Source organism: Pseudochaenichthys georgianus, chromosome 18, assembly GCF_902827115.2.
Source record: "Pseudochaenichthys georgianus chromosome 18, fPseGeo1.2, whole genome shotgun sequence".
Classification (NCBI taxonomy): Eukaryota; Metazoa; Chordata; class Actinopteri; order Perciformes; family Channichthyidae; genus Pseudochaenichthys; species Pseudochaenichthys georgianus.
In genome coordinates this window covers 16,129,326-16,273,504 of record NC_047520.1, presented here as the reverse complement: position 1 = coordinate 16,273,504, position 144,179 = coordinate 16,129,326, and the positions used below count along the sequence as shown (strand labels likewise).

Genomic DNA, 144,179 nt, shown 5'->3' with positions numbered 1-144,179 from the left:
GGCATATGCGTGTGTGTGAAATTAGGAACAGTTGATTCAACTTTTCTAACTCCAGCATAGAGGAAATAATTTAACCAAATCCAGAAATAAATGTAAAATGAACTATTGGTTGCCAATTGACCAGATAGGCCTTCATGCTCAAACCAGGTAATCGTCTTGAGCATTTAATGACCAATGTAAATCATTCATTACAGCGACCTATACATCCCATATGTTTCCTGCGCCTCTTTCTCATGTATAATGGTGCTCCATCCTCGTGGCTGACGTGGGTCAGATCTTCAGGCAGGTGGTGGGAAACTCAGGCAGATGGGCCGAGCACGCCACCACTGAATCTGTGAAGTTCTCTCTTCAGTTTAAAGCTGCACCGATGGGCCCTTGAATTATTACCGGGCCCCCCATTCATAATTAGCCCAGGCCTGGTGGGGACCAAAGCCCCTCTAATGATGCCTTTGTTGACGCTGATCCACGCTGCACAATCAACAAGAGGGGACGTATGACTGGAGAAGCAGTCCCACATTGAGTGATAACGTGCCTTTAGGGCAGCCTCTCTAAAACAATCACGCACGGTTAGAGCTCTCCCCTCGTTAAAGATGAGTGTTCACATGGGGCGTGAGACTGAGTGTGAGTGTGTGTGTGTGTGTGTGTGTGTGTGTGTGTGTGTGTGTGTGTGTGTGTGTGTGTGTGTGTGTGTGTGTGTGTGTGTGTGTGTGTGTGTGTGTGTGTGTGTGTGTGTGTGTGTGTGTGTGTGTGTGTGTGTGTGTGTGTGTGTGTGTGTGTGTGTGTGTGTGTGTGTGTGTGTGTGTGTGTGTGTGTGTGAGAAAGGGAAGCTCGTAGGTCTTCAGATATGCCGGTTCCCACAGGCTATATCAAGCTATTTGATTTCATAAGCACTACAACAGCAGTGTCTGTTAAAGATGTCTCCATCCTCCAACAACATCCAATATATTTTGACATTTTCTTTTAATTTACTTTATTTCCAACATTTCCTTTTTTTTCAATATAAATCAAAAGCTGACAATGTGAAACTATCCTGCACTACAGTACAGTCGACCAATATGCAGAAGAATATAGATATTCCTAATTAAGTCGACCAATATGCAGAAGAATATAGATATTCCTAATTAAGGATACACTTTACAAGCAAACAAATATAATACTTTAGGATAAAACTGAATTTTTCAGAGAATGTGGAAGAAGTATGGTGCTCTTTAAAACACTCCATAACAACTAAAAAAGCCTGACATTAAAAGAAGAGTGAAATATATAAAGAACTTAATAGTATCAGACAAGTACCACATTAAATACTACATTATTAGTACTGACCAATCAACATGAACGCATGTACATTTGAAGTATTCTATATATTGTTTGAATTAAAAAAACACTACCAATTGTATAAGATGTTCATGAAATGTATGTAGATTTCATGTGGGATGAAAGTCAGAATTTACTTAAAATGGAAATGCATAGTCGTAAGGTTATTCAACTCCCACAGTGTTTGCATTAATGTATGAGAGGAATAAGTGATTAATTTGACTGTGGTTGAATGAGCTTATACCAAACTGTTTAAACTTTCAGATCATGCTAAGTTCCTGATTTCATAATGCCAAAAGAAAATCACATTTTTACTTCTCACTAGAACAAAATCATCCCACTGCCTTCCTCTGCCAGCTCCTCTTCAGCTGCCCATCTCACCTATCCTGTTTCAAATGCCGAACAAATAAACTCCTACATACAAGAGCAGATGAGAGGAAAGGTCGCATGTAGGTCTGAATTCTTATTTCTCCTTTGGGTTAGGACAGCTCATCTTCTACCTGGAAGAAAATAATGTGTAATATTTTACGTCCATATTAATATCCAGGTTTTTTTTTTACAAAGGAGACATTTCAACATTTCTTGAGAGGGTGCTTTTGAAAATCACTTCCTCCACTGAAGGATACTTTTTTTTTTGGCAGCTCCTATCATCTTCTCTGGCATTAGGAGAGCTGGCAACATGGTGGCACCGGCATCTGTCAGGAGGTGGAGCAGGGAAGGATGTATTTCTGCACTTTTGGGATAAACCGACAAAATACTTGTCAACTTCTAACTGATCCTAATGTACTTTAGAGATTATGGGAAAGGTAATTGTTTAGTACCACGTCAAGTTTTTTGATTGTTAGAGAGTGTGGGTGAGGAGGCGTACGTCTATCCAAGAGGGAGGAAGAGGACTTGGCCCTTTTTCAAATGAAAGTGTATTTGTGCATTTATCAGTGTGCATTGACAGCCTGTTACACGATTGCTCTCCACCCACTGGTTAAGTCCAGCTTTGAAGTTACACGTGGGAGGATTACCAATCATGCCCATATATGCCAAGGCAGAGTGAAATCAAACATTAGAATACACTTTCAGCGACTGTGTTCACTTTCGTTCCCTCTTCGAATCAAACTTGAGGGACTGTTGGCTTTTTCAAGAAATTCTAAAGAAATTCAATTCCTTAATTTTGATGATGTTAAAAGGCTTTTTTTCACAAGACACATCATTTTGTTAGAGAAACACTTTGATATGTATGAAAAGTTGGATATAGACTTTCATGTCTGTAAACTAAGTATCACAACCTGGTTCGTGGCCAAGCGATCCTTTGGTGAATTGGTGTTTAACATAAACTTAAAGAAATCAACAGTCTAAAATATCGAACTGAAGATATGTAAGAAGTTTTACCTTGATTTTCTCTCAACTAAAGCTTTCCCTTTTTTTTAGTGAATGCTTTTTAAAACTGGCATGTTTTCTAAGACCTAATAGCACTTCCTTTCTCACACATCTGAAACATGATTTTTAAGATGTTGCATTTGTGTAACCCCTATGAATTAACAATATCTGAGCAGCGCGACTCACTGATTTCATTGAAACTAAGAAGCGAGCTGTGCAGAAGCCCTATATGGCGTTTGGCATGTTGGAGAGGTTGTTTGCAGCCAATTGTTAACAGAAAACTCTGTTGTTTCACACATCTGAGCAAAGAGCATTCACTGATGAAAAATAACTAATGAAAAGACTCAAGAGGATGAGAGCATAACTTAGCTGTAAAGAACAATAAGTACCAGCATTATGACTCCGTAGAGAAAAGTGGACTGTTTTCGATTTGTGTTATCACAAGACTCAGTTGGAGGACTCCAACTTTTTCTAAGCCACATATGTTTCTGTTTATCACACGTCTCAGTGAAACACCTCGTGGCACCATTTTAGAAAGTGCCTGCAATCAGACCAGAAGCTAGCTAACAGTTTCCAGATAAAATCCCACTTTTCCCCAACCCAATACTCTGACCTTCCTGTCAGTAAAACACACATATTCCTGGTCAACAGTGCAAGGCTTGTAAATCAGAAAATTCTTAATGTGAAATGTGATTTCCTCTTGTTTCCGGACATACTTTCGGGGCAAACTTGGTGCACAACTGTACCTAGTAGATTAGACTTCTCTACGTCTTCCTGTTCCATTCCATCCAGGTGCATACTGGGAACGCTGCCATGTATATCCCTCGGTGCACAACAGTACCGCGCAGCTGTGGAAGCCACCTAAATTTGATTCCTCTCGCTGTAGCCTAGCAACGGTGGGTATTAGCGCACACAAGCTGGATGGGTGCAGGTCTGGTGCCAGAGGCAGGATGGGCGCCTGGTTGCAGCTCATTGGCAGATGACATTGAGTGAAAGCTGGCATTCTGAGATTAGGGGATCAGATGCTCACAGGGCTCTTTGCAGGAAGTAGTATGAAATGTAAAATCAATGCCAGTGGGCTCCTTTACTACAGATGTACACAGATACACCATACATAATGTTGTTATACACCCGGTAAACCCACATTACATCTGCTCTCCTTTAATTTGTTAGCATACTGTAATTGGCTTTTTGTAACTTTCCAGTACCTCGTATGGAAATGCAATATTTGCTGATGTAAAACAAACCTTTTTAAAATGCTGTTATCTGATCTTGGCTCCCGCTGCAGATAAGAAAAGAGGCCTGGGCTTTGAGCAGATGGACTGGCGTCATTCCAGCAAGCACACATTCCTAATGTCACCTTTGCTATTTACTTACTTTGAATAAATAAGTTACTGTTCATACTTGTTGTGTGAGGAACTTAGCATAGGGCAGCTTGGTGCGCTAACATGTGTGTACCATGTAAACCTGAGTTCCAGGAGGAAACCAGCCTAGGACCTTTGACATATGAAAGCATGTGCAATATTAGAATTTCAGGTCATGATCATCCTGGCTAAAATAAATGCATTCCTCTATTATCCAAGTAATCATCAAAATATGCAATAAAATGGCACTGAAAGATACTGGAATCACTTTAACTTTTTTGTACTAAATTCTGTTCAGAACAATTCTGTTTCTGTTCTAGAAATGAACCATGAGAAACTAATTGCGGATGTTTTATATCCACGTATATTCTAAAATCCGTAATCGTTCAATTTCTGCTTACTTCACCTGCAACCCACACCCTCCCAAAAAAATAACCCTGGGACACGGCAGCAAAACATATTACATCTTGTGGATTTAAAAGTCGAGCCAGTAGCATTTCCACTGGCTTGAGGCCGCAGAGCGGGGGGAGGCAGCTCTCCCCCGAAAGCGTTGGCAGCTACGCTAGCTTCTGTTTGCTTGAATACCAGATGCCTCACGCCACATGCTTCAACCACTTTGATTTCATCTCCTTGCAGTTGTTGATCAGATCTGTCTCCGTTTGACGCAACCTGCCTCCCGTCTCCCTCCTAACTTTCATCTTTTCCAAGCTGGGCAGGCAGGCGGCCACGGCTGTCTTGAGATGTCACCCGGTGACGTGCAGTGTCCATCTGGTATACGTCATTGTAATGGGCCTGGATGAATGAATGGCCAGCCACTCCACTGCCTCCTTTATGGCTCTCAGCAGTGGTGCTGTCCAACTTTGATTCCCCAGTTATTAGGGAAACGAATTCCCCACTGAGGAGACGCCCAGAGGAGAGGAAGTGAAAGAGACACACAAAAAGAGTGTGAAATCTGTGGCAGTGCTACAGAACATACTGTACAGCCCACCACTGCTCTCTTCCTGGAGCCTCTTCTTTCATTGTGTTGTAAACACGCCACCATCAGCACCATGTAGCAGCAAGCCAATGTGTAGCATAGTATTATTAATGTGAGGGGCTGAATTGTGTGCATCTTGGCTTTATGGCTGTGGGCTTTAGAGCAGCTGGTTAAAAAACAAGAAGTCTAAAGGTCATGTAATGAACCGAGCACCCTACGTCAGAGACACTGGGTGGAGAACCCTCTGGAGATTTTCCTACATCCTAAAAACTATCGACTGTTTCCCTCTGAATTTAAAGGGTTCATACTGGATCCCATCACAAGGGGATTAAAGAGGAAAAGGGCAACTGGGATCACTTGGAGAGCAGACCCCTTCCACTTGAGCCAGCACTCAAGCAGGGATGAAGTGGAGGCGCAGAGACTACCCAGAGGGAGAGAGCAGAGGGAAGGGAGAGACAGGGAGGTGGCATAGTTTGGATTCCCAATATGTGTCCGGGGAATCCGAAGTGAGGCCAGATGGCACAGGCCTGCCGGTCTTTGGGAATCACAGCATACGGCGGCGGGACGCATGGCAGAAGGTAGCGGGAAACAGTGCCGGGGTCAGCTCTTGATGTTGGACGCTCCCCGGAGCGGTTCCTTCCATCCCTTTGAACAAGAGAGCATCTCCACACTACTGTGCCGCTTCTCTGCCTAATGCGGCAGTTGACTTCAAACGCTGTGCTATTCCCTCCTGCCCAAAGCCTCCTGAGTTCTAAACATATGTTATCAGACCTGATGAAAACACTGTGCCAATAACATGCCACTGAGCGCCACACATGGACATATGTGTTCTGTTTTCGCGGCAACTTTCATCTCGTACAATTTCATTTGACTCATTTGTGAAACTGACATGTGGGAGCTACGTCACGAAGCTTCCCAATGCCTGTCAGGCCTGTGTGCTTTGCTATATACTGTAGTGAAGCATGGTATGATGGCAGCCAATTATATCAGTCAGATTTCTGAGACAGATGTCCAATATAACCTGGTTAGCGCTAATAGGCAGACTTTTAAACAAGAGTAATTATGCATCGCTCACAGAGCAGTAAAAGAGACGGATGCTAATATCTGATGGTGAATGTGTGTGACAGGTGTTACCACCAATTTCTCTCAGTCTCCTGTGGCAGCGCCCACTATGAAAACATCTCCAAAACACGCCTGCATCCGCATTGTAGTGATCTCACACATTTTTAACACATACTCTTTGACTTTGGGAAAGGAGCTACTCTGCGTGTGCACGCTGATTATCTCCCTCTATTTCTGTCTGAATAACAGTTTTTTGGAAGCCAAGAGTGGTGTTATGATTGTTGTTGCATCTCCATATCCGTGTATAGACTAAGATCCCCTCGTTATTCTCATTAATGGTCCATCTGTCATCTTGGCAGAAGCCCACTGGTATGGAGTTAGCTATGATTAACATTTAATCTATATGATTTTATAATGAAAGCGGGGTGCCGCACTCAGTAATGATTGATTTGTTCGCTTTTTTAATAATGGCTCTGGTTGTTGAGGGAGATGTTTAACTGGGGGTGGATAGTGATGCAATTGTTTTTGATTTTCACACAGTTCTACTTGTTAATATGAATTAGGGTGCAGTTATTATTGTAGTCGTACTGTACACACCGTAGGGAGGATGAAACTCAACTATAAGTGATGCAACTTTTAGTTTGGCTTTTAATATCTTCAATTATCAGCAGGTAGGTTTCATGCTCCAAACAGTCAAAGCGTACTATGTGCACAGAAACAGAAACCATTCATTAAGCATTTCAAATATTTGTAGTTGTTGTCTGTTATTCCGGCATCGTTTTGATTTGCTTAATGCAATTATATCACAGTAGAATCAGTTTACACATTGTTGGTGTATTAATTCAGGCGCATGAATGACACAATACGTAAACACAAATGCTCCCACTGTCAAACTCAACCAAAGTAACACAATTCAAATTTGGTGTGAACACAGGCTAACTTCTTCTCATCTAATCAATACTATAAGAAACAATTAAAATACCTCCACTCCTCCTCACACGTTGCAGGTGCCTTGAGACACTGACTTGCGTTTGCAGTTGTGTGTATGAGAGACATAGATGTGTAACCTTCCATAGGCTCACAGAGACATCTGCCATATATGGCAACTTGAATAGAGCTGTTGGCTTGAGTTCAAACTTTGGAGATCCCTTTTGTCTTGGAACAGCTCATTGTAGAAGGATAGGAGGATGGTGTTTACGGTCGCCGCTACCTCCTTGGCCCCCACAAGGAGGATAATGAGATACAGTTGTTATCAGTGACAGCCGAGGGCCACGAGGTCTCGTATCTCCGCTCTGCTCCTCCCAGCGTGAGAGGGAAGACTGGCATGACACTAATGTAGAAGCAACCGTTTATCATAATCTATTAAACATTTGTATAAATATACACTTGTTTTTGAGCTGGAGGTATAGCTTTTTAGATTGTTGATAATTAGTTGGTCAGGTTTGTCAAGGAAGAGGTGAGAAACCTTTTGGGACTTTGCAAATTAAAGGGTCCTTTAAAAGAACTCTTTTGAAAACTCCAGTCTCTGTTAATGTAAAGAGGGGTTTGAAAAGTACATTTCACACTTTATAGCAAAAGAAAAATATTCCTTTCTTCTCCATGCACATTTACCTTCTTTAACATGTGTTAAAGAGATGTTGTGGTCTATCAAGAAGCCAGCCTAGTGTTAGGAGGCATTCACTGCACATCAACAGCTAATGTTAGCTTAGCCCTGGTGAACAAAACCAGCTGACTGAAGGCTTACTAACAAAATATCTAAAGCTACCAAAGGCTACAGAAAGCTAACAGCTAACTCAAAAGTTATCGACAGCAACTTAAACTTACACAACAATGATTCTTGGAGCACCCAAAAACAACATACAAGTTATTCATTTATCAAATTTGACTTACCTATGCAAACAGTCAGCAGATACGTCCTCTATGGTTTGTCACACATTGAAAATGTCCAACGTTGAGCTCTCAAAACTTTCATTAGTCATATTAAGATCACTCTGACTTTGATCCTGTCAAATAATAATTAACTCTAAAATGAACATTTGGCATCCCTGATTTCTCCTCTCTTAGCCTTCCCTACCTCCAGTCCCTGCGCTAAGCTAACGCAACGAACACATCAACCCTCCTTCAAACTGCTGTAAAGACAACAAACAAGCCAGCCCCCATTATGTTAAAGTGACTGAAGTGAGTAACTGTAATGAAATGTGTGAATATAAATAGGTTTTAACTCTTTGCTGAGAAACAAATTCACAAAGTGTTAATGTGTTACTGCTTTTATAAATATACTTTTGAACTTTGACATTTCGGTTACCCAAACAGCCTCCCCCTCCACACAGATGCCATCCATCCTTATCTCCCTGCTCAGACCAAACATAAAAGCAAATCAGTGGTGGCAGCAATATTCATGCTGGATGTGGCACAACATCTTAATTGATTTGTTCCAAAAACCAGATGAAGTGAGTCACAAAAAATCTGCTCTATATGCCCCTAGATAAGTGCACAGAAACACGATTTATACTTTGAAGAGAATCCAACAATTATGTGTGGCATTTGCGGACAAACGCCATTGTTCATGGAATTTAGGGTCGAAGCTGAGGCCCTCGCAGATGATTTATGTATTCAGCTGGGGATGGGGGTGGATAAAATGGGCACATTTCATCTGGCTGTAGAAAGCTCCAGCCCAGCGGGCCTAAGGAAGGCTTAAACACAAGCAGGACGGGTGCCAGGTCCTCTCCTCGGCCATTGTGCTTTAATTAACCTACATAGGAGCTGACTGCTTAAATGTGCAGTGATAGATAAGGCCCCTCGAATGATTGATTTATTTACTGCACATGCTAGTGATTTCCATAACATTACTACCCCAATTACTAGCTATATGAGGCACAAAAGTCATTAACGGCAATGTACTGTAAGGGCATGAATGTAGGAAAACATCCTAAAACATGACAATGCTTCAAGATATCGGAATCAGGAAGGAACATCTCTCCTCGCCAAGATCAGGCAAGGTCAGTGACGTTCCAGAGAAGGACATCGAGGAATAATTACACTAAACGATTGAGAGACGGTGCATCCACGGCTCTTAGAGACATTGTTTTACAAAAGCACACCGGGTCCTGCTTTGTCAAGTGAAGCCTGGCATGGGCCCAGCAGCAGTCTGAGGCTGTGATTGCAGCACAACGTCTCCATCAGAGAGCACTAGAAGGCAACGGTGGGATTAAAATGGGCACTGCTGGCACATACAGACGGGCAGAGTGTTTTTTTTTAGCTAGGCCATTGTTCCATATGTGCTCCACCTGCGCCTCTCAGAGCCTCGCGCCAAACACACGGCCGGCAGCCTCCACCATCCTTGCTGATTGGAAGTTGCCATGGTGACGCTGGAAGCCGGTGCAGAAAAAAAGGGGGGGGGGGAGTGCTGAAAATCTCAACATGGTATTTTTTTAATTTAGGAAATTGGCAAAAGAAGTGTGGTAAATGAATCGCCGTTAATAATAATTCACATATGGGACAAAACACAATTAGGCTGTTTTTGGCTACAAGCAAAGAGCAGGCAGCTCCCTCTAAAATGTGATCTCATCTCATCAAAGCACTTCAGCTCTCCCAGTAGTCCTGCATTAGGACAGGGTACGTCTCGATCTGATAATGATGTTTATGGAAATGATATCAGTGGAGATTATCATTGGACACAGAGAGCAGAGAAATGGAGACATCAATCATGTAATGACGAACCATAAATTGATTCCTTATCAGCACATGCAAATGGGATGGTAAAAGTAATTCAGGACATTGGCTTATTAGACATTCATATTTATTTGTTTCTCTATGGAAAGCTAACCCAGTACTCAACGCTGTTTTGCTCCATAAGTACATTTTTCATAAAGTGTTTGGAGTGCAGAGGAGAGGCAAGCAGCAAAGCTTACCCGTAGCTTTTAATAACACGATGGCCGGCATCCAGCTTCAGACGAGTGCTGGGATTGGCTGAGCCCTTCACACCCTGGCACCTGGAGCAGCCAGGAGTGTGTGTGTGTGTGTGTGTGTGTGTGTGTGTGTGTGTGTGTGTGTGTGTGTGTGTGTGTGTGTGTGTGTGTGTGTGTGTGTGTGTGTGTGTGTGTGTGTGTGTGTGTGTGTGTGTGTGTGTGTGTGTGTGTGTGTGTGTGTGTGTGTGTGTGTGTGTGTGTGTGTGTGTGTGTGTGTGTGTGTGTGTGTGTGTGTGTGTGTGTGTGTGTTTGTGTGTGTGTACTACTGGAGGCGTGACAAGACGAGAATCAAAGGCCCTCACCTGCAACCGAGTGAGAAGAAAAATCATTAAAATGGTTTCAGGCCAAAAGCCTTTGCATAAAACTTTTTAGTTTAAAAAACATTTTCTCCTGGTGTTAAATTCTAAGTTCAAAGTACAATCAAGAAAACATTGGCTTGGGTTTTCGGTATTTGCAGCAGGTGTGTGAGGAAATATGTGCGGAGGAAAACCATGCGGTTCAAAAATCTGCAGAGAACAGACAAGGCTGCATTGATGCTTTCTCCAGTCGCCATGCTGACCCTCGTATTTGCCTATGATTAGCAGCCCCCGCTGCAAACGGCTGTACAAATATGATATGTATATTTGCATATGTGCTGTCATTCATTTGAACATTAATCCATAATCCAAATGAAACTGGTCAAACAGCATTGTGTGGATGTGTTTGATTGCTCAGCTGTGGTTTGCAGGGTCATGCGGTGCGGTTGATAGGTGCTTTGATGAAGCAGACACCAATAAAGAAGAATTTGGGAAATTCTGCGGTTTCCTGCCACACATTTTAACTATGCTGAAGTCTATTAAAGTCGGTGCTTATCCGGTAGCGGCTGTGACCTTTGTGAGTCATTGGGAAAGCGCAGCAGCAACAGACAAACTGACCTGCAGAGGAATTAGCCGCTGCTCCTTTCGTCTCCTGCTAACCCAACAGCTTGAACACGCCTGGGCGCTGCCTCACAAAGGCGCTCCGCAGAGGAGGCCTATTAATCTTCCCAAAGCCTCAAAAAGCAGAGGAGCCAGCATGGGCCCCTGAGTCTGGTGCCTGGGGCCCGCAGACGGGGGCCCTTGGCAAACTCTGCAGGGTCACTCTTGGCCCCCGATCAAATAGGCGGGGGCGGGCCAAGGGCACAGGACGGTGTACCTGTGCCCTTTAGCAGATGCCAGGCTGGGGCCTGCTCCGGGGAGAGGAGAGAGGATCAGCCCCGGTGCTGCTGGCCTCCACCCTCGTCCATCAGGGTGGAGCCTCCATCAGGAGAGAGGAGAGAGATGGAGGGCTGTCTGAAGCTCTTTCTCTCTGGTGTTGCAGCACTCGAGTGAAAAACCACACCTGTGGCTCCGTTTGCCTTTTCTTTGTGGTTGAAATGATCCCATAAAGACACATTTACACTAGCAGTTTGGTCTCTTTGTACATGTAGCAATATGACCTGACTGCAGTATGCATGCATGGTGGTTTGCTCATGTGAGTAAATTAGAAACACATTGAAGGCTTGTTTAGCAATTTTCATTCTTTTGTAGAATCTCAAGAGGACACAATTATGACTTACAGTATGTCATACTGGAATGAAATCAACAACCGTATTGCCTTAGCAGTTGAATTACAGGGTGTTTATCACAGTGGTAAAGTAAAATAATGGGATAGTCAGAAAGTATGTCAGTATAGGTCTAGAAAGTGCTGCCTGATTGAAGCACTAAAAGTCTGTTTTTCTCTTGTGTGTGGTTGTAGTTGCTCTGGTGTTATTAATATTTTAATCGTGGCTTTTGGTATTGTATACTGTGAAAACTAGGTTTCCTTTACTTTTGATACATTCTCTGATTTAACCACTGTATGCAGGGCCGCCCCTGGCCAACTTGGGGCCCCAAGCGACATTGTGAGATGAGCCCCCCCCCCCCAACCAACAGGAGTGAGAAAAAATGTTTTGGAAACAAAGTAGGCTACTTTGCAAATATAATTCCTGTTTATTATTATTATTATCAACACAGTTACTTTTTTATACACTGAGGTAAATGGTAAATGTGCCTGCATGTCGTTCAGTATGCGTTTACAGTAGTAATTTCGTCAGCTATTTTTTTATTTAGTTTTAGTCTTAGTCCTGTGTTAAATTTCCTTTTTAATTTTAGTCATATTTAGTCACCTTCATCCTGTTTTTATTTAGTCAAGTTTTAGTCGACTAAAAGTCTGAGCATTTTAGTCTTATTTTAGTCGACTAAAACAGTAAACATTTTAGTCAAGATTTAGTCGACTAAAAGTCTGAGCATTTTAGTCTTATTTTTGCTTAAGAAAACTAATTATTTTAGTCTACTTTTTGTCAATGAAAACTGTTGAGTCTTTTTTAGTCATTAGATTATATAGAACATTTCAGTCAAACTAGTCTAGCTAAAACCAATAATTTGTCATTTTAGTATATAAATAAATAGGATTATATCTTGTCCTTATTTGATGAAAAACACAGGTTGAATGATTTAAGAATGCAGCTTTGCAGAGAGTATCTGCTCAGGTGTGTGGTGTTTTTACCAGCTGTGTTATGGCCACATTGCTTCCCTTCTGATGAAACAATGCATTCGCTTCTTTTCTCCGCCTCATTGTAGCGGAAATGGGCCCAAACAACACATTGTTTCTTTCTCCCAAGCAGTGGTGGCTTTAGACTTTTTCATTGTCAGTCATTTTGACGGACAGGATTGTAACATTTCCGTCATAATCCATTATTACCCGTCGAGTGCACAATGTATCACTCACTCGCGCTGACGGGGGGGTATTCGGTTAACGCGACCACTGCTCATAAGCCCTGTTGTTGCCATTTTATTTTCTGTTAAATAAGGTTAGTTAGACCCGAGTCATCCTGACAGTTTATATTGTGCCGCTGCCCGGTGTAAATGTACCGCCGCGCGCAGCACAGAAACAGCTGCTGCTCTGCCGCAGCACCGGAAATGGAACTGCTGGGAGAAAAACTGACTGAGATTTAACGTTATCTTTGATAATATTTCGTCTCCTCATTTTTCGTCAACGAAAGTAAAGAGAGATTTTGTCATAGTTTTTATTTAGTGAACTACATTTTCGTCTCGTCACTTTTCGTCAACGATATTGCATGATGATTTCGTTACAGTTATTGTTTACTGCCGTCGGTGCCGTCTGGTCATCGTCTCGTTTTCGTCATGGAAAAAAAGGTCGTTGACGAACATATTTCGTCATAGTTGTAGTCAACGAAATTAACACTAGTTTACAGGTGAATACGTCTGCATTTCCTGCCAAATACTAGCCTCAAAAAGATTAAAATATAATTAATGCAAATAAACTACTTCTACTACTAATAATAATAATCATAATCAATTAAATAATTTAATACTATATTATTTTTATTATAATATAGTTGTAATATAGTCAAGACAAAACATGCTTATGACATGCTCAAAAACTGATATTTCTTAAATCTGTATTCAAATGTAGTTCCCTCTGTCAGCAATGTATCAACAACTACACACACATTTCCATCAGTATTTCTCTGTGTTGTAGTTGACATGATGATGACTGTTAGGAGTTAAGGGGAGAGGCTGAGCATCACCATGAAATGTGCAAATTGACATACAAATTAATAAAAGGGGGGAAAATGCTCCATGTACATTAGCAGATAAAAGGCATAACATACTTGAATGAATGTTAAATAAAGAATGCTGGAAATAACTGCATCTCCATTAGCCTATATGCTATGCAGAGACTGCCTTCTTCATGTCGTGAATTGCAGCTGATGTTTTAATATGGCAATTGGCAATTTGACTTATACATCCACAAGTTGTACATTTGACTCATACAATAACCCACCTTCGAGTGGTGCTCTAGTTTCTTCATGTTTTCTTTTTTTTCCCTCTTGCTTGCGCCGGACTGAAACTGTCTTTTCACCGACATCTCTTCACCTGCACTAGTGGCCGTATCAAAGCCGTGATTGGTCAGATGATTCATTGCAACGGTGTCGGGTTACAGACGTGCTCCCCTTGTCACCTACTCGCACTCTCGCGTGTCATTGGGGGGTGCGCGGAGAACTGCGCACAGCAGCTGAGGCCCTCTGGGCGGGGCCCCCTGCGCAAGGCGGGGCCCCATGCAGCCTGCATGATTGGCCTGTAGGGAGGGGCGGCCCTGACTGTATGCTATAGCAACATCTAAAGAATGTTGGTAGTCAACGAATCCCACGAAAAGACCAACAGATTGCATGTCATGCCTTTTTATTTAAATGTGTTCAAAATGATAGAATAAGAACATAATTAGTAATATTATCACAAACAGTAGCATGTAAATTAAGACTGCAAATATTAATCTAAAACAATCACAACACAATGTCTTATCGACTAATCTCAAAACATTTGTATGCTCTGGCAAAAGCACAGCAACACCATCTGGACACAGTTCATCGCAATGCACAGAAGTTAAAAATGACTGGAGGAAAGGGTTATTAATAACCAGCATGGTTCAAAAGCTTTATTTAAAAATGTATAATTAATCACATAAACCTACAATTCTCCTAGTTTGATGATCAATAAAATCGTATTGTAGTAGTGTAATCTTTTTATTCATAAAAGCAGTTGCCTACCACCCCCCATGGGTGCAGTTGTGGATCTAACCCTGACCTTTGACCTTTGTGGAGGAGGTTACGGAAAGTCTGAGTTTCAACTCAAATATCAAACATAGAATCACTTTGTTAATATTATCTTCATACATTAAACACTTCAAAGCGATTGAATGAGTGATGTATAGGCAAGATTCTGCCCTTTTTGAGACTATCTGTCGAAGCAGGACCCAAATGCAGATAACTCTGATAAACCTTTATTTCAAGGATAATGAAACTAACATAGACAAAACAGAACACTCACCGGTGAACTCAGTCACCTACAAAAGACGAACCAACACTGAACACAGGAAGAGACAAGACTAAATACAGGGAGGGGTAATTACGAGACGAGAAACAGCCGGGCAGGGGAGGAGAAACACAAGGGCCACAGGTGAACACAATCAGACAACTAGACACACCAGGGAAACTAACGACGGGAGGAAAAACACAGGGAAAAGGACCAGACAATAACCCAGAAGGAAAACATGACAGCAAACACCCAAACATACAAAACGATAGTTACGGCTGTAACTACGGTTCTGTGAGTCCCGGATGAGTGCATATCCAGTGCTTTAGCACTGGATATGTCCATCGCGCGCATGCGCAGCTCGAGTACCAATAACAACAAAGTCACCTGTGACCCACGTGACACCGGCTATATCCGCCGGTATTGTCAGAGGATCTGTTCCCCGAATCTTCTCGCGAGCACACAAGAATTCTGAGTGACAGGGAACTCTGGCGGTCATCCGGGACTCATAGAACCGTAGTTACAGCCGTAACTATCGTTCTATTTCGTCCCTACTGACCTCCAGAGGCGGTGCTTTAGCACTGGATGACCTATACCAACAATGTCATGAAGAATCCAAGCCCTTGCTCACCACTGGAAGCAGCGGAGCTCGGCAAAAGGATCACGCCCAAAGAATGGGGAGTGGCGACATTGACCTGATGACAACTGGAGAATGTGCCAGAAGACGCCCACGACGCCGCGGCGCAGATGGTCTCCAGGGGCACCCCTCTCAGGGCAGCCCAATATGTTGAGATGCTCCTTGTAGAGTGGCATCTCAGCCTGGTGGCAGGGGGCGGCCACTGGCCCCGTAAGCCTGTGAGATGGTATCGACAACCCAGTGGGGAAGCCACTGGTTAGAGGGCCTAACCTCCTTTAGTGCCGCCAGGGCAAACTCAAGAGTTGCTCCTCCTGCCGTATACAGGCAGTAGCCTTGATATACGCCCTTTGGGCACCCCCCGGGCACAGCAACTTCGATGTGCCGTACTCCTGAATGTCAAAGCGTGCCAGCTGGGCAGGCTGATTGAAGTGAGTTTGTGGAAGGACCCCGGGCGGGAATGCCACATTTGCCCAAAGGGCAACGCATGAGAGTCCCACCTCGGGCATGTATTGTTTATGGAGAGGACATGCACCTCCCCGACTCGCTTCCCTGAGGCTATGGCAAGCAGAAATGCTGCCTTTGTGGGCAGCCACCTAAGCCCCACCTGGGCCAGGGGCTCGAAGGGAGGAGGTGATAGGGCATCCGGTAGCAAGGGCAGGTCCCAAGCCGGAGCCCTCGGGGTGCAAGGGGGACGCTGCCGTAAAGCCCCTCTCATAAAGAGGGACACCGACCTGTGGCACCCCGCCGTGGCGCCGTCGACCCGAACATGTTGGGCAGAATCGCAGCCACATAAATTCAGAGTGGAGTGAGAACGTCCACTATCTAGAAGGGACTGTTGTCTAAGCAACAATGTACATGCTGTCCCCAAGGAACACGCACATTCTTGCCCCCCAGTTGGGGTAGAAAGTGCGTGAGTGCAAGCTGCACGGCCCGAAGCTCTAGCACGTTGACCCGGCGCGCACTCTGCTGGGCAGACCACTGACCCTGAACGGTCCTGCCCTGCCGCACTGCACCCCACCCTGAGAGACATGCACCTATGGTGATGGTCTCCTGGCGGGATGGGATGGCGCCCATGGGCACGCCTACCAGAGATAGGCCTTGCCCCTCCAGCGTGACGGAGAGTGGAGCAATGCTGCGACACCCTGACTTCACTGTGCCTGTGCCACTTGAATAGAATGGCAGCACCTTCAGGAATCTGTTGATTCCTCTGAGGTCCAAGATCGGGCGAAATCCGCCGACTTTCTTGCTCACGAGAAAGTATGCCGAGTAGAACCCCCTGGCTAAGCAGAGGGTCTTACTGGGTTGATTGCGTCCTTGGACAAAAGGACGGACAACTCTTGGCCCAGAGGTAGGGCCCCTGCCGGATCGCTGACGACTGTCAATTAGACCCAGCCGAAGGCTAGGGGCCGGAGCTGCGGTCCGTACCCCTGGGTTAAGGTGAAAACCACCCAAGGGACGGAAGTACAGACTGCCCAGAAACTGAGCTGCTGCTGGGAAAGCAGCCGCCGACCACCCCCGGGATTTCAGAGCCCAGCCCCCCGGACCCTGGAGCCTCTTGGGGGGGTTCCGGTAAGGCTCTGGGGCACGAGGCCACCTGGAAGGCGGGTGACATGGGGCACGAAAGTCATTGGGAGGCGGTTGAGTGGGCCGCTAAGACCTCTGCAGACCACCCCTGTAATCCAGCGGCTGAGTGCGGCTGCTAGAGCGGCCCCTGGGCCTGCTGGGAGTGGGCACAGGTCTGCGAGGACCCGAGTGCTGCTGCCTGGTCTGCCTAGCTTGGGCGGCACACTCCAGTGCCTCCAGGGCAGCTGATCTAAACAGCTCCCCTGGCTCGACTGGTACGCGACGGAGGACTCTCCGTCAACCGGAGGAGGTGCGTCAGCCGAAGGAGGGGTGCCAACCGAAGGAGGGGCGCTAGCAGCCCCTACACCGGGCCCAGGCTGAAGGGCCAAGAGGCGACTTCATCATGCCCCTATCGGCAGCTAGCCGATCCACTTTAGAGGACAGCCTATTTCTAGTCCTTCTATTGGGGGGGGAGCACACAAAGCCATCGCTCCCTCAAGTCGCCGGGAACGGCCGAATTGATCTGGAGGAGTACGTGACAAGGAGAGGTGTCTGTTGGCTGCTGCCAGACGTTCCACCTCAGTGATTCGAGCCACTCTGAGCACCCGAGGCATGCAGCTACAGCTCATGCAGGCGTTTACCGTGAGAACCTCCCTCAGATGCTCGAATTTCGTCCCCACTGACCGCCAGAAGCGGCCGAGGCAGGAGGGGCAGCGGTCGTGGCCGTCCTCGGGCTCAAGAGAAACCCTACAGGCGCTACATGAATGAACCATTCTGTAGGTAGCCAGATGCAGCGTAGCCAGGAGCGGGTGCGGGAACACAGCCTTCACCAGCTACCTGCTTAATGGAAAGAGTAGAGCGTTGCTGCTACTCGCCGAACAGAAAGAGGGATGTAATTACACCCACGTTACGGCAGAGGGAGCGGGAGCGAGATCACTGCCTTCACCTAGCTGGATTAGTAAATAAGGCAGTTTACCAAGAGCGGGGGCGAAAACACTGCCTTCACTGGCTGAGCTAGAGGCGAGTGTCAGATGCAGCGTAACCGGGAGCGGGTGCGGGAACACAGCCTTCACCAGCTACCTGCTTAACGGAACCAGGCAGTTTAGCGTCTACCAGGAGCGGGGGCGAGAACACTGCCTTCACTGGTTAAATTAAGACGAATGCCAGATGCAGCGTGACCGGGAGCGGGTGCGGGAACACAGCCTTCCCCAGCTACCTGCTTAACAGAATAAACAAGGCAGTTTAGCGTCTACCAGGAGCGGGGGCGAGAACACTGCCTTCACTGGTTGAGTTAGAGACGAATGCCAGATGCAGCGTAACCGGGAGCGGGTGCGGGAACACAGCCTTCACCAGCTACCTGCTTAACAGAAAAAACAAGGCAGTTTGGCGTCTACCAGGAGCGGTGGCAAGAACTGCCTTCACTGGTTGAGTTAGAGACGAATGCCAGATGCAGTGTAACCGGGAGCGGGTGCGGGAACACAGCCTTCACCGGCTACCTGCTGAACAGAAAAACAAGGCAGTTTGGCGTCTACCAGGAGCGGGGGCGAGAACTGCCTTCACTGGTTGAGTTAGAGACGAATGCCAGATGCAGTGTAACCGGGAGCGGGTGCAGGAACACAGCCTTCACCAGCTACCTGCTTAACAGAAAAACAAGGCAGTTTGGCGTCTACCAGGAGCGGGGGCGAGAACTGCCTTCACTGGTTGAGTTAGAGACGAATGCCAGATGCAGTGTAACCGGGAGCGGGTGCGGGAACACAGCCTTCACCGGCTACCTGCTTAACGGAGAAACAAGGCAGTTCCGCGTCTACCAGGAGCGGGGGCGAGAACACTGCCTTCACTGGTCGAGTTAGAGACGAATGCCAGATGCAGCGTAACCGGGAGCGGGTGCGGGAACACAGCCTTCACCAGCTACCTGCTTAACAGAAAAAACAAGGCGGTTTGGCGTCTACCAGGAGCGGGGGCGAGAACTGCCTTCACTGGTTGAGTTAGAGACGAATGCCAGATGCAGTGTAACCGGGAGCGGGTGCGGGAACACAGCCTTCACCGGCTACCTGCTTAACGGAAAAACGAGGCCGTTTGGCTACCTGCTGAACGGGAAGAGTAGAGCAGTGCTACTACTCGCCGAACAGAAAAAGGGATGTAGCTACATCTGCATTACCGGTAGAGGGAGCGGGAGCGAGAGCACTGCCTTCACCTAGCTGGGTAAAATAAAGAAGCTAACAGTATACGCAAGACGTTAGCCGAGCGGCTGCTGCTAACGATCAAGCGAGATCAAGTCAAATAACACACATGTTTAAGACCAGATAACTAGCTTCTAAAGAATAGAATAGCACAGAGCCGTAGTTACAGCAGTAACCATGGCCAGGGCTCACACGGCATCTGACCGTAGTTACAGTAGCAACTATGGCCAGTACTTACACGGCTTAGAACCGTAGTTACAGTCGTAACTCTGGCCAGTACTTGCACGGCTTGGATACTTACACAGCATAGAGCCGTAGTTACAGTAGTAACTCTGGCCAGTACTTGCATGGTTTAGAACCGTAGTTACAGTAGTAACTATGGCCAGTACTTACACGGCATAGAGCCGTAGTTACGGTATTGCCTATGGCCAGTACGTGCACGGCTTGGAACCGTCGTTACAGTAGTAACTATGGCCAGTACTTACGGCTTAACCCCGTAGTTACAGTATTAACTATGGCCAGTACTTACACAGCTTGGAACCGTAGTTACAGTAGTAACTATGGCCAGTACTTACGGCTTAACGCCGTAGTTACAGTATTAACTATGGCCAGTACTTACACAGCTTGGAACCGTAGTTACAGTAGTAATTATGGCCAGTACTTCCGGCTTAGAACCTTAGTTACAATAGTAACTGTGGCCGGTGCCTAAAAGTGTCAGCCAACGGCTGCCCACTAGACAATATAATATTGGGAGGATGAAATCCTCCTTAATGGCCATACATGCAGAGCACACGGCACACACAGTGAAGATTGTTCTCTGCATATCGTCCTAGTGCTAGGAGTCTAGTACTAGGAGCAGTAAATACCACGATATAGCGCTACTGCAACCACACCATGCGTTTACCGGGAGCAGCAGCGAGAGCACTGCCCTCACCGGCTGAGTTAAATAATGAAGCTTAACCGTACATGCAAGGTGTTAGCCAAGCGGCTGCTGCTAACAATCAAGCAACCAAGTCAGAACACAATGTTAAGACCAGATAATTAGCTTCTAAGTAAGAGAACAGCCCGCATAGAACCGTGTCTGGTTACAGTAGTAACCGCACATGCCGAGCACACAGCACCCGCCGTGAAGATGTTCTCTGCAGATCATCCTAGTGCTAGGAGTCTAGTACTAGGAGCAGTAATACAACGAACTAGCGCTACTGCAATCAAACCCTATGCTACAGGGAGCGGGAGCACTGCCCTGAGTTAATAGTTAAGCTCAACAGCAAGGTGTTAGCCAAGCGGCTGCTGCTAACAACCAAGCGACCAAGTCAGAACACAAATGTTAAGACCAGATAATAGCTTCTAGGAAATAGAAAGTACTTACCTTACTTTCTGCATCTAAACGAAAAACGGGTTTAAAGTATGACACTCTTGGCTTTCCATACTAAATCGAATGAGGGACGCAGCCAAAGCTGGGACTCAAATGCTAATGATAGCTCGGGCACAACGCCACAAGCAGAACTTTCAGAAGAGCATAAGGGCAACTTTATGGGAGAGGAAGCGGGAACACTGTCGTCACCAGAAAGTCTAAGCCACAAACAATAAGACGGTAATCAGGACAACTTGGCTGGGAGCGGGTGTGGAAACACAGCCATCACTAGCAACAAGCTGACACAAACCTGTCTGTCGCGGCTCTGCACAGCCGGCGCAGCTCCTGGAGGACGCGTCTAACGACCCGTAGCCCCGACTGTCAGTCGCGAAGCTTCACGCGGCCAGCTGTTTGCAGAGAAATCCCTCCGATCAAACGCTCAAACCTGAACGCTGTAGGCTACGAAAACGTAGCCACGGTACCCTCGCGCAGCGAGAAGATGAAAAGGAACAGATCCTCTGACAATACCGGCGGATATAGCCGGTGTCACGTGGGTCACAGGTGACTTTGTTGTTATTGGTACTCGAGCTGCGCATGCGCGCGATGGACATATCCAGTGCTAAAGCACCGCCTCTGGCGGTCAGTAGGGACGAAATAGAACTACAAACGTGACATAACATGAGAATCGTGACAGAACCCCCCCCCTCAAGGGACGGATTCCAGACGTCCCTAAAAAAAACCACAAAACTCCAAAACCTCAAGCAGGGTGGGTGGAGGGGGTCCGGAGGAGGGACACAACACTAGGGCCACCAAGGTGGGTGGAGGGGGTCTGGAGGACGGGTTTTGGGCTGACAGCCCAGGAGCACAGCGGAGGGCCCGGAAGGGATCTCGGGCGGACGGCCCGGGGGCAAGACAAAGTCCAAGGTGGGGGTCTCGGGCGGACGGCCCGGGGGCAAGGTAGAGTCCATGGAGGGGCGAAGACCACAGCGGGCAAACTCAGAGGGCCGAGCATGAGGGCGAAGGCAGCGGCAGGAAGAGTCAGGGGGCCGAGCATGAGGGCGAAGACCGTGGCACTCAGGGGGCCGGGCTCGAGGGCGAAGACTGTGGCTCTCAGGGGGCCGGGCTCGAGGGCGAAGACCGTGGCACTCAGGGGGCCGGGCTCGAGGGCGAAGACCGCGGCTCTCAGGGGGACGGGCTCGAGGCTGAAGACCACGGCTCTCAGGGGGCTGGCAGGACCCCCGGCAGAAGAGTAGTCGGCGGGGCCTCCAACGGCACAGGACATAGGGTTGGCAGGACCCCCGGCAGAAGAGTAGTCGGCAGGGCCTCCAACGGGACAGGACACAGGGTTGGCAGGACCCCCGGCAGGAGAGTAGTCGGCGGGGTCTCCAACGGCACAGGACACAAGGTTGGCAGGACCCCCAGCGGAACCTCCAACGGCACAAGACACAAGGTTGGCAGGACCCCCAGCAGAACCTCCCATGGCACACGAGTAGGGACTTGAGTGGAGACTCGAGAGGAAACTTGAGTCGACTTGAGAGATGACTTGAGAGGGATCTTGAGCGGGAACTTGAACGGAGATTTGAGAGGGGACTCGATAGGGAACTCGAGAGGAGACTCGAGAGGGGACTTGAGAGGGAACTCGAGAGGGGACTCGAGAGGTGACTTGAGAGGGAACTCGAGAGGTGACTCGAGAGGTGACTCGAGAGGTGACTTGAGAGGGAACTCGAGAGGTGACTTGAGAAGTGTCTTGAATGGGAACTCGAGAGGTGACTCGAGAGGGGACTTGAGAAGAGACTTGAGAGGGGACTCGAGAGCTGACTGGAGGAGAGACTTGAGAGGTGACTCGAGAAGGAACTCGGGAGGTGACTCGAGTGGGAACTCGGGAGGTGACTTGAGAGGGGACTCGAGAGGAGACTTGAGAGGGAACTCAAGAGGGGACTCGAGAGGGAACTGAAGAGATGACTCGAGAGGAGACTCGAGAGGGAAGTCGAGAGGGAAGTTGAGAGGGGACTTGAGAGGGAACTTGAGAGGGGACTTGTGTCGGTCGGTACGCCGACAGGACACAGGGAGCTGGCGTCGGCTGTAGAGCCAGCAGGAGACGAGGTGCTGGAAAATGTATTGCCTTAGCAGTTGAATTACAGGGTCTTTATCACAGTGGTAAAGGAAAATAATGGGATAGTCAGAAAGTATGTCAGTATAGGTCTAGAAAGTGCTGCCTGATTGAAGCACTAAAAGTCTGTTTTTCTCTTGTGTGTGGTTGTAGTTGCTCTGGTGTTATTAATATTTTAATCGTGGCTTTTGGTATTGTATACTGTGAAAACTAGGTTTCCTTTACTTTTGATACATTCTCTGATTTAACCACTGTATGCTATAGCAAAATCTAAAGAATGTTGGTAGTCAACGAATCCCACGAAAAGACCAACAGATTGCATGTCATGCCTTTTTATTTAAATGTGTTCAAAATGATAGAATAAGAACATAATTAGTAATATTATCACAAACAGTAGCATGTAAATTAAGACTGCAAATATTAATCTAAAACAATCACACAACACAATGTTTTATCGACTAATCTCAAAACATTTGTATGCTCTGGCAAAAGCACAGCAACACCATCTGGACACAGTTCATCGCAATGCACAGAAGTTAAAAATGACTGGAGGAAAGGGTTATTAATAACCAGCATGGTTCAAAAGCTTTATTTAAAAATGTATAATTAATCACATAAACCTACAATTCTCCTAGTTTGATGATCAATTAAATCATATTGTAGTAGTGTAATCTTTTTATTCATAAAAGCAGTTGCCTACCACCCCCCATGGGTGCAGTTGTGGATCTAACCCTGACCTTTGACCTTTGTGGAGGAGGTTACGGAAAGTCTGAGTTTCAACTCAAATATCAAACATAGAATCACTTTGTTAATATTATCTTCATACATTAAACACTTCAAAGCGATTGAATGAGTGATGTATAGGCAAGATTCTGCCCTTTTTGAGACTGTCACGGTTGAGTGAAGGAAGCAGGACCCAAATGCAGATAACTCTGATAAACCTTCAAGGATAATGAAACTAACATAGACAAAACAGAACACTCACCGGTGAACTCAGTCACCTACAAAAGACGAACCAACACTAAACACAGGAAGAGACAAGACTAAATACAGGGAGGGGTAATCACGAGACGAGAAACAGCCGGGCAGGGGAGGAGAAACACAAGGACAACAGGTGAACACAATCAGACAACTAGACACACCAGGGAAACTAACGACGGGAGGAAAAACACAGGGAAAAGGACCAGACAATAACCCAGAAGGAAAACATGACAGCAAACACCCAAACATACAAAACTACAAACGTGACATAACATGAGAATCGTGACACTATCGGCATAAATCGGAGATAGAAGAAGAGAGAGGACAGCAATTCTGTGCTATCAGTCAATTATCACCAGAAACTGTGATTCAAAATGTAAAATATTACCTCCAGGATGTGAACAGAGGTTCGCTCCTATTTTCTGTTCACATCTACTCTATAAAAAATGGTGTCTAATATGTTTTTCAACGCTGAATGGTTTTAAATCAAAAACAAGTTTCCTGAACTGTTAATGCCTCGAACAGAAACAGGAAACATTGTATTCCATTACCTTCACCTCTTCAAGGAGCAAAACCATAAAATTATCCTGTTATCGCGTAAAAGCTTCAGCATCCTTCCGCTGGCTCTCTTGCCTCTAAAACAAACAGAGTGTAAGATTTGTCAGAATAGATGTACCCTGCTGTGGCTGCTGCTCTTTTCACCCCACAGCCTGCGAGCTCCAAACAGAGCTCCACTGTGCCTCAGCGGACATTGAAATTCCCCCGACGTTTGTACAGTGAATTCCATTTCCTTGCCTTTTGATTCATACTTTATTTTTTTCTCCCTCTTCTCTTTTTTTTGCTGTGAAGTACCTTCTTGTCCCCTGTTTGAACTTCGGTGAAGAATTACTCTGTGAATGGAGGTCGGGGTCAGAGCAAAATGGGCAGAGTGAATGACTTGAGAAGGCGGAAAACTATGAAGAGTAATGGGCTGCAATGACTAAGGAAAAGCATTAAGCCTCTGCAAACGATGTCTGCTCCTCTCTGGGCTTCTAGGCTTAATAAGATTGCACACTTCTTGAAGTAGTTTAAACTTTTGGCTGTGCATTAATTGATCAGTCTTTACATTTAAAGTAAAAAAATCTGTTTTTCTTAAGTTTATGTCCCTTAAAATATCTGAGCTTAATTACACTGACTTGTATCAGTCCAGAGTTTCCCATTTCTCTGATAAAGAGGGATATGTGTACACTTTCCTATAAACTGACTCTAAATGCTTCATTTTGATAATGTGCAGTGATGAGTGAGGCAAGACTTTTTAATAAAGGAAAAAAGTAGCTTATTTTTCTTTCTTTTTTTAACCTGTTTGGTTGAACAAACCATGTCAAATGTATCATTTCCATCCAAAAAAGGGACCTAAAGGCAGTCACAGGTCCTTCCTATTTGACTTGGTGCCCATGCAGGCATTAGCTATACTCCTTGTCCGTACACTTCCCTAATATCGGACACCAGAATCCATATTTTGGAAGGCTAGTTCCTGGAGTTCTAAATGAAAGAAGAAGAGTAGATGTGCCTCCAGCCCCTTCCAAATGTGTAAGGAAACCATTAAACAAAGGTTGTTGGTCTAAAACGGGCCTGAAGGCAGAAAGCGGTTTTTTCCTCTTATTTCACTTCTGCATGAGCAGTAATCCTTGCCAGAGTAATGTCTGTTGTTGGACACATACACTGGAAAAACTGAAACGTTGAATTTAAATACATTTATTATGTCAACAAAATTCACAAAACTGTGTTAGGTTAGATGAAAGTATTAAGTTGAAACAAATATCTAATTATATTTAAACTTAAAATAATTGCTTTCAACTAACCTAATGCAATTATGTGTCATGTGTTGACATAAAACATTTAATTAAAGTCAAGACCAGTTTTTCACTGTAATCATCTAATTAGTGGCTTAGACAGGAAGTGAAGGTCAATATGCCGCATTGGACCGCATCTCCTTTCTTGCTCCTGCACCCTACAGTTCGCCGCTCGATGCCTCCACAGCCAATCGAAGGTGTCCACACTGACCGCAGTGGGGGGATGGGGTCAGTTCAGAACAGCTTGTTCTCATCGTAGCGAGGCTCATCTCTACTGTATGCAGGGTGTGGATTAGGGGATGAAAGAATGCCACTGACTGTGAAATTGCCTGATTTTTATCGGGGATGTTGGGGAGCAGCTGTGCACAATCCTCTGCCCTAATCCCGGGGCCGGGAGAGGACCGAGCCCCACGGAAAGTGTGTGTGTGGTGTGTGTGTGTGTGTGTGTGTGTGTGTGTGTGGTGTGTGTGTGTGTGTGTGTGTGTGTGTGTGTGTGTGTGTGTGTGTGTGTGTGTGTGTGTGTGTGTGTGTGTGTGTGTGTGTGTGTGTGTGTGTGTGTGTGTGTGTGTGTGTGTGTGTGTGTCAAGGTGTATAATGGGGAAGTTCTGAATGGTGGTATTTATGCATGTTCCTTCAGTAGAGTTAGCCCTGATATCCCAGTGTTTGTACTCTCGTGAGTGTGTTTGCAGCGGCGTGCATGCAGCAAGAGTTCAGCAGATGAGAGAGGAGACAGCTCGGCTTTTCATGTTTCAATTGGTCGAGGCCATCGATGGTTAAGAACTGTGTCATAACAATATTATTGATGCGTTGACTGTATAATCCTGTTTCTCCACTATCTGACCAAGCTTGCTGATGGGATAGAGAGGAAGAGGAAATCCAACTGGGAGCATTTTTGATGTCACATTTCCATTCACTGCTGAGGGAAACTTAAAGGTGTACCTATCAACGTTTCATATTTATCAAATGTGAAATATAAAAGAGTTTGTTGATAAACCTACAAAAAAAATATTATTACGGTGTGTTTTTAAATCTTTTAGCACATTTTTGGGTTTTAGCAGCCTACAACAAAAAAGCTCTGATATAAATATATGACAGACAGTGGATACTAAAAATATAATCTAAAAAGAAGAGGGAATGTTGTAAATACAGGACTCTATATTCTAATGTTCAGAAAAGATCTTAAAGATCAGGCAAGATATCAATTCCTCAATTCCGAGTCTTGACCCTACAGTATGTTCCCATTGCAAGGACAAATAATTAATGAAGCAAACATGTCGGAGTTTGTTCCAGTCAGCCATAAAACACTTGAAGACGTTATATTCCATCTAAAAACAACTACATGTAGTCTTCGGACAAACTTCTTTAAAAATGTCTATTGCTATATTGCCTCAGATGTACTGCAGATTGTGAACATATCGCTCCATTCAGGTGACTTCCCTAAGGGCTTGAAAACTGCAGTTATTAAGCCACTGCTAAAAAAAAGAACACCCTCGATACACTGACAATCGGTAATTACAGGCCAATTTCAAATGTACCATTTTTAAGCAAAATAATTGAAAAGGTTGTCTACCTTCAACTTAACAGTTTTTTGACCTCCAATAACATTTTAGACACCTTCCAATCTGGTTTTAGGTCTCGTCATAGCACAGAGACGATTCATTGTAATACTGACTGTGGGAAATTCACAGTTTTAGTTCTATTAGACCTCAGTGCGACGTTTGACACCGTAGATCACAACATTTTAATAGAAAGACTAGAGAAATGGGTGAGTCTGTCTGGCACTGTCCTAAAATGGTTTACATCCTATGTTGAAAACCGAGAGTATTTTGTTTCAATTGGTAGCTGTACATCGGACAGAACCAAAATGACTTGTGGAGTTCCCCAGGGGTCGATCCTCGGGCCCCTTCTATTCAATTTGTACATGCTGCCACTTGCTCAAATAATTAGAAATAACAACATTTCTTATCATAATTACGCGGATGACACCCCAATCTACATATCACTTTCCATAGATGAATACGGTCCTACTGATTTATTGATCACATGTCTAAAACAAATACATGACTGGATGTGCCGTAATTTCTTACAGCTCAACACAAAAAAAAACAAAGTAATTGTTTTTGGAACCAAAGAAGAAAGAATTAAAGTCTCTGCACACCTGGAATCACTATTACTCGAACCGAAAAGTCAAGCAAGAAACTTAAGTATAATTTTAGACTCTGACCTCAATTTAACAGCCACATCAGGGCAATCAACAGATCAGCCTACTACCCATCTAAAAAATATCTCGCGTATTAAAGACCTTATGTCCAAGCAAAACCTTGAAAAACTTGTCCATGCATTGTTTTTAGCAAGCTTGACTACTGCAACAGCATCTTGACAGGCCTCACAAAAAATCACTCCGTAAACTCCAACTAATTCAAATGCTGTTGCCAGAGTCTTAACCCGGACAAAGAAAACAGATCACATCACTCCAGTGCTGAGATCGCTGCATTGGCTTCCAGTTAGTGAGAGAATTGACTTTAAGATTGTAATGCACACATATACATGTAAAGCACTAAACGGGCTAGGACCCAAATATATCAAGGACCTCCTTCAGTGGTTTGTTTGTAGCCTTTTTTGTTGCATTTTGTTTCGTCCATTCATAAACTTGAGTTAACCAGGTGAAAGCCCCTTGAGATCAAAATATCTCTTTTTCAAGGGTGCCCTGCAGGACATTAGTTACACATGTAACATAAAAACAACAGAACAACAATAAGGATGACATACAACATAATGTATAGGGTACAGTTTACAAAACTCTAATGGTGGTACGAACCCAGCAGAGCCCTTAGGTCTTCAGGCGCAGGCCAGCTCACTGTTCCATTTGTGAGATCAAAGCGTGGGAAAGCAGCCTTCTGCATCTATGCTCCTAATGCATGGAACAAACTCCCAGAACATCTGAGAATGGCTAGCACTTTAGAAACATTTAAATCAGGTCTAAAAACATTTCTTTTTAATATGGCTTTTCAAATTTAAATGTTCAAATTTTCGAACTGTTAAACATGGTTTTCTTTCTTTTAATTAATTACTTTGTGTGTTTTGTATTTCTTCTCAATGTATTGTGTTTTCTCTGTTTGATCCTGTAAAGCACTTTGAATTGCATTACTGTATGAATTGTGCTATACAAATAAATTGCCTTGCCTTGCCTTACCTAATGTTACATTTATAACATGTTTTTCCATTTTAACATTACTGTATGCTGATAAAGCTGATGTCAATATTAAGTTAACAGCTTTTTCCACGGCGTTCAGATCCCGCTTTAAATCAAATATAATTAAGTTTAAGTTCAAATTTAATTAAAAAATGTAATTATCACTTAACCAAGTAGTCGACACAGATTCATAAACAAATTAAAGTATTACAATCTCGTATTTAGGATATAGAACACCTTTTATGCATATAGCATTAAAAGCATTCAAAGTGAACTGAAGAACAAGTTTTAAACAAGATAACCCGTTCACATTGTCTTTTAACAAAAAACATTTGAAATGTATTACATGTGAAATGCAATGGAAATGTAACTGAAAACAGTCTCACGACATAAAAAAAAAAACAAGAAGCAAAATGCTTAAAACCTTAACATCTTACACATTACTTGAATACATTTTACTTTTCACTACTGAAAACAAGTATTCAATTACATTTCCAGGATAGAAAGAGTCCGTTGGTCCCCCATAATACATCATGACCGGAGTGTGGATATGGATATTCAGTGCAGGGTTTTGAGGAACAGAGGATCTTTGATCCCTGCTCTTTGATGTGGCGCTGCCCACATTCAGAAGCATGTTTGGTGTGGGCGACACATGCCACTGAAGCTCTATCTGTTGTCTCTCTACACCGCTCACATGTTTGCATATAAGATGAATGGAGGCTATCTCGGTGGCCATGCCTGACGCTCAGACTGAATATAGTCAGCAGGTGACAGGCAAACATATGCCTCAAATGCCACGGGGTCCTGAAGCCGGATCATCTCCAAAGGCTAAATGGCAGGTCTAAGTAGGAGCGGCATTAATACATATTATTCACAAAGAGCATGATTGAACAGAAAAATGTGCCCGCCGTGTACCCAGCTGCTTCGTTGGCACACAGCTCAGCCTCTAACTGGGTTTCAAGACTGAGCTTGGATTTGGCCATGCATTCACTGAATTCCCATGCAGCTCTTATTCATTCATTCGGGCTCAGGCCGGCCTGTACCAACACACTGCTATCTGTGTGTGTGTGAGACAGGACTGTGTTGCATTTGTGCCAATTTCTGAATAGTTTTGTAAAATCACAGCAAATTCTGATTTTTGACAAGTATATGCAGGAAATGTTTATAATTCAGAGATTCAATGGATGTGATTTAAAAGGCCTTTTCAAGCTTTATTTATGAATGAGTGTAAAGCTGTTTGTCACACACAGCAGGCCTGCACTGTGGCAGCTGAACACAATGAGTTTCCCAGGAAAATTAAACCGGCTTTGACCTTTCATTTTACACTCACTTGCTGTTACAAACACCCCTCTATTGACAGTGCTCTTTATCCCAGTGTGCTAGTATATACTAGTTTTTATTTAAGAACATAAAAGTATTTTCTGGTTTCAATTTGGCAGGTCTTGGCTGTATGCAAGCAGGATTAAACATGTTTCCTGTTTTGCAGCCCGGCACTAGTGAGAATCACTGCCTCTGATGTTCTCACCTGCTCTGCATGAGTATTGATGTTCCCTTACATTCATATAATGTACCGATACATTTCTTTAGCCAAGCTTGCCTCCCAGCCATCAGGAGGTCAGCAGGTGCTTCTGAGCCAGATGTATTTGGCTTCTCACACAGTGAGTGTGAGGATATTTTGTTTAGAGATACAGCGTCCTCTAGAGGCAAAGCTGTGAAAGAGTTTTGAAAAAAGCTTGCTAGGAAATGGTATCCTTTCCCCGCAACACAGGTCTGAAACAGACACAGGTCTGAAACAGTATTTTCATTTTTTGAATGCAAATTCAAATATATTTTTTGTTGGAAAGATTCATCATCATAAAGTATAACAACTGAGGAAGCTTCATTATTTCCAAGATGACATTTATACATATAATCTTAAATTCAGATTGTGATTCATAGTAGATGTTGACGTAAAGAACTTGAATAACATGCATTTATTTAAAAAAAGCTAACATGACACTAATGCTAAATATTTACTTCATTATCCATTCATCATTTTCTGGGAGTCATAAATGTCCATCCCAGTTTCTAACACAAATTGTATATTTCAGCATATAATAACTTTACTTAAACCACAATTACCTTCCATTGTGTTTTAAAAGAAGCAATAGCGGCCAAACAAGCAGCAGAACAATATATATAAAAAGATAGGAATATAAATCTTTGTTAATTATAATTACAAAATGAGAATTCTGTGTATTCAAATGAATTAAATCTGGTGGAAGAATGGCGTCTTTGTAGAATGTTGGAGCTGTGAATATGGAAAATGTGACAAATTACTGAGCTTGAATGAAAGGAAAATGTCACTTCTTTAGAAATGATTTATAGGAAACATTGTTTTCAGTCTACCTTCATCGAAGGCTGACAAACCTTCATCGTTTGTCAGCTTTGAAAAGAAATTTGACTGCAAAACAATTCAGAGGGAAACTTCCTGTTAGGCATTTATGTTTGTTTACTGAAACTGCATGTCTGTTCCAACTCTAATAATATCCAGTATCATGTCAACTTTATATGAATACAAACTTCTGCCAGGCTTTTACTTTGGCAGGTGACTCACATGCTGTCCTTTAAGTGGCTTGCTGTAAACATTAGACTTCACTTCTTGGCTTCCTCTTCGACTTCACTCTCTGTAACACCTGCAGGGAAATCATCCAACATGTACAGCTGAACAGAGGATTGTGCAGTAAAATAAAATAAAAGAGTCCCGTTTATTGTAAGTGAAGCTCACTCGATCAAAGCGAGGCACTGGGGATTCGATTAAATAACACTTCCCTGAGGATTAATTCCCCACTACTGCGACTGCGACTGGGGCAGGGGAACTACAAGGCATGCAAACACTGGTTTTCTCTGTACACACTCGATAGGATTTGAAAAAACTCACTTGGCGTGTGATGAACGATGTTGATTTTATCTGCGGGGAGAGAAGAGTTTCTCAGCCATTTACAGTATACAGGTTATTACAGTCATTTGTAAGGCTCCAACTTTAAACTGCACCGCATAATATTTATTTTTTTTAAGTTGAAGTTCCAGGAAAGCTTTTCTGTGATGACAGCAAAGTGTAACCCTCATGTGAAGGATGGAGGAATATTTACCGTAGACACTGTCATCAGCCTCTCTACTGCTGACGATACTGGCTCTCGGCTGATTCAACTTCTCCTGCAGGAAACAGAAAACATCCATTTATTTTACCATTTGTTTCCCTTAAAGCATTGTCTTTTTATGCTCTGGTTACAAGTTAGGCTATTTTGGAACTTGGTTTGTGTATTTATGCCTGTATATTTTTACTAAATTCACCCAAAAACTTAGCATTTGCATCATTTACATATTTAAACATAACATTTCTTAAATCTTGTAAAACTAAATATTATTGTCTAATGTAAGTTATCCCCCTTGGAAGGTTTTACAGTGTCTTATATTTGTTAAAAAACACTGAACCACTGTTCACCTGTAGTGCGTATATGGAAGTTACACATACATGCCAAAAAATGATACTTATTATTTAGCAGTTCTTCTGATTTATGTAGTTCCAAACAAAAATCCAACTCCCTTCTGTAAAAACCTTTGATTCTAATATGTCAACAAAATAAAACTAGAATTTTGCACCTGACTTATTCAATGTTCCACATATCCTCTGGAAATGTCTTTGCAAATTATATTTTTATTTTGAGTTTAAAATGTAAACGCAGAGTATTTTTGCCACCTCGTAATTTTTACATGATGTAAAAGAGTATTACTATACTACTATTGACTCTGTATTTTTCCTATACGGTGTTTTTAAGACACATTCACGTACAGTACACAAACGTCTTTTGTGATGGTGATTGCTGTTTCAGTTCTAACTCCTGTCCTTCCCCCTCCCAGCCAGCAGGGGTCCTCAGTTCCCCTAATCACCGCCTGCCTACACACCTGTCCCTCATTAGCATGATTAGCTTCTCGGTGTCCACACTAGCTCGTTTTCATTTAGTTTAGGTTGTTTAAAACAGTGCTAATATAACCTTTTAATCTCAACTTTACTACTTAAAAGTATGTATATCAACTCTAGAATATGACTGTATTTGTATTTGGATATGGATGAAGTGGTAAGTGGTAGATTGTTTTACTCACTGTTTTGAGTATGTTTTGCTATTCAAAATAGTTATCACTACAATAAACAGTTTTATTTTACTGTAGAATATTACATTTTACATTATGTTGTATATATCCCATTCTATTTACATGTATATAGACTCCTGCATTTACTTGGTCACTTACAACATTCTCTGCATTATTTAGCTTTTTTAAATCTATTTATAGAGAGGCGAAGGAGGGACTTCACCTCTCTATATAACTATGTTGGAGGAGCTTAGAACTTTACATTTGTATTGCCATTTCTACACTGTAGCTACTGTGCATATGACAATAAAGCCTTTGCATCTTGAACAATGCTGACCTAAAGTTACCTGAACAACTGTCTATACTGTACCTTGTGTATGAAAATGAAAAAGTAAAAATGTTGTGGTTGCATGAAAACAAGATGCCTATAACTGCTCAAATTAGACCAAATTAACTCGTATCATTTAAACCTGTATTACTTGAGACAATATGACCAGTTCTGCAATGAGATGCCTATTCCCCCTGCCATGTGACACACACAACAACACTGAATGTAATGTATGTTTTAGCAATGTAATGTTTATAGTGTCTGCTAACAGTAGGCTACCATTTCTACCCTTTTTTTAGAGCAGTAAGCATATCAAAGTGTCAGTCTCTGTTTTGTAGGACGGCGTATCATGAGCAACAGATGGTTACAGTTGTATTATTCAGTTTGATTTCTGCATGCTTATTTGTTCCAGTGTGTGTGTGTGTGTGTGTGTGTGTTTGATGGTCCCACCTGCTGCACCTCCTCCCCGCCCTTCTGAACCCGCTGAAAGTCGCTTAAGCGCTCCAGAGCTGCGTCCACGGTGAGTGCCCCCCCCTTCACACTCTGCTGCAGCTCGATGAGGGTCTGCAGACCGCTCATCTGCTTCGGCACAAACGTATCATAGGTGGCAGAGATGCTATCCTCTCGCCCACGTGCTGCAACAAACAACTCAATCAAAACGTCTGGAAAAAACATCCAAATTCTGAGCAAAAGGTGGCGAAAAATCACACTGGATTTGATACATAATGGCATACATTAAACTGTTAATTCCAGTGACCGATATAAGAGGAGACAGAGAATAAAGCCACTCCAGATGGCATTCATACAGGGGATTTGTTGCTAATGTGATTCTGCTCTGCACATCTGTACTGTCAGTGAGTCGTGAAGATGGTTAGTAATGTTCTGTGACTGGGATGATCTTTAGATCTGTCACTCAGTGTCAGCGACAGAGGAGCAGAAAAATACCTTTATATCTCTGTAGACGTTCTTTCACACTTTGGATTTATTGCTCATCTTCTTGGCTTGTTCAAATGTGTTTGGGTTTCTGTGCCCATTACTGCCGCGATGACTTTTTTTTCTTCATGGTTATCACTACAATTTTAACGCACCAGTAATTATCTAGGAAGCATTAAGTTATACCACCCAGCAGGTAATTCCAGCAGGTAATCTAACAGTTACAGACAAGGCAGCAAAAATCACTGGCACAGTAAAAGTCCTGCTGTCATGAGTAAAACATTTACAGTCTCAAAGTCGTAATGCAAATTCTGTCAAGAAAGGGGAAATACACACATTTGCGAGCAGAAAATATGGAAATGGCCTCCTGTAGCTGAGAGTTAATCTTGTGTTGTGATGCTTTTTGTTTGTAGGTTGTACATGCGTCACCTTCTCTTTGATGTGATATCCTCAGATAGATTTTCGAAGGATTCTTTTCAAATTTGGTTAAAATAATGAAGTGAGGATCTTTTGGACACACATAAATGTTGACTGCAACCTGACTGCTTTGTGGAGGCATATGAATGTGCGGCGGTTATTCTCTTATGTAGCTCATCAATCTTTTGGGTCTTTCTGTATAAATGGTAAAGCCAAACCCCCGTACTACCCCTAACCGAGAGGTTATATAAGTTCATAATGTGAATTTTCAAACTGAAGTCTGAAAATAGTAGCTTTTAATTGTTTTAAAGGAAGGTTTATCTTAAGCCCCCCGGTGTTTCGCATGTCTCACAGTAGCCCACTCTATTTCCTGTTTGCTGCTGTAACAGAAATGTGTCCGTGTCTTGATACTGTGTTAATACTGTATGTCAGCTGCTGCTCTGACATTGATAATTCTTCTGTAATCAGTTTTTTTTGTTGTAGTTTTACAACTTATTGGTTGTGTAATACTAAATTCCTAGAGTGACGCTTTAATTGTGACTTTAAATGATGAACCTTATATCATTGAGATCACCTGGTTTAGTGGGAAGTGAGTACAGATCAGTTTCTCCATGTTGCGTCTTCTTCTTCTGGAACACTGTGAATACAAAGCAGACATAACATTATACAATATTTATTTAGGATGCAGTGGTGACAAGTAACATTATTATTATTATTATTAAGTATATTATTTGATGCAAAATACTTTTTGTACTTAAATAGATTTTGAATGACTTGAATTTGTAACAGAGTATTTTTGAACTATGGTATTAACTACTGTTACTCAAGTAAAATATCCAACTCTGTTAGTATGCATATATGTTTCTATTTTATTCTAATTTAGCAGTCAACAACCTCACTGAAAACATTCCAAGCTATACAAATTCCTGCAAAGCTTCTGCATTTCAATAATTATTCCACAAGATGGCGCCATAACCTTTACTTACAAACAACCGACAGATTGCCAAAAAGCCAAGTGTAAATATCCAGGAGGAGAAAAACATCCTACTAGTGTTTGAGATGCAGTATAATTGAATCTAAATATCTGTGAAATGACAGGTTTGGGTTCACAGAGCTTAAATCTGCGTTCCTCTCAGAGAGAGACGTACACACTCCGCTCTGGGTTGAATTTAACGCCCTGAATGATGCTTTGGTTTGGTAGTGAGCACTCGGAATGAAAGGCTACACTGTGTTGCTGTCAGAGCGGTGGAGCTGCGGCTGTGCGACCAACACTGGATTGAAACATCCACACCCTGCTCGATAATCCCACCTCTGAGCATTTCCTCCATGACAGCGTCTCTCTTTTCCATGTTTAAACGCAGCTTGCTCGTAATACCAGCTATGGCTCCATTCAGACCAAAACAGTGAGTGTAGTACAGCTGAGGACACATGACTGAAGCTTTGCCTTGTGTCTACATATGTCCCCATGTAGTTGCATGCCTAGTTATTCCAACATCATTTCAGTCTCATTTAGCTGGACACACTGCTGCGAACAAAAGCAACACTCCTCATTATTTCCACTTGTGCAGCAGCGGTGTCCAATAACTGGCTCCTCGCCTAATCCTCCGCCGAGCCTCATCTCTCCCCTCACATCTCTCACTGCGGCAGTGGGAGTGAGGAGCAGAATGTGATCCTTGTGTGGTTTTGAAGCTCCGCTGTCTCAATAGATGGAAACCTCAGAATCCCTCTCCTTTTTCTCGTGCGCTCTGGGGACAAGGATGATGGAAAACACATGTAATGACTTATTCTGGCTGACTTGGCCTTGGTCTGGCCAAGATTGGTTGCAGATGGCAGCTCGGTAGTTGCCTCTGTTGCTGAGGGTTGGGATGCAGGGTTTTCAGTGGTGCACTCAATTAATTGTTTTGCTTTGTCGGTCCCCATTGGGCAGAGGGATGGCTTACTGGATATAACAGGCTTCATAATGGACATAGGGCGCCTGTTGCATTTCTGTGTGTTGTAAGTGATGGCTAGTGTGGGGAGAGAGCAGCGTTATTATGTGGGGACAATCTGTATTGTGTGCATTTGCAAGAAGAAAACGAGCCCTTTTAATGATTTATAGGCCTTAATAATACCAGTCACTTTTGGATGTTTCATCTTCATGAAATATTCACACAGCTGAAATTGAACGGTTAGGGGCTCTCCACGCAGAGCCTCTCCTCACTTTAGTTTAGTTTTGCAGCGCAGCGAGCGACCATGTTCTTGTGGTTTATGTGGGATAAAAACAAACTTCATCCCAAAAAGCATCTCCACTTTATTCAGCAGCACTCCACTGACGATGGCGATGCACATTCCAGGCACTTCATCCCTCCCACATGATGTCCCAAACTCCCCTTCACTTACTGCCTCGTTTTTACTCGGCTCCATCGTGCCTGAGGGGAAAAACTGGCAAAGGATGTGCAGCACTTTAATATTAACGTATTCATTTCCTGAAAATGTAATGAAACCCAATAATGAAACAACCAATACCGTACTGGCTGCTATTGTATGACCATTTACATCGATAATGTCGTACCTTTCAGATGGGCTCTTTCTTTTTCAAAACCAATGATGTTTTCACTTTGATGGATAATGTAAAACAATAACAAATACAGACGGATACAATCCAGGCTTTATGTAGAATTTTAAATTGATGGCAAATGGCTCGTCGTTATCAGGCAAAGATGCATTCAAATAAAACCAATATTAATCGGAAATGAACCCACCCTAACCGATGCTGATTGGTCGATGTGCAAAGTGGTCCATTAGACCAGAGTGCATCTTGGATCAGATGAGGACAAAAGCTACAGAAGAACACAATCCAGTAGATTAAGGATCCATTAAAGGCTTTATTTTTCCTTTCTTATTTGCCTCGTCTGACCTTATGAAATTGCTGCTTTTGAAAAGGGTTTACTTTACTAAAGTACTTCATTGCAGTCAGGACATTTTATTACACCATTGTGCTTCATTACATGTTAGTCTATCATCACATCATTGGCTGCTACAGAATGCAAGAAAACAGCCATAAGTACCTTTGGTGATGTAAGGAGTGCCGTCCTCCTTCACCTGCGTGCCCTCAGGCCGAGGTGTGGGTGCTGGTGGGCGATTGGCAATAACTACTGCTTTTGTTGAGTTCAGGATGGAGTCATATCCATCCTCCAGTGGTAGGTAGATGTCTTCCTCCTCCCCCTCCTCTGCTGGTGGCTCTGCATGTTTGCTGGAAGTAGTCCCTATAACACACAAAGTGTTCACTCCACTATCCTGTCATGATCAAGTTCTGCATGATGCTTTTGTTGCTCATTTCACAGCGAATGGAAAGCAAACGCTACACGCTGTGCCCATCAGCGAGGGGAACATATTCAGTGGTCGGAAATGAACAGCATAATGATGTGCTGGAAAGAAAATACAATTCCATTACCGGCTTTCCCTTTGTCCTCCTTCCACTTCCCATCAGCCCCTCACTCACCTGCAGCGCACATCATTTCGTACACACTGGCATCACCATTGTCCTCGTCTGAGCTGAACATATTCTGCAACAACAAGAGCATGAAGAGACGGGTTTTATTCTCCATCCAAATCACAAAGGAGAAGCTCAAGAGAGGAGATTTAGAAAGATATGTTAATGTTAAAGCCGGGTGTTTGCCATGTTGGAGTGGATTGGCCTTTTCTCAGTATTCATGCATGTTTGACAAGTCCTGATACATTCAGCACTTGTGTGCTTGGCTTGCACACTTCATCCTTCCTGTCAGCTCATGTTCTCACCTGTGTCCTCCTTCCAAGGCACAATTATGAAACGAAAAAAGCTAAGATGACTATCCACTAAGCTTGTTATGCTCCGTCACAGTCTGGTCTGATTTCTGCCTCCATGCCACACTCTAATATTCAGTGTTTTCATGTCGGATGTGACAAATGTCCAGACTATTAATTTCTCGCTGAATCTGTTAAGACTTCACTTGGGGGGAAAAGCAATTTCAGGACTATCGCAGGAAGAGAGGTGTGCTGTAAGGCTGCTGGATAACGGAGAGCAGCTTTCCCTCTGCTGCACAGTCGGCCTATTTGCTAATGGCACGCTGAGGGACAGACGGGGTATGATCAGGGTTATTATCAAATCAGACATTCTTCCCCTTTCAGTCCAAACATATCATTTAGTGAGCAATCCCAGACCCTTGGCTTGATATTTAGACTGCATCTGTAATTAGATTGAGACACGGATATCAGTATCTTGCCATGTTTCAACTTCTGATCGAGATGTGAGGAACCGAGTCACATCTTTAAACCAAATAAAAAGCTGGATGGATTGTAGATTTAACCTCGAGATGGATTACAAAAGCCTCTATCATAATGCATATGATAACCCCTTAAGATTGCATTTCTATTATCAATTTTAATGTTTGAATTTGAAATAAATCCCAGTTAATAACATTAATATTTGCACAACATATGAAATACAGCTCACTTTGATCTTGACATCCTCCATATATAACCCGCCACGCTCCGTGTTCAGTTTCCAAGCAACACAGCCACTCATGACTCAATTACAATATTGCAATGTTCCTAGTACTGCAAATCACTTATTGGTTGCCATGAATACTTCACCGTGGCGCTTCATAATGGGCCCAACAGGTAGAAAGGACGGGTTAATTACCGTCGCAGCGTGAACATTGACTAATATTAGTTGTGAGCTGTGCTACAGCATAGTGTGGTATTTCTGGAGGTAATGTGGACAGGGGAGGGGGATTTATTGACTTACCACGAATGCTAAATCATTTTACAGATGTCTGAAGCTGCAGGAGCCTCAGGCATTCCAGGTTTCACCGAGCAGCAGTGCAGCAGACGGAGCAGCAGGCAGGTTTTTGTGAGAGGGAGAGCAAACTTCACACAAACCTGGTATAAAGATCAGGAGTTTGAATCTGGTTTCAACAGCTGAAATGGTCAATCCTCAACATGCGCTTTCAGGATAACGGAGTCTAACGCATGGCAGATTGTAGAGGGTAACGCTGAAGCCATCACTTTGATAATGTGCAGGCCAAATGTGCAGACTTATTTATTGGCAGGGAACAATAGAAAGTAATCCGCTCAGCAGGAGAAGAAACGATCCCTTTCTCTGTGAAGGGTTCTAGTTTTCTTTCAACCATAGTACATCACATTTAGACACCGTGGTACTGCAGTATGAGCTAAATGCTAATATGCTCACAATGGGGATGCTACCAATCTGCAGCTGGTATAATGTCACATGTTATGTTAGTTTAGTATGTTAACATGCTAACTAATGAGCATTGACCAGATGAGGTGTTTCACTGCATTTAGCTCAAGTGTAGCTTGTGTTTCCGTATGACAAGTCGGATCACTAAAGTCAGTAGCTTCATCTTCTGGAGAATGCCTTTTGAACTATTGAATGGCAATTGTAAACCCTGTGTCCTGCAAAAAAACAATACTATTCAACCAAACTGCATTCTCAATTATGCTTCAAAGGAATCCCTGAAGGTCGCAGTTTAACATGCTAAAGACTGACTCAAAGAGGAACATTTTTCAGTAGTCCCGCTTCCTTCAACCGGAGGGATGAGAACCAGTTAATTTAGCAGAACGAGGAGTACTGTATCATTCAAATGATACACATCTCTCTGGAGTAAGCTTAATGATTAAGCAGTCTCTGACTAACCAAACATAAAATACAAAAAGGTCTGTGGAGTCAACAAAGTGCAGGGTGTCGCCATATTTGTCCCTCTTGAATTTGGATAGGAGTGTACACGAGCACAACGTGCAGCACATGAAAGGCTCCGAGTAGTCTTCAGAGGACCATACAGTCATTTGTATTTATGTATCGAGGCCTGCTCGGCTCTATCTGAGCACACAGTGGAAGCGCTGAGTCCATCTTAATACCAAGTGACACTCTGTTAAAATATGAAATGAGGACAATGTGTGTCTAATAAAGATTTGTAACGAGGCATTTTGAGGACATGAACATCGTCAATAACAGCGGAGCATTTTCTATATTTATATTCTAGTTATGCTCGCCCTGAATAATGAATCTTTCCCATCTGGAGCCGTTCACAGCTAATTAACAAAGAAGTGGTGCCAGGGCAGAGTAGTGGATCTGACGCAGGCCCGGTGAGTGATTCAGCCCGTCCATGAAGCTAGGGACCCATCCATCTAGGATGTATTGACAAAGTGCTGCCACACTGACTTCCAAATCACTGATGCATCATGGGTTGATTAATTGGGGTGGGGGTAACAGTGAAGATCAGTTAATGAAACTGCTGTGCAAAGAAAACAAAGAAAACAAAACCCCTCTTACACGTCCTCTGTAGCAACACGCATGTCGTTTTATCGGTCAATATGAATTTGAATTACCCTTCAAAGGAAATTGTAAATGTCAATAGCTTGTGCATGTCGATTTTTTTTAAGTTGTCGCATCTATAGGCGCGTGGGGGTCCCTGTGGGGAGGCCTCGGTTTGACATCACTGCTCCCCTGTCAGCTGATCCGACTCGCTGCCGACTCGCCGAGCACCGCAACTCACTAGAGCCATCTGATCAAACCTAGCTCCATCTGCAGTCACTCTCAATTAGCCGCGTTGCTAGGGATACATGTGTTTGGAACAGCTGCCGGAGTGTCGAAATTCCCCTCAAGGGGGAACTCTCTATGGGCTGATCCCAGCCATCAGAGAAAGTTAAAAGTTGTCTGCATTATAAGGGGAGACGGGAGATGAGAGCAGAGTTTCATATGAACGAACGCCGATTATCTCGCTGCCTTACACAGTGACATGAAGGGGGTTGGACAACGCCGCTAACTGGATCGTTTGTGCTCACATGAAAAGGATAGCCGTTTGAACTCAGTCAGTAATGTTCTATATACAAATGTATTGTGTGCATCTATAATGTTAGGTCAAGTAATTGCACGATACACCTAAAGGTCATTCAAAGGCTGTTTTAGTGTATCTGCATTATGATTACATCCTGCTCTACTTTCAAATGGGTTCTTCATTGGCCAATGCTACACCCTTCCGAGAAAATCTAACCAGTAGTTCTTCCGTAATCTTTCCGACAAACAAACGGCAATACAAATATTCCCTCTTTGCTGGACGTAATGTGTTTTCATGCTGCCTTCCTGACTGTACCGTGGCAGCATCATGTCTTTCTTTAACGATAATGTCCTTAGCACTGGAAAAAACATTATCATCCCAGTGTCCTCCAGATTTGTCAAATAAAGGGAAGTGCGTGCGTGCGTGCAAAGGATCTATTAAATTAGGATTGCAGCAAATGTGATGTTGTGTTTAGTGAAGTGGGAGGTTGAGCAGGAAGAGGCTCTTCATATTAACACGGGGAAATGGCAGCCATTACGCCAGAAGAACCCAACATTAGTGGCTGCATTAATTGTCTGAATGTATGCAGACAACCTGCGCTCGGAGCCATTGTGCGTGCGTGCGTGAACAACCTTTCTACTCTCTGTGGGGGTGTTCCATTAGGAACCTCGCAGGCCCAACGCACAGGAAGAGGATCCACTAACTGAGCCATGAGCTGAATGTAAAGCCGCGAGTTAGGGAGCGAGGTCGCCCCTGAAATACAGGTCTCTCTCCCTGCTTTCCTTTCCTCCATTATGTCCATTACTGATAAAGCACCACTCACTCATAGTCCTCTGTACGCTGTATTGGTGTTAGTGAGTGCATTTCTGAGTGCAGCCCCTGGTCCCAGCAGCTGAGGGGCATCGTGGTATTTACCACAGCTGTCTGCAGGTATTATGGAATTCCATTCAGGTGACATTAAATACTGCTGGCTCGATATAAACGATGCCTCTGTGTGGATTGAATTGGCTCATAAAGCACCATGAGAAGCTGTCATCGGATGTTGACATTTTGAGAGATGTCTTCATTGTTCATGAGGTCCATGAAGCTGATGCAACATTAGCAGTAACTACTCGAGCACGGTGAAGGAGGAAATGAGTGAATAGTTACCAGCCTTTCCTTCAAAAGGACGTGAAGCTGGGTATGGCCTTGTGTCTTGGCTATCTCAGTGGGAGTGTGTCCGTGGCGGTTGGCGGTGTGCAGCGCTCTCCCTGCACCGGGACACTGCAGGAGCACGCTGCACACGCTCCTGAAGCCATACTGGGCAGCAAAGTGGAGGAGTGATGGGACATCTGAATGGTGGAGCTCTGATGTGGATATTTTCCAGTTTAAATGAGAAACACTTTTTTTTTTTATTCACAACCCATACATAATATTCCCTTTCCACTTCCTTTACATGTGCTGTCTTGAAGTTGACCTAATGTGAACGCTTTCACACAATCATGAGTGGAAGACAGCTCGGAGGCACTTATTGACCCCTTTGTAGCAGTTGAGGATCCATCTCAGGGGCTGATGAAGCCATCAATCGGCCACATAACGAGCCAATAAATGACTTTCCTTTTAATGGTGGATAATGTGCGTCATGCGAAAGTAAGGCATTTCAACAGTGAGAATTACGGTCATTACACATTGTTGCATACACACATCCCCCTTGGAAAGGAGTGAATTAACATCTGTTGTCTCGAGGCTTTTATATCAATAATGCCAAAGCCATACTTTGAAGTAATCATCACCTGTTACTCACGGGTAGATCTGCAATTAGTGTTTTCATCCCAGTTAGGGACTGTGAGTACATTGTGGGGGATTATACCTTACTGTACATCCATTCATACTGCATTGATGCATGCTTGGCACTTCTCCCAAACGTTTGAGATATATCTTTGCATATGTATGCCAATCATATGTTTTGTTTAATGTCAGTCCACAGTCCTCCAGTTGTATACCTCCCTGGGGTGTGTTCACACTGCAGTCCCTGAAACCCTCCGTTGGGCATGTGCTTTAACAACATGGAGGTTAACTTCTGGTCCAGATTCTGCACAGAAGACTGCTGAAGAGCCTGCAATGAAATACAAGCATATCTCTGACTATACATTGATGAGTAAACAAAAGCAGCACTTTTGATGGTGCCATTATAATTGTATTGTAAAATACAGTCTTCCGGGGAAGCTATAGAAGTTTAACATGCATCGAAGTCCAGTCATGTCAATCCAGGCTTTTGTTTGAAGTGACCAATTCTTATTTTGGCATTGCTCATGTTTGCCTCTTCAGCAAAACGGACCATAATCAAATGAAGTGTTCGTGGCAGAAAGAGGCCTGCCCTTTCATTTCCTGAGAGGAGGCAGTAAGCAGTGGCGTACATAAACATCGGCAGAAATATGTGCATCCAATTAATTTTCTGTTTCTTTCTAATGGCTTGAAGTGGATTGATTAGAAGCAGCGTTTTAGGGCGGCGATTGCCTAATTTCTATAAATGCGTTGCATAACGATGAGTCACGATAACACATTCAGAGTGCCTCAGAAGGGAGAGAATGGAGCAGCATTCAAATGTGTTTCCTGCGTAACAAAACCCATGGTTGATAGACTTATTTGAATATATTTGCAAGTGTTAGAGCTTTAAAACTGAGGTATGCACACTGCTTGTTCAAAAAAATGAAAAATGGTAATATGACTTGTTACAGAGAGTAATATTGCATAAATAAGCTTTAGAAATCTTAATGTACATCTTCATAATTTGAATACCTTCTATAAAAGTGTTCCATTTATACAAACGGGTGTCTTTTCAAAATAACTAAAACTGCTGGTTTAGAAAAAAGTGTTTTGGCTTTTCTTTTTTTTGCAAACTCTATGTATGCAGCATAGTCATTACATCATTTCACTCATGCACATAAGTAAAACATGTACACGTTAACCTTACAAATGGCAGCCTTCTGTCTAAAAGTCCTGTGCTTTTCACCCATCCTTCCACCATACACCTCCCTGTTAACCCGACTTGTCGCTCTTTATGATACGTCATCTGATTCCTCTCTGCCCCAGCCATAGTTACAGCATTTTTTTTTTTAAACCTAGGGCCGCTGACCAGGCTGCTGTATTTGACGCTACGGGACCGAGACCAGGCTGATTGATTTGTTTGCCTCTCCCTGCCTGGTGCTTTTGAAACAGCCTTTTAATGGCTTTACCTGACACATGAAATGTACAGGGTCTGCTGCCCTCGCCAGAAGGCAGGTTATTTCCTCCATGTTGCTGTAGTATTGCAGCTGTGCCTTGCTCAGTGGCACCCCATTGCTATACACAGTCACTCTCACATGTCCTGCTGGAAAATCTGCAACAGAAAACATGAAGAAACTTAACACAGAAAAGCCAGTGTAGATTTCATTGTACACTCATGATGTCATGGCGCGTGTATACCTGGCGCATTGACACAGAGGATCCGTTCATTCCAGCAGACGGGCTTCACTCTCAGCCTCTGATCGTCAGCGGTGAACTCAACCTCGGCGTCGCTGCCAGCCGACTCGTTTTTCAAAAGAATGAACACTTCCGTGGAGCTCTGCCAAAGAGACGGTACAGTGAACTGCAGTGCAGTCAATTTTAGGGATGCTTTATGAAAATGAAATGGCTTGCTAGTGCCTGAAAGCCTCACCCCACAGGGAACTCTGGAGGGAACAACAGCCATGGACCTGACACTGCGGGCTGCAGCCTTTCGCTCTGATAGCCCACGTATCAGGGGTTTGACATTTGCAGCTGAAGCTAATGCACCTACAGAAGATGGGACATTGAACATCACGATTGGTTATGCACTTGTGAATTGTACAACATGGGTTTCAGATACCATAAGCTATCCAGGTCTATTTTGAGGCATGCGAGCAACACGAAGGAGCATAGCAAAGTTAAATTCCTCCTCAGGATGAAGTGCACTAACTAATCCCTTAACTTTGTTATCTAGCACAGTTATCAGGTCAACATTGTAATGGTTTATTTGTACCTGCAAAACAAATGACATTGCTAAAGTCAGATTTAAATAGTTAACATACTTGCTTGCGTGCTAACATTCATATTGCTACTGCATTCTGTGTGTTAGCCTTAGCTCAACACACTTTTGTTTCTCAGTAGCCCTACAGTATTATTATTATTAAATAATAACAAAACCTTGAGAATAATTCAAATCTAAAGCTGATTATTTGATTAAAACGAGAATAAAGCAAAAACAAACCAAGTTTAAAAGTAAAAAAGGTTTATTTGCGTTAAATCCAAAACTCTTTTATAATTAACTTTTGAGTGAGTCAAATACAATGATACCAATAATAGTATTGTTTCTGTTGGTGTAGCGCCTCTTGCAGTGATGAAGTGCACGGATCTCCAGCTGTTTACACTCAAACACCCACATGTCTGCTGTGTGCTAACAAGCAAACGGCATCACCCTGTGTGAATAGGCAGCGTACTTCTGGGTTAAAATATAACCGTCTGTGGGATCCTGGCCTGAAGCACTTTCCCTGTATCAGTGCAATGTGACGCGGAGTGCACTTGAATTTGCATGGCTCACGGAGAGTATACAGTGATGGCCAAAGAGGAAAGGGAGACTATTTGCATCAGATGTTCCTCCTGCCCATGCACCTGTTTAAATAGAAGCTCTCCCTCCCCAGCGTTATGAGTTTATACAAATACTGCAATTAGGAAAAACAGGGAAAAGGCTGGGGATAATTGGCCGGGTGGGTGGGACATGCTGGAGATGCTTAGTCTGTGCGTCTGGTGCTTTAAAAATATGAATGCCAATCTAAACAGTGGTTAAAAAAAGTCAGTAAACAGGTTTCCTCGCTGCTGCTGCTGCTGCTGGGACATTCTCACAAATAATGAGGATTGTTTTCCCATCGTAGCAGGGAATGGTGCGGCTGTGTACAAATATTCCTAAAGGTTTCCTTTTTTCTGGCATTGCACGGATGCAAATTGTGCCTAAATTACAGTTTTACTGCATGCTGTTAGATATGTGGGGAAAAGTTAAGTAACCTTTTGGGTACCGGTTAAGTAAAATGAAAGGGCATTTATCTTTTGCACTTTTACCTTCCTTTTTTGATGTAAGTCCAATACACAATCATGTGCAAGGCAGAATTCCTCTCAAGACAAAATCTTATTATGATGAGACAGGTTTGTATGCATTGGTCATTTTAGCGAGTTAGGGCATGTCTTCAAATCGATCGAAAATATCCAATTACACATTTAGATGCTTATATTATTGTTATCTTAATATAAATAATCAACTGGCGAAGTTTCATGAGCATATCTATTAGTTAAAATGTAAACCTGTAGTATCTCCCCTTACAGCTAGTCAGTCAAAAACTTTTCAGAGCCATTGCCCTACCTTTTTTCACAATATCAGTGACAGCGGACAGGTACCCGTGAGCATGTTGTTCACTGGAGACCTGCAGGCAATCGTCTCCGTTCAGAGGGACCTGCTCCAGCAGGGGGGCCAGGCTCTCCACCCCACACAGGAGCACCACCACAGCAGTCGCAGGACACAACACACGGGCCAGGAAGAAACGGCGCTTCGGACACAGCCCCTCCAGCATGCCCTTGCAGGAGTACTGGGACAGGCGGAGGAAGTCGTCCTGCCGGCTGGACACAGTGGCGATGTCGTAGGAGCAGATGGAAGCCTCTGAGAGGGAACCGGTGAAGACGGAACGCAGATATGTGGCCCATTGCTGTGCCCTCACACTCATAGATGATCAACAGCTGCTCAACTACGAGATAAGTGGATTCAACAGTCAAGATATTTGTCTCTCAGGTTGGTCCAGCACAATCATGAGAAACGCTTTTGCAGGCAGGCTCTACTGAAGTCAAACAATCAATGGAAAATACAACATAACAATATAAGAAGCGTGATGGGAAAATTCTAAAGAGATCACCTTCAAATTGATAGAACACATGCAGTAGATAGATTGAATCATATCACTCAAGTATATTATGAAAAAAAAGTACAGATTCACAGAAAATACTTTTTGCTATCACTTGTGTAGTATATTTAAATGTAGCATACTGTGAGATGTGATCATGTGAGAAACAGTGAAACGGCTTAACCGTCATCACCAATTTTGCTTTGATTTTTCAATGTTTTTAATATTGTTCCAAGATGTATTGTGCCCATCAATATGTTGCTCTGAGCATTGCAGACCATTATAAATCAGCAACGCTCATATTAAAGCAATGGATAATTTTCATTACGGCATGGAATAAATAAATCCTTCAAAGGGACAGCTTACCTGCGTGGCTCATGGCTCGGCGCTGTTTGTCTGCAGGTCTTCCTTCACACTGACCGGGGGAACAGTCTGCTATTGTCAGGAGGAGCACTGATAAGAGGGAGTTTCCTGCTGCACCTTTATACACATAGAAACAAAACCTAACATCGAGCCTGTTCTCTGGTCTGGTACAAGGAAGAAGTTTGGATGTCAGCCTGTTATTCAAACTTTACTACAGCACTAGTTCCATGGCAGCGATCCTAAGTCATTTAATCAGTGGAATTAAATGTACTGCATGTGATGGAAAATCCCCAAAACTGATTCTGCGGTTTGGACATCAAAAGCTTGTCATCCAAGTTTTTGCTTTCAACATGTTGCTGGCACTACCAAGCCTGCTATGCAAAACAATGAGTTATACATGTCTAGTTATTAAAGAATGTTTAAATAATGTTTATTAACTGAAAAGGTTGGCATACATTGTTTTTAAGAAGGCCTCCGTTTGTATAATTATGAAGTTTGGTGGGGATTTATTTCCTCATTATACTGTGTATATTTTTTTGTACAGATTAAAAACGACCAATGCTACAGTGAAATTGAAATGGAAACAGACGACATACCCAAAATAACAAATAAAGACAACCATAGCTTATTATTTTATTCCATGGCATTTCAAATACAGAGTAGGTCTTCATGTGAGCAAAAAACAGCAAATAATAAACACAAAGGTCGCTGGTGACAGGTGATCAGTCGGAGGAAAAACTTGAGTCACAGACTTGCCCGAGTTTAATTAAGTCTGCAGAGCAAAAGAGAGCAGTGCAGGAGGAATGTTAAAACTAATGATCTGGTGTGAATGTCTCAGCACGGGCAGATATAAAGACTGTAGGATGTTCTGACCTATATGCCACGCTCTCCCTCATTGAGAGAAATGTTAAAGTCGGAGCTTCATTAACTGCCTCCACCTGTCGAACAACTGACTCATACCACACCAGTGTGTCGCTAATAGCCGATTGCCACCATTTATTGCCTTTGGGCAGCAGTGGGTTAACTGAATTGCAGCGGGTGTAAGCTGAGGTCTCCTTCAGGCGAATGTACCTGGTGATGACTCACTTCCACTCGCTCACATTTTCTCTTTGCCTAGTCTGATGCAACCCCAAAGACAGGAAGCTAAACCCTCATCTGGACCTGCAGTGAGTGCAACTTGACCTCAGTGAGTGAGATAGTTATCATCATCACTGTAAGCAGGACTGACACTGCACCTCTGGTCCTGAGGGGGGCACTAGAGGAAAAGTATTTGAGAATTCAAATGAGAAAGAACAGCTGGTCACTGAAACTCTCAGGATTCATCCTCTGGGAACTATGAAAATCATTAGCAGATTTCATGGAAAGGTTCCTTTTTAATTAGAGGTGGAAATGGCTCGCTAAGATTAGATATAATATTTATAAAAGTTTGTGGCAGCCTACAGAAGTCGATTTTGACCAGTAAAAGACAAAACGTTTAAAAAGATAGCATTTTATTTACCATGTCATTATTTAGTATTTTTATTCTTAGGATTTTGAGTTGGTATCTCAAAATATCCCAAGTTTTGCCTTTTCATCTCCTCTAATTATCTGAACATATTTAGGTTTTATAGATTGTGGCTGTGTATCTCATAATGTTACTATATATCCAATAAACTTGACATAATTCAGCTTAAAGCTAAATGTTCATTGAGCAAAGAAGGTCTTGCCAAAAAACTGCAGTTGAAAAATCAACCAACTGGCTTACAATGGCACATTTAAATACATGTTCATAAGAGTGTATTGTTATAATATATATGCTTTGAAAGAAAATGGATTGGATGCAGCAATAAACTATGGCTTGATCCTTTCCTTCATTTGAATCTGGCCCGAGACTGTTTGTCACATGTCAGCCGCTTTTTCTCCCCTTTTACCGACATTTTCTGCTGTATTTCTATTCCTAATTATCCTCTGTTGTCACTTTCATAAGTGTTTTTCTGGACAACATAGGCTTCCATATATTTTCCTAGTTCCAAATACATAGACCATGTTGTGCTTAATGTAATATAGTATCTGCTTTTGTGGACATATACAGTAAAAACATTATTTGGTTTAGCATTTGTTGATTCAATATGTATTATGCTTACCCAGCTACAAATATTATACAAGTTAGTAATACAGTTATTCACTCAAGGCCAGACTGACACAGGAACAGCCCTTCGATGAAAGTGAATGTACAGTTGCAGCTCTCCGCCAATATAAATCGTAGCTGTGATTTGGGGCGGGTCCTGCGGGTTAGCATGTTTGACTGCACACTGCGCTCAGACAACTTGATACAGAGTAACAGTAAATCAGACAGAGCAGCTCCTACAGCACCAGCAGTGAAATTGTAACCCTGTTGCAAGTATTTTTGGCCGCTGATAGGACCGAGTGAGATCACTGCGGTCTCTTTTCTCGGATAGACTCGAGAGTTGTTCGGCAGGAGCAACGCAGGGACCGTTTTCTCATTTCTGCTATATCTCAATATTATACTACACTGGAAATGTCCGAAAACAAGCCGAATGATGAACCGAAGTTATCTACGACGGACAGGGTGGTGAAATGTAAGTGTCATTTTTCATGCCACAGCTCTGAGCAGCACTTGAAGAATTCGCGCTCGTAGCAGCAGCAGAAATGTAGACGAAAATTGTTTGCTGGCCATAGAGGAAGAAGGGTGTTAGCCGAGCTATGACAGCAGCAGTAAACTAGGAAGTGAGGCTAACTCCACTTTGGACCAGAGCAATATTTTTTCTAGAAATGTGTCACATTCTGACTGTCCGCTTGTCTGTACATGCACTGTTTTCATTATTGAGCCAGCAGTTTGCCAGATGCATGCTCGTTTGGTTCCTCGCAGCGTTACAGTATGCATGCAGATATGGCACACACAGTGCATTCAAACCTCTGGGCGATTTCCCCTCATGCATCACCAAGCATACTTTTTACCAGGGCTCCTTCTTTTCTTTTTTTTGTTACCATTGTATAATACTGCTGGATGTCGCCTATAACGTAGTATGATGGAGCTATCGTGTGCCTTCAGTGTTCATGCCATATGTGCTGCTTTCTTCCTGCCTGTGCATTTTACAGGTCTGACATTCCACCTTTGCAGTGTACCATAATAATGCAGTAAAGATCATAATCAAGTGGACCTACCCCTCAGCAGGAGCAGTGCAGCCTGCCCAGTTTCATGTCATCTTATGTTGACATAAAAGGCAGCACACTTAAAGTTGCAGTGTTAAAGCCAATGTCTGTTAGAATATGAGCACTTTATGTCCTTCCAATTTCTTATGCTGGAAGGCAAACCCAAAGCCTTCCCTTAGTTAGATTGAACATGACAGGATGTGTTTTTATGCTTGCCGGTTGTCATCCAGCAGCACTAGTTGCAATGCATTATCCTCGCCCGCTCCAGTACACCACAACAGGCATGTGCAGCGTGTGGAGGGAATCGTTGAGTAATTTTATTCAGGCTCAGATGCAAAGGTTCAACCAGTTGAAATGATTGGATCATTGGTGACCATTAAACATCAATATTCTGCTGAGAAAGGCAGCGCTACAGTGTTCAAAAGCCAATGACTGGAATCATTGACTTTATTAAAGACAAGCCTGAGCTCTGCCTCGCGCTGTATCACATAGTTATCATTAGCTAGTGCCATTTGAAACTGAATGAATGTTCAACAAAATGATAAGTCTTCTCTGTAGCAAGTCCACAGCTAACCAGTTGTGTTGTGGCTATTTTGCTCAGGAAAAGGGCTTCAGAGTCACAGCAGGTCTGAGGTCTCTTCTGTGATGAATATTTCAAGAGATCATCCCCCTACAGTCTCCACCAACTTGAAGGCTAATGAAAAATAGATTTGACAAGTATGGGTTTTTAAAAGAGATGTACTGTAACATTATCACTGGGAGACGTGGCCGGTCGTGTTGGATCTGAAGCTACTTTTCCCTTTGGCACGCTGAGGAGATGCCATCGTACTGCACCTCCTGACTCTGCTCTACGCTCGGGGAAGCTCTGCTATTGGCTTAATCAGGTTACAAATAATCGATTTACCATTAGAGACGCTGTCAGGGAATCTTGAGAGCTCAGATTCTAGGGCTCAATCTCAAACCTGATGTTGAGATCAGCAAAGTAACTCATTACAGTTTGGAGCAGTCGGTGTTTTGGTAATGCATCAGTATTATGACAACACAGACGCTGGCTGTGTACAAAGCACCTCTCCAAAATAACTGCAGGCTATAGGTGTGAAGTCATTTGTTTTCAGCTGCCTAGTTTGCCCTGCTACAGGGTGTCAGGCCAACTTATCAGAAGTGCTTTGCATCTACCTGTTTTCAGAAACATTCTCACAATGCCGCTGAAAGCCTCTGCCGCAGAGTAATTACTCATAAGAGTGTAATCAGCTGAGGCAGGAGAAATTGCGTGATTTTCAGAAAGATGGATTGAAGCTGAAATAGGAGCAATTTCGAACATGAAGCCGTTCTGTTTAATGAGCTCCATCAGGTGCATCTTAGCCAGTGGTTTAATGTTGTTTAAAAAGCCTGCTCACACCTCTGTTGACTGTTGCATCTGGCTAAACGGTGTTTAACCTGTTAGGCCCCAGGCATGTTTTTCAGGTTTCAGGCTTGAAAATGACATGCCCAGAACAAATGACCATATCTTCACTTCTAAAAGGGGTAAATTAATCTTTTTTTCTCAAAGCAATGATAAACCTGTGAGTTGGATGTAGAAAAGTCAGAATCAATATAGATGTTTTTATTTTAAAGTAAATTCAGATTGAACATAGTAAAACAACTGTAAATTATAGTTTCCGTCCAAAAAAAACCAAAACATTACTTATAGTGAAAACCACCTTTGAATGAGGGGATAGTAGACTAAAAGCTTTAGGAATCCAAACTAAAACATAATAAGTACCCTGTGTAAATTTGACCTTTTTAGAGAGATTTAGAAAAAACAAAACCCACCTGGGGTCCTTTGGGTATATTTGCCATATCTCTGGAACCTGTTGAGGTCTCCATATTAAGTTGAATAATTAAAACGAAAGTTAATATAATCAAATAATAATCAAATATATTCTTGTATAACCCACAATGAAAATGCATTATATTTCATGTTGTTCTATAATCACAGTATTTACAAACACAAGGGGTTTGGTAAATTGAGTTTAAGGCCTATTATAGTTTAATGTCACAACTGAGGTGGGCCAGTTGAGGTTGGAATTTAAATGTCACAACTGAGGTGGGCCAGTTGAGGTTGGAATTTAAATGTCACAACTGAAGTGGGCCAGTTGAAGTTAGCATTTAAATGTCACAACTGAGGTGGGCCAGTTGAGGTTAGAATTTAAATGTCACAACTGAGGTGGGCCAGTTGAAGTTAGCATTTAAATGTCACAACTGAAGTGGGCCAGTTGAGGTTAGAATTTAAATGTCACAACTGAGGTGGGCCAGTTGAAGTTAGCATTTAAATGTCACAACTGAAGTGGGCCAGTTGAGGTTAGAATTTAAATGTCACAACTGAAGTGGGCCAGTTGAGGTTAGAATTTAAATGTCACAACTGAAGTGGGCCAGTTGAGGTTAGGATTTAATGTAAGAAATGTAAAACTGTGAATTGAGGTTTTATATTAGAGAAGGACCACAGCATGATATATTTCGTATGATTGTAACGACAGAAGGTAAAAACCCTGTAAAAGTGTGGACCATTTTTTTCAAATAAAATCATCCCACCTTTTTGGATTGGGATAACTTAAAAATAAATCTGCGCTCTCCTCTCCTGCTTAAAGGTAAGATTGCACACTGCCAAACTCACACTTAGGCAGGGCCACACCTCATTACTGATACCAGAATCCTTCGGGATCACTTAAACGGATTTCGTGCGCCGTCTGAATTGAAACGGCAGTTAATTGAACCTGGTTCTTCAGGAGTTAGTAGAGGTGAGACCTAGCTGATCCAGGTGGATAGATAGATAGACTCAATAGCTTCCGTTAGGTTGATTAGTAGGTCTGAGTAATTGCTGGAATAAATTAACAGGCCTCTCGACTCCAACAAACCCATTGGTCGATTTTGGTGATTGACACCTCTTTTGAACCGTTGGAGCCAATAGAATCGAGGGGGGGGTTCCTAAATCCATCTAAACAATACCATTGAGGATTGAGAGTGATGCACATGCAGTTTGCCCAAACTGAAAGCTATGTTGCACTCTACCTGCCTGTCAGCCTTCCATCTGTGCACAAACGTATCTCGTGCCCTCATTGGTCATGTGCGCGTTTGTGTGTGTTGGAGGAGGGGCTCTGTGAGGAAGTGGCAGATTTTTTCCGGCTGTATATTTTCAAATTCTAGCGCACTCGAGCCGGTTTCTCCAAAATTATAAACCCCACCTTTTAGCTACCCAAGCGACAATCCTGATATCATGACGTCTTTTGTCTTTTTCTTTAACTTTCATAGATGATTTGATGAATCATTAGTTTTATAAATTGTATTTTAAAATAGTGAAACATTTCCATCCAACTTTCTCCAAAGTGATGTCTATTAGTGTCTTGTTTCACTTAGATATAAATCACCAAGTCTCCATATTGGGGCAACATTTGGAGGATTTTCACATAAAACAATTATTTCAACAATTAATCGATTATTTAATCATTATTCTGTCAATTGCCTAATGGATTAGTTGACTAATTATTTCAGCTTTGTCAATTAATCTTTGGTCCATGAATTGTCAGAATACAGTATAAAATGTAAGAAAATAGTTTCAAACCAAATTTAATAAAATAGTTTTTTTTAATTCACAATCCAAAACCCCCAAAATATTTGAGTTCAATACTAAATCTAATCAGGAAAACCAGATACAAGAACTGTTTCCCTGCACTTTTGCTTGAAAAGCAATCAAAATTGTATTATTGCATTTTTCTATTACTATTACTATTTAACATTTGTATTTGCAGCTACTACCTTAATTAATTTTTTTTTGTACGACTGAATGCGGAAATCTTTCTCTGCATGTTTGTACCAAAGCAACCCTCAGTTACATATAAAATAAATCCACAGTTAGTAATATGGTGCGATCATGACAACCAGCATGCTCCAAAGCGAAACATGCGCAGTAATGGTGTTTTTCCGTCGCTGCGGAAGAAGCCGGGCCCCCGACGATGGGTCCTCCTCTCTGAGTGGGGATGGATGACATCTCTGACATTTGACTTTTGAGGAGAGGCCCCCGCTCAGACATGCGTGGGTCAGAGAGGCGCTGGTGGTGACAGCGGCGCAATGCCAGTCACTGATCCCAGCAGGAGAGCCGGGTCATTTATAGAACAGCACATTAAGTAATGCCACATACTTGATCCCTGCCTCACATATGATCATCTGCATATCATTCTGCTTCACTGTGTGTGTGCGCCATCACCTGAGGTACAAAGACGGTGTAATAACGAGAGGTAACATTACCATTTGTCCGGATTTCCCTCGGGTAGTCATCGCCCTCACTAATATATCCTCATTAGGATCCATAAAACCCGTCATTAGCTTTATTTGCATGGCAATAAGATTAAAGTTAAGCGATTTATAATAACTGCTGCGGCTGTTTGAGATTTCAATCCAGTGCCAGTCGGCTATGTCTGTAGTTTGGGAAGTTACAATTTCAGGGAAAAGTGTCTGTTATATTTTGGTGAAGTCAGAAGGTAATTGGTGTTGCTAATCCTGGGCAAATCAAATTGTCAGTCGCTGCATCCCGAGTCTGTTTTTGCCACATCATTCATTCTTCTGCCAGACCGTCAATTAGAATGAAGATTGAAAAATGGCCATTTTATACTGCTCTGTTAGATGAGGACAAAGCGCATAGATGATCAAACTGTCTGCATGCGATGTGCTTGCTGCCCGGAAATGTAAGCGTTCATCTGAGGGTAGAAAGATTCTGATAACTGCAGAATAGATTGTTTTTGTATCTAATGGAGCAAATTGCTCTTCTCCGTGAGAGTTGCCGTATTTGATTTCGTAATGGTGAATACTCAGCATTTCTAGTCTATCAAATTATTGAATATATTGTTGTATATATTCTGTAGCTCATTCCGTTTAGCTTTTAGAGTATTATATTCTGCAGTTTTTTCTTTTTTTAAACTCCACATTTTTTCCCCCAGCCTCTTATTTTTGCTAATTTGCTGCATGTCTGTGTGGTATATTATTATCACTGTGGGTTGGACAGAAGTAGCAATTTAACTGTCTTTTGGGGCTTCAGGCAATTGTGATTTGCATTTGCTGACATGTTATCGACAGAACTACTCTTTAATCCCTTTTTAAAACAATGAATAATCCCTAGATAAATTCAAAACACTTGAACAGCTAATAACTCTGATTATGCTACCGCAGCTTTCAGATGCATACAGGCAGGTTAAAGTGACGATACTCTTGTTGTGCGAGGATGAAGCAGCGTGGGTAATAGGAGCCTGTGATTGGTTGACCTGTGTGAACAGACGGCGCTTGATCTTCAGCACCAGAGCAGCTGCTTAAATAGCAAGCTGTCAATATCAGATCCAATGAAGTTGAATCATTTGAGGGAGTAAAAGTCATGAACACGATTATTATTAATTGTGCGGCAGAGTTTGCTGATTGGTCCATCCTTCAGCTGCCGGCCTTAATTGATTATCAGGTTTTTCTCTGCAGCCTTCAATCTTGTCTTCAGTAATGGGCCCGCAGGATTCAGATTGAGTGTGTGTTGCTCTCTGTTTTCTGAAAAAGTATGTCTTCAGGGAAGCCTTCTCCCTGCTTGCTGTCATGTCTGCTGGCTGGGGGGGGCCGACACCTCCTCCTCAGCATCTTTTGACAGCGGTCCACTCAAGCATCTCGACCTGGAAATGTCGCCTTCAGCAGAAACTGTGAGTGACCAGAGGATAACCGAACAAGCCCGTCCTGTATCTGCTGTGACGCAGGACATTCTTTTGCTGTGTTTTGATATTATTGTATTGAATCATGACCTGAACTCCCCGTGTTGTGATGCTCAGATACTGTGGTCTCTGAACCAGAGTAAGTGCACCTTTGCCGCTCATTAGATTAAAGAGGAATTAGGCTCTGTTGTGGATTTAGGGCATGGCAAAGCAGCGGATTTGGACAGATTAAGCTCTATATAGGGGGATAAAGGCGGCTCTGCTCGGAGGTTGTAATCTGACTCCATGCATTAGCGGCTGCTCTTGCTAATTCATGTGAACAAATGGATGTTGGATCTTGTATACCCACCTTGGCATTTTTAGACTTTTGCTAATCCCATGAGTACAGTTTGTGGATTTACAAGCATTTGAACTGCTCCTATCAACCACCAAAGTATCATTTTGCAGAAAAACAGATACGACGCATCACTTTGCTATAGACCCCCATCGAGTTTGGTAGACATCAACCTCCGTTTAAACAAACACTCAGCATATTAATGGATAGCAGACGCCAACGCACGGCCCTAATGTCCGCTACAGTGGATAACAAAAGTGATTTGGAATAGGGACAGAGCTCTGTGTCATTAGATCACAAATCAATCAATGCAGTGTCTACAACACATGGTACTGCATGATGGCAGCCAGCACAGTGAGTGTGGGGGAGGAGAGGCTAACCCAGTGAACTGGGAGCAACTGGGGGGGGGGGGGGGGGGGTGTGTATTTGAGAGGCCAGTAGAGCACTAAATCCGCTTTCTCACCTCAAGCCACAATAAATGCGACACAGTCTACACACTCGTATGCATGCACCTTAGCGAGAGCATGGGTTACTTTGAGTTAATTTAGGAAGTGGATTTATTTTAGAAAAACCATCTGTCAAGGGACTGGGGCCAAATGCTGATGAGAGCAAAATTTGTCAAGGGCTGTGAATCATTGGCTTTAACCGATTCGTCTGAGTAACTACTCGGTGAATGATGATTTGGTTCAGAAGTGATGATTGTTGTTGCATAATTGGCTTTGTAAATTGCATTCTGATTTGCAAATGTGCAATAAAAAGGAGGCCGTCATTATCGCTAAGGTGAATTGGAAAACGCAGCAGGATAATTCTGCAGGATGAAAAATCTATTTAGCGGTTTATAAAACAGACAAAAAAATCTATTCACACATCTGATCAAAAGCATTCCCTTCTTGTTTACTGCGGAAATTCATGAGAAAGAACAATTTACAAAAATGCTTTATAAAAGTAGTCCAACTGTGTTCCAATGTTGTCATCACAACATTACTCAAATATATGCTTATAGCACCACGAGCAGAAGTGACGGTACCAATTTGACTGATAAGGATGCACAGATTTGACGTTTTATTTAATTTAGCAAAGTTTAGAATGTGAATTTGTGTATTTTGCATCCAATTTTTTCTTTCTGTAGGGATCCATAACTCAAGGGATTTTGTTGGTTGCAGTGCTTGTTTGTGAAATACAGCATCAGTTATTATAAAAAATGATTAGAAGATACTGTACACCCAGAAAGAAAATGACCCACTAACCAAAGCCACATTGTTTCATTCTTCTCAACAGATTAGTTCTGATACACCTGCATCATTTATAATCAATGCATGAGTGCAATGAACGGAACCTTAAAACCCTGAGCTTTATCATAAGCGGAGAAATGCACTCTGGTTACATTTTCATTTCCTGAATATTTATTTATCCCCAGCCTACAGGTACACACACACACACACACCTCAACCCGCATGCTAAATGAGAAACCATTCTCGTGCCACTGAATAATGTGTTGTGCCTTCAGAATGAAACACGGTAATCTTGTCTTATTGAGGACAAATCTCCTCCAGTTTGAACAGTATGTTGGCCTCCTGCTATACTTGACTCTATTACAAGGAGGAGGTTTCTTGCGGTGAAAGCATACCTGTCTGCTCAATGGGAAGCTTGTCTTGGTGGATTTGGACAAGCCCGTGCATGCTGCTGGGTGACAGAAGCAAACATAGACACACACACACACACTCCTGTCTTGTGCCAGGCGGCGCTTTGTATTTAAATATGGGTAAAAGGAGTAAACCCATCTGCGGGCGTCCTGTAAATAGTAGATTAGTAAGCAGAGAAAAGTCACCACAGCGGGGGGGGGGGATGTTGTAACTCTTGTGTTGGCTCATTGACTCAGTGCATGTAACGGGGGGGTGGAAGGGGGGGCGGACATGGGCAATATCTCATGGTAACTGTCTAGTTGAGATTGCCTCTTCTCTGCTGTCATGCCGGCATCGGTACTTGTTGACACACACACACACACACACACACACACACACACGTTGAACATGTTGCAAATGTTCCTATGAAGAAGTGATGAATATGCAGATTTCTTTCATTTTCAGTAGGCAGGCGTGTTTGTAAGGGAACATCGAAGACGCACAACCTACACACTTCATCCGGCATCATGGCTATGTATGTCATAATCAGTGATATTACAAGCGTTTACAAAGTCAGGTTGTAATGCAGTACATTTCAGCTTTATGTTGGCGCATGTGGACGACGGCTGAAGCTTAGGCACAGAGAACAGAAGGAGGCACATGGCACGGTGCATTCAGACAATTTGCCGAGTGTTTTTCGCGAACTCACAGGCTTCATAGCATTTTCAGCATTTGTAGGTTTTTAATATAAACCAGCAGACCTTTTTGAAGTGTGGGACACGTATTGAATATCGTGTGTACCAGCTGGCCGGTTGTTTGCCGCTCTATGAAAGAACATAGTGGAGAGTTCACCTTTTTGTGCACTTCATCATTTGAGCTGCGGCTTGGGAAATGAATCTACTGCCGGACAGATTTAATCAGCATGTTGTACACACACGGCTCCTTTTAATTATCAGACCAATCAATACTTTTAATCAAGTGTCATGGATATACTTCATTAAAGCCTCGGCGAACAGTGGGGGCAACAATAAGGACAATTGAACCACTTGGCTGTCTCGAACAATACGATTTAGCATCTTAGAAAAATACATATCTGTTGCCCTTGAGTTCTGCATGGAGCCTTCTAACAATAAGGTGTTTTTATTCTTAACTTCTCACCTCCATTAAGCAACTGAGCTCGATTGGTGAGGGCCTTAATTACAGATGGGTAAATGACTGAATGTATGCCACCTTGTTCCCCTTTGTTTATCCACTGTTGATCATGCTCTGCGAAAAGACAACCCTGGGGTACTTTTCCTTTCTTTCAGGTGTCGTTGGCTGACTAGCTAAAGCACCCAGTGTGTGGACGGCGAGAGAAACTCCAGCTATACAAATACAGCTGGAGGTGAGTCGAGGCCCCAAGGTTTATTTACACTCATTCACACGCGTTAATTATAGACCACCTGGCTGAAAGTGATCCCCCGTATTCCACGTGGTGTTGCATTTGGTTGGTGTCTGCTTGTCTAAGTCTAACATTGGAAAAAAAGTCTTTCATTGGATGTCAGCTTGTTCTATAATTGACTTGACAGGAAGTTGTTTTGATGATTTGTGTGGCACTTCCTGATGTTGGATAACATTTATTTTTAGTAATCAGGCCTTCCATTTAAAAATGCGTTGAAGTTTAGGATAGGATCATTTTTATTATAGGGAATTCTGCATTAGACCTGCCAATGTGTCGTAAGGCAACCAGGCAGAAAGGGGTTAAGTTTTCCCCGAGCTGATGATGGCAGGCCTCTCAGTCACTGCTGCCCACGTGGAGAGGAGAGAGAGAGGGGGTGGCTGGCCCACTCACACTCTGCAGAGGTTGACCACAGGCAGAGGTGTGTGTGTGTGTGTCTGTGTGTGTGTGTGTGTGTGTGTGTGTGTGTGTGTGTGTGTGTGTGTGTGTGTGTGACCATGTTTTGTCTCTTGTATCAGGCCCCGCAGGGTCAACTTAAAAAGGACATTTGATACTGGCAGTTGGCCCTTAGCAATATTTTCTCTGCTGTAGTCGGCTAAATGTATCTCAGTTAAAGTAAGAATTAATTTATATTGGCGTATCTCCCCTAGTGTGTGTCCGAATACCTAAAGAAGAAAGCAGAATGACAGTGTTTCAACAAGTAAAAGCTCAAGACTTAAACACTGCCTCATTGCTAACCAGCTGAACTTAAAATCATTCTGAGCATTTTGCTAAAGGATATCTTAAAAATAACTGAATGTATCTGCAAGGATTTAACCTTATCTTAGCCGCAGTGTGACATGTGGGGGTGAAGAGTTTGGTCTACTGTTGCCAGGCGGAGGGAAGCGCGCTGAAATTGCAAACTGATATCTCATGGTGCACATCGTGCCTCTGTTAGCCAGTTGTGGAGAGGTTAGTGTGTCCAATGGCTCCGATTGATTTTGTGCCCGTCCAAACTACGCCAGGGAGTCATATATTACAATGACCAATCATTTGAGCTTTATTGCTGCCCCGCTCCCCGTCAGACCGTTAGGAGTCAAGGCAGTGACTCCTATTGTGTCTCTTTGCTGTCAAGTGGGCCTGCCACTGATGAGCAGTTGGCTTTATTGGTTGTATGCAGAGATCCTGTTTCTCAGTGGAATGTAGTTGATGGACGAGTTGTCATTGTTGTGCATGCTCATACATGTGTTTGTGTGTATATACGTGCGACGACGACTCAAAACAATGTCCAACTCAAAAGAAGTAGGGACCTCCCATGCCAGGGATTTTGAATGTTATTTGTTCAAATCTTACTTAAAACTGAACCATGAAACCAAGCTAATCTCCACTCTGTGTTCATTCCTGAGCCCAAGATGTGGTCCCATTGTTGGTCATTAATGCCGTTGTCACACCCAAGTCCTACACACACACATGCTCGCTAGCTGTTGTGTTTTTTGGCAGCTTTGCCATATTATGTAGGCCTTTTTTATAGTGGCCCAGCCCCCACAGAAACTGGCATGGTTTTTAGAGGGACACACCAGCTCACACAGTGACAGTCACTGCGGTGAACACAAGTACGGGTATGTCCATGACGCAGTCTAAAGAAGACTAAGGAGTGCCATTTATTTGACAGCTTTTCTACTCGGCCACACGGTTACTTAAAGTCAGCACAGTATTTTTTCACTCCTGTAAAAATACTGCAAACTGACTACTTATTTCATTTTGACTTTCTCCGTCTGTCCCTGTTCTGTCAGGTTCCAACATCCAAGAACATATTGCTTCTCTTTTTCTTCTAGCCGCGGTTCAGCCATCCCCGCTTTCAACCATGACTACAACACTTCCTGTCCCCACTGTCTGCCTTTCATTCAGCATTTCTCCTTATTCCTTTTTGCACACTCACTTGCTCACGCTGCTGCCCGAATGTGTCAGGCCCAAGTTGTAAGACCGACACACCCGTAATGCTTTAGCCTCATCGCCCTGTATAGAACGTAATCCGATCCCCATGGCGGAATGTGGCACGCCTTTGGGACGGCCAAATGGAGGTACCAATCTGCCCGTCAGCCGGCAGATAGTGTATCTCCCAGTGATTTTTAAACCAGCTCTTCAGCAGCAATTGGCAAGACTCTAATCGATTTAGCATTCCCTCCCCACCAGACCAAAGTCACGCTTTATTTCAATTTCAGACTCTTTTTAAGAATTAGTGGAGTACTTTCTATTTTGTAAACTAAGAAGGCAGAGACTTTTTTTCAGTCAAACAGATGGTGTAAGTAGTACAGGGCTATTCACTTCCACATAAGGATGCAGCCCTGCATGAGATGTCTTTAGGAAGCATATCTGCTTTTGATACAAATCAGCAAACATCCATGACACAGAGCAGCGTATTGTTTTATGTTTGTATTCCCTAAAGGAGAGGTGTAACCCTATTTAAATGCAGTTATTCAATTCAGCATGTTCCGTCATTATACATGTATAATGGTGACTAAAATGTCATTCTAATAAATGAGGCACCGTGTGAGGCAAAGCGGAGGAGGGGGAAAAGTTCACAGAAGTAAAGACCTTCAAAGAAGTTGATTATCGGGTCTGTATATAAAAAGATGCGCCTTTGACCACAGCAGAGGAGAGTCTGGGAGACGAGGATCCCTTCAGGCCGTCAAGCTGTCAAGTGTCCCTCTCTGACTCCTCAACCTACTCACTGACCTGATCCTGGAGGATGCATGCCCTTTGTAACAGGCCTGTGTGTCCCTGAAGGGATCAAGGGCACAACCTAAGCAGTCCTCTACACCTTGACTCACACTACCCAGCAGCACCTAGAGCTTTAGAGAGGCCCTTACTTAAACCTCTTATCTTTGATTGGACGCAGAGATGGCTTTTCAGATGTGATGCTTTAACTGCCTTTAATCTCAAAGCTTCTAGGAAAGCCTGCACAGATGGTGCCTTCAGCATAATACTCTGCTAGTGAATTTTAAAAGTGCTTTCTCTGCAATACGGAGATCAGGCCAGCGGCAGGGAAGGATGATTTACTTTAGAGCCACGTTTAGCCCAGAAGGATTGCATAATACAGAAGCAGCTACTTCAGGGGTTGTGTGTGTGTGTGTGTGTGTGTGTGTGTGTGTGTGTGTGTGTGTGTGTGTGTGTGTGTGTGTGTGTGTGTGTGTGTGTGTGTGTGTGTGTGTGTGTGTGTGTGTGTGTGTGTGTGTGTGTGTGTGTGTGTGTGTGTGTGTGTGTGTGTGTGTGTGTGTGTGTGTGTGTGTGTGTGTGTGTGTGTGTGTGTGTGTGTGTGTGTGTGTGTGTGTGTGTGTGTGTGTGTGTGTGTGTGTGTGTGTGTGTGTGTGTGTGTGTGTGTGTGTGTGTGTGTGTGTGTGTGTGTGTGTGTGTGTGTGTGTGTGTGTGTGTGTGTGTGTGTGTGTGTGTGTGTGTGTGTGTGTGTGTGTGTGTGTGTGTGTGTGTGTGTGTGTGTGTGTGTCCTTTGGTCTTTATAGAAGTAATTCCTTTGTTGCCCTCCCTCATATTCGAGCCCAGTATCGTTTTTTTTGCTTTTCTTTCTTGGCAGTCATGTCTACCTGCTGGCAGGAGAACCCACCACACCCGCACAGTCAGATACAGAGATGGGCCTGAGAGGTGGGTGTGGGCAAGGGGGGGGAAATAAGTGAATGCAAAGGAAGGGGACTCTTAGGGGCCTTGTTGTCTTGTCAAGAGGTGGGAGGAGGTGTCTGACTGCGCCATCACATTGCCTCACCACCTGTCCCTCAGAAAAACCACAGTCAGTCTGCCAGAAATGAAATCTCAGCCATGGATCTCCATGACACAAGCTGGCAATGCCAGAAAGTTGATCGTTGCAATATTCAATGTCTTATTATACTGAAATTCCAATCCCCCTTTTTTTTTTTTAAATGAGATATTTGTAGCTTCGTATGACATTTCTGACCCTCCCTTGTCCTTTTGACACAGCATTGAGGAATGCCATTTCACATATGTGTTGGGGCTATTCTAGTTTGCTTAAGAGGGTTTGCCCCAGTTCACATATCACTGTGATAGTAGCGGGAGGTATTCCCTTTCATGTCGAGCAGGTAACCTCCCCAGCAGAGACGTGTAAGGGAAGAGGGTTAATTAATGATGAGGAATGTTATCTAAAGTTCAGGTAGTGGTTTATTTGGGTCAGGCTGAAGTCTTGCTCCATTTACCGAGTGTAGGTGCAAATATAGACTGGCCTTCCCCTCTGTATGCGTCGAGTAATTGCATTCTGAAATGCCAACATCTCTGCTGCCAATGAGCCCTCCTTGGGAGGTGCGATCACGCCTGTTGAGGCATATTATCTCAGGCAAGCTGTGAATGAAGACGGAAAACACTGAAGTCAGTTCAGAGTTTCTGAAACGTGATAACGTCTTTCTATTGTATACTGTATAGTTTTAGATGGTATTCTTTTGAATTGGAGTTGTGTGAATATAACTTGTCAGTTAATGGTGGCAGTACCACTTGGGTCAGACTTGACCTCCTGCAGGTGTCAGCCAGATATGTATTATGTTCAAGAAATCTTATGTAGATTCCATCCTAGATTAGGTTTCGGTTATACACCATGATCAAGACATAACACCCCCTAAAACTGGCACCTTATGTGTTCTGCCAGCTCACACTCCTTGGCAGTGTTCTCTCCAGAGGGTTAACATGTGTGGATTAAAATATTTAAAAGTGGTTGAAAAAGAAGAAGCCACAATATCCCTACAGTTGAGTGTAACAGGCTGTGAAATGGATAAAACATTCATCAGCATTTAAAAAACGAATTCCAGTTGAGACATGTAGGACTAGTTTGCTAGTCAATTTAATTGAGGATGCATTCTGCAATATATTTGACTTCCCCGTTATGGTACCATCAAAGTATTGAGTTTTACATATTTAACTTAGTAGTGAACCCAAGCTAAACGGCACACAGTGTATCTGTATCGTGTCTAGCTGACCGGCTGCATGTCAGTACCCACTCAAAGAACAAGCCTCCAACAGGAACGCTTTGTAAAGTGGAGGCCTGCGCTCTGGGGTTAGTGGGGACACATGTTCTTCTCGATAGACCTGTGTCGTCATGTCCTTACCAACACAAGCGCCAGTTGACAGGAAGACGGAGAGTGCTGAAGGACTCGCACAAAGGTGGTTCTGTGCACGTGTAGGGCCAGGTTTTGGAACAGACTGGAATCCAAACACGCCCACCAACCCCTCCTTAGCTGCCTGACCTTTCTGTTTACCGTCTCAAGAAAAGGTTGAAACTGTAGCCTTGAAGCTCTTCAGAGAGATGCCAACGTTGAGACCTAAACCAGACACATGATATCCCAGATCCTATGGGTAGGTAGCCTTTGATTTATTAATGACAATTAAGGGTAGTGATCAGGTGTCATATCTGCAATATGAGAACATTGGATATTTGCTTGTGTGTGCATTTTATCAATGGCAGATCATACACTTGATCTCACTTGTGCCGTTCAGAGCCGTTAAAGCTGGTGAATGGCCAGCTGACCCACAGAGCATAGACTTTTGCAAATTGCTTTGCTTTCCTTGTCTTCGATGTAAGCTCATGTTCTTGCTTGAACAAGAGAAATGATGGATAAATGGACCTACATTGATGAAATCAGGGATTCACTGGTCTGTACAGCCAGGCCTATACCTTCCTTTGTCAATGTCTGGAGACAGCCAATAGAGTTGCAATGATTGGGCGACCAATTGATGAGTCAATCGACAGAAAAAAAAACGTAGATAAACAAGTAATTGTTCTTTTAAAAGTGGCTGAAAATTATATTTATTTTCTATCCGTATAGAGTTCCTGATTTTTTGTTTTTATATAACAATAAACTGAATATATTTGGGTGTTGGACTGACTAAATAAACTGGGATGGATATTTTTAACTTTTCCAGAAATGTTATAGAATACATGATTAACCAATAATCAATATTGCAAATAATTGGTCGGGAAATGCCTAAACAGGATGTCAGCCAAATCTATTGCCCTTAAAAAGCTCATTGGCAGTTCGACAGCCCCTTATAGCCGTCTGTTGTGTCAGGTCCCTGAAATGACAAGTGAAGCAATTAGCATGTTGCCATCATGCTTGTCACGATGGCAGTCTTTTAGGCGTAGCACATAACACTGCGGAATAGGCAGATAACTGTAGCTATGAAATCATCTGGCTGTTACATGCCACAGGTTTCATTTGTGGGAATATCTAGCATAAAGACGAGCATGCACCATAGCATCTCATCTTCCAGATCCTTTCAGCCTCCTCCATTGTTCCGTATCTGCTATGCTCCAAAGCTGATTACAGCGCCTTCTCTAATGAAAGCTAATCCTGTGTCACGCATTGTGAAGGAGGAGGAGGGGGGGGGGGCAGGCCTCAGCACGGCAGGCCTCAGCACGGCAAAGCTAGCAGGGGATGTCTTCTTCAGGGCCTGTCAGAGTGGCTTTCAGAGGAAATGCCATCGAGTGTAAACGTATCCTCAAACCTGAAGATTAAGCCTTTTTTTGTTGGCCTTTCGCACCTTACATTCCACACACTTACATTCCACACACTTACATTCCAAACACTTCCCATTCTTGTATTGGCATTAATTGATTTACTTAAACCCTGTTCAGTGCTGCCGTTTATCATAGTTTCTTAGTCATTTGACTTGTCGGAATGACTTCAATGGTGGTATCTTGAGTTTATTTGGCTGTTCTATTTCACTTCAGGTCTCTCCCTCCCTTTATCTGTACTGAAATGTAAACCTGTCCGTATACTTAGTCTGATTACAGATAAATATTTACACTCACTAGTTTCTTGAATCAAGTTCAATACAGTACAGTACGTTGAAGTCAAGGTGGTTGGTTGGAAACATTTCTTTGGACTAGTAAAAGGCCTCGCAGCGTACGAATCCAGCTCTGAGTCATACCAATCACACCGCTTGATATTGATCCCTTGCACTGATGACTCCTACATTCCGTCTATCTGTCAATACCAATACAAATCTGATATCAATCCTCCTGATATCAAGGAAAACATATAGGCCATTTTTTTGTATCTGCAAAGACAACTTGCATGATAAAGACATCTTTTAAGCTGACAATTTCGGATTGTTTTGTCACAATAGAGTCTGCGGAAAATGCACTTTAAATTGTTGTTGCAATTTGTGGTTTTTAAGTGCACTAACACCAAAGTAACATTAATTTCATTGTATTCCTAACAAGTCATAATATTGCGACATCAAACGACATTAATGGTCAAATGTCTTTCTCAGTCTTAATCAGTATCAGCACCAGTCCTTTAAACATGATTCAATGATAATACTTTACTGAGGCAGTACGGTAAGAGGAATTTCCATTCATTTTCCATACTTTCTAGGTTATATGAAACAAAGGCCACCCCTGTAGCCGAGTCTCTTCGTCAGTGAAATGTAGACCCCATCCAAGATGGAACACCCTTTGCTTGAATAAGAAATGAAGGCTCTTTCATGGTGTTAATATTTAATGTGGCTTTCTAGACATTGGAATGATTTGACTGACTGTCTTCCTTGCTAGTCATGTGCTACAGACTACAACTTATGTGAGGATGTTACAGGGAGGTATTGAACCTTTTTTTTAGAGAGTGACATGTGCTCTTCCCCCTTTTGTCATCCTGACCCTTGATGCATTTTTATTTCTGATGTATGCACCTCCCCCATCCCAGATCCCTGTAGTCATTTGGCAGGCGTGATCCAGGTCCCTCGACTGTTTCATTGATCGGCTGCTTTAATGATGGCTCGCTGCACACCCCACAACTACCAGAAAACCAGTGCAGGGATCTCCCTTTAATATAAAAAAAAAAAAAAAAAGCCCATCCACCCCCTACATCAGCATCTGCCGCCTACTCCCATCCATCCCCCCTTTTAATACAGACATACATTCATCCCTACGTTAGCCCACGCCAGCCTCCCACGCTGCAGCCCTAACCTCGCTAATTAATCAGGGACTTAGCCAGAGTGCTGTCTGTGCAGCGGTGCATTTTGATCACCTGCTGCTGCTGCTGCTTTTTCTCCATCTCTCCTCCAGAATCTGTTGAGCCAGCAGCATTACCGTTTGCTCGTCACCCACGTCGCTGTCCGTCTCTAAAACTCTGCCGTGGGCTATTTTCCGTCAGAGCTTGGCGGCCTGTGATGACCCTGACAGCTTATAGCAGGGTGGATGCAGGTCTGGGCTGTATTGTTGGCTTGTTTAGTTTACGACCTGTCAATCTTAATAATGAGGATCCCTAGATAACTGCCGGTGATGGAAAACCACACGCGTTATTGTAGTGAACAGCTGGAGTGTCAAACGCATCGTCAAACTCCTTGTTGTTCACTGTAGCCTGCTCGACATGTCCTGTTTGAAAGCTTGTAACAGTGGGATGCGAGTCTTCTGATCAGGTTTCCAGCCTTGAATCCAGTGCAGAATCTAACGTGCTTCCGGCGACTCCTTTATAAGCCAATATTTTGATGGATGAAAGATTGAGACTGAGACTCCACAGCGCTGTTTCCCTGGCAACCCTTTTTACTCACTTGTATCTAATATCTCTCCTGTTTGTCAATGAGATGTTGAATCTTACACTGCTGTAGCCGATACAGTAGAGATGTTCTCTTCAAGGTACAGTAACCGTCCGCTGGCAGCATTGAATACAAATGATTGTCATTACAGCTGAAATGAGTTATGGAAATTGACCACATGCTGTAAAGTAGTGGAAATGGGCAAAGCTTGCAAACTGACTTTACACTTCTGTATAGTGGGTTCACTTGCAAAACAGAATAAACCTATTAAACCCAGGTGGGACTTTTTAATATGAATGCAATACACAGCAGGAATTGTGCTCCATGTAACCAAAGCTCAGCAGCAAACGGTGCAAGGAGTGCTGAAACCCCAGTGTGCTATTAATTTAAAGGAATTAATTGTACTTTGAAAGCTCAATTCTGTAATTTTAGGGCATGAATTATTAATTACAGGAAGCAAATGAAGTAGTGCAAGAGTACAAATTATTAATTTGAGTCGATGACTGATAATTTGTCTGCACACATGATTAAATATGTTCTCTTTAATACCCGCTGGGCTCTGTATTACTTGTCTTCATGGCGCGATATCTTTGATACAGCCCCCCGGAGGTTTTGTTGACAGTTCTGGCTTTGTCTTTCTGTCTGGCTCTGGGAGACGAACTGCTCCACTGCCATACTATGCACCTACATTCGGCAAAAGCGCTGATCTTCAAAGCTCAGTTAAGTGTGTGGTTCAGGTCGGCTTCTATCCTTGCTAATGCATGGTAAAGAGGTTCACGCCAATTTATAAGTGACCTTTTCACCGTTCGACCCTAAAAGCCAACCAGCCTTTTAAATCTCTGCTCAGTCCAGATGGGAAGCTTAAATGTTCTTTAGATTGACTTTTCTATATCTTCAGTCTTATCGTAAATACTCGCTGTATGGATTCAGCGGCAGCGTCAGCTCCATGATGAGATCCAGCATGTTTACTTAGGCAGAATTAGAAAATACTTTAAAGTGTGCAATAAAAGCACTTTACATCCACACAGCTGCTCATTCAGTTTCCGATCATTTTGAAAGGCTACAGAATTTCACTTGTCGCCTTCAAGTGCAATTATTCAACCACCCATTAAAGCACAGGACATGGCTTTTCAGAATGTGGATAAGGATGTTTTATAGGCTGACTCAGAGCACTTTTGTTGTAGGAAGATTGTTGTTTTTGTTGGATTAGCCTATCATTTATTTCTGATTTGCGAAAGAATAATTTAAAATAGGTTTCAGTCTCTTAAATATTGTTTGAATCCTTTTTAGAGATGTTCCAATACCCCGTGTCTACTGTGGACGGTGGGTGTAATTGTGCCGCTTTGGGTTAGTTGTGTAGAGGGATTTCTATGGTCTTGTGAGTTATTGATTGACAGTGTTCAGGCTGTCGAGATTGGTTGGAGATGGAGGTGGGGTTGGAAAAATCTGCCAATTTCCAACCTGACATGCAGACATCAGGCTGGTGTATCTGGTGTGTGAGGTACACCGTATTGGACCATACAGCACATACATAATGTATCACTTTGCGAATATAATGCGTTGTATGGTTCAGCTACTGCAGTCCTTTGTTGTCAGCGGTGATGGCCATATCTTTTGCATTATGCATGTCAGGTAATCAGCTGCGAATGGACCCAGTGGTGGTGTAATGAAGCAATGAAACTGCCACATGACATTTGAAGTTGAGGTTCTTTCTGATGTAATAATAATAATAATAATAATAATACATTACATTTATAAAGCGCTTTTGCTGGTGCTCAAAGCGCTTAACACATGTACAGTATGTTCTTTGTTTCCAACCGCCTCCACACGCTCGTGCTTTCGGTTCATCCTGGACTCCCAAACATATCCCTCTCTAATTGAATTAACAAACCCCGGCTATCATTGGAGAGTGACTTGCACACTCTTGGTGCCCTATTCAACACTTGCTACGCGTCTTCTGTGCACAAACCAAATGCAGTCTAAGCTTCATCACTAAAAGGCTTCCAACTGGAAAAAAGTCTAAGTGTGATTGATTTCCTTTTCATTTCTTCACCGTCAATCCGTCTCATACATATAGTGCAGCTCCATTATACTTCTGAAGTATAATCACATTTGTTGATGAGCTACCGGGTGTTTTTATTCTTTTTGTGAGTTGCCCTATGCAAGGAAATACTGCTCCCACTCCACTTTGGTTGTGCTGCCTCACCGATTGATCAATCACTGGGCTCATGGGGCAAATGTCTTCCCCTGCAAGGTGTCCCCGAAAGAGACACAAAGAAAACACAAAGCGACCACAAAGGGACACAAAACATCCACCACGAAATGCAACACGTCGACAAAGAGATGCACAAATATCTACACACAATCGACCGCAAAGGGGAACTGAGCAACCACAAAGTGACAAAGAAGGACCACAAAGGGACACACAGCGACCACATACGACACGTCTGCATGGTTTGTGGTGGCTTCGTGTCTCTTTCGGTCTCCACGCCTTGCTCCTGTGGACGAGTTGTTGGGGACCTTTTAACATTTCTCTGCCAGATGGCCCATTACGGCATCATCCGTCTTACCTCACTGATATCTACGCACCGTTTGATCAGATGCTGAGCTTCCACTTGATTTATTACTCACACATCTTACTCGTGCTGCCAGCCACTTAACCTTGCCCGAGGATACAGAGCACTGCACTGTCTTTGTTAAAAGGGAAGTGATTCAGGGGGATGGTGTGAGTCGTTTAGTTTAAAGGGAGGAAGTCATCTATCATTATCAACGTTTAGATCAGACACGGCGCTACCTGTGCACGAGACTTATTCTATGCTTTATATGAACTGATGTGTACTTATTCGCTCTGCCTCAGCTTCTAGTTGGTGAAGCTGGGATCTCCACTGGTCCTGCTGAGTATTTGGGGAGGGAAGCTGCTTGCCTGGTTGCAGGGGGCGGAGGGTTTGACTTTGGCAATGACAACCCGCTGCATCATGCACCGTCAGCGACTTCTTGGGTGTCAATTCGCCATCTGATGGAAAGATGCTGTGCATGGCAGGATTGAGGCCCTGCAACTGTTAGGATGCATCACAAGTTGGTGTGTTTCTGCTGTATCTGTGCGCTTTGAAAGGAGTAGATTTGTTTTTGAATGCCCACTCATTGGCCACAATCCCAACACAGCTTGGACATTGCTGACTTACTATAATGCCATTGGTGGAAAGTAAATACTTAACTTTTGTCTTTTTACTTTATACCTCCTGCCTTACACTTATTTGATAACTATATTTACTAGTTTGATTATTAAATCAAAATGTAATTGACAAATTAATTATGATGTATTCTTATAGATTGAACTTAAATAGTTTTATTTTTATTTTATTTTATTTCACCTTTAACGGCACATTAAAGGTGGGGTAGGTAAGTTTCAGAAACCGGCTCGAGATACACTTTTTGTTATATTCCATGGAATGCTCTTAACATCCCGATAGCAATGAATATCTGAAGTGCTTTGACAAAAAATCCATAAAAAAATGTCATCTGTAGAAGCCGTAATACTGTAAAAAGTACAACCGATTGGTTGGCCTACCTGCCTGTCAGCCTTCCATCGGGGCACAAACTTATCTCGTGCCCTCATTGGTCATGTGCGCGTTCGTGTGTGTTGGAGGAGGGGCTCTGTAAGGAAGTGGCACATTTTCTCCGGTTGTGTATTTTCAAATTCTAGCGATCTCGAGCCGGTTTCTCAAATTTACCTACCCCACCTTTAAGTGATTGACACATAAATGCATTGATAATAATAATACTTCTTATTCTGAACTGGGCAATTCCACATAATGAGACATTTTATTATCAGTCCTTTAAGTACATTTTGAATCCAGTACATTTCCTTGGGTATGATATTCAACGCAAGACTTTCTTTTTGTAGAATATTTTCACACCACGGTATCAAACTTTTACTCAACTGTCTTTCTTGACAGCATAATACAGAGGCAGTTATTAGCAAATAGCTCTTCCTCACTGTCTTGGTCCTCGGTCAGTGTTTGCTGAACGTTTAGCTGTGCAGTTGATGAAAATGAACTAGCACCATGGTTGCCAGTAGTGGCTTTCATTATATATATATATCGATTGACTGAACATATTGTGTGAGTGAAGCTGTAATATATCAATAAAATCACAGGCCTGTTTTGTACATGTATTTATGATGCAAAGTCTAGCACAGACATCTTTCAGACAGCTGACAAGAAAAAAGACGATGCACAGGAGTTGTAGACATCGGGGCTGCCTGCTGAAAATCACGGTTGCACTCTGTGTTCCTCACTAAATGAAGCCAGGCGCTGCTGCATCAGTCTGTCTCACTTTCTCCAATTAGGCTGATGTGTCCAGCACCATATGACTGCGCACCTCCCGCTGTCTCATTCCTCCGAGGGATCGCATTAGCTCTGAACTACACCAACCTGAACATTTCATGCTGGCCTCTTCCCCACTGCTTCTCAGCGGCTTCAGACGCACTGCGCCCCGTGCTGCAGATTTCTCAGGAATCACACCTGAAAGTCTGATAAACTCTGAGATAATTATTCTATTCATGAGTGTTGCTGCATGAACAAAGGGGGCCGCCGGGGCTGATGATCTACAGCTCTAAAGACTCGGTGCTAATCCACTGAAGAAGGAAATCATTAAAGATTGCTTTAAACCCTGTTGACCAACATAACATTGTACCGTTTATTAGATAAAGTTTATTTAACACGCCCTGCAGACATTCAGAGGTTTAGCTGTCTAGTACTCTCTAAACCTAATGGCTGATGGATGGCTTTAATTTGTATCTTGGTCATTAGAATGCTAATCTGAGACAAATTACTCGGGGAAAGTAAAATCAGACTGCAGATTTGTTTTTTTCCCTCCTCTGACCCTCTCTCACTCAGTTATGTTCTCTCTCATTCAACAGTCAGCTGCAGTGCAATTTCCCAGTTACATAACAAGGGAACGGAGAAATGGTAAAATTAATGAAGGCAAAAGCGAGCGACTAATGGAGACCATTTTTGAGTCATACTCGGGTAGCCTGAGGTCGGTTAATGCTCCCAGAGCTATAAAGCTTTGCATGCAAGGATTACTCTCAACAATCAACCATTCCTGTGTGGAAGAGGGTTGAAATTCTGCCATTTTGTTTTATGTTTTGGCAGTAGCTCATATTTGAACAGTTAATATACAATGTGAACGAAAGATGTGGCCCATATTTAACGCAATATTTGACATCTCCATACATTTTCTTGTTTAATGAACTGAACACAACAACAGTTTGATGATTTTCTTCTCCGATCGAGTCTTTTATCCACACAGCTCTTTTCTCAGCTCAGGATTTTAATTTTTGTCATGAGGTAATGCCTTTTTCTTCCGAGCGTGGAGCCTACCATTACAATGTGTCATGTAATGTTTTGGCAGAGGTGGGTGTTGCTCCTTTTAATAAGAGGGCTGTTAGAAATTCCACAGGGGAAGGTTCACAGTGTTTCCATTGTCATGACCGAAGGAAATGGAGGGATGATGTGTTGAAAGGATGCCAGTGCTTGAACAACCACAGCTTTCACATGGGCTATTTCTTTTAAAGAATAATGTTATTCTTTAGTGTTCGAAATGTTAGGATGTGTTGTGTCCCTTCAGTGGGAGTAGATGCGGTCAACATCTACAGCCACTATTGCTGCACTGTTCATATCTGTAGAATTGGGATAAACACATTTTAAAGGCTGACATTGTGCAGCGTCAGCACCTGTAGAGGTTCTTATTGAGAACAGCCGTGGAGATATTCTGATTACATTTTAGTGACGGTTGTAATTTTTTATTGAAATAACATCTAAACAGAAAAGGTCACTCCATATATTGCAGGTTCAGAAGAGTTGTGTCGCTGAATTGTCCCTGTTGGCTCCCTTCCAGTCAAAATGGCCGGCAAAGATAACGACAACAAAGATGTATTCATCTCGTATCATCTAGCTCGAGTGGATCATAACATGTCTGGTATGCCATTTGAGCTGCGGTTCATAATAAGACCAAACTTTTCTATGGATGTTTTTGAGCCACGACAAAGGCCAAAAGATTTGAGGAGACCTTAGGTTTTAATTTAGCCTCCCTAATTGCTTGATTTTTGCTACTAAAGGACGGGGAGTCAGCAGTTAATGTTGGTGTAAAACGGTCAATTTAATCGATTTATTCCAAAAAATGGGAATCAAGACAGACAGACAGACAGACAGACCACATTATCTCCCAACAAGCTTACGCCTGTTGGAGATAACCGTTACAACCATTCGATATGGGCTTTCCCCATGTTGTTATCAGCTCAGACACAACATGTTTTTTGCACAGTCAAAAATTACTTGCTTTCGTTTAAAGAAGTTCAGATTCAGGAAGAGCCCGGCCGTGGTACACTGCCTTTGGAGATTACCTGTCATTGCACTAACGCTTAATTGGCCAACAATATGGGGTTAAAGGAAATTCTGTAAGCACCGTACCCTCTGCCCTTATCTGACGGTTAAGATAAAGATTAAGATTCAACTTTATTGATTCCCGGCGGGGACATTTTGTTTTTGCTGCACTGTCAGACATAAACACAGATAAGTACTGTATAAGCTTTAAAGTCAACAATGCGGTGGGAACGGTGTACCCCAGACTTTTATATCATGATTAAAGAATGCTACTCATATCAGTGTTTGTCTGCGTATATATATATATATATATATATATATATGTTACATATTCACGTAATACAGGAGAAAATGCGACGGTACATTACTTTTAACATACACCCTTTAAATTCAACCGGTACTTCCTTGACCATGCTACATTTTTCAACTAAGTTTCATTAAAATCTGGCTTTTCATTTCTCTGTACTCTTGACAGACGGATAAACAAACCCAGTCACCTCGGCAGAGCTAATAAAAATGCCTTTAATCATCCAGTGAACATGAATGACGTTGCATATTCTTGACCTCGCTCGTCATTCTCTTCAGGAAAATGCCCCTGAACAGCTCACAGGATGTTCACACTGGAAGAGTCCAGCGTCTCAGGGGCCAGAGCTCTGATGCTCCGGCCTAGAGTTGCACAGCAGGTGCTCGTGGGAGGCCGAACCGGGGCTGTGGGTAATTCTATCTCTCTATTTCTGAATGCCCCAGATAACTACCGGACACATTCGGCTCATTGTTTTTAAAAATTAGTTTTAAGCACATCAAATATTTATTTGGTTTAAAAACATTTGTGTTAGGAGCCTATTATGATCATTTTGGTCTTGAATATACAAGAAAAATACTTTACTAGCATCATAATGTTGAATTTTCTGATATCAGACACTGGATTCCAATTTAATTTGTTGGCTTTTTAAAATGTTATTCAAGTAGATTAAGCATTATATTTCAGAAAATGTAATGTGTTGCGAGTTATCATCTGTCTTCCTCTCGTTCCTTTGTGATTAGGACTGCTGAGTAATGCTGGAAATATTCAGGGTACACATCTGCAAATCCAGTAAATCTGCAATTCACCTGTTAGAAAGCTTTAAATACTGCACTTAGGGTCCCAAATATCGTCTGTCACTTAGCACAGGTCTGATTACCTCTGATGTCACCTTTGGGACGGATGGATGTTAACACAAACACTCACACACACACAGCTACCGACTCAGCAGCATTTGCACCGGCTTAGTGCATTAGTCACACTCGTATAGTATGTGCAAAGTCTGCAAGTGGACGTTAATTAAGTGTATGTCTTATTTTGTTAGCTGCCAAATGAAAAGGCCTCACCACGTGGTCTTCGAGCATTTCATTTTTTTCTTCCTATGCTGTCAGAGAGTCATATGCTCATCGGGGGGTTGTAAAACGGGAAATATCAACAGACTAGCAAAAAGTACATTAAATAATGGTTTCAATTAAAGAATGTTTTACCTGCTCGATGTCAGCTGCTGAAATGCCAGTGACATGAAGTGCACTTAAATGAATAACATTGTGGGGTTTCTATTCTTTTGTTACCAAGCTTCCATTAAAGTCCGTCGAAAGGCTCATCGGGCTGTTTGCAAAGCCAATGTGCACCATCCATTGTTCACTGCTTTAAATTACAATGCATGCAAACAGGATTCAGGCTTCTGAATGCATCTGTTTTGTCCAAAATTGCGGTTGCACATTGAATATCTGTGAAAAGCTTTTGGTTTTGTGAGCCTCTCATTAAAGTGACAGTAACACTGATCTGTTGGGGATTCGGTTAGTCTAATTTCCATGGTGCCTTCAAGACTCTCCAAAGTAAACATGTTTTCACGCTTTTAAATAATTGTGACTGACAAATGTGTAAATGCATGAGGAAGACGTCTCTCTTCTAATATTCACACACATGAAACTAGTTTAAATATAGAAATGGTTTCATATTAAACACTCGGCTCATGTGAAAAGCCTTTTGTAGAAATAACTTTTTTGCTTTTGAATACTGCCAAGCATGCTAGAAACGGTCTATCAATATTAAATATGGTCTCACAGATCATAGCAACAATCCTGCAAATTGTCTCAGAGGGGGGGCTGGCAGCAGGGGAGTGGATAGTTATGCCCCCCCTACCTGCTAATCAGACAGCTTAAATGCCTTTTGCTCATTGATGTGGAGTTAACTGTGTATCCTCCTAAGCATGTTGTGAATGAAAGTATTTATAAGCCAGTACATATGTGTTGAAAGCATCCTTAATCACCCTTATTCTTTTTAACCCTTGCAGCTGTCCCGTTCCCCCCCAGTCACCGGCTGACGGCTAAAGAGGTGTTTGACAGCGATGGGAAGCCCAAAGTGGACGTGCTGAAAGCGCACCTAACCAAGGAGGGCCGCGTGGAGGAGGCGGTGGCCCTGAGGCTCATAGGGGAGGGGGCCACCATCCTGCGCGCAGAGAAGAACCTGCTGGACATCGAGGCCCCTGTGACAGGTCAGTACATTAAGTTGTTTTAATTTATCACAGCAGTTTTTCAGGTTCAATTTAATATTTTTTTTAATGTGTAGTACATTATAATATACAATTACCCTTTATTAAACCAACGAGACTTTTTACATGCTCCGTATATTCAATTCAGCAATGTTATAAACCTTCCTCTCTTATCATTCATCATTGACATTTTTATTTTCCCTCGTTCTGAATTGGTTTCTTGGCTTTCTTCAATGAAAGAAATATTCAAAATTGTTCTCTAAAGATTATGTTTTTCTACAGGCGATTGGGCCTACTGTTTTTTAAAAATATATTTGACTGTTAGTTTTCATTATTGTTCACTATAATAATCCAGGTTTGTATGGTAGATTGCTATCATCCATTATTTTATTTCTGTTTCCACCTCAGCACTTTGAACCTATATACTGTTTTTGCTCAAAGGTCTTCTTTTATTCAAAAAGTAAAACATTTGGGACCGTTTAACAGATCTGCAAATTGATTAGCGATGATGATCTACTTTTAGTGTTTGCATCCATACATGGTAGAAGAAGCCAACGAGAAAGCCCAAATAGGAATCATGATGAAATGGCATTATATAATATCCTAAAATAACTCTTTTAATGCTAACTTGCAGAGACGTGTGTATGTGTTTGATTTGAAACACACCCTCTGGGTTTCTTTTACAGAGGACTGCATGGTTACATCATATAAACTTCATTTTCTTAGTCATTGTGCCTGGAGGTTACACGTGGAGCATGTTGTGGCTCGACACAATTATGTTATTTTTGGAAACACACAGCTTAAGTTGATCCAATTTGCCAAAACTAGCTTGAGTGACTCGCTCAGTTGGCTGCTTCATGCATTAAAAAACAATTTGACAGGCTATTAAATACTTAGCTTTGATGCTAACCCTGGGAAAAGGTAATATGACTACATTCATTTTTTTATTTCCCCTATTAACTATTACAAAATGAACCTTTGCTGTCATGTGTTTGTGGCTACTTTATTCCTCACAATATTTATTTATTTTTCATTTTGATTTTTTACAGTTGAGCATCTTCTTCATGTGGCCCTCGCTGAAGGAGCATACTGTCAGTAATAGCACCGTTCATGCATATGCACAAGCAGTGCATCTATTGTTGTCTTTCTTCCTGGTCAAGTGGCCGGTTCCTTCATTAGACTTTCTGATGAGGCTTCTTTGATGTCGTCACAATCAGAAGCACAGACCAACTCAAAGGATCTATGGCAACCCATCGTTTCCTAGTACGAGATCATTCTCCAAATCCAGTCTGGAGAGGCCTCTGCTCACATCTGGCGGACCTCGTGCATACTTAAATTCATAAATGCACGACCCTTTTCAGACAAAAGTCTTGGTCTTTTTACTGAGGCCATTATGATAATAGAATATGTTGTTGAAGAGGGTGAAGCCGATCAAAAGACAACTTCACGTTTGCAGGTGCATATGCAAGTGACTAAGAACAATGCTATTATGCATAACCAGATTTCCAAATATTTTTGAGTGATTCAAGCGCATGACAAAGTACCACAAATCCGTGGGTTGAAAGGAAATTCGGCACTCGTAGCTGCACGTCGGTGTGTATTCAAATTGATTACTAACTCGAAATGAATGGTATTGATCTTTCAGTTTAAAGTAAACACCATTTAATAAGTTCATTTGCATGGCTATTTATACAAATTAAACACATATGCGCGAAAAGGAGAAGCTCTGATCTGTTTTCGAGCCTGCCTATGCTGGAGCAAACCCTGTGTTTATTATACAAGATACACATACAGTTTTAATATATCAGTTTGTAACTAGGGAGTTAATCGGATGGGTAAATATATCACGTTTTCCTGCCTTAAGCCTAAACAGAATGGTTTCTTGTGTAAACATGCGCCAACGCTGACCTTCCGCTGTGGTCAGATTTGTTTTCTCAAATTCTGAGATGCTCCGTTACTTGATTTCATATTTCAGAACCGCTCAAACGATGCTTTCAGGCATCAAACCTCCATCCTTTGTTGTTACATAGAAACAGTGTACTGTGGAGCTGTGTGTGTGTTTGTGTGTGTGTGTGCACTGAAGCGCTTCTTTCCCTCCCACTCAACACCCCGACTCAACCCCTCTCCCACTCGGTGTCCTCTTCAGCGAGGATTTCTCTGCTGCGCGTGCACGTGATCCTGCTGTGTTTCCCTCTCGTGCACGCGGACACCACTCTCTATAAACATTTCTTTGTCTCTCTCCGTTCTCTTCCCTCCATGTTTTACCTCTGCGTCATGCTCGGGGTCTGCTTCCTTCTCTCCCCACGTTGGCACACCTGCTATTCCGACATGACACATGCTCAGCGAATTAGTAAGTCAATATTTATCATAGATGCAAAGCACCATGTCATGTCGGCTGTCTCTCTCCCTCTCCGCTTCTCACATTCACATAGTCACTTCCTGGTTTGGCCAGATTGTGTGTGTGTGTGTGTGTGTGTGTGTGTGTGTGTGTGTGTGTGTGTGTGTGTGTGTGTGTGTGTGTGTGTGTGTGTGTGTGTGTGTGTGGCTTAGGCCACTGAGTACAAGCTGCTCCCATGGTCTTCACACACCCATCTATAAAGCTCCTACAGCCACATCGCCAGGCAACAGCGAGCTTTTACTCCGTTCATCACCTGTTAGCAGTGCGGCCGCTCGACCCTGTTTGTCTCTAACAAACAGAAAAAAGTGCTTTTTTTCACGAGATGTCGAGGTGCCCTGTAGAATCAGAAATGCTTTCAACCTTAGCCGTTTACTTTTCATCATATTAGATATTCATTTTCTAATGTATTCTTGGTGAGGAAATGTTATGACCTTGATATGGAATGTCCTGTGTGCACTTTAAAAAGGTTAAGACCTTGATAACAATGGCAATTGTATCACTACATTGGACCTTTCAAATAGGTCGTTATGCAACCGCCTTTCAATGAGAAATATGTTGGATTTGACGGCGAGGTGGATAAAACGTATTGCAGATATCGCGTTGTCAGTAAAATGTCTCTTGGAGAATACCATAGTAAAAGTATTTTCACAACTGTCGAACAACGATCAATATCTACTTCATAGATCCAATATCGGTTGGGCTAATGTATATTTTCAACCAGTTTTTCCCCCCATGCCTCTAATAATAACAAAGAAATCCAGAGCTCGTAGACATACACTACACAAGCTATTACAACGGGGTGCTTCACTGTAAAGGTTTAGGAAGTCAGTGGTTTACGCCAACACAGTGAAAGTTGGTTGAGCTCTTACTCTCAATCGGACATGGTCACTTATTGTTGCTGCTGTAGGGCCGACGGCAGCTCGTTAAACATCAAATCCAGTGTTGATGTTCATAACAGACTGCAAGCCCCACCTCTGCCTTTGCAGGAAGTAAGCTCTCGAAAGAGTGCCATCATAAAACCCGGGGTATTGTTATCACGTGGTTTCAATCAAAACATGATCTGGCACCGTCTGCATCGCCGTGGATTTCTCTCGCTCAATGAGCCGGCCTTTGGAGTGGCCTGTGTAGGTTCTGAAGCCAGGTTGTGTAATGCCCACCGCCCACTCACTAGCTGCTGCCCGCTGATATGCTGCTACTCAGGGCGATCACTTTAGCGCACAGGCAGGAGAAGGCCAGAACGAATTGTTTCTCACTCCAGATAATGTACTCCCACCCGCTCTTCTTATGTGGGCTCTGCTCTCGTTTTTGTATGTTGTGAGACAAGAGGGAGGGAGGAAAAGCGTGTCTGTAGGTGTACTGGAGCACAGCGATGGATGATTGTGTGTTTACTGTGATGGAGCAGAGCGAAAGGAGTGTGGCGTACAGTAGAAGCATTTCAGTTTTTCATCAACCAGCATTGTGCACGCACAGATTATGCGACTACATTCCCTGTAACTGTTACATCTGGTGTTCTCGGTCCGTGGTTAAACCCCTCGGTGTCACCCAGCTGTTTTATTCACCAGCAAGTGACAGCTTTCCAAAAGGTCAGCTGGAGGAGCGAGCACTCCTCCTCCGCTTAATGTGTGTCAACCACAGACCTTATTTCGAGCTATTTTCCAAAATCCTATGGAGAAATCCCGTTGACTCTGAGACGAGGGAACCGGTAGTGGTAAAATGCTAACTCACTTCCGGGTTTTACCGCTCTCTTGGTGTTCATCCCTTCAGAGAGCACAGTACAATGTGAGGGGTGTTAAGGACAATTACCTCCCAGAGAAAGATGCCTGTTGCTTCCATCTGTGTGTTTATTGTTGCCATAGGTGATGCTCGTAGAGGTCTTTTATCAGGTCAGCAGCAGCTTAGATGTGTTTTTCCCCTCAGTGCTTTGACACCAATTACTTCAATTGGAACACACAAGGTGTGAAGTGTTGACAAGAGGTGGTACATATCGTGCTGTTAAACAAATACGACTTCTTAAAGGCTAACGAGAACAAAACTGTTAAATTAAATAACCACCAACACTACTATCCATCAGTATTTGACAGGAGCAGGTGGAGTTTGCTTTCTTTCTGTTGCACGGCATCTGCCATTGTTGAAGGGATTTGATGAATTGTCTCCATAGCGATAACCAGTCTTCACATCCCACACCAGATGTGCGTTTTTGTTTTTTTACACCAAGGGTATTACATATCCCTACAGTATATCTCTGAATTTAGGAGGCAATGTGTAATAATGTTACTGGTACTTTGAAATAAACACATTGTCAGTTTATTTTTGAAATGTGTTGAAGAGCATAACGAACACTGGCTGCTGGTTGGAGAATAAGAATGGAGGAGATAAGAATTTGGCAACTTTTGTATTTATTATAAGTTGGTGTTGCAATAAAAGGTGATTAGTGATACAAATATAATCTTGACTGAGTTATACATTAACCCAACACATGATGCCTTAATGGTGGCTAGGAAAGTCAGGATATTACAACAAATATCCCCATTTTATTTGTATTTATAAAGCAAAAAGCTCTCTTGCTTTAATTGCCGTTTGTTTTTATACTCATACCTTTCAGTTTTAATAAGCTTTTAAGGTCGATGCGGGTTTTACTTTCCTTCAGAGTGTCAGACAAAGACATGGTTCAGCCCAATTAAAGCCTCATTTCAAAATTGCATTGGCTTTTACTTCAACCTTTATAAACCAGGTATTTGAAGCATAGAGTAAATGAACCCTAGCAAATTATTTGTATGTGTATAGTTAGTACCTACAGTTAATGAGCTACATTATCAAAACACAAGCTACAATTTAAGTTATCTTTATTTAAACATGTTTGATATGGCCATATCTGTTCCAATAAACCCATTTTCAAGAAATCTTACAACCAATCTAAAATAAACCGTGTGTACTGCAGTAGTATTGGCCAGATTGCAAAAGGACATCTTTCGAATTGGACATAAAAAACCTCTCTTTTTGAAGTTGGTCCCGACTGTGGATTTAAAAGTTACACAGTGTGGGTTTAATAAAAGACAAATGGTAAAGCGGAGGTTTACGATGCAATCAAGGAGAGCTGATTCTCAGCGCTGCCTCGCGAGGCTCGTAACTCGAGATAATTGCTCTCAACGTTGTCCTCCAGCTCCCACTAATTGGGTATCTCTCTGAAAGACTTTTTCACAGGCTCCTATTGTAGTTCTTCCTGCTAGATACAGTTCACAAAGCAACACAAAGCTTCGGGAAAAGAGCTCCGTGTCCTTTTTTAAATTAGATTTCAATCTATTTGCCATGTTTTTAATTACGTATTTAGCCGTTTGCTTGAAGAATAGATGAGTTCACATCAAACGTGGATGCTTATCATCGCTGCCTCCGTCGTGACGTTGGTTTGATGTCGCTGATTGGTGTTGTTTATTACAGCGGTCAGGTGAAGAAGGTGACTTTTCAAACTTGTTTACCGAACTGGAACCGCTGTACAGTAAGTCGCTTATCGAGTTAGTTTTAATTGCTGTTTTGATCACACTGACTGCATAGATTTAGTTCTTCAAATGTCTTGCCATATGTTGCTACAATACCAGTGGATAGTGTCGGGGAATAATTCTGTATACATGTTTACCGTTTGCCCTCTGATGCCCAACATGCTTGAGCAGCCGCTATCTCCCATAAGGAGGGGCTGCCCAAGCATGTTGACGTTGTTACCAGTTTGTGACCGGGAAACTCTCGGTCAGAGATAGTTATTGTTGTGGGACACCTGGAACACATCCTTCTCGGGGTGTGGATGACCCCGAGCCATCAGCGACAACAAATGTGATTCAGTGTCCCTCGGCTGTTTAGTCTATCTATTGAAGAACGTTGATTATTACACTCTGAACTAGTTGAAACCTGGAGCTACAGAAGAGTTCTTCATATATTTATGGTGATAGAACTGGATCTTCTTTTCAGCTGGCAGCTTACACACCAGCTGTTTTAGTTAAATATTGTTCGGGTTGAGCTTTCAGACACTGCCTCGCATTTCCCAAACAAAAGCTCATGCTGAATGACGGCGCACCGTACAGTATGTCACAGGTCCATAATAAACACACAGCGAGGACATGCGCCTGAATACGTGCGGCCATCACACAGCAAGGTGTGCATGCATCTCCCAATTCAGAAATGACTGGTACCTGTTTCAATTTGAACAGTGAAATAAAGATTACCTTTTTCCGTTAAAGCGCTGCACGTTTTGGAAAGGAAATACTAATTGTGGTGATTTTGACAGATATAAAAATAAAGTTTTTTTTAAACCTTAAAGGTGCGGTAGGAAAGTTTGAGAAACCGGCTCGAGATCGCTAGAATTTGAAAATACACAACCGGAGAAAATCTGCCACTTCCTTATAGAGCCCCTCCTCCAACACACACGACACGCACATGACCAATGAGGGCACGAGATAAGTTTGTGCCCCGATGGAAGGCTGACAGGCAGGTAGGCCATCCAATCCGTTTAGCCGGCCCGGCTAAACCGATTGGTTGTACTTTTTACAGCGCCACGGCTTCCACAGATGAAATTTTTTTTTATGGATTTTTTTTTGTCAAAGCACTTCAGATATTCATTGCTATCGGGATGTTAAGAGCATTCCATGGAATATAACAAAGTGTATCTCGAGCCGGTTTCTGAAACTTACCTACCCCACCTTTAATTTACAAATTAATAAATAAAAAATCTTCAAAAGGATCTGTACCAAACAATGATGTTTTATTAAGTATGTAGAATACTGTTTTTATGCTATACTCTGCAGCTCCTTTAACAAATATTGCACTTACTATTTGAATTCTGCACTTGTCCATATTACGTTTTGAATAACATTTCAATTATTTGCACTGCCCTAATCCGTCACCACGTGAATTAGTACATTTCATTATAATGTTCATTTGAAATTATATATCTTTACAATTCTGCATTTATAATCCCATTTCAATTATTACATAATGGATCCAACAATGAGGAGATTTGTCTCTCATAAATAAAAGCTTCAGGTGTATCCGACCTCTTGAACCAACCTTTAGAGTGTCGACAAAATTGACCCCATCAGGCCTTTAAATCAGACGACCTCCGTGCACCCTGTCAGTCTGTGGAGGCTAAGCAGCCAATCTCTGCTCCCCTCGTGCCCCCCAGAGAGCACCGGAGCACAGGGTCACATCGTCCAGGTGGAGTGATTTGCGCTTCCCGATATCTTACGTGGACGGGTTTATCCCCGAACACTCCCCCGGCGCTCTTTAACAGCTGCTGCTGCAGCGCTGTTAGTATCTGCACAGGAGGGACATGACACCAGCAATATCGTGGATTTAACTTCCTGGGGAGTAACAGACCGTCAGTGCTGTTAGACAAAACGTGTCCTCAGCAATTATCTGTTTATTGCTGTGACAAGCAGATTTGTAATCACGGTTAACCAGTGAGCGACGGAAAGCTTAGTTTCTTTCCAGGATGTTGTGGAAAAGCGAGGTATGAAAATGTACACTTGAGCCAGTTCTTGTTCTTTTCATTTTGAAGTAAAGAGGGTCGACTAAAATATCTTTCTGAAGAGATTTAAGGCCATGCAGGAACAAAATCTGGATTCATACTTGCATATTATATCATGTGGTTTTTCACTGACCAAACATCTCACCACACTAAAAGCCTAACAAGCATAAATACCTGGGACTGTTATTTGCAATAATGTTCCCATCTTTCTTTGAATGGAATAGATTCAGACTAAATGCCCCATTTCAGTGAACATTGAGTAAAGAAATGCTTCTGTTATTTGGCCTTTCTTGTCCAAACCAGTATTGCTTTTCATGTTGTCTTCAGGTCTGTTCTTTGCATAATGTCCTGCAGTAAGCGTGGGCTGTGGAGCCGTCAGGGAACCGTGATCCATCTACAACGCTGCCTTTTTCACTCTCAAATGAGCACTTTATATAAATAATATTCACATTGTTTAAAGAAATAACCTGATTACAATGAAGTCAACTACCAGATATCGTGAATAGTCTTTTCAGCATACTTCACATATGAACAATTGTTTCTATGTTGCAGAATTCCAGGTTTACTGGGATGTCATGCATTTGTATCTTTTAACAGGAAAATATGGAAATAGCCTCTCAGCTTTTATGTGTTTTAAAAATAGTTCTCCTGATGTGCTTTCTGTTTCCTATCCCAGTGTGCGGAGACATCCATGGGCAGTTCTTTGACCTGATGAAGCTGTTTGAAGTGGGAGGATCACCAGCATCCACGCGCTACCTTTTCCTCGGGGACTACGTTGACAGAGGGTATTTCAGTATTGAAGTGAGTATTTGTTTCTCTCCTCACGAGGGCCTAACCAACTGACACACTGTTTATTAATAGCTTACTCTGAGCAGAGATCAAATCAGGCTGCACATATTGCAAGTGGTAAGGGGCTTTTGTAATAACTTCAAATGGATCTGCATGGATAGCAAATGTCACGGTGTATCCGAGGGTTGTATACTGTATACAGGAATTTTTAATATAAAGAATAATACGTATATTTAATCTGTGACTGCAGGTTGGAATTTACTTAGATATGCATTTGCAGCCGCCTCATCGCCTGAAACTATACTTTTATTAATAAAATATATTGTAATGGAGTGTGCCTGTCCTCTGATGATTCCTCTGAAGCATTGTCATCTCTTGCAGAAAGCCACAAAATGTCCCGCATGAATGTTTCATTATAAGCAGAATGTCTTGTACTCTGTGAAATTGACTTGACTTTATGCTTCATGTTTCCGATGTTATTCATGACGAGCTAACCGACCCTCTTTGTGCTTCTCTGTTTCAGTGTGTGCTGTACTTGTGGGCCTTAAAGATCCTTTACCCCAAAACACTGTTTTTGCTGCGTGGGAATCATGAATGTAGACATTTAACAGAGTATTTCACATTTAAGCAGGAATGTAAGTAATGCTTTGGCACTTTCTTACCCTTTTGATCTAAATTGAGTGCAAGCGAGGGAAGTGGAAGCGAGTTATTCTTTATTATGCATCCAGTTCGGCCTTCAACCTCAGACGCTCTCTTAATAAAAGCACCCTCTGGCCTGCTGCGGGATTCACTCAGAATCCTGCCCTTTTCGATATTTACACATGTCAGAGAAGTATTTCTGTTGGACGCAGATGGAAAAGGGGGAAAACAACACAAAAGAGCCGTGAAATTGTGCCTTTTTTTTTGTAAATGTCCGGGAAGTTTTCTGGCACTTTGGGGAGCCTTTCCGTCCCAGTCCAGCACACTGCCCCGATGTATGAGAACGGCGTTGTTTAACTTGGCATGCTCTCCTCTCCCTGCCCTGTTTCCCCCCATGACAGGTAGAATTAAGTATTCAGAGCGGATATATGACGCATGTATGGACGCCTTCGACTGCCTTCCCCTGGCTGCACTTATGAACCAGCAGTTCCTGTGTGTACACGGAGGGCTGTCTCCAGAAATCACAAATCTTGACGACATCAGGAAAGTATGTGTCTGATTCGAGACCATTTAATCTTTCATTTCATTACACTGCAGGTTTTGTGTGTTTATTATAATGAAAGTATCCGTTAAAGGAATACTTTGCCCACAAAATGATAATTTCATTATTCATTTCTCACCCAAAATTACCTTTTAGTTCTAGTATTTCTTTTTTTTTTACTAGAGGGCTTTTGGCATACAATAATAAAATATGTTGTTTTGTTTATTTTGATTTATATTCTGGGTAAAACATGTTTGTATTTTAAACAAAGTACATGCATGGGTTAACTAAGAAAAACCTAATTTTTCATTGCTTGCTTCCGCCATGGATAAAGAACCACTAAATGTAGATTAATACATTTGAATTCTCCATGGAGGCATGTGAGAAAATAAAGTTGTCTTCAACAACTCTAGGTAACATGAGGTGATTAACTGATATGTTATACTTTGTGGGTGAAGCACCCCCTTAATGGCTTTTTAAATACTATTGAAACTTCCTGTCCACCTCATATATTTTCTGCATTCGTTAAAAGTTAATGACGGAAAAAACTGTTAGATTTAACATGATGTGCCGTGAAAATAACAATCCTAGTTGCGGTGTACGGAGTGATTCCCCCAGATGTGTCTCACTCTGATTAAAACAGGTTCAAGAGTCCGATCCTGCTCTCTGTCTAATTCAATCATTCCAAATGGGTTTTGTGGCTGCAATCAGAGGGCATGCATAATAGAATTTGCTCTATTGAAGTGTCCATCACGGTGCCTGTCCAGTAATCCACTAGCTTTTGTTCAAGAAAGAGCTATCTTCATCTGAAAGCAAAGTCATTTACATTATGTTAACAAAAAAAGGCCTTCTAGGTACTGAGTTTGCACACTCCACGTGTAGTTCTCCAGTGAAAGAGGCTGACAGGAGTCCTGACTTCTTCTTCCACAGCTAGACAGATTCAAAGAGCCCCCGGCATACGGACCGATGTGCGATCTGCTGTGGTCCGACCCCCTGGAGGACTTTGGGAACGAGAAGACCCAAGAGCATTTCACACACAACACAGTGCGAGGCTGCTCCTACTTCTACAGGCGAGTACTCTGTCTTCTACAATTAGAGCGTTTTTATCACATTTCTGTGTTCTTGATTTTCTTCGGAAAAATGCACAAAGGATTCCAGCCAACAGCCGGAAAGACAACAGATTTTATTTATGCTGTATTGTATCAAAAAACAGCTGCAATCTTCTATCTTTATGACTCCAACATGTCGTTCTATATCGGGCACTGCAATTCAAAACGTAATATTAGTACCGTACTTTTCGGACTATAAGCCGCGACTTTTTCCCCCATTTTTTATGTACAGCTAACGGTCACTAGGGAACCTCCTAAATCTATGGTTTTTACAGGTAAAATTAACCACCTTTAACACTATGGGCTCTATGACCGGTCCGCGCCCGCCACCTTTAAGCGGCGGGCTCCAGCAGGAAAAGCTGGAGGCCGGAAAAGAGTGAGACGGGTAGCGCGCCAAAGTAAAAGTGGAACCGAGAGACAGAACGAGAGCAAGACAGACGGACAATTTAGCTGCTGCGGCTTATATGCAGGTGCGCTTTATAGTCCGAAAAGTACGGTACATGAAAGAGTACCTAAACTCTTCTTCTCATTACTTTGGCTATCTATGGAAACCTCATTGCTGCAGACATTTTCAATACAGCTAATTATTTAAAAGACTGAAAATGTGAGCATGAAGACAAGAGCGTAAGGCGATAAAGTACTTTAGTAATCGCAAACCCGACTGGAAAATAAAACCATCGTCTTGTCAAAGAGTTGATAAATCAAGAAGCCTTGCTGCCAAATTCCCATCTTGCTTCTCTTTTCTTTTCTTACCCCTGCAATTCTTCAACCGTGAGATGTTAGAACACAGAGTGTCCTGAAGTCTCCTCCTCACACTGACTCTTCTGTTTGTGTAACCCACATTACCTTCAATTGCGCTGAGTAACTGAACAAGCAGAGGGAATGCTGGGAGCAGGCTGCTCACGCTGTCACAAAATGTAATGAACTGGCACATTACCACGAGGCACAGTCCTCTCTCAATGTGCTCGGCGCTCCCTCCGCTCATTACGGCCGAAACAGTTCTCACTTCACCTCGAGCAGGCCGGCAGAGCACTCTGAACATTTTCTGAAGCTCCTCTGCATTATCCTTTTCAATAACCGGTGTTTCATAACCTTTAAATACTTAGTAAGGAGGTCATAATATTTTTGACCGTCATGGCTGAAGTTAAGTTTCTCCCCAGGTTGGCAAAAAAATGCATCAGATTGATGCTTTAAAATATGGAATATTCAAAATGTTCTTCCGGGGGAGCATGCCCCCGGACCCCCCTAGAGAGATAATATCCTTCTCACCTTTTTCACCCCTGACCCATTTTCATGCCTGTTTAATAGTATTCTAATGTCCACACTCTAATGCTCCCAATTCTGCCGTGGATGTTTTGGTGAGACGTCATACTGCAGATCCACAATAGGCGCTTTATTTTATCCCTTTCCCCGAAGAGAAATGTTATGCAATGTGGCCTTTTTACCTCAAACGACTGATTAGTCTGTTTGTGTTTTACCTTCCTCCTGGTCAGCCTTCTGACATGTTTTGCTCCAAATTCCTCTGCAGTCTTGTTTTCATCCGTGTCCCTCACTCCATCTGCCCCGGGGCACGGTCACTAATTGGCATCACACTGGCATTCAGGATTTACGAGCGTGTTTAAGCCAGACTGAGAGAGAGCCATTCCTCAACCCCCCCTCCCCAAAAAGCATCAGCCTCTTTGTTGCTTCTGTCTTGCAGCAACCAATAATTTCCCCCTGCGCCGTAGGCACGCTCGTAACTCTTTTACAAATGCAACTCAGGCATGAAATTGCACATGTTTCGAATGTGGTTGCTTTTATTTTAGCCTCCACTGAGCAGCACACATGAATCAGCCTCAAGTGATTTCCCCATGCATCTTTTTTCATTATGCAAGCTATCGATATTCAACCAAAATTACATTTTAAGGGAACACAAATAGTGCTACTTTGATTAAGTGACTTCTTGCACAACTGCTCATGTTGGCCAAGAAGCGAATTAACATCTGCGCCCTGTTGTCGGACAGATGGAAGACGCTCTAAACTCAGAAAAGCAAACTAGGCCAAAATGTATCTTGTCTGCCGAATGGCTCCATATGGCATGTCTCTGCATCTGCTGCAGGAAATCAAGTGAGAAATAAAACATGTATTCCTTATTTCTTCTCCTTTCCTCATCGCTCCCAGCAGATGTGTGTTGTGAGTGCATGTGTTCTCATGTCTACATGATCCAACATCGGTAATGAACCTTTCCATTTCAGTGTCCCATAATGGTTTTCACACTTAGAACCGTCTACCTCTGCAGCAAAGCATGGTATTTGACTATGTATACAAAAGCAGGCTAGTCAAATTTAAGGGTCATTTGCTTATATAACTCTTTATTACAGGCGTGCCCCGAAGGACTTTACATTAGGTCCAATAAAGCTCCCTTAATATTTCACTCTGTCGATCTCACTTCCTCTAGCATCTGGAAACCTCAGTGTTTAGTGTGTTCCCCTGAGAGGCCGGAAGCCAAAATATATAGTTTGCTTTTGATTGCTGCATGTGGGAGTTGCTCATTGTTGCGCTCTGATTTAGCAGGGGGCGTCGAGCTAGGATTACAGAACTTAATACAAATCATAACTCAAAAAAGAAAAAACACAATATTCTGCTTGATTGTCTGCTTCTTCATTTACATATGACGAACGCAAGAAAAATACAATGTATAGGCAAGGAAAAGAGCCTGACATCTGGCCATTAAGGCAGCACATTAAAGGAAATAGCTACAATAATGTAATAACAAAATTCTGCGTGTGTCCGTCAATCATTTTAGACATAGTTAAGCGCTCAGATATTGCGTAGCCTAAGTTCTACAACATGAAATGCATCCATTATACAAATGATATTGCTAAAACAGGCTCACACATCTAAACATCGAGGAAGCAAAACACTTCATAATAAGTGCAAGCATACACAAACCTCATCAGTAAGAGATTAGGGGCACACGGGATATAGTTTGAACTAAGAAGGCAATGAACACACAAATGACCAAAACAAAAGAAGCGATAATCATAATAGCCATAATAGCATTAGTTGATAAATAGTCAGTCGATAAGGAAATAGTTGGTTGGTCAGAAGATTGATTTGAGAGCTCTTTGAAACGGCTATGAAGAGGAGTAAAAAACAATGTAAAGGATGAGAATTCAATCTTTCTGAACCCTTGGTGAAATGACACATTGTAATGGAGCTCCCCGAGAATGTGATCCCTATTTCTGTCAAAGCAACACGGTGACTTTTACTTTATTCAGCTAGAAATCGTGAGATGAAAACAACTCGAGTGTTAGCCCCCATTATTGTCGCTAAAGAAATCCTCCCACACTCACCAAGTGTTGCAGATGTAATGCAAAGGTGTCAGTCATTCATTTTGAGCCGTCACTCACTCCGTTCATTACACAGCATCCCACGATCCAAACACCCTGGACCCGCTGAGCTGTGTGTTCCCAGGAACTCCAACAGAAGTGTCGTGGTGATGCCGATGTGATCGTGACTTGTCTTCGGATCAGGAGATGTTACTTAATAAATGCCCTTGAATTTGACGAAACCTCTGAAACCATATTGCAGTTTGATATTCGGCAGAAAGATTTGAAGTCTCTCTGCTCGCAGACTGAACAGATCAGCATGAGTTCAAGATGTGCTTTAACACTCCCCAGTGATCGCCTTGTAAAAAAGTTACATACAATAAAAAACAGCTCTGGGTCAAATTTACCCCGTTGGCAGTTCTAGTGTTAAAGTCTTGAAGAAACCGTCTGCTCAGGATGATGTGTCACTCTTGTGATTTTTTTGAGTTTTATTCTCAAGTAAAATGCGAGAAGCATCACACCTACTCCTCTTTCAGTATGAAGGCTTGGTTAAAAGCATATTATTGAAGATATGAGTCACCGTAACTTTGCTGGCAACGTCTTTTAAGATCTGTTTTAAATTTAAGTTGAAAAGTGATCCAAAGCCTTCACTAAGAGCCAGGCGTTCAAGGTAACAGCCACAGATGGTTTTAGAATACATTAGCCTGAACCATGTGTTGGATATTTACTGTGTCTCTGAACACAATCCATAAAACCCATGACTTATTCAGTTATTTCTATTGATGTTTCTTCTTGATCTTGCCTTGATACCTAAATGTTTCTCCCTCTTTATTCTACAGCTACCCTGCAGTCTGTGACTTTCTACAACACAATAACTTATTATCCGTCATCCGGGCCCATGAAGCGCAGGATGCTGGGTGAGTTTGTATTCTGTCTGCTCCCATCCCACCGTCAGTGAGTCAGAACAGGGTCTTAAGCCAGAAGCCTCCCCGGCGCGCTGTGTGTGTGCTCGCACCGGTCTGGAGAGCCGCTTCACTGCAGTGTGAACTTTGAGAGAAGTCGACATGATCCAAGTCATTCAAATGTATCCAGCATTAGGGGTTAGTCGGCCATATGTGATATGAAGAGAATGATTCATGCAAACCTTTTTAGTGAGTAAGGTTGAAAACGTTTGATTGTGAAGTTATGTCACGATATAGCCTGTTTTTAAAGAGGGCATATGGGAATTTTCAGGTTTGTTTTTCTGCCTCGACTGTTCAAAAAAGCTCTGCACCTCTTTTCACCCTCTGTCTGAAACCAGAGCCCAGTCTGCTCTGATTGGTTAGTTGGCCGGCTCTGTTGAGATTGGTCGACAACGTAGAGATGCCTATCACATACGATGTTTGAGCACGAGCCAATAGAAGTGTGAATGTTACACAGTGATTTCATTATGTTGCACTCGTGCAAAACAATGAAGGCGTTTCCTTTCTCCCTCTGGATTGACATGCACAAAAACCTACAATGAACCCTTTGGAATGACCTGGATTTCTGCATAATTTGGTCATAAAAAGTGTTCTGATCTTCATCTAAGTCACAACAATAGACAAACACAGTCTGCTTAAACTAATACCACACAAACAATAATATGTTTTCATGTTTTTATTGAACACACCATGTAAACATTCACAGTGCAGGGTGGAACAAGTATGAGAACCCCGAGGCTAAAGACTTGTTCAAGAGCTACTTGGAGTCAGGAGTCAGCCAGCCTGGAGTCCAATCAATGAGACGAGATTGGAGGTGTTGGTTAAAGCTGCCCTGCCCTATAAAAAATACACACCACTTTTGAATTAGCTATTCCTAAGAAGCATTGCCAGATGTGAACCATGCCTCGCACACAAGAGCTCTCAGAAGACCTACCATTAAGAACTGTTGACTTGCATAAAGCTGGAAAGGGTTCCAGAAGTATCTCTGAAAGCCTTGATGGTCATCAGGCCACGGTAAGACACGTTGTCTATAAATGGAGAAAGTTCAGCACTGTTGCTGCTCTCCCTAGGAGTGGCCGTCCTGTGAAGATGACTGCAAGAGCACAGCGCAGAATGCTCAATGAGGTGAAGAAGAGTCCTAGAGAGTCAGCTAGAGACTTAAAGAACTCTCTGGCACATGCCAACATCTCTGTTGACGAATCTACGATACGTAAAACACTGAACAAGAATGGAGTTCATGGGAGGACACCACGGAGGAAGCCACTGCTGTCCAGAAAAAACATTGCTGCACGTTTGAGGTTTGCAAAAGAGCACCTGGATGTTCCAGCACGACTGGCAACATATTCTGTGGACAGATGAAACCAGAGCTGAGTTGTTTGGAAGAACACACAACGCTATGTGTGGAGAATCCAAAGGGTTCACATTTCTTGCAACTGTATATAACACACTATAGGAAAAGGAAAAAAGCATAATAGGGCTCCTTTAATATGAACTTGGGACAGTATCTGGTGGATCAGGTCGAGATATGTTCATGATTGCAGTACATATGTAAAAACGTTACTATAAAAATCAACCACCACCAGGCTGCTCGTCTGTTATTCATCACGGTTCGTCCTGGACATTTAATAAAAGCTCTTGTAAGCGGGCAGGATGGTGGAGATGTCGCCGATCTCCCTCGAAGCGACGTTGTTTACAGTTGCCCTCCCAGAGCACTGGTCACATGGGACATGGTCTCAGGTGAGATTGCTGCCCCCAGACTAGGTTTTCTCTGCGTCTTTTCTAAAATCCTTATAAATAGGACGGTGTGGTGCAGCAAACAAATCATCCAAGTCTGGACAGTTTACCTAAAGGCTCTGACCCATTCCAAATTCACAGCAGGGTATATTTGGACACAGCGGGCCGATCAGAGTTTGAATGCTGAGTTCAAGCGCATGTTTAACCTGTAACTCAGAGATGTACTCTCCTGAGGCGATGCCAAGCGGCCCCCCTGGCTGATGCATCAAGAGAAACACAACACAATGACATATTTGCTAATCATATCCCGAGGGTTGAGCACCAATGGGAATCCAGGAGTGAATGTTTAATGTTTGCTAATACTCACCTCTCCTCTTTACCAGATATCGCATGTACAGAAAGAGTCAGACCACTGGCTTCCCGTCCCTTATCACCATCTTCTCCGCACCCAACTACCTCGACGTCTACAACAACAAAGGTAAGGAGAAGGAGTCTATCCATCTTTTAGTGGTTCATAACATGAATACCACAACAAGTTGCCTCAGGCGACCATGCACACACAGGTGGGAGAATGCTGAGAAATGAGTTTTTAGAAATGCTTGATCCCTAAATCACAATTTTTCATTTTCTTTATCATAACACAAATCATATCACTAATGCAATATCAGTCAAAATTGCATTTAGCTATTTTTTCCAAATAGTGCAGCCTTTGTAGAGTTTATAAAAATGCTTTACATCTCCACTTCAGTTTACATTGAATCCTGTACGCTATTTAAAATGTCTCCACAGCTGTCGGTCAACCATAACCTCATTTCCATTGTACACGACATTTGGGTCACTGTATTGTACTTGTTCAGTGATACATCTCGACACTGCTGCGGGGATTGTGGCCAGGTCACTGCAGTGATGGCGCTGGGCAGAATGAAATGGCCCGGTGCCGGTTGACTTGGCTCCTGGTGGCGTCCCGCGCTGTGCTTCGGTGCCCACGCAGCAAGAGAGGCTTGCCTTTGTGCTGTGAGTCAGCACTTTTCCCCGGAGAACAGACAGTATATGCTTTGGCTGTGGGGGCATGTTTTGGATGGAGGCGGTGGTGGGCAAACCACAGGAAATGGAAATGGGAGGGAAAGAGTGATGATGATGATGATGATGATGATGATGATGATGGTGCACGCCGTGTTGCAATTGCTCTTGTGATAAAACGCTGTAGCAGAGCTTTGTGCTGCGGTGCTGCTGGGAGTGCAGTGTGTTACCGTTCTGGTTCCTGCCGGCCCAGTTGCTGGCGTGTTTCTTGAGCTGAGATTCGGTTGCATTAGTGTACTCTTCCCCCTGCGTGCATGCTTCCCCGTACAATAAGGAGAGTCGAGGAACAGCGTGGCAGTTTGCCCGTCTGGAATCTAGTGTATTATTAGGACCCCATTTGTTCCATGCCAACTAATCTTCCGAGGGCCCACAGTCAACACAAAACAAACAAACAAACAAACAAACAAAGTGATGTTAAGCGCTTTTTGACTTTTGGCAGCCAATTGCCTGGCAAGTGATTCGCACCTCTCGAGCTCAATATGCAACAGTCGGAGTATCTCACATGATTTGGCCTGCACACTGTTGCTGCAACTGGCTGACCTTCACTTGCCTCCCAGAGCAAGAGTGCTTATCAGAAAGAAAAAGATTACTCCGTGTTTGTTTTCATTTACGCACAGATACGACTTACCTGGCAGGACTACATGTTCTTTATTCGTCCCATCCTTCACTGTCTGTCTGAAAACGAGACTCACTTTTCTCTCGTCGGAAAGCAGCGAGATCTTCGGCTTAACAGGCAAGCTGAGAAAAATGCAAAGCAAATAAACATTCCTCTTGCCAAAGTATTTTGTGTTGAATCCCCTCAAACTTCAACAAGTTGTGGTTATCTAATTACTCGGTTCCCAATTCACTTTATCAATCATCTGTTTGATGTATTTTCCGCCCACAGTTGCACAATTCCCTGGAACAGGCACGGCTATCGGTCCTGTTGATGCTCTTCTAATCAGTCATGTGGGTGGGGTTCACTGGTGGAAGCAGAGCTCTGTAATGAATTGGTCTGCTCTTAGCTTCATGCCGGGGCCCGGAGCCCACTGAGCATGTCCCGTGATTGATGGCCAATCGAGTTGCAACATAAATCTTAAAAAGGAGGGAGGAGGCATCAGCAGGGTCCCATCAATATAGCGCTGGGAGTTGGCCAGATTAACCAATGAGACCTGAGGGGGGGTGTCAGAGTGGAGGAGGCGCAGGATATGTACGAGGCACCACAGACAGGCAGACGTAAATTGAACTTGCCGCTGAGTCAGGATGATCAACACATGACTGATGCTCAGGGCTGTAGAAAGAGAAAGGGTTTCCAAATATCCCTCCTTTCTTATCAAACTGTTGGATTTGCATTAAGGGTCAGGGGCTGACCGACCGGCTGTCCGTCACAGCTGCACCCCCGCTCACTGCCCCTCCTGAGCCGTTAAATGAAAACACAGCGGCAGTGATTTAGCAGTTTTTACTGTTTGAGTCCTGAAGTGACTGCAGTGTGGAGAGAAGGATGGAGAGGGGGGGGTGGTGGAGCTGGCAGTCGCACACTTTGGAGATTGCTTGCAGTTGTGTATTAATGGAATGTTTTCTGCTGCATCATCACCGTCTGGACACAACAAGCCAACAACTGAATCCTGATGGTTATAGTGCTTACAGTGGACAGGATACAAGCTGAAGTACTGGGCTGCTAATGTTTTTATTACAACCCACAGACAATCAAGGATTGGTTGGGTTAGATCCAACTCACACCTGTTAACCCTTTCTAGGCCTGTCCGGATCAGAAGGAGCCGCTTATCATGTAGTGAGAATAGCTGGTCCGACTTGAGTTAGCTTCAGGTGGAGTTGTCGCTAGCTTCAGGGCTAACCGTTTGCCTTTAATCAGCAGTATGGGGCATTTTAAAAGAAGATAAATGTGCTGCTGCAAAGACAAGGGGTCCAGACATCACTGGACCTTTTGTCTCTTTCCTGCCTGTGGTCATGTGTTGATCTGTAGGTAGTCGAGATAATCAGGGTGTTTTGATGAGAAAGGAAATGGAGTGGTATGATTGGCTCCTGGCCCTGCCACTGGAATACATATGAGGATGTGAGAGCGGGCCGTGATGACGCCAGCGCAGCGGGGAATTCAGTTTTCCCCCTCGCCACGAGTGCCAGCCAGAAGAGTGTCCCAACTGCAGATGCCTTTCCATCTGCTATCACCGGGCTTCCCTTCAGTTTCCTGTAAACAAGGTTCAGTTACCAAACTGTTCAGGCTGCTTCAAAGAAGAGAAATGTTGTTGTTTCTTACCAACTGGGATTTAAACCCCATTACACTTTATTACATGATCAATCGGTTAGGTTTTTGTTCTTTTTCATTCCGATTGAGCTTATTTATTTGAAACATTGTTGCCATTATTACCTTTTTTATGTATGAAAACGTACTAAAATACGGTATTGAGCAATATCCATTAGGGGTTGCAATACGATATAAAAAACTATTGTCTGGATAATTAATTGGGACCATTAAAAGCTCCACAGTCCCTCAAATAATTAGCCATCCTTTGATTTACAAAACATAACAGGGACGAAGATAAGAGGACCATGAGCTCTGGAAAAAGCCATTTTGACGACCTTGAATTCAGATTTGTTTTCAACCCACCTTGATTTTCTTGTAAAAAAATCGTTTAAATATCTCTTAATTAAAAGCTTCCTTCATCCATTGATTAAAAGCGTGAAAGGCTATTCAAAGCTGTGAATAAAGCCAGTAAGTAGACCATCAGTAACTCATATTTTTACTCTAGAACCACAATAATTCAATTCTAAAAACAACCTGTTATCATGGTATTTGTCCGAACTCTTTCCCCGTGTGCACATTGGAGCTGCAGTGTCCCGTGCTACTGCAAATGCTCTCATTGGTCTATTAACTGAAGTGAATTGTACAACTGAACTACCTTCAGTCCCTACCATCCCCTCATCAAATGTAAGTAGAGCACTGAGTGTAATGGAGCAATGAGGTCTAAAGGGCCGGCCTGGAATACTAATCCAGAGGAACCTGATACCCAGGCCTCAGACAGATCTGCAGTCAGCAAGAAGCGTCAGGGCAGGACTCGGGGAATCTCCCCCTCCTCTCAAAGCAGATTTAACAGCTGTTACCGGGGAAACCGACTCAAGGCACTCCCTCATGAATACTGAATGAGCGGGCGTCGCCTCGCAGTATCTGTGTTACCGTGGCAGCAGGCCTGGCCTCAGCTACCCTGAACACAACACAGGAGCAGTAGAGACACCTAGTGGCCGCCATGATGTGTCAGATTACACCAGTGGTGGAATGTAATAAAGTACTCTTTTGACTTGTAACAGAGTATCTTTACAAGTAAGCATTGCTACCTGTACTTGAGTAATACATCCGAGTACTTCTGCCGTCCTGCTGCAAGAAATATCACTTTGCATATTATAGTGAATTTGTGCTACAGCATGTTTTGATAATAGGGATGCAGCAATGTGATGCTTTTGTTACTTCAATCTAGAGCTGGACCAACATGTTTTGTTTATTGGGGTGCGTGTTCCTTTAAAGGGAATCCGGTGTGAACGAGGTACGACGGGGGAGCTGACCTTCTCCCCCGCTCTGCTTTTTTCCCTCCAGGCTTCCATCGCTGCTTTCAATCAAGTGCCTGGACCAATGTTTATGCAGAATGTGATGTTTATGCAACGCCTGCCCACGCGTACGACTGCTTTCATGCACGCCTACACACACGCACAAACACCCACTGCCTCGTCTGAAGGGAGTATGTCAGATAAATACAACGCTGATCTTATTGGACTTGATAATAACATTACAAAAATACATAGTTTATGGATGTTTAGTGGATAGTAACTTAGTCACTTTAAGAGCTTTTATTTAAGAGTAATTTTGAGGCATTTGTACTTTACCTGAGTATTTCCATTGTCTGCTAATCTACTACTAAATATTGTACTCTTAACTGTAGAAAAGCAAAACAAAAATCAAATAATTTATCATGTAATTTAGATTAAGGTAAAACCTTCCCTTGGTGAAATACACAGCAGTAGGACTCTATGTTGAAAATAAGAAAATAATTTCAAATAACTACTGCCAGCTGAAACATTAAGGGGATAAACTCGGTTATACATCAATAATTATAATTCACTAATATCACATATGTGGTCCTGAAATTGGCCGTTGTGCAGAATGAGTACTTTTACTTTAATGACACTTTGAATGCAGGACATTGTGACAGTATTTCTACACTGTTGTATTACTACTTTTCCTTTAGTAGAAGTATTAGATGTTCACCTGTAGGAGATGTATTTTGGAGGGTGTGTGTGAGATAGAAAAACATGGCTGCAGGGGAATATAATGCTTTGCAGTACCACAGGGACCACTTTGATTGCATAGTTACTGCACGATATGCATTAGCATGCCTCATTGATTCTACACACACACACACACACACTGACACACACACACTGAGGCAAACCTCTGCCGAGCCGAGGATGTTTTCTGACCCCATTTGTGTGTCGAGCGAGGTTCTAGCTGCTCGGGATGCCAGGTTTGATGACTTGTTATTCCCGAGCGAAGAGGGGCAGAGACGGGAAAGTCCCCCGTGTTGACCCAGCCGCGGTGTCCGCTTTCCCCAGAACTGGGCCAGCAGACAGTCGTCTATATGCAGCAGGGATATATTTATATCGGGGGACTCATATGTTTCTCAACACCCACGTTCACACCGTGCCTTAATCATGGGAGAGGTCTCGCGGGGCACACCAGGGTCCGTGTTGGGGCGAGGCACAGGGACCATGTGATTCTGATAGGGTGACGGTTAAATAAACTGATTATACTGCACAAAGACAAATACTTGATATGCATACTGTCAGCAGGCGGAAATGAATCGCACAGATAATGTTTTTTTGACTGAGCACCAACCTAACAACACCCACTCTCCACTGTTACATCATTAATATAACTGCTTGAATAATTAAAGCCCACTATATGTAGATGTGTTTAATGATTGTAGCATTATTTAATTGTTCTAATGGGATTCTTTTTAGTTTGCACATTCCTGCCCAAGTCTTTATTTTAAATCGTGACATTGTACATATTTCTAATTTAAAGTGCCTTTCATCGATGTTTTTCTTCCAAGTGGTTTCTTGTTTATATTCATGTTTCTTGTTTATGCACCAACACACCAAAGCTAATTCCCTTTACTTGGCAATTAACATGATTCCGAATAAAAATAACTCCAATTCAAACAAGATATGTTTTAAAGTAGTGGTTTTAAATGTCATGAACTATACTTAATGAGAATTAAATGAAAAGACGAGTGATCTTCTCTTCTAACTCGGCAAGAATGCATATTTCCAAAAAGCTATCTTAATTATATCAATACTTAATTATGTTGCAGCACATAGGTTTTGACATATATGTATTTGTCGCTCCATAAGAAGGAACACATTACTAGGGGTAAGCGGTTGCATATCACAGCTCCATGTCACATTGGAAAGTGATCATCGTATATTGTCTCTAGGATCATTAGCATAGCCTGCCGCCTGTGGCTCCTCTCTCCATCTCTTGAAATTGACGCTTTTCTGTTAACTAATGAAAAGTGCTCGGCCTATAGGTCCTAAACGCTGAGCCATGTGTTTCTGTGATGTTATTCATGCATCCAATCCTGTGAATGACAGACATGCATCAGCAACTGGGGCCGTAATCAATACGAGAGGAAATGCTCCCGAGCGAAAGGGGATTGATTTTAGTTTGTTGTTGTTTACCCTGGTTCCCTTCATTTGTATGCTGCTGCAGTTTTTAACCCTCAATTTACACTTTTAGTTTATAGGAAATGAGAGCGGGAGAGATTGACACACGCTGATGGTAATGCATCACCTGAAAATGTCCCAGTAGGTACTTTTATATCGGATCCTTTTATTCGCTGTCATCACCCAGAGATTGAATGACGACGTCTGAAAGGTTGAGTTTCCTCCAGGCTTCAGGCCAGTCTGGGTGTTGATGACAGCGTTTTGGCCACTTCTCTCAATTGGTTTTGAGCCAAACGGAGCTGTGTATCAAATTGTGATTTTGTTTTTCTGCACGGCACCAAATGAATCATTAACCAGAGGAGGTAAACAGAAAAAACGGCCAAGAACACAAGTGTTAATAGTTTTATTCAATATTACAGATGAAACGTTAAGTCCAAAAGATTGCATTTCTTTGACATATATTTTCTGGTAAAATGTATAGTTTGAAGTGGCCGTGCTTTTCTTTTGAATAACAAAAATAAATGTTTTGATGTTTTTTGATATAGTTATGATGGGCTTTTTTTAAACTTTTCATAGACTAAACAATGATTTATTATTGTAAAAATGATAAGCAGAATAATCGATGCAGGTCTCCCTTGAAAAAGAGATTATTGATCTCAATGGGATTTTACCTGGATAAATAAAGGTTTTGAATTGAATTGATGATGAAAATACGTTTTTTTTAATAATTAAAAAAGATAATACTTGCCCAGTTCATGAAACACGGCGGAAGTGTGTAGCATTGGCCAGGGAAGAACACATTGCATAACGAGACACACGTTGCAAATACATTATTTTACGCTATTCGAAACAGACGTGGTGGAGCTGTGTGATCCCCGAGTACCTTTCGAGTTAAAGTAGTAAACGATAATCTTTCTTCTTCTGTGTCAAAATCTGCTTAGAAAACAATCCATCGAACCCTTGTTTGGATATTACCGTTTAATGTTCATAATGGTCTGGTGATATTTCCGATCACTTCCCCTTGTGACTTGCTTCTTTAGTCTGAATACTTTGTGGGTACCTCTCTAGCTGGTGACAGATATGAACCTCGGTGTGTGAAGCTTCTGAAACCACAAAGTGTTTTTTGAGTGGTGCTTAGAAACATGATGGAAGCTGTTAATGGACCTTAACCTCAATCACATCTGATGCTCGGTTGAGTATTGATTTCAGATGAGTCTGTGACTTTAGAAGAAGAAAAGAGAGGTGCCATGAATTTCAACATGTAATGTTAGTAGTTTATTTGAGTTGATATCGGTTTGTTATTCTTCGTGTGAGTCCAGTGACAGTAGAAAATGATATAACCGCACAGATTTGGACACATTTGAACACCTTCTTCGTCTTCTCTCCTCTCCAGCGGCGGTGCTGAAGTACGAGAACAACGTCATGAACATCCGACAGTTCAACTGTTCCCCCCACCCCTACTGGCTGCCCAACTTCATGGACGTCTTCACCTGGTCCCTGCCCTTCGTCGGGGAGAAGGGTGAGCACACACACACACACACACACACACACACATAACACTATTAAAGGCAGTATACAGCACTAATCAGCAACTAGGCATTTCAAAGTGCTTGAAAAAGAAACACGCATTATTATTATTTTTGTAAGATTAATGGTCAATAACAGCATCACCATAATTTAACAAGGCAAGTTTATTTATACAGCACCTTTCAACACAAGGCAATTCAAAGTGCTTTACAAAAAATGAAAGATATTAAGAAAATGGCATTTAAAATCAGTCATTAAAAAGAAAAGATAATAAAATAAACATTAAAAGAAAAAATACATGGATAAAAGTTACAGTGCAGTTTAAGATATGAATAGTTCAATTAAAAGCAGCGGCAAAAAGAAAAGTCTTCAGCCTGGATTTAAAAGTAGTCAGAGTTGCAGCGGACCTGCAGGTTTCTGGGAGTTCGTTCCAGATGTTTGGAGCATAATAACTGAACGCTGCTTTACCATGTTTAGTTCTGACTCTGGGGACAGAAATCTGACCAGTCCCTGAAGACCTGAGAGATCTGGATGGTTCATAATTTAGCAGGAGGTCAGAAATGTATTTTGGGCCTAAACCATTCAGTGCTTTATAAACCAGCAGCAGTATTTTGAAATCTATTCTTTGACACACAGGAAGCCAGTGTAAAGACTTCAGAACAGGAGTGATGTGATCCACTTTCTTAGTGTTAGTGAGGACTCGAGCAGCGGCGTTCTGAATCAGCTGCAGCTTTCTAATAGATGTTTTAGTGAGACCTGTGAATACACCATTGCAGTAGTCAAGTCTACTGAAGATAAAAGCATGGACAGTGAGTGTTAGAAACACCATGCATTTATTCAACTCTTTCTTGAACTTAAAAACGCATTTAAATAAAGTATGACATTTATTTGATCTACTTTCAAAATTAACAGTTGACTTCTTGAAATTAAAAAAACATTTAAAAGGACCTTTGCGTTCCCTCTCTGCCCTGGAGGTTGTTTCGTGGCATTTGGTTCATGCCTGTGACACATCTGTGAATCACAAAACCATGAGTCACTGCAGGAAGCTTATTTTGGGTGTGACCCTTCCTCAAAGGGCTTCTTTCAGCAATGTGAAGGTCACTGATGGACGTGTGTGTGTGTGTGTGTGTGTGTGTGTGTGTGTGTGTGTGTGTGTGTGTGTGTGTGTGTGTGTGTGTGTGTGTGTGTGTGTGTGTGTGTGTGTGTGTGTGTGTGTGTGTGTGTGTGTGTGTGTGTGTGTGTGTGTGTGTGTGTGTGTGTGTGTGTGTGTGTGTGTGTGTGTGTGTGTGTGTGTGTGTGTGTGTGTGTGTGTGTGGGTGTGTGTGTGTGTGTGTGTGTGTGTGTGTGTGTGTGTGTGTGTGTGTGTGTGTGTGTGTGTGTGTTGTGTGTGTGTGTGTGTGTGTGTGTGTGTGTGTGTGTGTGTGTGTGTGTGTGTGGACAGGATCGTAGAATTACCCGTCAGCCGTTACACAACTCTGACTAGGGGGGGGGGCATGTCCAAAACTCACAGATATTGCAATGATTTGTACGGCGGCAAAGTTAGGTTTGGAAACGGTATCATTTCCTTTTTGGCGGGCATGCATAACACGGCATAACACCGGAGCCTCGCTGCGGGGAACCTTTGGCGCTGTTCCGAGTTTGTTCTAATCCGTCAAAATGACGGACTGCTTTCAGATTTTTCCGTCATTGTTAAAAAAGATCCGTCATAGAGGGGAAATATTCGGTTAACGCGACCTCTGGTGTGTATCACTGTCTGTCTAACTAGCTCCACATGACACTAACTGCACCAGGTGGACTGCATGGACATATTTAAAGGTTACTCATGAGGTGGTATGTTAAAAAAGGGTGCCCTGAATGCCCCATGATGTAGTGATACAGCACTATTGGCTAAAGCATTAGACTTTAAACTCTGCCATGACATGTTATGTATTCATTGATCCACAAATGATTAAAGAATCAGTAGACTTTAATCGGACCAGTATGATGTTTTGGAAATTATAAGGAGAAACTGGAAGAACCAAGCCCTCTTTTTGGGAACGGGAAACAAGAGTTGGCAAAAATGGACACATGGGAACAAATATCTTCCAGAACAGGAATGAAAGATATCTGGCCAAGTGTGTGTACTGCTTTGAATGCCTTGTCACTGCGGCCAGAAGTGAAGCCACGTGGACATATATAATCACATACACAGCACACATACATATTCTGGACTTAACTAGAATGGTGCTAGAATAAAAATGTTGGAATATTGTAATTGTTGACCAAACTGTGACACCTTGAAAAGGGCAATACAACTACAAAAACTAAAACATGTTTTAAAATATGTTCTTCCTATTTCCTCGCAGTGACTGAGATGTTGGTGAACGTGTTGAGCATCTGCTCCAATGACGAGCTGACGACTGACGAGGAGCTGGACGGTGAGCACTCTGCTGTCACTGCAGTTCCTCTTATAGCCACAAGAGGGAGGCCTCTGCTAAACAGAACAACACACACACACGGACACATTCCTTGTGTTTTTTGCATAACCCGAGGCTGCTCCACCCTACTTTCAGATCATTTAGTTTCATATATATATATATATACATATTTTAACACACAGAGAGACTATCGAGGATCTATTTGTCTCATTAAATTCAATAAACCATTCCTGAATTTGGTTTAGCCACTGGAAATACTTATTCAGATACTAAGCGATGACTTAGAAACTGTCAGTATACAGATGGTCTTACTGTGGGTGAAATATTCTTTTAAAATGCCATAATTGCAACCGTTAGTGGCGATTGTTATACTACAGGAAATCAGTCTGGGGTGCACGTCCTCTAGGGTTCACACACAGTTCAGGCTTCTTATCGTCGTATAGTAATGATCTGTTTGATCCCTGGTCACTGCTTATCTCCAATGAGATGACCAGATTCCTTCTGCCTGCCCCTCTCTGGCAAACAGGAAACGATCTTTGCAGCGCCCCCCCACCCCTCTCTCTTACGCACTTTGTGTTGACTGATGCAATCTGTATAAACACCACCTAGACGAGGAGTGTCAACAAATCTGTGCATTAGAAAAATAACATTTGTTTCTTTTTTTGCTCATTCTGATTTAAGGTTTTTTCAGCATAATTTCATGAAAAAAACGAATGATACAAATAATTAGCCGTCCTTTAAACATGTAATCATCCTGTTTGATGCACTTTATTTTCTCATTTCTCTCCCTGTGTCTTCTTAAAGGTGTGGTAGGTAATTCACTTCAGATACACTTGTTGTATTCCATGGAATGCTGTTAACATCCCGATAGCAATGAATATGAAATGCTTTGACAATAAATCCATAAAAAATGTCATCTGTGGAAGCCATACTGTAAAAAGCACGACCAATCATCTGAGCCGGCCCGGCTAAAGTAACTGGATGGCCTACCTGCCTGTCAGCCTTCCATCTTGGCACAAGCTTATCTCATGCCCTCATTGGTCATGTGCGCGTTCGTGTGTGTTGGAGGAGGGGCTCTGTAAGGAAGTCTGAAGGAAGGGGCAGATTTCTTCCTGTTGTGTACTTTCAAATTCTAGCACACTCCAGCCTGTTTCTCCATTCTTACCTACCCTCCTTTAAGCTCACCTCTTTTTCAATTTTGCAGCCATTTCCACTCATTTGTTCCGTTTATTTTCACTCTGTTGACATCCGGATTGTTCCTTTACCTTTCTCACTCCTCAACTTGTTTTCTGTGCCTGTGCAATCCTCTCATTGCACTGCTGTTTCTCACATATTCACTTTGCATTCTCCTCCTTTCTCTTTCTTTCTCTCATGCTGTGATGTTGTCATTTATTTGGTCCTCTAATTTCTCTTTTATGTTCTCCAGAGTTTCGTGTTCAAGGCAACTCTTTTCTTTTCACTTGTTGTGCTTTTCTTGCCTTCTTTATTTGGCCGCCTGGCCCCTCTCCGCCACCTTTCATTCTGCAGCCATCCACTGATCTCTCTGTCCTTTCTCTTGTCTTCTGGGGGTGTTTCATGAGAAGGACAGCTAATATATACCCCCAAAAAAGGTAAAACATTAGTGGTGTGTGCAGAGGTAGATGGACCTTTGTCCGCTGCTTGCTCTCTGTGTTTCCGAAGTCTGTCAACTAACGGCACTGTTTGAAGCTCCTTCTACTGCTACTACTCAGTCTTTTTATGTATCTTCTATTTTATCTATTCTATTGCATTACTTTCCACAAAGAAGGCTCCGAAATGTTACGTGCTTCAGCTGCGACCTTCAATGCAGATAGGAACCATTAAAAGTAAAAAAACAAAAAACTAAATTACAGAGCCAAGAAGGGTAAAGTATACCAAGAAAAAGCTACGAAAATTAGGGATTAACGTAGTCAACTTTAAGAAAGTAAAATTGCATAGGATTATAAAATAATACATTAGCGAGAAGCAGAGACGGAACACTTGAGAGATGAGGCGAATCCAACATGCCAAATGAAGCCATGTAGTTCCCTGACTTTAGATATACATTTCTCCTTAATCCCAAAGAATATTCCATTCATTTCCTTGTAAATTACCACGTTAATCTCATATTATATACAACGTTTTTCTCTGGCTCTCTTTCCTGGCTCTATACGACTTTTTGAAATGTTTTTTTCACCTACAATGAACCTTATAAGCTGCCACACATATATCCGAACACAAGCACAAGATTATTCTTCGCTATTGTTCACATTAGCTAAAGTAATTTACATTAAAGTAAGCATAACTGAAACGGGGGTTCAGTCCTGTAGAGAAATACATGTTTAGTAATAATGGAGTATCCAACAGAGGAGGAGAGGACAGCTCTTTCCTTTCCCAGCCCCCCCCCCCCCCCCCCCCCCACACACACACACACACACACACACATCAGCTTCATGTCCATTCTTCATACATTTTCCAAATGGGCTCCCTGGGGCCTTCAAACTGTTATTCTGCAGAAAGGTCTCTTTAATTAAACAAAGTGTAGTTTTCCAGTCCAGGAACATTCCCGTTTGGGTCTCTGCAAACAAAACACAGCACAGGAAAAACCATATGGAGTGCTCTCATCCAATGTGCTGAACAGACACGTTTGGACACCATGATGTAACAAGGTTTAGAAGCACAAGTAGCACCTGGGGAGAACAGCGCGTAGGAGGTAACAGGACTCCAGTTGAACACCACTCGACAGGCAGCATGAGTGCCCTGAGTGCTGAGTGACTCGGTTGTTGTGATGTGTGGACAGATTCAAACTATTTGACACAAACTTTAATAACCACGCTGTGTTTGCATCGTGTCGGCCGGATGCACCTCTGGATCAAACTAATCCCCCGAAAGACTGGCGCCATCTTAGCACACTTACTGAGTGTTATGGGAAACCCAGACAATAAGGTCTTCATTACACTTCCACAGGACGTGGTTTAGTGTACATGAGTCACAGTGTGTTTGACTGCGTGTGACCTCTGACCCCTCCAGGTGCCACAGCTTCTGCCCGCAAGGAGGTCATCCGCAACAAGATCCGCGCCATCGGCAAGATGGCCCGAGTATTCTCTGTGCTCAGGTACGCAGACGTGAAAACGAAATGCTGTATGTTCGACCATTGGGCCTTTACATGCAACACAAGTCCATTACAAGAGACTTCATTTCATATTGAAAGCGGCGCCTATCAATATTTTTGTGTGAAAAATAGATCAAACGACTGAATATTAAAGCTGTCGTTTGTTTTTACGAACCCACAGAATTATCTTGTGTTTTATTTTTTCAGCTATTTTATTAAGTCCTGTTTTAAATATCCTTTTTTATAATATTTAGTCATTATCCTGTTTTTTTTTAGTTAAAGTGACAAACTCTGCAGTTGCCTTCAGCTCTCAGTATCAGTTTGTCTTTTGGTTTGGTTTGCAACCTCACTTTTTCCCTTCAATATCACTGCTTTTATAACTCAGCAAAAAACATTTTCAGTTTTTTTATAAAGTACTATTATGTCACTAGTGTTTTCAGCCTGATCCACAAGTTAAACATGTGTTTTTTTCATAAATTGTCTGGCATTTTTGGGGAGAAATTAATCAGCTTTCATTACAAAGGATTATCAATCAAATGTCTTAAAGATAAAATACTGTAATACCTTCAGTAGTACATGTATTCCTGTGTTTGCAGAGAGGAGAGTGAGAGCGTGCTGACGCTGAAGGGCCTGACCCCGACCGGCATGCTGCCCAGCGGAGTTCTGTCCGGAGGCAAGGAGAAGCTGCAGAATGGTAAGACTGTCATCAAGTACCCGAGACCCCCAGCCTTGCCCCCACAACAGACACTCACACACATAAAACCCCCTTACGCAGCAATACCCTGAATAAAGTGCCAGCTCAGTGTTTAGGGATTCTCTTCCTTTTCCCCTTAGTGATGGTTTGAAATGTGCTGCCTCAAAGTAAATCTGTAAGTGTAGTTAAATGTGATTGGCAGCTGAGTATTTTTATACTGAATGTTTTAGTTGAATACATCTAAGCAATAACAGCTTTCTTTAATGTAGCGTTTGCCTTCTTAATGATAGAATATCCAGTCATAGTTCCTACAGATTGCTCTTCACTAACAATGCCAAAGACGTATAGCAGATTTCCTTTGCCCCTTTGTCTTCTCTAATGTGTCTCCCTCCTGATGTTTCACATTAATATCCTGTCTCCTCGTCTCTCTGTATTCCACTGGTTTTATTTCAAATATTACCTGTATCTTTTTCTTTCTCCTTTCTTTCTAGAAACCGCAGGTATAATCGGTTGTGCAAGTATTCTGTTGTGTTATTTAAGTATTACAAGTTTAGAGTTCAGTCCACCCTCTTATGTTGAATTCCAAACACTCCCTAAATGAGTTTGACATGCCGCTGCAGCCAGGAAGTAAAGGCTTTCTGGAATCGCCTTTACAAACACTTCAAATTGACTTGGGACTCCTGACAGAAATGGTCACTTTATTGTCCAAATTTGAGCGCTTAGTGGTGGATCTCAGCAGAGCTCCGCGGGGACAGACGCGGGACTCTCTGGGATTCAAAGGATGCATTGGAATTGACACAAGCAACTGTGAATGAAAGGCTGTCTGCCTTTCCTTTACAAAACCAAGCAGAAATCCAGACGACTTCCCTCGCCTCTCACAGGTTCTCACACATCAGCTAGCACATTACCAAGTACACACCTTGACTCTGTGACAAACAGAAATATCACAGTAGTAGTTTTTACATTCTAAGAATAATTTACTTTAAAGTATGATTATTTGTGCTCAATGTTTTAAACTTGGATATAATGTAGCATACACTCAAATCACAAGTTATGCTAAGTGAAGACGCTTCTGGTCCCACATAAGCAATAGCAGCAAAACCACTCAATGAAGGCCATTTAGCAAGCGCATTTTATTGCTTATAAGTCAAAACTTTCATTTCTAACATGAAATAATATCCTATTTGTTATTTCAAAATGTACGCAGTGTCACTTTGAAGGAAGATAGCATTAAACATATGACTACCACATGATTTTGGAAGGTGCCGGAAGCTTCGGTGTTGATTATGGCAGGATGGATGTTAATATTCAGATTAAAGAGGAAAGAGATAAATAACATCTGCACGAGGTGGCAACTCCACGTATTCCAATCAGGGGGGGTGGGATGCTCTCCTCTTTGTTGAGGCAACAAAACAAGACTGTTATTGCATTAGTTTTACATTACACAATAAAGCTATAGTTTCATACACTCACTCTAAATGTAAGCATATCCGATGCAAATGTATAGTAGGAGTTGTAAGGATTATCTTACATGATAGTCGTGAAAGTAGAGTTTCTGGATGCAGCTGACACTAAAGAGAACGCGGTGGAGGCAGGGTGTTGTTCAGAGATTCCTGCTGCAACATTAGTAGAATCACATTGCCCCCCTCCTGTAAGCAGACACCAGTGTGCTTCTACTGTAATGTTGACTCATCACCATTCTGTTACAGTCTGTAGCTCTCGTGCCTTTCTGTAGTCCTCTCATCCCCATGGTAGTATGTCCTGTAGTCTTCAGTACTGTATAGCCGTCACCCCTGTGTCTCTGTGGAAACATGATTTACACAGCTGTACTGTGTGAGCTAAAGTACGACACTGGTAAGTGGTTGAAGCACAAAGGTTACCCCCACCCCTCCCTTGCACTTCACAAAAGTAAGCCAGCATTTTTGATATGTCATATCAAAAGATGCTCCTCCTGCCGTTCCAGATGCTGCTTCATGCTGCACACACACGACAGTGACGCTGCTCCATGTCTACAGCGCTTCGATTTTACATTAACAAATAAACCATAAAACCCACAGTCACATGCACCGAAACCGTGTTCCTGTTTCCATCCGTCCTCCCTTCTCCATGTGCGCAAAAGTCAAGAACTAATATATTTCCTGCTTTAACGTGTCGTAGTTGTTCTCTATGTTGGTCCCTGCCGTATTCATTTGTTCCTATCACCACATTGATTACCTCAAAGATCCTCTCTGAGGTTGTTCACAGCCGAACACATGTCACCTTCCCTTTACAGATCTGGAATCCATAATCAAAAAAAGCTAAGCTAACCCCTCTCCTTCACCGCCCCCCCCCCTCTCTGCTAACATCATGTGTCCTTTGTCACACCATGTGGAGATGACGTTAACCTTTGTTGTCGGCATTGGCTGTCTTTGCTGCTCATTGACTTGTTCCTAGGACTAAATGACCTCCTCTGCTCACTTCTCCCATTCGTTTTGCTACCCCCCTCTTCTTCTCTTCAGCTACTATTGAAGCTATTGAGGCTGACGAAGGTAAATGGGTCCGGCCGCCCTCTTCTGTTGCTTTTCATGGCAATAGACGGGGGGCTCCGCTGGGTTTTCATTCATCTCGCTGGTGCTTGATTAGAGTGTGTTGGGTGTTTGAGCTAACGAAATGTAGCATAGTATTAACAGAGAAAAAGAAGTGCGTCATTAGCAACTCCTGTGGTCAGGCCATGTTTTAAAGGGGAATGGACTTCATAGCACAGACTTTGAAGTCACACTGTGATATTGAGTGAGCGCAAAGCATGAAAACATTCAGGTTATTCTCAAGTACTCTCAAGTCCTAGTAACATTATACACATTTTAACTGTTTAATGGAGGATTATAAGACAATTCAGTAGTTGCAGTTGAGTATGTGCACCTTTTTAAAAAGACATATGAGAGAGATGTAGGTAAGTGTGCGTAATCTGGCATTTATAATTAGCTTTGAACAGATACAAGTGGCACCCGTTGGACCACGACAATATCTAGAAGTCATACAGTGCTTGGTAGATCTTGTTGATACATTTGGGTGGAAAGTCGCACTTTTATCCAAAGCTGTTGGAAGATAGCCAGAGATGAGAGGTACATTAAACAAAGTATTTAAATGACTCCCATACTTTAGTGAGTGTTTAGATAGTGTTCCCCCTGCTCTGCTCTGCTCACACAATACAGTGAAGTCTTGCTATGAAAGTTTATAAATGTGTTTCCCCTTTGAGACGACTGAAGCAGTTGTGACTTGTTGTTGCTGGTGTATTAATATAATAATACTACAGTTTCTTTTCGAGTTGAATCTGGATTAATAGAGACAAACGCTCCACAGGAGGCTTTGAAATGCAAATGTAAATCTCCCTCAAAAAGCATTTTTATCAACATTGCATTTGGCGCAAGAACAACCTCAACTGTGCGCTAAATAGTAGCCTGCCAGCTGCTATTTACGTTGGAATTGTGCGGCACTTCCTCTCTAGCCTCACAGAGGACAGTCGAGACACTTCTCTGCTTCTCTCTCGTGTGGATCCTCTGTGGCCCTGCTGTGTCGTGTTTCTTTCCTGTGAGCTGCTAATAACCTGTGTCTGACCTGTGCTATGCAGCAACACAACTACGCTACCCATCATGCCCCTCCCCACACTCCCCAATGTATCGTCTAAAATGATGCCCACCCCTTCTTTCTAGTAAAGGGTCATCTTTACAATCGTAGCGATCCCCATTTAGAGCTTTATGAAAGATGGAAGTCACAATATTTGAATCCTTTTTAGAGTTATAATTGGCTAGATGAAACTCAATCAAGCTGACTATTGGAGTAGCAATGAACAGCTACAGAAGCCATCAAGAGGAAGTAAGAAAGTCATATCTAGTGTTCCATTTTTTAAGTCTGATCAAAATAGTTTTCTCTGCTGTTTGACAGTCAAGAACAAGTGGTCAAGAGTATTTCTTTTTTTTAAAGTCTTATGTTTAAGCAAATGAAAGTTCATTTTGTCGAGTTTGTTGTTGTAATACTTGTTTTGGCCACAAGAGGCTGAAGTAAACGTGTTCTAAATAGGACTAGAAATATTTGTTTTCTTTCAGGAGTTTTTCCATCAATTTTTAACTCAAGGTACATATATTGTTCCTTATCAAGTTGCTTTTAGTCCTATTTAAAATATTTGGTATTGGTGTACGTGAGCCTCTTGTGGCTTAAATTAGTATTACAACAACAAGCGCTTACAAAAAAGATCTTGCTTTTTTTTTTTTTAAATCAACTTTTTTCACCTCTTCTTAAACCAGAAACATTTTTGATCCGATTTACAAAATGTATCCCTAGATCTCTTTATGTTCTCACTTGTCTCTCGGAGCCTCCGTATGAATCCCATTTGAAATGAAGGAATCGGTGTTGAGTTGACGGATGTTTATTCTAACTCTGAATTGAATCTACTTTTGATTGAACTTGAGGCTAAATCACATTGTGACCCCCACCCTTCAAACACTCCCGTGAACCCTTAAGTTATTGCTGCATGCTCCAGCAGACCAAACAAGGTGTTGGCACCCCCGTTCCTCTGTAGTGTCTCTGTACGTGAGCTCAGTCTCAACGTGGTTCTATTTTGTGAAAGTGAATGTCTCAGTGGGCTCCACTCTGGTATTTGTTTCCCCCCTCCCTCGTTATTTATTTGTCTCTTCTTTACCATTCTCCCCTTTTGTCGTTTTTTAATCTGTGACGTGACGGGGTGATCTGGATGTTTGGGGTCCTCAGGTGTTCTGCAATGTGCCCGAGTTAAAATATTATTTGAATATGCTGCCATTATTAAACGGTCCAGTTTTCTCAGATTGAAGCCCAGATTGATGGCACGGTGAAAACCTGTAGACCCTGATTCCAGTAGAACCCTCTTTAGATTTAGAAGGATTATCTGATCCTTTCGTCTGTGCAGTTTATCATTTTGTAACTCTTTATAATGTGTTATTGTGTTGTCATTTCACAAAAATGTGTGTTTTATTAATTGTTTATCTGTTATTTAACGACTAAACATTCAAAGTGACGATTATGTAATATGCTGTACGATATAGGCTGTTGTTCATAAAAAACACATTTGAACACAGTTTAGTTCAGACAAATGAATATTCAGATGTGTCATCATAAACACATATGTGGACATTTGGGGAAATATGCTTGTTTACTTCCTAACTGAGGGATAAGGTAGATTTATTTGTGAATGTATGTTATTGTTAAGAGTTCAACATACAAAGCAAATGCTACATGGTGAAAAAGTAATACATTTCAAGAAACGGGTGTATTTTTCTCAGCTTTCGCGAGGCGATCAGTCAAAGTCAACTTGTGAATTGATTAATTGCATGTTTACAACAACACGGAGGCTCTGTAGTCCGAACCAAGACGGGAAGCTTTATTTCTCATTTCCACCTCGACTAAGACAGAGCAGATCTACTTCTTCAGTTGTTCCCCTTCGCAGTAATGCCATTGATATCTATTATTCAGAGCAGAGGTGAGTGATATTTTTGTTTAGTTTATTTGCCATGCCTCTGTTGGGTAGAGGCTTTTTTAATGTGAAGATCAGTACGTCTCTCATATCTGTTTCTTTGCTTTGGGTCTACAGTTTCTAAGCTTCGAGCGTAAACACGACTACTCAAATGTAATTCCACATAATTATAGATTTCAGAACGGATAACAAAAACATAATTGAACGTGTTGAATAATGTAATTTAAATGAGCCAATTGGCTGATTATCAGAGCCAGGCTATTTCACCGTTTCTAATGTATGCTTACTTTGTTTATTATTATCATCCGTGACCTTAGAAAGTAAATAAGCATATTTTCCAAAATGACAAACTACTCCTTTAAAGAAAGCTCTTTAGGGATCACATGATGCAGGTACCATTACTGTTAACATGCCTTCACATACTCATCTCTCATGGATAACTTGGATAGACGCCGTCTGAGTGTTGCCCTTTTCTCAGTTCAATATTTACAACCATTCCATGAGACCAAACCAAAGATAAATCTGGTGATGTGTGGGTGAATGTGAGCGTGTGACCCTTCTATTAGTCATTTCATCCCTGCCCTCTCAAACCACTCCTGATTTCTCCACTATTTCCCCCTTTTGTTTCTTGCATCTCAACAGCCATCAAAGGCTTCTCGCCCCAGCACAAGATCACCAGCTTCGCAGAGGCCAAGGGTCTGGACCGCATCAACGAGAGGATGCCGCCGCGGCGAGACGCCAGCCTCAACTCGTCCGACGCCAGCCTCAACTCGCTCAACAAGGCGTTGTCCTCGGAGACCAACGGCACGGACGCCAAGGGCAGCACCAGCAGCGACGGCAACATCCAGTGAAGGCAGCGCGGAGCCTCTTTGGCCAGAGGGGCCGCCCAGCCCCCAGTCTCATCACGGCCCCCACCGCAGGAGGAGCAAAGAAGGGGGAGAGTTGGATTGTGGAGGGGGGAGGCATCTATGGCTCACGCTGGGGGCCCATCTCACTTTCTAGTCTTTGGATATGCCTTCTAAATATTAGTTCATAATAAAATCTGCTAAGTTATTGCCGGGTCACAGTTCTGAAGCTCAGGCCTTTAGTGAGCTCGATCCTCCACCCCCCTGCGGATAGTCGGAGAGAAAGAGATCTTAAAGGTGAATCATTTTCTTTTATTTCTTGAAAGACCCTTTGCTCATTTACACAGAAAGCCGTGTAACTTCTTACTAACTATTGTACGTTTACAAAAATACAGCACTAAAAAGGACAGAACATGAGATCGTGTTTTTAACATATAAGGGTGTACAAACTAAATAAGGACTATTTATTGATTACTTTTTTTTGCTACTCTTATAAAATAGCTCTGAAATTAATTAGGCAGTCTTAAAAAGAATGTTGCAATGTTGTCGAAATGCCAAATATTGGAACATTTTATGGTTTTGTACATATTATGCTTACCTCAGGTTCTTTTGGTGTGTGCTTTGACCTGATTTTTCTGTATAATGGCTAAATAACTCGGTAATGAATACCTATTTTCTTGAGTTTCATAACTGGAATTTACATTTACCTATCTATCATTTGCAAATATGTTTATTTTGTTTGTATCTTTTGGAAGGGGGGAGGGGTAGATTTATCGTGGCTTGCTGGAATTGAGTGTTCATTTTTCTCTTTTTAAGTATTGCGAACAAAGTAAAAATAGAGAACCTATATTGTGTAAAAAAGAAAATACAATAAACTTAAAGTGTCTGCCTATGCATGTTTTATAAAAATCAAACAAAGGAAATAGAAAATCTGAATACCTTGGCTGTGGAGGCCTGTTTTGAGATATATTGCGCTTTAGTGAACATATACTGGAAACGTATACCTGCATACTTTCAATTAACACCATGATGCTCTATGCCTTCAACTTCTTTTGTAATTGAAGCATTTAATTATCTAAGATGGATGAGAAATCATATTTTTAACCTACGCTTGTAAGTGCACACAGTCCAATTAAGCATGTTTGACAATTCTTGTGAGGTGTGTGGTTACATGTGTAACTCAAAAATGCATGATTAGCTGTTTGTGTCATATAACAGGTAAATCAGTTTTGTTCTGTTTTGTAAATGTGCCACAGAAAGTGTAATTTGATTATTATTATTATTATTACCATTATTATTTGGAACTCTACTTTGTATATCAGTTACAGGTTTGATACTGCTCAATACTTTAAGATGAAACTAAAAAAATAAATAACTTTGATCTTTTTTAAGAACTGCTTAAGTGCCCAAGTAATTCACTACACGACATGAAGCCTTGCTTTTTGTAATTTAACTTCAAAACTGTTGGCAGATGAGGCATGCACTTGCAACTATGAAAAGTATTTTATATAACTGTTCAATAAAAATGTGCATGAATTTCAACTTGAAATGAACCCGCTTCTCCTGTGTGTGTGAATGTGTGTGTGACTCAGCTACATCATAGTTTGTTTCCAAAAGAGAGAACAGGAAAACACCTGTAGCTAACAGACATGTTATATCATCACTTCAGAGTTCAAGAGAGGTATAGAGACCTGAAATGTTCTTTAAAATCAGTATATGGAGCTAGCATCCTCACACTACTATGAGTTCTGCGAAGGAGTCTCCGTGTTTTGCTGTTACATTTCCTCTCAAGCATTTTGGCCGGTGTGCAGATGGGAAACTGCTCCTTGGCAGTTTGGCAACAAAGGTGTTTCCTCTTCATCAACCTCAATGACTTGAGCTAAGCGCGCACAATAATACCTGTGTACACAAGATCTGCAGGCTTCCTCCTTCAGACAAAGTTCAAAATGTGGCAAGATTTGATATCGATGCTTTAATAACTCTGCTGTGTTGGAAATTAAACCTCCCATCTTCGAGTAAACACATCAGAGAAATCTACTTTCCAGTCAACAAATAAAGTACTCCGACATATTTTACTGAGCAGCCTTCACTTGCTTGTCCTCAAGTGTCTCTCGTTGGTCTCTTGAGCTGAAATCAAACACAATGCTCAAATGAAAGGAAGAAAACTCTGGCATCCTGTTTTTTTCGAGAGTGCCAGGAAAACAAGAGCTAGATTTTGTATCCTCGGAGGGTTTATATGAAAAGAAACTAAGATAAAGACTCTGCAAAATGAAAATATAAATGTCAATGTCAAGTGGGAGGGAAGTTGTTCTTAGTGCTGTGTCCGTAGATCAAAAACCATGATTATCATACACAATGATAAGATGTTTACAAAAAACACATCAAACCAACCGCTGGACTCGTGAATAGAAAACAGTCAAAGACACTGGAGGCATTGTGACATAAACAATGAATGGTAAAACGTCAATGCTTGTATTTTAGCAGCCCCCCTGTAACGACGTACTTCTTCATCACCTGCTTCAACAGTTATTAAATAAAAATGATTTTGTTCTTGGAAAATTTAAAGGGGACCTATCATGCAAAATGCACTTTTGTACGTCTTTTATACATGAATGTGTCCCCGGTGTGTCAGGGAACTCACCAAGTGTCAGAAAACACAACCCTCTCTCTTTTCCTCCGTATCCAAATCTCTAAAAACGGAGCTGATACAGATTTGAATTTGTCTGACGTCAGTAACGAGGAGCTCCGCCTATGGGCAACTCTCCACCTATCAGGAGGAGACAGCCACGGCCATTGCCGCTCGAAAGTGCTGGAGACGCTGTAGTACATATGCCAGGCCTGTAGGTGGTGCTGTAGTCTGCCACAAAAGCAGCGAAGAAGACTTCTCAGAATCAGCCCTTGCAAAAACAGGGCTGGAAAAGAGCAAATAGAGCAAAATGAGGCATGGCTAAAATGCATGATCTGTTTGGTATTTTGAAAAAATAACTTCACAGACATGTTTTATATAGGTATGGCCCTACAATATATGTTTAAAATATAGCATGATAGGTCCACTTTAACCAGGAATAGCCCATTAAGATCTTGTTTTCAAGGGTTCCATCAATGACAGTTATTCTGTATTGGCCTGATTTGATAACACATTTAATAGTAATAATTAGACAATTTAAAAAAAAAAACTGATTCAAGAGCATGACAGAAAGAGTATAGAAAAGTGATGGGATTAAGCAATACAGGTCTTAAAATAAGCATTTTATTTAGAAAAAATAAAGTGGAAATGTGTTATGGATACTATATGTACAGGTTATTCAATTTAGAGAGAGTGTTTAACACTAAGTTGTTATAAAAAAGTGTTCCTAATATGTTTTGTTGATGAATGCATGTGACAGTTGGAAAAGATCTTAAAAAAGTGTGTCGCTGTGTCTTTCTGTTTTTTAATATTCTTTTCCAAAGTACTTCCAAGTTCCTCATCTTATAATTAATTACATAGAATTCTTGGATTCCAGAGTGTTTATATAAAGCTAAGCTGACCTGCTCTACCCATCACCAGCACTGTCTCCTCCCAACTGGTAAGTGGTGTCAGGACAGGAAAAAATAAGTGATGGGAGTTGACGATGCATTCGAAAAACATTTGTCAAATGTGAGATTAAATGGTCATTCGTACCCACTGGCTGCTCTGGGCTGGTCTCCACATCCGCCCAGTTTTACGTCAGGAAGGGAAGCCGATGTATTTCCTCCCCTCCGTTATCTAAAGGAAGTGCTGAAAAAAACCACAGCAGCGAAGTGCCACAGCACCTTTTCCACTGGCCGCTCAGTTGGAGTCTGAGGAAGAAGAAGTCGAAGGAGTTTACGCAGAGTCACCATGAAGACCATCAGGGTTCTCGTCCTGCTGCTGCTCGCGTCTGTCCATGTCTTCACACCAGGTAGGAAACACTTGTGGCTGGGATACATGCTGTTGAATTGGTCTTAGATTTAACAGAATCAGAGCTGAGGGCCCTTAAAGTCTAAGATAGCTTCAGTCTTGTTCTGTGCTGTGTGAGTGCAGAAGGTAAAACATCCTTATTACTGATGTGTTTCTTATTTAATGGTGTCAAAAACATTTCCACACCTGGGCTAAACTGTCAAACGTATTTGCTCGAGTGTAAAACTTTTTTGGTGTCTTTTCAGCAAAAGTTGTTCTTAAATTTGATAATAGAAGTTGTACTCATGTTTTATTCTCTGTGATTTAGTTTTGCAAAGATTAGTATCCCAGTGTTGTTCAGAAGACACTCCGAACGACATCCACTCCGTGTGTTTCCGTTCATTCAGCGTGAGATAAGCAGTGTGTGTACAGTATGTGTGTGTGAGCCCTTGGTTGTGCTTTGTACTAACAAGTACGAAAAAAGCAAAAGGAAAGGTAGATTTTTTTTTTTAATTAGAAGCATTAGATATCAAGCACAAGTCTAAATTTAAGGAGCAAAAGTGACAAGGGTGTGTCTCATGGTTGATGGAGAGAGAAAAAGAGGGTGGCTCAGGATTTGTTTGTTTTCCCTGTGCTGAGCCAAAAGACCTTTTATCTGTCCTGCGCCGGGCAGATAGGTGATCTGACAGCAGATAGGCAGTGGGAACCAAAGCGCGCCCTCTCTCACAGAGACAACAGATCTTTGTCCTGAGACCCAAGTGTCCCAACTGGAAACAAATCTACTTCCAGCGTTTGGTGGTAAACATCTGGAGGAAACACCCTCGCCCAACAGCCCGCACGGCAGCAGAGGTTTTCTTTCCACACAACTTTCAGAGCTTTAATTGACATTTTCAACAAATACTTGAGACTTAAGTTGACTTGAACTTGTCTCAAATTACTTACAGTATTTGTGATTGATTTAAGATTTGCTACAAGTCAAATTTCGTAAAGGATTTAACGCCTAAGACAGGCTCCAAAATACTGGAGACCTAACTTGAGACTCCACTTAAAGGACTTTTCTTGACTCCAAATGGTTGATACTTGTGTGTAATGGCATACAACTTCACCACTTGAAAATTGATAATTGACACATGATCCAAAAAAACTACAAAGGTTTGACTTGGACTTGTCTCAAACGACTTTGAGGTGTTGAGACTTACTCCAAAATACCAACAGAATTGAGACTTTGCTTGACACCTGATACAAAATACTTGAAGTATCACTTTGTCTCAAATAGGTAGACTAGCTCTAGAATATGTGAAACTTGGACCCTTGTTTTAAGAGGACTGAAACTTCCCTTGGAATTATCCCAAAATAACTTCAATGCCATAGAGATTTGAGGAGTTGACTTGGCTTCAGTGAGTGCTCTGGTGAGATATATGTTGAGTGGGATCCTAACTGACAGCAATGAAGACAGGATGCTTGGCTGCTGAGGTCAGAGGATGCCAATAGTATGTATGGGACAGGATGCAGCTTCACACTGCTGCAGGGCTTCAAGCAGAGGATATCCACCTCAACACTCCACAACCTCCACTTCTACTCTGACACTTGGAGCTGGCACGCCTTTGTCTCACACGCCGGGCTTTAAAGCCTTGCCAAACAGGAATAATGAAAATATGCAACCGTGAACTTAAAATAGAGAATCTGTCTGAGGAAATGTTTTGCGTAGACAAACTGATTCTGGTGCCGACGAAATGGAGCATTGTGAATTCCTAGATAGCACATTATATTTTAATATCCCGCTCATATAAATCATAGTCACCATGCTGGACAATAGCTTTTGGTCACTGAATTCACCTAAAATAAATAAGTTGTGTTTCTTCTTTACAGTTTCTTCAGCAGAGAAGATGCAAATAACAACAGCAGATGCAAAGCTGTCAACAAGTAAGTAGCTATGGCATCTAAGGAATAGTTTTACACTTGGTAAACTCTGGTGGAGAGTAAGACAAGTATGCTGGGAAAACCATTGGTTGTGCTAATTTAGGTTAATGCTAGTGCTAACGTGGTTCATTGTAAAGTCCACCCGCTAGCTGGATTCAAGTGACTCACTTTGAGCACTTACCAGATGGTCCACCCTGCTTGTGTTATTTTTTCCAAATCTTCTTTTTGGCCCACTCTTTGTGCAAATATGGTGACCATCGTAGAGCTCCAGTTACCCATGAGGGCTACAATAGCCTTTTTTCTCCTTTCTTGATTCTCAAAGTCAGTGACATCAAGATAAACTCGTCATTTGTGTTGCCCAGCACAACATATAAGCAATCAATTCACATGTTTGAATTGATTTCCTATGTAATCATGCTGTGAAATAAAATGCGTGTTTGAATAGTCAGTAGATTGTTGGAATCAGGGTGAAACTAGCCTGGAAAGGTTCCACGTTGAAAAACTCTGTTTAGCAGCACGTTCGTAGGTCAATTATTTCAACACAGTCTCACGGCATTTCGTGTTGTAGTCACGAAATTATCCTATTGATTCGTGTTCACCAACACGATTTCCCCGGTTTTTTTTCGTGTCACACAGAACGATTTTAAAAGCAATGTAAATAATAACAAATTAGAAGGAAAAAAGATTTAAAAAATACAGATTTCAGTATTCTGAGGCTCTGAGCCCCATTTCTTTTCCTCGTGGACGGCAAAAAAACTCCAACATTATACTATTTAAAATAAAAGGGTTAGGCCTAGGGTAAGATATTGAGTAAGAAAATATTTGTATGAACCACACAGCTTCCGGTCTTCCAAGACCCGACCGGACAAAAATACGTGGTGCAGGCACGAAACATACTACCGATAGAAATACATTGCTTTTAAAATCGTTCTGTGTGACACAAATCAATAGATTAAATTAATTTCGTGACTATAACACGAAATGCCATGAGACTGGGTTGATTATTTACATGTGTTTTCATTTGTACAAAAGACATAATGTATCAATTAAAATGGGCCATTTTGCAGGGTTTACTGGACAATTTCTTAGTCAGGAGCAGTAACTTCTACACGTTTCTAGTTGGCTGGCAACTGCATTTATTGGGAGACAGAAAAAAACAGTATAATTTAATATGTAACATGTTAAATAGTTTGCTTGTTGGTTGGTGGATTTTCTTACCTGTGGTCAGACTCGGTCTAGCTGTTTCCCCACTTCCTATCCTTTTGCTAAGCTAAGCTAACTGGCATTACATTTAACGGACATGTGCTAAGTGTTATTGATCTTCTCATCCAACTTTCCGCCAAAAATAAAGTTGTTTTTTGTCAATTGTTTGACTTGTAAAGCTAATTGCAATTTGACTTTCGTGCATCTTTTCTTTCCTTGAGTTTTCTGAAGATCTTGTGCAATCTTTCATATGCCAAATATATCTCTCTTTTGCATATTAGCAACCCCAAAAGAAGTCACAAGTGCACCTCTAACAACAACTACAACCAAAACACCAACAGCAACACCAACAGCAACCACAGCAGCAACAACAGCAACACCAGCAGCAGCAACAGCAGCAGCAACAGCATCACCAGCAGCAACAACAGCATCACCAACAGCAGCAGCAGCAGCAGCAGCAGCAGCAGCAGCAGCAGCAGCAGCAGCAGCAGCAGCAACAGCACCAGCAGCAGCAACAGCACCAGCAGCAGCAGCAGCAGCAGCAGCAGCAGCAGCACCAGCAGCAGCAGCAGCACCAGCAGCAGCAGCAGCAGCAGCAGCAGCAGCAACAGCACCAGCAGCAGCAACAGCACCAGCAGCAGCAGCAGCAGCAGCAGCAGCAGCAGCAGCAACAGCACCAGCAGCAGCAACAGCACCAGCAGCAGCAGCAGCAGCAGCAGCAACAGCAGCAACAGCATCACCAGCAGCAGCAGCAACAGCATCACCAGCAGCAGCAGCAACAGCAGCACCAGCAGCAACAACAGCATCACCAGCAGCAACAGCACCAGCAGCAGCAGCAGCAGCATCAACCCCCCCAGCAACACCAACCCTTGTATCTACCACTGCCACTATTGATGCCACCTCCAAAAGTCCTGATGAGAGTGAGTGTGCATATATCTTAAGTCGATAAATAAATGGAAGAAGGTCTTTAATTTCTATTTTTTTATTTTGTCCATGGTAAAGCCAAGGTTACGACCCAAGCCCATAAGACTGCTACACCTGCAGCAACATCTACAGACAAGAAGGTCAACGGGACTGAAACTGGATGTACGTTTTTCTTTGTGTTTCTATTTTTTAAAGGGTTTTGGTATAATATTGAGCTCTAAATCAGTTTATATAAATGAATTCTGTTTGCATCCCAAAGAATGTGCTTTTGCAAAGTTGACCGTGAAGAGAAAAGTGCCTTAGTAGGATCTTGTCCGAAATGTGTATTTAAATGAATTCCTTTCTCTTTTCTATTTTACCTGTGACAGATAAACCTTTCCAACCGAGATCAGTAAACCCCAACACGACCGATGAGAATCCAGGTGAGAAGAAATTCGGAGCAGATACATCATCAGTAATGAGCCAGCATTTTAGATAAATTATTAAATCTTGTAAACCTTAATACATGATATTATAAATATATTTATATCAATTATTCAAAATATATATTCTGGTGTGACAATGGGTTGATTCTTTATATGAAAGCAGTCTTTAATCAGTATTTAAATGTATTTAAAGGAGATGAAAGCACTGAAAAACAAAACAAATGTATGTATATAACAAAATAACATCACTTGTTGTTGTCTTTGTTGTTGTTGTTGTTGTTGTTGTTGTTGTTCTTCTTCTTCTTCTTCTTCTTCTTCTTCTTGCTTGACTAGTGTTTGAATAGCTTTATTCAAATAATGAATTCCATAATTTCAATCCCATCGTACGAAACACCTCTGCAATGATTCCAGGACTTCAAAATGAAACAGGTCAAGATGCAGGTAAGTTAAATGTACTAACATACTGCATAATGAAGCCGTGAATATATGAAGTCCTGTCAAAAACTCAACTATTTTTCTTCAAATACACATTGTTTGATAGGTTCTCAAACTGGCAAAGATCTTCCTGAAGAACCCACAAAATCAGGTAATGTACTACTCACATCTTAGTCATACCAAGTCATACCCCACACACTGTGCCAAAAGATATGCAAAGTTCCAGAAGGGAAGCAATTGAAAAAATGGTCTGCCATTTGGTCAGATGTTCAAATCAGATTAATGTTGATGATCGTATCTTTCCCCCTCAGACAAGAGGCTGTGGTGGATCGTGCTGCCCGTCCTGCTGGTCGCAGCTGCTGCTTTCATCCTCCTCAAGTTCCAATGCAAGAAGATCCACGATCACACAGGTGAGAGTACAACACGTATCACACCAGTCTAAAACTTTCCATAAAACACTGAACATTAACTTAAGTTACATACATGACTATTTAAACCCAAACCATGATTAGGTTAACTATGGGATAAGTCTTTTTTTAGGCGACAGGGACACACAGTGAACTCTAAAAACACTGTGATAGACTAACTTAAACAAATGATATGTAAACAAAGGTTCCTATATTCATACATTATTCAACTTATTGCAAGATATTTTTTATATTGAATACTATTTGGGTTTGTTAACGTATTTTCCTGTCTTCTCTTCCACAGAAACTATTGATACTGGAAATGAGAAGTGAGTTTAATACTTTATTTAAATATATAATTCTGTACTCTCTTTGCAAGGGCATTTGTAAAGTTGAAAAACATCCATCCCTTTGTCTCCCCACAGCGCATCTTTCCAGAGCAGGCCGGAAAGCACCAAAGATGGAGTCATGCTCCTCGGAGTGAAGTCATCAGGCGGGGACGAGAATGGTGAGCTGCTTCCGTCTATGTCCAGCGAGAGTTCATTTTGTTTGTCCATTCTTCCATCAGTTTGGTGAAGTCGTTCCTCCAGACGTTCAGGGAAGTTACAGGCTTTTAATATCTTATTGTACTGCATGGGCTTGTGGGGCTTAGCTGAGCAACAGAAGGTGTTTCCTGTGATTTTGCGCCCCCGCCCTCGAACAAGCAGCAGGGCCTGAAAGATAGGGACTTCCTAACATAAACACAGATTATTTTGGACAGGAGCTATTGTGCGCTCGGTAAATGTCAGAGTGGCCCAGACGCTGCGGGCGTGTGTGTGTGTGTGTGTGTGTGTTAGTGGGGTGGTCCTCATACATGTCATCTGTGGTGTATAGACACACTCACTACCCCTTCACCCCAACAAAGAAAATAATAGAACATCTAAACTAATTGTCCTATCTTCCTTCCCTAATAAAATCAGGCCGGGATGACTTTGGGCTTCAGAAGGAAATAGAGTCATGTTTTAGGAATTTCGCTGAGGAAGACGGTGTTTATGTTGCTACAGATTACTGGATTCTTTGGCTTTATAAACTCTTATCTGAGTGCAGAACTCGTTGCTCATATACCGCGCTGCACACAGATAAACACCTCACAATCCCACGCACCAAGCTAATTCCCAAAACTGCTTTTTTACTGACTTAAAAAAAGTATCTCTACCCTAACTGTCCTAACTTTAATGTAATATAATGATTTAATGATGTACAGTTTGGCTTCAGAAAAATGTAAGATGACTTTTTGAGTCAGAATGCGGGAACAAGTAGGATTGTTGTTGTAAGTTGTTGTCTTTTTTACGTCACAATAAAACATTAAATGCCGGGTTTTTTTAAGACTGTAAATGTTGGCAATTCACATTTACTTTTTAAAAACTTGACCTGCTTTACAATATATTTAAATCGAAAAAGTACCTATCATTTACATTTTTATGTTCTTTTTTGTATTCTTTATTTCGGGTCACAGTTTTATAGAATTTTGCTCAGGTAACAGTTCAGTGACCAGAAATATCAAACAGAGCAACGTACAATAAATATCTAAATAAAGAAGCACAATTCCCCAAAAGACATCGATTTTTAATTTTTTGATATATCACCAGGCTCTTTTGATGTCAAACTGCAATCCGTCAGTCCTCTCATTAAGGCGGGTCTTCTGTTAGGATGTCAATCATTCTCTGTAGGCGGGACACCTGTCTAGGGGAACATGACGTTTTTATTTTCATTGTAAATAAAGTCATCAATGTGCTTCCATACATGGTGACATGCAGTCATGTACTGAGTCAATGCAGCACCGCCTCCTAGTGTTGGATTGACAACATTGCACATGTTTTTCATAATTTCTGGAGTTGGATGAAGTTTTGATCACACAGATGCGGCTTTATCCTGCTGGTGTTTCATCACTTTCCTCTGTTGTTGTGTATGTTTCAGCTGCTGCCAGATAAAAAAGGAGGACATCAAGAACAGTGTGTGCCTCACACCTGTCGCCCACACAATGATGATCTGGAAGAACTGTTTGATTTCTTTGAATTTTCTCGTGATTTAGTGAAAACATGCAAAAAGTATGTATGATTCTGTATGCTGAAATCAGGGTGTATTGATACATTTCAGAGTAAGTGAACCTATTTTCAATTTCAATATATTTTATTCAGGAAATCTTTATATTGATAACCTAGGCTAAATACTGTCAGCCTGTGGAACAGAAATAAAAGCACCCTTTATTTCAGTATACTGTTGACAAACACAGCTGCAGATCTCTGTCGACATGTTTGTCACTAAACACCTTCCTGTACAGTGCACTGACCTCAGATCATCATATGTTTGATGTAATTCATCTGTTGATTTCATCGTTTTATAATTACCCTTTGGTTGTTGCTTATCACATGTGCCTTGAACTGCTAGGTTTTTTTTGTAGTTTTTTTTGCTTTGTTTGTTTTGTGTCAATTTCACTAAGCACAGGCTCTTTTAAGCTGCTCATTTGTGCTTTTCATGTATCAGTTAAGATGTTAAATATTTCACCAGTTGTTTCTACTGAAAGCTTTTTAAAGTACACAGCTGTTTGTATTGATGGTGATTTACTTCTTTGTTTTGTCGGTAAATGTAAAGACGGGTTGTATACAAAGACACTGGAAATGCTATTCGACTGGAATGTGTTGCTCTCCATTTACATTTTCTCAATAAATCACAAGAGCAAGGTTTGTGGCTTCCAGATATGAAATGCAATGCTTTCAAAGTGCATCCTATCATGTTTTCCTGCAGGTAGAGGATCAGATAAGGGTAGGCTGCCAGCTTCCTGTCACCAAGTTCCTGTCACTTAAAAGACTTAAGACCCTCCCTCCCAACGCTTCCTATCTGGATCTCACCGTTAATAAGATACGATGAACTTGAATAAGCTTCAGTATCTTCAGTAGCTGTATTCTTTGACCTGTATGTGGCAGAAAAGTGACGTAGCTGCCTCCATGCAATTTACAATCAGAAACCCTTTAATTGTCCAACAGCGGTGAAATGTACATTGTTTCAGCCAATGACAACGTACGGATAAAAGGCTTGGACGATTAAAAGATAAAAGGAGTAGACATATTTAATAAAGAGGAAAGCACATGGCTACACGTATAAATAAGTAGCAGCATTATAAAAGTACTTAAGTTAATGGAGGTAGATAATCAGATAACTTAACCTTGACTTACAGCAGGGGCCTCGTTGTGACTTTTTTGACTCCCACAGTGACTTGAGACCTGAATGTTAAGACTTGAGGCTTATGACTTGGCTCTGCGGGCCACCATTGTCCTTTCAGTGACTTTCCACCAGAGGGGGCCGACAGTGAACACGAAGAGCCTCCATGTTTCTGCCCCTCTCTCTTGTGGAAGTGAGATGTAGGCAACCGGTGTAAAAATCTCCCTCTGATTGATCTTCATAACCCAGGGACAGACAGATAGGCTCTAAACCACATCTGGACATGGTGATTTTTCATGCAACTAATTAAATTAAATTGGCTTCGGCCATTTTGTAGGTATGACCCACATTGTGAATCGATTCCACACAGGGTGATAAGGACTGTGGCCTTTGTAAGCTGAGACTGGCCGACAGCTCCCACTGTGGGCACATTTCCAGAGACAGAGACTTTGGCAGGTGGGCACCGGCCCATCACACACAGCTGTGGCAGGGACAGGTTACACTCATGCCAGGCCTCTCTCCTTCAGCTTCACTCCACGCTGCTTAGTCTCCCCTTTTAAAGTCAGATATCTACTCGTCTTTCAACTATAAAGTGGATCTAAGTGTCTGAAAATGAAAGATTAATATTGGAATTAATTTCAATCAAGTGCCTTTTTCTGTCAAGAGCCTTGCTGAGCTGCATATTGCCTTACAGTGTTATCGATTTGAAAGTCCTGTGGGGAGTGATTTCCACATAATATATCTCTAAATCTGTAATATCTGCAGCACAGCAAAACATAGCCAACAGATTAAAACATTAACATGACTACAGTTCAGGAAATCTACAAGATTCATAACCAGAGGAAACATTTGCATTATGGTTAAGCTACTGCGTATCCCCAGTTTTCTCTTTTGTTACATTTTTTTAAAGTATTTTCAGAGAAGACTGTGCCCTTGTGTTTAAAAACACTGGCGTCAGGTGGCCTTCAGTCATTCTTCTGCATAATGCTGAAACATTGTGCCAAAAGAACAAATGTGTTCAACTACCACTTACATAAAGAAAGTCAAATTATTCCTAATGTAAGATATTATTGCACCAAAGCACATAAGCAGGGTTTTAGAGACGTTAAGTAACATACATCAAGTAACAGTAGATGCACCATTTTGCAATTTAGGATCCATTATGATTAATTATGAATAAGGGATTTTTGCGTGTGCTGGCTCTAATAAATACAAATATATTACATTACTTTTTTCCAACTTCATTTCCAACTTTTTTACTGGTGCAAGGCTCTGATATGCACGTAGGATACTCTTGCACAAACAACCAGATTATCTGGTAGAGAAATGCAACTCAGCAAAAGGGAGGTTTCACTGAAGGGAGGGTGGTGCCAGCCTGGCATACTGACACAGAGCGACTTGACGGGGATAACAGAAGGTTCATGGAGAGATCAGTAACCTGAAACAGGAGGCTACATCTTTATGCCTCAATAAGAGAAACATGAGTTGACACATGTGAGAAATTCACAAGCAGAGTTTAGTTGTGTCTCCGTGCCAACACCGGAGTGAATGTCATATGCAGAGGTGCTTCACATTACTTCCCAGCTCCTTGAAATACTACTATAGTCATGACAAGTATTTCATTTTCTTGTATTCAAATCCAGCTGCGATACAGCCAGTGTGACAGGAGCAGAGCAGCAACAGCCAGAAGGGGCTTTACATGCAAAAGCAAAGTTAAAATAGATGCAGAATGTGACAAAGAGGCATGGGAAACATCTTAAGCACTGACACCACCGAGTCGATGGATCTGGCAGTCGCTGTTAACACATTATGTCTCCTGAGCGCTGTGATGCAGTATTATTTCACGAGTTCAAAGATCATGAAGGATACACTCTGAACTCTGTTTCAGCTGTGTGGACAGTCAGAAAAATGCAATATGGGTCCTGAGCTCCGAGCTATCAGAATTTGAACTTTTGGTATTCTGTGCACTTACTAAATCACTTCAAAACTGTAATATTAAAAGTACATTTCTTTGTGTTTTTCTTAATTTTTATAGGTTTCAAAATGTTCGCAACTTTACTTCACTGACCAAAGATCTTTTTTAAATACTCAAGTATTTTCCTACGTGTTAAGTTAAGCTTTCTCAGCGACTGTATTGACCTCGTATGTTCAACATACATTTAGGTCAAAACCTCATTAAAACCACATGACAGTGAGAGCTGATGCTGTGCATTTTGTAACTGTGCTCTCAGATTACTGCACAATTGCACAACACAATTCGTTTTTTGATTTGTAACACCGTAGACATTTCTCCTTATTAGTTTTTCATGTATTTTTACAAATATGCAAGCACTTAGAAAAATAAATCATCAAACATGGGACAAATAATAAATAAACAAACAAACAAGAAAGCACTAGTAACAAGAAAAGGGGATGACAAATCATGACAATATATTCCAGGTAACTTTTTCATTTTTCATATTTATACAGTTTTTCACAAATAAATTCTTACGATAAATGAATATGTTTACAATAAAACCTGCTTAGATTCCCACAGAATGCTAAATGTGTCAAACAACATGAATGCTCCTATTTATCCCCTGCTAATACCAAAGCCTACAGATAACTTAAACAAAGCTTTGCTTATGCAGCACTTTACTGTGTATGCCTGCATGCACAAAGGCAGTAACACTAGCTAAAGCATGTGACTTCTTCTGAGGCATATATAGTTCTCCCCATGTGACCTCCCACCCTCCCTCTCTCTAGTCCACATTTCCATGACTTTAGCCAGCAGCAGAGCAGCCGGTCTGAGAGCTGCAGATCCAGTTACTGTGGGGACATTTCTGTTGAGAAAGAGTATGATGAGGGATAAACACCTGATGGGCTGAACAACTGTGCTCACTATACCTGCCAAATGTACACATACAGGTACACATACACACATACACACACACACAGTAAGATTACAGGGGGGCTCTTAAAGCTGCTCCCTCCTGTAAAACTGGCTGCATGTGTACATTTTTGACTTTTTACATGCATTATTGCATGCCTGTCATTATCTGAGTTTTGGAGTATTTTTTTAACAAGTAAGTATGCTTCAGTTTGCTGCAGAGCTCTGTGCCCTTTTAGATTCAGAGGGTTCAAACACTAAACTGTTCATGCTTCAACCTCTCATATCAAGATAGTACCAGGTTTCAATGTGTGAATACTGCTGATATGCAGCCATAATGAAAATGGCGAGTTTCCTCTCCTACAATTAAAACATAAAAATAATATGAACTGTTTGTGCATCATAGGTCTTTGGACTAAATAGAGGGACCCAACATGTTTAAACATTTTCTTTTGCCTCGATTCTTCAGAATCAATGGTCTAATAATCTTTGTGGCCGGGGGTATAGGCTACACTAGACAAACATAGCATTAAACAGTGTCCTGATAGCCTTATTGTTTTTCAAATTAGATTATTCATCCTTCAGAAAAAACACGCTTTTTTCAATCGAATTTCTAAATATCTAATAAAAAATATTCATATGTTATTGGTTTATACTTCAAAACGTGCATCTATCGTTTTCCCTAAAAACAACTATATCCCCCATGAATTGAACAATCAACTGTTGATTTATTGAAATGAGATTTTTCCGCCAATCAGAGAAGAGATGCCTTTACGTCGAGAGGCGCGCTGTGATTGGTCCAACCCTCGGTCAGCTGACTGGCAGTAAGGTATAAGTATTCCTCAGAAGTTTTGTCAGCTTCAGTGTGAAATTTGTGGGTCTGTGTTTTTTTGTCAGTGTGGGGGTAACACTGCTTGTGAATTTCTTTATAAGAAACCTTCTGAACAAAATTATATTTGCACTAAATAATCATTAAGGTAAGTCATGTAATTTTTCTTGAAAATTAACGGTTAGCTCGAAATGTAACGCTAAAGTAGTTAACTGGTGTTAGCGGGGGTGGTAACTTGTCTTCTTAATTACTAACGTTACATTTTGAAAGTCAAAAGCCTTCACATTTAATTTGTTATTGTTGCTCAATGAGCCAGCTGTAGATTAATGAGCTAAAACAACCTGCTTCCACTGTTAAACTGACGCTGCTACTTCTACATGTTCACAGGAAAACGGCACACTGTCGCCATGGTCGCCACAAGCACAATACAGACTAAAAGCAGCGACTATATCAAAGAATTGGTGGATAGAAGATATGACCATGATTGCATTGATAAAGGTAAGCTTTTTTTCTGTGTTGTGTGTATGCTAGTGTCTGTACTCTTCTAGCAGGTTGCTTGTTTACCCCGGTGTGTGGCGCATGGCTGCAGCAGCGAGGGGAGGGGTGAGGAGGGGAGGATGAAGTCATCCCTTCAGCCTCTCTTTCACAACAACAACCTGGGGAAAAAATCGAATTAAACTCCATTTTTCTGTCAAAAGCTACATTATTTTATTGCAGTTTCTATATAGTGACTGCTGTGATGCATGTCTTATAACTTTGAACATATTAGCAGTCTGACAAACATTTTTCTTTTGTGAGTATTGCATCATAAACACACACTCAAATTGAGCGGATGCTAAATCAGATTAAATCCGACAATCTGTTGTGTGTTTTGTTAGAAGAAAATAACTTTTTTCCATTATTGAACATTTACATAATTACCTTTATTTATTCATTTGGTCTCTTAAAATTGGTTTACAAAATGTTATACATTATCTTTTGGCAGTCCAAAGCCCCCAAATATCCAGTTTATATGATAACATGGGGAGAGAAAAAGAGTGATGGCTCCAATTTTTGAGATGCACAACATTTATTTCATTTGTGCAACAATAAATGACTTTATTAATCCATTATTAAAATAGTGGTTTGTGGCTTGACTAATTTAATTTGTGCATGATGGGATCTTGAAAAAAGCCATTTATTTACCTGCATGTTTATCTTAAATAAAACATTGTCATTGGTCCCTAACTGTTCAACTTGTGGTGTTCTCCTAGAACTGGACTTCTGGGATCACTGCCTGGCTGAACCCGAGAGGACTGGAGAAGTCACTGAAGACATAACCTGTCAACAGCTGGCCAAAATTTTTGAAAACAGTCTGTCCCAAGCCAAGAAGACAATCCTGCACTGCTCCTATGTTCTGGTACCAGAGAAGCTGACGCAGAGGATAGCTGGAGAGGTGCTGCAGCTGGCGGCCTGCGAGCCCTGTGGCCTGCGGGGGTGCATCCTCTACGTCCACCTGGAAATGGAGAATGGCTGCAAGCGGCTGGAGCGAATTGTGTACGATGCCACCGTGGTGCCCACCTTTGAGGTGACTCTTGTGTTCAAGCAGGACGGCACTGCCTGGACCAGCCTGCAGGACTTCCTGTTCATGGGAACCTGCTTTGCCCCGACTTTCAGACGCATACTCAAACTGAGTTCAGGCTTTCGGCTCGTCAAGAAAAAACTGTACTGCTCCTCGCCTGGCACCATTGTAGATGAGGGCTGAACTATATATATATATATTGGGTTTCCTGTGGGCAAAGGCACTTCTGCCCAAATGTAAATGACACTCCATTGGTGTCATATTTTATAGTGGTTTTGTACAATACACTATAGTTGATACACTTTAGAGCAAGACACTAGCCACTTTGTTGAAGGTCTGTGTGTTTCCAGATACACAGACTATGTTCAGCAGCTGTAAACACACCTGGGCACGATGAATAGGAGACCGAAGTTAAGTCTTTGGGGGCCATACTGTATGGGGGCCATACTGTATGTAGGTTGTTGTGTAATGCTGTATTTATGGCTGCGGATGTTTTTAGGGCTGATCGTCTTGGGAAGATGCTGCTGTCATGGTGTGGGCTTCTCACACTACGGTTATGTGGATGCCTTAAATGTCAGAGAAATGCACTTTTTTGTTTTCACTTGGAGCTGTGTGTTTAGTGTAAAAGTTTTATTGATGTTTTATTGTTATACCCCTTTCTGAAACATTTCCTTTCAATGCATCGCCTTTATAGATTATTAAAAGTATTGTTCACCTAAACGTAAAAGCTTCTTTGATGTATTGATTCTTTAACTTGTGCAAAGCAGTTACTTAAAGGTGGGGTAGGTCATTTTGGAGAAACCAGCTAGAGTGCGCAAGAATTTGAAAATACACAGCCGTAAAATATCTGCCACTTCCTCGCAGAGCCCCTCCTCCAACACACACGGACGCGCACATGACCAATGAGGGCACGAGATAAGTTTGTGTACTGAAGGCCAGGCCGGCTAAAATGATTGGTCAATTCATCTGTGGACCAATCATTTTGGCCAGGCCGGCTAAAATGATTGGTCAATTCATCTGTGGACCAATCATTTTACCTGCCTGTCAGCCTTCCATCTGTGCACAAACTTATCTCGTGCCCTCATTGGTCATGTGCACGTTCGTGTGTTGGAGGAGGGGCTCTGGAAGGAAGTGGCAGATTTTTTCCGGCTGTGTATTTTCAAATTCTAGCGCACTCGTGCTGGCTTCCCTAAATGACCTACCCCACCTTAAGGTCCATTTTGTAATTTGAGATATTTGATAGTGTTTTTTTTAATTGCCAATTGAACCTCCTGTTGAAGGAAACTGTTCGACATTAAACGTGTAAACTTTATTTTCATATACTTTATGCAATTTGTATTTACGGTACTGTGCATGTTCTGGGGTTTGGTTGGTAACAGTGGTGCAATGCAGGCTTTCTAAATTGAGACAATGTTTTTCTGGTATGACAAAATAATTGTTAGCTTCACAAGGAAAACTAGCAAACTTTTTCAGATCCTTTTTTATCCGTTAAAGTGTCTCTGCAAACATTTCCATCTATAGAGTCTGGGATGGTTCAATACCTCTCCTGGCACCATTTGTTTGATTTTGAGTCCCGACACTTAACATCATTAATATTGTATTGATCCTGCAGGGCCTTTTGAAAACAGTGTTTGGTGTCAGCAGCAGTTTGTTACATCAGCTGCGTGTGTGACATTTCTCTCTGTCTTTAATGGCGGGGTCTCCATAGTGATCTGTCGGGTAAATGAGATTCAGATAAACTAAACATGTTGACACTTGTGTGGGACATTTGGGCGTGTGACCTTTTTCAGTCACCTTTTTTAAATGCACAGTTTTTGAGGCTTACAGTAAGTAAGCTATTGTTATACTGTGTAACATGTTGATTGCAAAGGTTTTAACAAGCATACCATTCAAGCACAAACAATTGAAGAGGGTCACATGGTTACAGTAGTTAAATGACAGAAGCACATGATCTTGTGCAAGATGCATCCCAGTCGTTGTGAGGGGACAAAGCACCAGTGATTGGTTATTTACTTGTTGCAATTGCACAACCCTGCCTGACCCAACCCTTGCTGTGAGGCAGCAACACAAGGGGCATTGTGGGGCCCATACAAGTATAAAGTACGGTCTGTCTGTGGAGGGTAAACCTATAACATTAGCCTGACGATGAATTCAAAAAGGTCTTGAACACAAAAGATTTTAGAGCAACCAATGGATTAGTGTGGTAAATGCTGTTTATAAAATAACTGCTTGTATTTATTTAAAATCATTTTAAAGTAAATATATTTTGATTTTGGACTGACAACTTTTGAAGACCCCCACCTTGGACTCTGAGACTCTTTGACATGTTATAGACTAAACAATTATTCAATCATTTATTAATATGAAAATAGACATTTTCAGCTTTTTGTATGCGTTTTCAAAGCTTAGACAAGTGATCATATAGATTATTATGCATTGCTGTTATGCATTATACTACCAAATGGTGTATAAAGGAGACACAAGTTATTCAACCTTAACATCCACAGCCAATTAAACACCTTTACTGTAGTAATGTTTTGTCGGCAGGAGTTTTACTTGAGTATTTCAGGATCTGAATACTTCTTCCAGCAGAGGCAGCAAAGGCTTCTTCTAAGGGACACATCAACATATTTCTTGCCACCTGGAAAAGTACTCAAGGCTTTTTCACTCAAGAATCTGAGCTGCACTTTACTGAAGGTATTTTAAATTCTCAGTGTCAACACAAGCTGCACAGTGTGGGTTTCAGTGGCAGAGCCTTGTTGTGAAACGCATGCTTCCCTGCTACAGTCAAACAGAGTGATCACAAACACCCCCTGCTGACAGAGGACACAAATGCAGCTTTGACAGTCACATGTTTACAGGCTTTGAGTCCCTCTACGTATATATGTGGTTTGCATCGTGATCTTTTTTAATTTCAATTTGCATGATATTCCCAGCCATCAGTTTTAAATATCTATCCACTATCAATGTAGAAAATACATCGGATGGTTGTAGATGGCTGTAGAAATAGATCCTTGTTTACTCGTTCAGTATTTCCATTTGGCATCAGGTAGCAGACAGTTATTTTGAACAGTTTATTGTTGCCCGACTGTTCCCGCCCGAAAACACTCACATTTGTATGCAGGCAAAGTGAAATCATAAATGAAATGTTTGTCACATTTCTTTCTCACATATCTTTCTTTGTTTGCAATGCAATATTGTTAGTAATGTTTGTCATTTTTTGTTGTTGTCTATTTCAGGAGGGTGGTCGAGTGGTGAGGAGAGGAAGAGCACTGTTAACATGAACGGCTTGGTAAACATGCTTGAGCTTGCAGTTTGCTCTTTCAAGGTAGTGAAACTGAAATCTTTCTAAGACTGCTGAAGTGGAGCTGTCAGCACGCAAATTGGAAATCTACTTTGCATTCCCAAGTAACAACCTAAAACCCCTCGGCACTGAGCACAGACTGAGGATGTCATTGATATGTTTATGGTGATATTAAAATGTTAGCATGCTTAAACTAAGATTGTGAACATAGTAAATACACTTACCAAGTATAAGCATGTTAGCATTGCCACTATGAGCATGCTTTTGTTTGCATTGGTCCAAAGAAGGCCTGAATGTATTCAAAAATGTGGATACCACCTATCCCTTGAAAAACCATTTGAGTTCAACCAATTGGGGAGGCATCTGGATGCAACACCCAAAAAGGTGGGTTTATTATTATATTCTATGGCCTTATATTATGGATATGTATTAATATTGTAGGAGAAACAAATTAAAGGGGAGGGATGCAGTTTGAATTTTAAAAACCTGTTCAGAGCATTTGGATATTCTGATTTCTAAAGAAATGCCATCAAATTTGACATTTCAAAACCTTAAAACAGGAAATAAACACTCATGTGAACATACAACGTTTTGAAAAGTATTGTTAATATGTCATTTTAAGACAGCTACCATGTCAAATGTTACATCAGCCTTGGTGCCATTTGGTGATATTTCAGACTGAAGCTTCATAGTGTAACAGTATCATATTTTACTTTATTATTTAGAGCATGATATGTGCATTGCTTTCAGATTGAGAGTCTGGTCCTTCACTTCAGTGTGTTTTCCTCTCAGCCTTGTGACCATAACATTTAATGCAGTACTTTATGCAATGCATCCTGACCATGCAGTTGAAAGTCACACGGCATTAAAATGTTTGTGAGAGTTTGATTTAAAGTAGATGCTTCACGTGGTCATCATTGATACTTTGAGATCCTCCTCATTGTAACACTGTACAGCCAAAGCATTCATTCGAAAGAACTGGGTGTCTCATTTAATTTTACATTTCATAGGCTCATCTATGTTTTGCTCTTACATAATAAGCATAACCTGCCTTGAGGACATCAGGAGCTGGATGAGCAGGAACCTCCTGAAGCTTAACAGTAGCAAAACCGAGGCCCTGCTCATCGGCTCATCCACCCTCACCAATTCACATATCACCCCAGCATCAAACATCATCATCGACGGCTTCCCCATACCATTCGCTGCCCAAGTGAAAAGCCTCGGTGTCATTCTGGACGGCTCCCTCTCATTCGCGCCACACATAAAGAGCATCACCCGCACCGCCTTCTTTCATCTTCGGAACATCTCCAGACTGCGCTCATCTCCGTCCCAACCAAGCGGCAAACTCTGGGGAACAGCCGGGAAGCCAATACGGAAGTGCCACACACTGCAGTTCACACATGGGCCGCTAGGGACTGGCTGCAGAAAGGAGCAATTTCCATAGACCCCCATGTTAAAATGCCCAATTTTACAGCAGAAAAAAAACATGTTTCTACCCATGGATGCAATAAATATTATTATCGATATAGTTAGATTCCACCTTCATGATTATGAATCTGTGAGTGAATTGTTTTCTAACACGACCCTTTTATTTATATTAGGTCTTAAAGTTTTTGCATAAATTAGGGCGTGGTCACGTTGATGGCCACGTACATGCCTCACTGTCAGCTAACAGCAACTTGTCCACTCTGCTAGGCTACAACCATAGAGGCTACAACGTTAGTTAGTCATAGTACTGTACTTGACCCTTTAGCTTTAGCCGTGTTCGTGGTGATTGTGCCTTTTAGGGAATATTGTTACAAATACCAGACAATTAAAATGTCGTGCTGTGCGCTTGAATGTACTAACAGAACTTCCAAGAAGTCTAAAATGATAATATTATACATGTTAACCCCGTTCACAGGTGTTTGTGTGCTTGGTAGCTTAGCTTGTTACTTATTAGCCAGCTAAGGACGTAACCATTTAGTTTATGATTTAGCCTTGGGTAAGACTTGTATAGTCTATGGCTATGACGCCCATAATGCTAAACGGGAGCAAATGTTAATAGGGGACCCGATTATCCCAGTGGTGGCCGCCGGAGCTAACGGAGCCGCAGGGGGCTAGCTCCAGCCGGCGTCCCGGAGCTAGCCCACTGCGGCCCCGTTAGGTCCGGGCGGTGGAGTCCGTCTTTTCTCAACGTGTGAATGACAAGCATTAAGAATAACAACATATAGCTAATTCTCTTGCAGATTGTCTCATCTGATTATGAATGTAACGTTTATATAGGGGAACTACACTGTTAGCAGTAACTTGGTATGCATGTATTTCATGTTAGCTTAGCTTCTTAGCCTGAGCTAGCTCTGTTTACTTCCAGTTCGGAGGCAGCAGGTCCCGCCTCGGCTCCGCCTCTTTGCCCTTATAAAGAGGCGAAGTCACGCCCATCTACTTCCGGCCCATGGGACCCCGGAAGCGAAATATTTACATTGAATTCAATGGAGAGAGAAAACGTATCTTTTGATCCCGTTTGAATTGTGCCACGAACTACACATATGATGTTTGTCAATCTTAAACAATAAGTTCCATGTCAAAAAAGTCACATTTTGTCGTAAAACTGTTGAAATATAAGACTATGAAAAATACGCGACTACAAAGAGTACAAATCCCATTCTGGCTCGCGTAAGTGATGTCACAGGCGATAATGCTCCAAGTGGTTGCGACTCGTAATTAAAGCGAAGAAGAAGATCTCATAACTGATTTATTCCCTCCAATATATAAGAGATTGCTAAAAATAAATTCACTTTTACAAGATGCCTGTGTGCTTTGTACCAGGTTGTAATCACATAAGTGATCATACCACTTTGCTCGTTCTATCGCTTCCCGTCTGATGAAAGGACCAGGAGTCGTTGGATCAGACATATCAGGTAATACACATGTTTTGCATGGAACATAGTCAAGCTAGCTACATAGCTAGTAGCGAGCACGTTAGTTAGCATCACATTACTTAGCCTTGTCATTTGTATTAGCCTTAACATGAAGTGAACCCAAATGTTAAACAGTAAGAGTAGTCATGATGGTAAGTATTTTGTGAAACATTTGAAGAGGAGCCTATCGCCCCCTCCACCAGGTGCTAAGGGGGCGGGAGGTAGGCTAACGGCACATTAGCATCTGCGATCTTTTCTACTTAATGCTATCTGCTCAAATGGTTAACATTGAACATTAAAAGATCAGGCAGTTCAGGGAGAGTCGAAGGAAGGCAGGCAGCTTTGCATGACATTTATTTATTTATTTATAGAAGGACCATGCATACAAAAACACAACCTGATCTCACCAGAATGCGTGACTCCACCACGACTCCTTAACACCACAATGCGTGGTGGAGTCACGAACTTTGTTACATTTGCGTGTCGGCACCACGCAAACAACCCCAATGTAAAGTGAATGAGGCTCCTTTGTCGTGGTTCTACAACGTCCCGCAGTGAGCTTTTATTCTATACAACGTTTTTTAAATCTACTTTATAGCGTGTAGTAACTCACGGGAGGCTTCTTTTATTTTATTTGTATTCATAATTATTTTTATTTTTCGTCAGAATGTAAAAATTACATTAGTTACGAATTTGTGTTCTCAAAAAACAGTGCATTGTGTGTAATGCAACTGTTAATTTTATTAAATTAGTTTGTTTTTAAGGAAGGCCAGAGCTTCAGCTGTGTCAAATAGATTGTTCCCTTTAGTTAACGTTATTTAAAAGATAATGATCATGTCTTGTATTACGAGCGTCCATTCCCATTGGATAACGGAGAATTTTACACCCGGAAGTAAGTAGCCTATTCTCCTTACTGTCGATTGATTTTACAGTGATATCTGCACTACTCATCGACTAAAAAACACCAAATTGTCCTTGGTAATTACACAACATTGATTGGTTTGAATTGTGTACAATGCTTTTGTATTTTCCCCCTTCGATTCGGAGAAACAAATATTTTTTCGGAGTTTTTGGACGGCAGAAGACACTACACTACCCAGAATCCTCAGCTATCGTTTGGGACTACACCACGAACCCCGTGATCAGCCCTCAAGCTCTTTGATTGGTTGACCTCCAACTGCATTCCATATGAAAAAAAACGTTTCGTAAAAGAGAAAATCATACTTTATTCAGCAGTGCTTGCTTTACTCTTTGATAGTCATCACATGAATGCATTGTAATAAATGGTTTGGCTGCATTAAATATTACACATCTGTCTTAGTTCTTTATTTATCTACAGAGATCGGGCATCAGAATAGACCGGAAACTATTCTTTTACCGTTCTGTTTTAATTTCACAATAAAGTTAGTAGTAATATTTTGTTTTGATATTATTGTTTTTTATTAACTACTAGACGACTGGGTCATGTTAAGACCATCTTTTTTTGGTTGCTATGGGTTTTTTACATCGCTTTTGTGTTACAAATATCAAAACAATAACAAAATAATATTCTTCGTAAACTAAACCGGAAACAGCAGTATATTTTATTTTGTTAACACTGTAAACTTGACAGCCTTTTAACCTATGCTTTTAACCCAAACCACCTACTGGTTAAAGCACGTTATTACCAACAAGTCCTCCAACTCATACGACCAAATGGGTCGATTGTTTAAGAACCTTATTACGACCAAATATGTCATTTGTTCAAGCGCTTAATACGACCTATAATTACGTTTTAAAATTGTCGGCCTCTAGTGCTCCCGTTCAATGCAAACGTTACAGAGGGTTGTTTATTCACAAATAACCCTCTCTGTAAAATCCTAAATTGTAGGATAGTTTGGCCATTAAAACGCTTTATGATTAGATTTCTAGCGAGAAGTATATATTGTACTTTTAGAATCCACGTCCAGTCGATATGTAGGATCTATAGTTTGATAGATATTACGAAGATGATTTGAGGTTTCGTCAGGACAACGTGTATATGCGGCAAGCTTCTATGTAAAGTTACGGGTTGAAAACAGTATTTCCGGTCTGGCCGTTTTCATAATAAAACCAATGATCAAATGATTTAACACAGAGCTGATTTAACAGTGATATCTGCACTACACATCCACTAAAAAACATCAGTTTATCCTAGTTAATTATACGACATTAATTGGTTTAAATTCTGTTCAATGCTTTTGTGTTTTTCCCATAGGTTTTTCTCTTTCGATTCTGAGAGACACCTTTCTGTTTTCAGAGGTTTTGATAGGCTAAAATCACGCCGCAATGCACGTCGGGATATGGTGTTTATGTGATATGAAATCGGAAAACATTCAAAAAATAATAATAAAACTTTATTCCGAGTGCTCTTGCTTTTCTCTTTGAAAGTCATCACATAACGGCATTGTAATACACGGTTCGGCTGCATTAAATATTACAGATCTGCCGTAGATATGTATTTATAGAGCCCTGATCAGAAGACCTTTTGACAAACTGGAAGAGATGCCGCCAAAACTGAATACGTGACGTGGACCATACATATATCAACAATTAAACAACATCTTCCATTTCTTTTCACACAATACGTCTCCTTGCAGTATCAACACTAATTCGGCTGACTTTTATATTTGATCAAATTAGTAGATAGGCTGTGTTTACACCATAAAGGTGCACAGCTGATATAAAGGGACTTTTTTGTAGTTTTTAAAGATATTACTGATTTTCTGAACTACCTTTCCAACTCCTCATGCAGTTGACTGTTACAGGTCTATACAAGTTCATGGTACAATGCATAAGCTTCACATCGAGAGACTGAAACTGTATTTTCCTTTAACGTTCTGTTTTAATTTCACAATAAAGTGAATAGTCATATTATGTACGATATTATTATGTTGTATTAACTAGACCACTGGTCTAAACCGCACCTCCTAGTGGTTAAAGCACGTTATTGAATTTAGTTGTAGAATAAGTTATATTTGATGAAAACATTTAAATATTAAGAGTAGCCTACATACAAAATAGGGGTCAATGATAGAAATATAGAATAGAAAATATCAAGAAGATACTGTAGTGATCTCTACAATAAAACAGTTTAGTGCAGGACGTCCAAAGATATTAACAGGAGGATGTGCAAAACAGACTTTACTCAGGTGTAACTAAAGTCTGATTTAAGGGTTGTTTATATTTCACATCATTAATCAGAATCTGCAAAGTAACAAAAATAAATGTAGTAGAGTAAAAATACCAGGTTAACCTCTGAATCGTAGTGGAGTAGAACAAAGTACTACATGCTGCTGTAACAAAAACATTTCCCAACTTGGGATCAATAAAGTATATCTTATCTTATCTTAAGATGATCGATGGCTACTGCCATATTTGCAAAATTTGCCTCTGAACCTTGACAAGTGCATTTGTCCGGCTTATCAATGAACAACAGGAGGGGTAGACATAAAACCATCTGTTAAATAAAGCTCTTCTGACCTTAGGTGTCATGTGGGTATATTATTTCACCATTTATTAATTATATGTTTTACAATTGATAACACCACTGTGTTTCGTATCCCCTAAACCTCCAGGGTGTACACGTTTAATACTGCCAACTTCTAATTGTGGGAAATACGAAAACGTCTTATAAAGAGACGTGCCATATATTGCGAAACACACAATAGCCAGCATGTGTAGTTCTGGGGGGGGGGGGGGGGGGGGCTGGACCCGTCCAATTCCAGTTTTGGAAAGTCTGCCGCGGTTCCATTCCATTTCAAAGAGCTGTTTGACAGCGTAACCTTGTCGCACTGCCACTCCAACATCCAATCACAGGGCTTGATGACTAATCACGGGGTTTGTAAAGCAAGGCGGATGTTGTAGTCCCAAACGATAGCTGGGGATTCTGGGTAGTGTAGTGTCTTCGGAAACTGTAGTGTCTAAACTCCTAAAAAACTATTTGTTTCTCTGACTCTAAGGTTAAAAACACAAAAGCATTGTACACCATTTAAACCAATCAATATTGTGCAATTAACAAGGATAAACTGATGTTTTTTAGTGGATGAGTAATGCAGATATCACTGTGTAATCATTTGACAGTGAGGGGAATATATCCGGTTTTATTATGAAAACTTCGAGACCGGAAATACTGTTTTCACCCACGCTAACTTTACATGGAAGCTGCCGCATATACACGTTATCCTGGCGAGACCTCAAATCATCTTCGTAATATCTATCAAACTATAGATCCTACACTTCCACTGGACGTGGATTCTAAAAGTACAATATACACTTCTCGCTAGAAATCTAATCAAAAAGCATTTTAATGGCCAAACTGTTCTACAATTTAGGATTTTCCAGAGAGGGTTATTTGTAAATAAACGGGAGCATGTTGTTTCTTACACGACCACTTGAGGTGCTACACTTTAAAACGTGGTTATGGGTCGTAATCTAAGGTGCTTAAACAATCGACCTATTTGGTCGTTTTTTGTAGGAGGACAGGCTGGTTATTACACGTTTAGAGTAATTGCAATGCAGGAAGATTGTGTTGCTTTTTAATGACTGTTTAAAATGCCTTTTTCTTAATGTCTTTCATTTTTGTAACGCACTTTTGAATGTGTTATATTTTATGAAAACATTCAAATATTAAGAGTACATACAAAATAGTGGGAAAGTAGAAGGTCAATTATATAAATATAGAATAGAAAATATCAAGAAGATACTCAAATGATATCTAGAGTAAAACAGTTTAGTGCCTGATAGGAGGATGTGCTAACTAATAAGGCTTTATTTAAAGAAATGTGCAGAATACGACAGTGTAATGGTGGAAGTATACACACATTGATAGATGTCTTGTAATGCACTGTTGATGAACCTGTGACCCAAGTTTGTCATTCATTGCATAACTACGCTATTGTGTATATGATATGTCAATAAACCTTAGAAAATCTTGAAATCTTGAAAGGGATGTGCAAAATAGCAATTATATACAGTCTTTAATGAACTATTAGAGAATAACGAGTAATGAATATGCTTTAAACGGATCTGCAGATAAATATTTAGTCTTC

The 144,179-nt window shown here is 41.9% G+C and overlaps 4 protein-coding genes and 1 long non-coding RNA gene across 7 annotated transcripts; 3 read left to right on the top strand and 2 right to left on the bottom strand.

Annotated features, from left to right (window-relative positions):
- Positions 1-31,413: 31,413 nt before the first annotated feature.
- Positions 31,414-47,150, bottom strand: LOC117463526 (B-cell scaffold protein with ankyrin repeats-like). The gene is made up of 11 exons (XM_034105789.1): positions 46,793-47,150; positions 45,080-45,195; positions 44,848-44,986; positions 44,619-44,761; positions 42,553-42,702; positions 38,070-38,133; positions 37,636-37,833; positions 33,689-33,873; positions 31,911-31,974; positions 31,700-31,729; positions 31,414-31,454 (listed from the first exon to the last, which is right to left on the bottom strand). The coding sequence occupies exons 1-11, from the start codon at positions 47,148-47,150 to the stop codon at positions 31,414-31,416; spliced, it is 1,488 nt and encodes a 495-aa protein (XP_033961680.1).
- Positions 47,151-49,964: 2,814 nt separating this feature from the next.
- On the top strand, positions 49,965-116,790 carry LOC117463462 (protein phosphatase 3 catalytic subunit alpha). 3 transcript variants are annotated; one of them, XM_071206613.1, is made up of 14 exons: positions 49,965-50,266; positions 77,179-77,379; positions 85,963-86,087; positions 86,599-86,710; positions 87,116-87,261; positions 88,186-88,325; positions 92,515-92,592; positions 94,755-94,849; positions 102,557-102,682; positions 105,036-105,107; positions 108,135-108,219; positions 108,813-108,910; positions 111,409-111,438; positions 115,035-116,790. In XM_071206613.1, exons 1-14 carry the CDS (start codon positions 50,206-50,208, stop codon positions 115,241-115,243), a joined length of 1,578 nt encoding a protein of 525 aa, XP_071062714.1. In that variant the 5' UTR covers positions 49,965-50,205; the 3' UTR covers positions 115,244-116,790. The 3 variants fall into 3 exon arrangements, with proteins under 3 accessions (XP_071062714.1, XP_033961592.1, XP_033961593.1); XM_034105701.2 differs by lacking the exon at positions 111,409-111,438 and adding an exon at positions 106,691-106,717; XM_034105702.1 differs by lacking the exon at positions 111,409-111,438 and having other exon boundaries at positions 49,967-50,266.
- A 2,220-nt stretch (positions 116,791-119,010) lies between these two features.
- LOC117463525 (ice-structuring glycoprotein-like) lies at positions 119,011-127,172 on the top strand. The gene is made up of 11 exons (XM_071206482.1): positions 119,011-119,157; positions 121,005-121,058; positions 122,540-123,178; positions 123,261-123,344; positions 123,551-123,604; positions 124,019-124,048; positions 124,149-124,193; positions 124,354-124,452; positions 124,754-124,778; positions 124,875-124,957; positions 126,406-127,172. Exons 1-11 carry the CDS (start codon positions 119,097-119,099, stop codon positions 126,417-126,419), a joined length of 1,188 nt encoding a protein of 395 aa, XP_071062583.1. The 5' UTR covers positions 119,011-119,096; the 3' UTR covers positions 126,420-127,172.
- A 2,915-nt stretch (positions 127,173-130,087) lies between these two features.
- LOC117463765 (uncharacterized) lies at positions 130,088-137,565 on the bottom strand. Its single transcript, XR_004553968.1, has 3 exons — positions 137,407-137,565; positions 131,910-132,001; positions 130,088-130,469 (listed from the first exon to the last, which is right to left on the bottom strand). It is a non-coding gene; the product is annotated as an uncharacterized lncRNA (long non-coding RNA).
- Positions 131,394-134,228, top strand: LOC117463764 (DNA damage-inducible transcript 4-like protein). Its single transcript, XM_034106196.2, has 3 exons — positions 131,394-131,493; positions 131,733-131,843; positions 132,599-134,228. The coding sequence occupies exons 2-3, from the start codon at positions 131,753-131,755 to the stop codon at positions 133,087-133,089; spliced, it is 582 nt and encodes a 193-aa protein (XP_033962087.1). The 5' UTR covers positions 131,394-131,493; positions 131,733-131,752; the 3' UTR covers positions 133,090-134,228.
- Positions 137,566-144,179: the final 6,614 nt, after the last annotated feature.

Coding starts and splice junctions, on each gene's coding strand:
- LOC117463526 (XM_034105789.1), bottom strand. CDS start 47,150: ATGAGTGTGAGGGCACAGCAATGGGCCACATATCTGCGTTCCGTCTTC. Junction 45,196..46,792: donor CACTGATATTGTGAAAAAAG/GTAGGGCAATGG, acceptor CATCTTCTGTAG/GTGCATTAGCTTCAGCTGCA. Junction 33,874..37,635: donor CACTCCTTACATCACCAAAG/GTACTTATGGCT, acceptor TGTTTGTTGCAG/CACGTGGGCGAGAGGATAGC.
- LOC117463462 (XM_071206613.1), top strand. CDS start 50,206: ATGTCCGAAAACAAGCCGAATGATGAACCGAAGTTATCTACGACGGAC. Junction 108,220..108,812: donor CGAGTATTCTCTGTGCTCAG/GTACGCAGACGT, acceptor CTGTGTTTGCAG/AGAGGAGAGTGAGAGCGTGC. Junction 111,439..115,034: donor AGCTATTGAGGCTGACGAAG/GTAAATGGGTCC, acceptor GCATCTCAACAG/CCATCAAAGGCTTCTCGCCC.
- LOC117463525 (XM_071206482.1), top strand. CDS start 119,097: ATGAAGACCATCAGGGTTCTCGTCCTGCTGCTGCTCGCGTCTGTCCAT. Junction 121,059..122,539: donor AGATGCAAAGCTGTCAACAA/GTAAGTAGCTAT, acceptor TTTGCATATTAG/CAACCCCAAAAGAAGTCACA. Junction 124,194..124,353: donor TGAAGAACCCACAAAATCAG/GTAATGTACTAC, acceptor TTTCCCCCTCAG/ACAAGAGGCTGTGGTGGATC.
- LOC117463764 (XM_034106196.2), top strand. CDS start 131,753: ATGGTCGCCACAAGCACAATACAGACTAAAAGCAGCGACTATATCAAA. Junction 131,844..132,598: donor CCATGATTGCATTGATAAAG/GTAAGCTTTTTT, acceptor GTGTTCTCCTAG/AACTGGACTTCTGGGATCAC.